Here is a 123,525-nt window from a genome sequence, read left to right as displayed (position 1 = left end):
ACTGGTCTAGATTAGGATGTGTTCTGAGGAGATGTTCATTTTATCAGTTTCCACAAGTGCTTCAGTGTGGCAGGAGAAAGGCATATTTATTATTATTTATTAAGATACATATTTCTGACCAATCTTATGCTTGTGCCTTTCTCCTGCCACATTGCAGCACTGGTTTTCATTTAGTAGTAATTCTGAGTTAACACTATGTATATTGCTCAGTGAATTGCTATTTTAGGATTAATAACATGCATTACTACCAGTATTAAGTATAAATCCAATGTGAAAGGCGGTCCCGTGATGCAGCTTGGGAATCAAAGGTAGATCTTGGGTCTGGACCAGTTGAAGCTCTAGCTCAGTTACTGGCATCTTCAGTTGAGGATCTCACTACCAAGTCTAGAAAAGGGTTAGGAAAAACAATATTTATGTCATGTGATGCAGCATCTTATTTGTTATTGGCCTACAAGTCTCATAGCTGTTTTTTTATAGTTCTCCTGCACTCTCATTTTATCGGAAGCATATCTTAAAGCAAGATTAGTGTCCTGCTGCAACTGTGCCGACAAATTGGTGCCCCTTGTGTCCACCGCAGTCCCATATCTGACCAGTACTTCTTTTAAAGCTCCGTATGTACAATACTGTACTATCCAAGATTATGCAGCACCAGTAATTAGTTTTCCTGTGTACTTGGCACCTTTTGCTTTACGTTGTGTCTGCCTTTAAAATGGCATCAAAAGCCCTTTAACTTTTATAACAACAAAGTCTTGTGTGACACCTCAAAAACTAATAAGTCCACTTCATCAAATGCATGGTTATCCAACATTACAGGTACATAGAATCATGGAGTTGGAAGGGACCCAAGGGTCATCTAGTCCAACCCCCTGCAATGCAGGAATCTCAGCTAAAGCATCCATGACAGATGGCCATTAGAACCTCCAATAGAATCATAGAACATACATTCACTTCACTCCCACAAGTGTGTGTGTGTGTTAGTGTTTTGTGATCAGTTCCCAAGACCTTGGAAGGAAGGGAGAGACATCTTGCACAAACTGTTGTTCTATCCAAAATTCAAAAGTGGATTAAACATGGCAAAAATATTTCCTTTGGAAATTCCAAATATATGCATCTTTGTGTTGCCCTGGGACATTTTCTGATTGCCTCAGCCACTCTGGGCAGCTTTCAACAGATATAAAAATGTAATAAAACATCAAACTTTTAAAACTTCCCTATACAGGGCTGCCTTCAGGTTTCTTCTAACATTCTATAGTTATTTATCTCCTTGACATCTGATGGGAGGCGTTGCACAGGGTCGGTGTCACTACCAAGAAGGTAGAAGCTGTTGGCACAATTCTATGCCTGTTGCCTCAAAAGTAAGACAAATGTAAGTGGGTTTAGGATTGCGCCCTTTGCTCCTTTCCAGAGCTGGACTCACGTATTTTCTGGCTTTAAAAAAATGCATTAGGCACCATATCCCCTGTAGCAAAGTACAGTGGTACCTCGGGTTAAGTACTTAATTTGTTCCGGAGGTCCATACTTAACCTGAAACTGTTCTTAACCTGAAGCACCACTTTAGCTAATGGGGCCTCCTGCTGCTGCCGTGCCGCTGGAGCATAATTTCTGTTCTCATCCTGAAGCAAAGTTCTTAACCCAAGGTAATATTTCTGGGTTAGCGGAGTCTGTAACCTGAAGCGTATGTAACCTGAGGTAGCACTGTACTCTTATCCAGGGCTAGAAGAGGGTGTTACTGGTGCTAGATTGGACTTGTGTGCATTGATGCCATCAGTGCAGTACTTTGGGACAGAGGTTCTGGGTTCACCTTAGGGGAATGAACAGGAGAGCCTCTGAACACATCAGGGCTGGCTTACCACCTTTTAAAGGAAAGGATGCAGTACATGTTGCCAACTAAAATTAAGAAGGGCGGATAAGGCTATTAAGTCCAAAGGCTCTAATTACCTAACTGCATTGTACTTGGGGGCGGAGATACATGACCTAGGAAGGCCTGTAAAAAAGATTTTTATCCACAGCATTCCTTGCAGCAAGAAAGAACTTCACTGCCACCTAATGAATTAGCAGTGTTAGTTCTTTGCAATAAGCATGCCAAGGGAATCAAAGCACTCCAGCTAGATAGGGAAAGGTTTATGAGTGGCGCTTATTATATCTGCTGTTGTATCAATGCAAAGCTACGCAGGGGATCATGGGCTTAGCCTGGATTTTTTTTGGGGGGCAGGCCTTTTGTTGGGGGGAGCAGAACCTCAGTTTGCTGTGTCTTTTTTTTATTGATGGGGGCAGCTGCCCCTCCCTGCCCCCCTTGGCTGTGCCCATGCAGGGGATAATATATTTAAATCTTTGAATGAAGCTCAGTAGGAATACAAAAGGCCAAAACAAGATGGGTCTCCTTAAACTTTGATGTATGTAAGTCTTATTGTACTTTCATGTTCAATTCTGAGATGCGCAAACCCGTTTTAAGAGAAAGGTAAGAATTCTTACAAGTTCACTTGCATACTACAAAAAGTGTAGAAATTGTGAGCTAATCTGACCCTCTTAAAATCAAACAACTTTACACTGGTTTGTTACCAAATTGGCAAAAGGGTTTGCTGCAATATTGATTTTTAATATATATAATGTAAACCAGAAAAGGTAAAAAAGTAAAGGTATGGTTTGGGTAGGCAGAAACATAATCTTTATTTTATTTAAAATATGCATGTATTTATGTAAATATGAATTTAATAATTATGTATGTTAAACGTATTGGGATATTTCTGATCTGCCCTGACCTGACCTGATCCTTTGTGGAGAATGCATTTTCTTTATTTTTTGATAAATAAAAATAATTTATTACCTATTCCCCATCTATCTGATTGGGTTGCAGAAGCCACTCTGGGTGGCTTCCAACGTAATAAAAACACAGCAAAACATCAAACATTAAAAACTTCCCAGTACAGGGCTGCTTTCAAATGCGCAAGTGGCGGCCCTAAAGGAGACTCTCTTGCCAATATATCTGGCTGTTGTATGGAAGAGGGTCTAACATAGCTCCTGGATATGCTAGAACATACCTTTCCCCACTCTGTCAGACATCGACGCAGGCAGCAAGATGTTTATGTAGAGTGAATTTCAAGTCAGTCCTGATTCCAAGGTCTACCTCAGAATTTCATTGGAGTGGAATGATCTCATTCTGCTCCGCGCCCACCAGAACTTTGCAAAACAGAACCAGACGGTTCCACCCATTCCTTGTTAAATTGAGGAATGGGGAGCAGATGCATTTTGACTTCAGTGGCCATGCATTTACAGTGGTACCTCGGGTTAAGAACTTAATTCGTTCTGGAGGTCTGTTCTTAACCTGAGGTACCACTTTAGCTAATGGGGCCTCCCGCTGCTGCCGCACGATTTCTGTTCTCATCCTGAAGCAAAGTTCTTAACCTGAGGTACTATTTCTAGGTTACCGGAGTCTGTAACCTGAAGTGTATATAACCCAAGGTACCACTGTACATGCATTCATGTAACTCAGTAGCAGAGCACATGCTTCATATGCAGAAGGTCCCATGTTCAGTTCATGGCTTCAGTTCCATGGAGGACTAGGGAAATAGTCCTGAACCCCTAGAGCTCTACTGTTAGTCACAGTGTAGACACAGCATGGGGCTTAGATGGGACATAATATAAGGCTGTTTGGTGTGCTTGCTGCACTATTTTTCTCCTATGCTCCTATAACTGTCATCAGTAATGCAGAGTCTCAGCTATTCTGTAATAAGTACAGCAAGATCCTTTGTGAGCTGAAACATTTAAGTATTTTATTTAAGGGTAAATTGTCATGGTCGGTTTACAGGCAGACTTTCCAGTGAAGGACAGGCCATTGCAGAACAAATGATTGCAACTTACAAGCTGGGCAAGAACCATCTCCAGAACCCTCAGTGTGAGAACAGGGTTATTGCAAATGTACAAACTATGGATGCACTGACTCTCAAATGGTCATCTGAATCCATTCCACATCAGGTGCCAGGCAAGGGAGGGGTAAATCAAGTAACCAAAGGAAACTTCATTGTGATTCGGTATTTGTCAACTCAAGGCAGGACATTCCAGGAGTGTCCTCTCAATGACAAGATTTTCACAAAACACAGCAAAGTGAGCTTCTAGCCTCAGGCCAGTTACTCAAACCCAACTTTTCAAAGGTGCCCCCATAGGAATGTGAGTTTGTAATGCTGTAGCAAAGAAGTGAGAGCCATATCCACTCAGGAGGCTTTGGACAGAGCCAAAGTTAGAAAGCTTTTTGGCCCTCCAAGAAATCCCCTTTTACTGCAGTTGTTTCCTCAGAGACTATTAAAGCAATTTCATAGCTATGTTGCAATCTGCTCCCACCTTTCCCCCCCCCCCCGCCTCCTTTTTCTCCAAGGAGAAAATGAACCATGGGGTGTTTGGCAAGACTTTGTTTTCACCCCTCCCACACCCTTAAAAAAATGTAATTTGAGTTCACTTGGCTGTTTATTTGCAGCTTCTAAAGAGCTGGACTCTTAAAAGTAGATGCCTCAAAGAGGATGCATGACCATCATTGATTTCCCAAGAATCAGAACCACAGTTGCACAGCATTTCCCTGGCTGCTGAGCTGCTTTCTCTTTCCATCTTGAACTGTCTGTATCCACTGTTTTGCGAAATCTGGGAAAGCGAGGTGCTTTAGAAGTTAATGCCCAGAGAAAATATAGCCAGTGATAACTGCAGTCAAATTAGAAGTGATTATAATTACAGTTGGAAAGGGGCATTTTGCTCTTAATTCCCATTTTATTAAGTATAAATTAATTGGAGACCTAGAGTGCCTACTGGACTGAATGCTGAGTGTGGAATTACTTCAGTCAAAACTCATCTTGGCTATGGATTCACTGGGTGGCAGCTGAAAAGCTGCACGTTCCTCAGCAAGTCTGTATTAAGCATTACTTTACATACCACTACAGAATGGGCCCTCACTTTGCGTTTTATTTTTGCAGCTAAAATGATCTACCCCTGAAGTAGAATTTACCTGACGATTAATTTCATTTATATTTCAGTCTTCCTCCAAAATATATAGAAAACCATTTCAGCCTCAAAACCACCTGGTGGGCTGGGTTGGACTGAGAGATAGCAACTTGCACAAGGTCACTTAGTAAGCTTCACAGCTGAGCAGAGATGTTAACATGGGTTTTCTATATGCAAACCAAGCATGGGGACACTATAACCATGCATTTTATACATCGTGCACTGTATTCTCTGCCCTCATAAAAGGCAGACTGTATCAAGGGAATTCTAGTGAATGAGTTTCTGAAGTATCAACTTCCATGCAAATGCCGAAAATAGAATGCGGACAAGGAGAGTAGGATGTGGGGTTCAGCATGGCTCGACAGACTTATTGCACTATTCTTTTTTGTGTAAATCAGGCAGGCATCAAGTGGGACAGACCTTTTGGTGGGCATGTATATGTATACTACAGACTTACATTGGCTTTCTATAAATTCAGCTGTTATGGTTTCCCTGTAGTATCCTGAGCTGTTGTTCAGTGAAGGTGCTGAGTTCTCTAATAGAAGTCCCTAGCTATCCAAATGGAGCTATAGTTCCCAAAGTTTATTAAGAAGACAGCATGGTGGCTAACTCAGTTTAAGTTTGTCGTGCAGACCTTCAAGTTGTCCTTATTTTACAGGGACAGTCCCAGAATTACAGAAGCTGTCCCACTTTCTGAATTGATCCAGGAATGTCCCGCTTTTCCTTAGGACATCCTTATTTTCATCGGAGAAATGTTGGAGGGTATGGAGTTATGTGACCCCCCCCAAAAAACCCCAAGGAGATAACTATACAACCTTTATAAGGCATCTGAAGGCAGCCCTGTAGAGGATTTTTTTTTAATGTTTCGTGTTTTATTATGTTTTTATATATTGAAGCCGCCAAGAGTGGCTGAGGCAACCCAGTCAGATGGGTGGGGTGTAAATAATAAATTTATTATTATTATTGAATAGGACACCCCTATTTTCATCAGAGAAATGTGGGAGGGTGTGGTAGTGTAGCTATGTGTTTTAAGTTCCCAGTGGTTTATAGCCTAGGTACTACCCTCACTCCTGCAAGTATGAAATGCCTATGCGTGGGCTCCACCGACATTTTATTTTCTTAGGCAAACAGAAGCCTGTATAGTCTGCCAACTTGGTGAGTTAAGCGTGCGGCGCTGTTTGATTATTTTCCCGCATAAAGGTGTTCTACAACTGTAGGAACGTTATTATTTCATGGCACAAACTCCCATTTAAAGTCAGCAGGAGCCATGCGATTTAAAGCTGCAAGAAGCTATTTGATCGTTTACTCCTAATTTGCAAATTTATGAAGCAAATCTGCCGTACCTGATGATTAGTCCCCTTCAGCGGCAATTCCCATGCCATGAAAATAAGAGGCAGTGGCATACGCATGCTGTAGCTTTCTCTGTGTGAATGGCTGGGCTCTCTGAATCACACAGGCCAGAAATAACGTGCTGCATTTAAACAATGCTAGCTCTGTGATGCAAACCGACAAAGGCAGTAAGAACTTAAAGTGGCCCTGTCAGAGACAGCCGAAAAATTAAACCTGCCAGCCAGCTTGTGTTTGGACCGACGAGTGTGGTCACTTAATACAGCAATGTCTTCGCTCTTGTGTGGTTCTCTGGAAACTGGCAAGCTGTCAGAAGAGTCAAAGATGATTCTGTCTGGTCAAATGGAACACAAAGTCGGGATTGCAATAGCCTAACAGCCTCTTTGCTATAAGAACGAAGCTAGGAGGGAAGAGCATTTGTAGCACTTGGACATCACGGCAAATTTGTATCACACCTGTGACCAGATCTACCAGGCAACATCTGTGAATCAATGGGAACGGATTCATTGCCAGGTACTGCTCCTTCTCCCCTGTAGGCCAAAGGCAGGACTGTATGTATCCTGTAATACTGCACAACTGCAGAAAAAGCACAATAATTGACACTGATCCCGCCATCTAGCAAATCTCTGCTTCCATTAGAAGAAGCAAAACAAGTGTCTAGACCTGCAAATATTCTAGTTCTGTGGGCAATGCCTAGTGAAACCTTCAGAGCCAAAAGGGAACTCAGAAATGTTTTGGGGCATGGGTCTGCCAGGTCGCTGATTTTGATAGCTGCTTGGGAAGGAGCACATTTGGACAAAATGCTGAAAAGTATTAATCATTTCAAGGCTGTTCTGCTCATTTTGTTTCCTTTGTCTGCTACTGCTTCGCATCCTTGTGGTGCCATTATCCATTGGCCTCCCTTTCCCTAGCCTTGTTTGCTCATACTGCTGTTAAATGCAGTTGGCTGTGATTTTCTTTCTGAGTGTCATGGACAATTTTTAAAATAAAATTTTATTTTATTTTTACATTTCTTCCTAGGAGTTCAAGGTGGCATATATACCGTAGTACTCCCCCCTCCCCATTTTATTCTCACAGCATTTTATGCTACCCAGTGAGGTAGATTGGGCTGAGAGTGAGTGACTGGTCTGAGGTCACCCAGTGAGTTTCAAAGCTGAGTGGGGATTTGAAGCCTGGTCTCCCAGGTCTTAATCCAATACTCTGACCACTGCACCACCACCGGCTCATGTTAGGTGTAGTGGTGTGGTGACCTTGACAAAATTGCATGTCTTGTTGTCACACAGCCAATCGGAAGGATAAGCAAATGAGGCTGAGGATTGTGGGGGTGAAAAAGAAGGGAAATGGATCTGAGAAGACCAGAACTGAAACAACAACAATAAGTTTGCAGCATTTGAGCACTCTCCTACTTATGGAAGGGAAAGTGGAACAGCAATGCATTGCCAGCAACCTCCTGAATATGTTCTTCGTGAAGAAAAGAAAAAGGGAATCTTCTTAATTTGATTGTTCGCTCCTCCTTTGCAAATTTGTTATGCGAATCCCCCATAGTTGGTGATTAAGTCTCTTCACCTGCAATTCTCATGCCAAGAAAATAGAGTCAATAACGTACACATGCTGTTGCATTACATCCCCCTCCCCCACGCGCTTTTAGGAGTGTGTGAGTCACAGCTAAAAATCACGCAAAAGATGCTCAAAGTGGTTAGAGGATTGTACCAAAGTGCTTCCTCCCAGCCCCCCGCCCCCCCAGGAAATGATCACAGCGACACAAGTGAATGTGTGGGAGTCAGGGATTCAGAACAACATCCTGTCATTTAGTTTATTTCTAATGAAAGCTGTTCAGTGGTTCAGGTGCAATGAGAGCTCCAATCCAGGATACTGAACCACAGTGGCAATGCCAAATTTCGAGTACCAAAAAGAACCTAAGAATAACTTGCTGGATCAGACCAAAGGTCCATTTAGTCCAGCATCCTCTCCTCACAATGGCCAACCCATAGGAAGTCCACAAGCAGGTTTTTTTGAGTGTGCAGTTGCAGTGGTGGGCTTTGGGCTATAAAATTGCAGCAGCGCCCTGTGCAACACCCACATTTGATGCCCCATTGCCTCTCACCTCCCGTTCTAAGTCATTGTTGCCGAGCCCCCTGTGGCACCTTCTCAGCTCAGCACTGGTCATGCTCCCCTAAATCCACCTTTGGCCATTGAAGAAAGATGCAGTGGTACCTCGGGTTACAGACGCTTCAGGTTACAGACTCCGCTAACCCAGAAATAGTACCTCGGGTTAAGAAGTTTGCTTCAGGATGAGAACAGAAATTGCACGGCAGCGGGAGGCCCCATTAGCTAAAGTGGTGCCTCGGGTTAAGAACAGTTTCAGGTTAAGAACGGACCTCCAGAATGAATTAAGTTCTTAACCCGAGGTACCACTGTATGTGCAATTGGAAAGCTGATAACATGCTGTTGGAAAAATGGGAGGGGGAGAAACTAGACTGTTTAGGTTTGGGTGTTGAGTACCGTATATATTCGATTCTAATGTTCACCTTTTTTGGCCAAATTATGTTGTGAAAGGTGCGCATTAGATTCAATGGCACATTTACATTTGCCAGCAAATACTTTTTTGGGTTTCAAGTTTCTGAAAATTGAGGTGCGCATTAGATTCAATGGCACATTAGACTCATGTAAATATGGTGCTTAAATGACAGGCATCCAGGGACAGTATTTACACAGAAGTCCTTCATTTCGAAACTTTAGCTGTCCAAACCATATTAAAATACAGTACCTTCTTCATTTTTTGCCAGATCATCTACTTCATCTTCAGACACGTAAGACTTTGTCACTTCCTTATATATAAGTACTACAGGAACTCTTGTTTATGCTCCCTTTTCTCCTTCTTCTGCAGCCATTGCAAATCAGCTGGTCTGGTGTCCCACTCAGCCAATGGCGGCATATTTGAATGGATGTAAAGATAGAAGCTACGGTCATTCCAGGACCAGGAAAGCCTTGCCACCACAGTTCATGCATTGGTAATTAGAAAACTGGATTGCTGCAGTGTGCTCTACATAGGGCTCCCCTTGTGCTTGTTCCGGAAGGCACAGTTAGTGCAGAATGCTGCAGCTCAATTGCTGACAAGAGTGAGGCCCTGTCAGCATATAACACCTATGCTCGGGGAGTTGCATTGGCTGCCAGTTTTCTACTGAGCCAAGTACCGCGTGTTACTGTTAGCATATAAAGCTCTTAACAGCTTAGGACCGGTTTACCTATGGGATTGCCTTACCCTACGTGTGTCCACTTGGCCACTTCAATTGGCGAAATGAAAGAATGAATTGGCACTACTAGTGTCACATAACACTCTTTCTACATTTATAAGAGCTCAGTTGCTTAGTGTGGTGGCACCTGTGGAACTCCCTGCCTATTGAGATCAAGCAGGTGTCTTCACTGTACTCTTTTTGGTGCTTGCTAGAAACATTCTTGCCAACCTAGCAGTTCGAAAGCATGTCAAAGTGCAAGTAGAAAAATAGGTACTGCTCCAGCTGGAAGGTAAACAGCGTTTCCATGTGGTGCTCTGGTTCGCCAGAAGCGGCTTAGTCATGTTGGCCACATGACCCGGAAGCTGTATGCTGGCTCCCTCAGCCAATAAAGCAAGATGAGCGCCGCAACCCCAGAGTCGGTCATGACTGGACCTAATGGTTAGGGGTCCCTTTACCTTTACCTTTTTACCCAGATGCTTAGAAAGTTGAGGTAATTTTAATCCATTTTCGTATTTTAGGTTCTGAATGTTTTAAAGTGTAGTGGTGATTTTTTTCGTGACTTTGTTTTATCTTTTTGTAAACCAATTTAAAGTTTGTTTGTTTGTTTGTTTACAATCAAGCAGTGTATAAATTTTATGAAACAAACAAACAAACAAACACCCTTGGCCACCTCAGAAGTATGTGTGACATTTCCCTGCAGCCACCCATGAAAATTTCACTAGCATGTTCTCTCCCCTTTAATAATTTTTAAATCAATTTCTTTTCTTGTTAATTGATGGACAACGCCAAATAATTTTTAGCGCAGTACTAATTTAAGGCTGATATCCAACTTTAATCAGTAATCATACTCTAAGGAAACCCAGCCACTTAATGCTACTTTTTAAAATTATATTTCATAGTTTTATGATTTAATTGTTTATTTATGATGTGCTGTGCAATAAATGCTTCCCAGAGACCATTTTTATTAGATAATAATTACTTTGAAAGTGCTTTAGAGATACTAGCCTTAGAAATCTTGTATTTGCAGTATTTTCTCTTACATTTATTGTAATGTGTTCTATCCGTAGAATTAAATACATATTTTAAACATGATATTATTATTTTGTGCAGGGCCTTTTAAAAAGCTCTTAAAACAATAATATTAATAGTTTTACAGTCATTTAACAGTGATAGGAAAACTTTTGCCAAAACATTGTAGCTATAATTGCACCTAGAAAAGAGATTAGGTTATTTATTATATTTTATTTTGCTTTCAGATACGAACCCATAGCATTTAGTTTTGTTTGTAACAGTTCTGCTTCAACAGTGTCTCTTAAGATTGTGTCAGCAAGTTGTCAGGCATGCTCTTATTTCGCAAAATCCCCCTCGTAGATGTTTGTGACTTCTGCTGAAATGCAGCCATTTGTTTGTCTCCCAAGCTGTCTCTCTGGAGTTTGCCAAGCTGCCTGATACCGGGTTTCATACACAGAGGTCCCTAGCTTCGCAAAGCTAGGGTTGAAATTCTCACTGCACACCGCGGGGTGGAGCTGATCCTCTCGGCTAAGTTGGGACATTCCTCTTTCTGACACAGCACTGTGGTTAAACACTTAAAGAGCCTTCATTCCTTTTAGTGAGAGGGGATTTCCACTGGTGTTGTGTTTCCCCCTGGTTACTGCACCTTGAGCAAAGTTCACTGGGACAACTTACTGCTGGGCTGAATTCAGTTTCCTCTCATGTTGAAACAAATCTGGGTTTCACCTGTTTGTAATAAGAGCTTTCCGCTGGCTCTCTGCCCTTACTCCTCGTGAGCGTCTGTATCTGGCACTCAGCTTGAGTAGCCGTACGGCCACAATGCATGAATCTCATGAATATGATTACCTCTGTGAGACTAGGCACCGATAGCCCCGTTTTATGTTTGAGGTGTAGGATTACTTAATCACTCAAATACTGCACACCAAAAATATATGTTGGAGCAGGAACCCAGGAGTCTGAACTTTTCCCTTGCCAATTATTAACATGTTATCAGTCATATTCAGATCACAGTTAACACCAGCAGATGCGCTTTTAGGGTAGCACGACTGCACTGGGCGCCACGCTGCAGGGGGCTCCACGATGCCGTAGGATGGAGTGGGGGGACGTGGAGGGCTGAATTTTAGCATTGCATGGGGCGCCGCTGAAATTTGAGAGCCCAAAGTAAGCCACTGACACCAGCCTGCAAAATGGAAATGTCCTGCTTTATTTTTTTTACTGTCTGTTCTGTGTTTACCCCCCCCCCCCTTCTCACTCTAGAACGTGGATAGGGAACTTGTGACCTTCTAAGTGTTGTTGAACTCCAGTTCCCATTAGCCCCAGCCCGCATGGCCAAGGGTCAGAGCTTTTAGTAGTTGTACAGAAAAGACAAACACTGACAAGTGCAACTTGGTGGAGAATTGCAGGGATGGAGAGTGCTGTTGTGCTCAGCTTGACCTGCTTGTGTGCTTCCCACAGGCATCTGGTTGAACACCATGAGAATAGGATGTTAGACTAGCTGGGCCTCTGGCCTGATCCAGCAGCTCTTCTTACATTCATGTTTTGCTGGTGAAAAAAGCTGTACCTGTTGCACTCTTTATTTTCTAGCCAAGTGTCAAAGATAGGAATTATTTCTCCTCCTTTGCACCTGATCATAGGCGCCATCTAGGGCTCCCCAAAATTTTCAACCAGGGGGCCAGCTCCCCCAAATCTGCAGCAGCCAGATGTGCATGCTGCACAACATATTTGCCTTATTGAGCAGCCTGCGCATTGTGCCCATGTCACTTGCACCTGCCCTGCGGTCTGCGTGTGACTAACGTTAGCACGTCATGCGACGTGTGCACATGGGCTGAGCACTGTGCACAAGGTGCGCACATGACGTCAGCATGTTGCTCGGCATGCTGACGTCATCCTCACATCACCTCCCTTGTTCTCTTAGAATGGCAGTGGTGCCCAGCAAGTTCCTGTTGAAAAAAAGCCCTGCCTGTGTGACCACAAATAACAGCTTAAACAGGTTCTAGCGTTCTAGAGAAGAATTTGGCACCTGTTGAAGACCTTTCTCACAAGGATAATCCTGGGCTTCTGTCACTTACTTTTGGAACAGTAAAATATAGTTTACGGTAAATAGGTTTTCATCAGATTGGTTTCTGTTTTGTATATTGCTTTTGAGATTTTGTTTGGTATTTTTTATGATAAAATGCCAGCTATTTTTTCTTAAATAAAAAAGAAAAATGGGTCCCAGTGTTGTTGTTTTTATCCTATTCATAGCTTCCTTTCTGTTTAGTACCTAGGATGAAGGAATGGTTGAAGAAGATTTCTACCTGCTACCATTAAATGAAAATATAAGGAGGCCTGCACCCTACAAGTGCCTTACTTTAACCATCAGGGAATGCTTACTTACTTCAGCCAATGTAAGGACCAGCAAAATCATCTCTGCTGCCTCAGAGATAAAATGCGGTAAGCCCTCTCCTTCCTTCTGAAGTGTTCATGGGAGACAGGAGAACCTAACTCAGGCAGTACACCCTTTGGCCCAAATCCCTCTCCTCGTGGTCTTCGTGCCCCTCCAAAGTGAAGGCAGGGGAGATGGGTAAACTTAGAAACATTGCACCAAATGTGGACTGCCTGTGTCTGAGCTCAAATTCCTCTTCCGCAGTGGTCACCTTGGTAGTGAAGGGAGGAGAAGCCTTCGCCTCTTAAGTGATTTGGGGTAGGAGGAAGAACACAAAGAGCAGCATTTATCACAAGGTCACACTCTAGCCACTACAATAGTATAAGAGTAATGCCAGCTGTAGTAGCAATTGTCTTTCAAATGCTGATAAATATTGTTTTCACATGTTGTTTTGCACTGCTGTCTAACCCACTGGACAGCTGCATTGTTTTGTCTAGGCCCACAGATGTGTTTAGTGTATTATAGGATAAATTTCTGGCTATCCCAGCTCCCTCTCTTCAGATAATATTGTCATTTATTTTTATTTTTTATTGGGAAATGTCTGCTCTGTCTACACCTCCTGAAAGTAGATGATAGTGTCAGGAAGCTGCCACTGGTGCTTCCCCTCTTGAGTCACTGTTCTGTTCTCACCTCCACCCACACCTGTTCCTCTCTGCCATTTGCAGGGAAGTCCCAGCCTTCTGCCCAGACAGCAAAGTGGGTTTTAATTGGACAGAGGAATGAGATGGAATTTGACAGAGTGTTCCACTGGCGAATGGGAGTGTTCTGTTGGATACCTTTTGTGCCAGAAGCATACCTTGCATTCCACCAGCATAGTGGGGCTTCCAGTAAGGCCTATGGGCAGTGTGAAACTCCCTCATCCCATTAGCGCAAGGATACCTGCTTGTGCAATAGGCGTTTCTCTCCATCTCTTCCCTCTGCAACCTTCCCAAATGTGGTTTAGAGCAGGCATAGGCAAACTCCAGCCCTCCAAATGTTTGGGACTACAATTCCCATCATCCCTAGCTAACAGGACCAGTAGTCAGGGATGATGGGAATCGTAGTCCCAAACATCTGGAGGGGCGGAGTTTGCGTGTGTCTGCTTTAGAGGGTTGGGGGAACCCTAGAACGGATTTAGGGGTGACGCTGGGGAAGGAGAGAGGAGGAAAGTCCTGTTGTGCAAGCAGATATCCTTGTGCTGACAGGAGGCTTACATAGTGCTACACTGGAGGCAAGACCTATGCCTCCTCAGGCACAGTAACTCAAGAATAGGTTTGCTCTGCATAAATCCAAGTATTTTGTCACAACTGAGATATGAACCTGCCTTGCAAAATAAATAGTTTATACATGCATGTTCTGTTGTTTAATATACTGAAAGAACAATCAAAGAATGCTGAATAAACATGTTGGACGGGAAAGCCTGCTGAGTCATCATGACGAAACTATTTCTCTTCAGTTGTTGCGCAGGAAAGCATGTGATTTGATTGTCGCCATTGCTTTTTCTTCAGAACCAGGCACAACTGCAGTGATCTGAACAATGGTCAAAGCGATACCAAATTATGCAGTGCTGAAATTAACAACCCCTTCAAATTGCATGTGCCTTGTGCCAGAATATTGTGGTCTTTGGTTTGACTATATACAGCATTTATTATCTCTACAGTTCATTACATATTTGGTGTGAGTGGGGTCTGTTTCATTGGCATTTCACCAAATGTGCCAACTTTAAGGAAGGCAAAAAATCATGCATGAATGAATGTAGGTTAGAACATTCTTTGTCAGATACACACCACGTTCTTGATGTGAGTTACATTGATTGGAGGAGTCTGATACTATCCTTTGGGTTGTGTCCCTCCCACCAGACTGCCTACACATGAATATTCATATTTGTATTCATATAGGCAAAGGTGGAGTCCACTTAGAGTTTGCCTTTACTTAGCAACCAAGGAATCTCTTTCTTTTCAAAAAAAGTAAATGGTAACAGGAAAATAGCATGTATTTATAAACTAAATATATTGCAAAGAGTTGTTGATGTCTTTTTTTAAAAAATCTGCTTTGAACTAATAATATGTAATTAGTAGTTTCTATATTCTGCATTATACTCTGCCCTGAACTCTGATTAAGGATTGGCTACAAATATGCCTAATATTTTTTTTTAAGTAAACAATTAGAGCATCCAAATGATATTGCTTTCAAAAATAAAAATTCTCCAGTCTTTACCAGGTTCTTCTTTACACACTCACTTCTTGTACACCTTACATTTTTGCTTCATGTGTGCTATTTGTCATAGTCAACTAATCCATTCCTTACATGAAGCCATTTTGTCATTCCTCCATTTTTTTGTATCTAAATTTATTAATTTATTTCAGGCTGCAGGGCCTCAATTAACCTGAAGCAGGTGTGGGGAACCTTTGGCCCTCCAGATGTTGCCAAACTACAACTTCCATCATCCCAGATCATTGGCCATGTTTGCTGAGGCTGATGGGAGCTGTAGTTCAGCAGCATCAGGGTAAGGAACCCGTCTACCCAGATGTCGGATTACAACTCCATAATCCCTGGCCATTGCATGATGGCTGGGGATAATGGGAGGGCCAACAGCATCTGTAGGGTCAAAGGTTTCCCCTACCCATGACCCTTTAGAAGAAAAATGAAGGGTCTCCTTACTTCTTAAGATCTTCATTTTTAGGCAATGCCAGGATTACAAGTAACCAGAGTTGTGAACAGTGCTATTTTTCTGGGGGAAAGGGTGCCAGAACTGACCATGAACACCTCCCTTGTTCTCTTAGAATGGCATTGGCACCTACCTGAGAGGTGCTGGAACTGAGTTCCAGTGAGTTCTGGATGGAAAAAAGCTCTGATTGTGAACACTTGATTTGACCAAACTGAATTAAAACTTCAATTCTGCAGAGGTGTCTGTGTGTTTACAATATGCAAATGTTTACAACTCAGGCTTAAAATCCTGACAATGCTGGTATATATATTATCCTGCCTGGTTTTTAAAAAGCACTACTTTTGATCTATTTCCTGGATTTATTTTGTTAATGCACAGATTAATGCATTTTTGTGCTTTTGATACCGTATCATTTATGTTAAATTATTGGTGGGAAAAGTGAGAGGATGAGATAGTTATACATTCTGGCAAAATCAACTTCTTGTCCCCAACTGTACCTTGAATAGACCTGCCCAGCCATGTGGAAAGGTTCATTTGCATACTTTGCCTTCTCTTCTAGGTGATTAGTTTGCTTTGTGCAAAATGCTTGATATTTTACTTATTAAAGAAAGAGGGGAAGAAAGCTTTTCTATTTTTCCACAAACTGAAAGGCCATAATTTCCTCAGAGGTATATGAAAGCACAGGGTTTGGCACAGAGCCAATATTTCAGATTATGGAGGATTACCGATCTGCAGTGTTAACTATTTTGTGGGAATTATTGCACAATCCTCTTCCCCAATATGGCTCTCATGCAATGGCTTCAGCAGGAGGCTGATTTAGGAAAGTTGCCACTTCTTTTTTATGGGAAAGCTCAAGTCCCATTTAATGGCAGGAAAATAAGATGATGGATATATTTTGCTGCTTAATTTCCACCTGGTTTTATTTGCAGGCCTTTTCTTGCCAGAAATAAAGTGGTAGTTATAAACCTCACTGTTATGTACTGAGTTGAATAGGATCCAAAATGCAGCAGTCTGATTGGTCCTAGAACAATAGGATTCAGAATGCAGCAGTCTGATTGGTCCACAGGAGCCACCCAATCCAGCTCCAGGTGGAAGTGAATCCGCAACCTGATTGGCCAACAGGAGAATCCTGGAATTAGCCAATCACGTAGGGCCCATTGTGTAAATAATGTATATAAAGCAGACATTCTGGGGGAACTTCCATTCCTCCTCACCACTATGAGCTGAATAAAGAGCATGAAATCCGCTCTCGACTCAGTATATTTCACTCACTATGGAAGATGGGCTTGTTCTTTTGGACAACAGAGTTAAATAGCTGCAGACTCAGGTCCAGTAATCCTTTACCAAACTGGCAAATGGAGTGGGAGCAGGGCTTTTCTTTTTTCAGCCAGAGCTCACCAGAACTCAGTTCCGGCACCTTTCAGGTGGGCACCATTGCCATTATAAGAGAACAAGAGAGGTGATCATGGTGAGTTCCAGCACCCCTTTTTCTAGAAAAATAGCACTGAGCAGGAGGAATGCAAAATGTCAATTTGGAAGGAAAGTTTGAGAGGTTCGGGGCAGGCAGGGACCGTGGGCAGCTGTGCCTGAAGTCAGACCATGAATGGAAGTTTCCCTACCCAGGATCACTGCTTAGTAGAGCTGTCATCAGGGCAAGACCTTGCGATTGGGCTCTTCTTAGCAGAATGAGCAAAAGGGCCCCCAAATACAGCACGGCTGACTTACAGATGTCTTTCATGTTACATGAAGCTAGAAAGGTATTATTTGTTACTTTTGTTTGTTTGCATTAGGAATATAGCTGTGGGTGTACCTGCCAAAAGGATGTGGGTGGCACTGTGGGTTAAACCATAGAGCCTAGGGCTTTCTGATCAGAAGGTTGGCAGTTCGAATCCCCGCCACGGGGTGAGCTCCCGTTGCTCGGTCCCTGCTCCTGCCAACCTAGCAGTTTGAAAGCACGTCAAAATGCAAGTAGATAAATAGGTACCGCTCCAGCTGGAAGGTAAATGGTGCTGTCGTGCGCTGCTCTGGTTCTCCAGAAGCAGCTTAGTCCTGCTGGCCACATGACCCGGAAGCTGTAGACTGGCTCGCTCAGCCAGTAAAGCGAGATGAGCGCCGAACCCCAGAGTCATCCACGACTGGACCTAATGGTCAGGGGTCCCTTTACCTTTATGTACCTGCCAAGGAGTCTTCACATCCTCATTATGGGGACTTCTATAAGAGCAATGTTTGCTAGCTCATGCCTTCAGAGTTTTCCCAACATTAATAATCCATAAGAAAACTTGGTCATCCATGTCAGATAAAACAATCCCTTTATCTCCTACATCTGGTGAACTTTTTTATTTATTTCACAAGTGAAAAAGTTCCTAGTGTTGCATAAGAGCTGCAGGCATGAATATTTGATAGCCAGACCTCCCATAAGTGTAACAAATCTGATGTGCTGCTGGAAGCCATTAGGCATTCTGTTTACTCCGTAAGTGTACATTTTTAGAAATCTATTGAGAGTCACAGTCTAAAGAGATTTGAATTGGGGGATTTATTATGCGGTTGAGGTTGTGGATGTAAATTATCTACTTCCCCAGGAGTTTAGTGAACACTTGCATCCACTCTATGTATTTCTAAACTTAATTAATGTTTTTCACATTGGCATCATTCTTGTAGCTGTGTGTTTTAATGAATTGCTACTGTACACCCTTCACTGGTGTGCATTTGTAAGTTGCATGAGTACAGCCATTCTGAGGGTGAAACCAGGAACTATCAGCCCCTTCTTCTCATCTACCCTTCCACCACCCACAACAATACGCAGTAAAACACCCAACATCAACACACTCCCAGTTTCCCTTTCTCACAAACAGCAGACCATGAAGCAACACAGGGGCAGGAAAACTCTCAGTACATCACAAGTTACCAGGGAGAGAGACAGATAACATTATCTTCTCTTGCTTTTGGCCACCATCTCCCATTAACATCTGTGTTCCAGCTTGGGCTGCCACCGTTCAATTAGGATGACACTGTTTGCAATGGTATAGAATTTTATAGGAAAGCACATTTGTAGCTAAACAGCTTTGATAAATTCTGAACATCCTTGATGATCTGTGGAAAACAGCGTGCACTTTTTAATTTTAATTTTCAGCCAGGTTTCCAAACCAATCCAAATTATGCTTGATATCTGCATTGTTTCATACTTCAGAAATGATGTCTTTTTGGAAACCAGAGGCAAACCAGTATGATTAAACTGACAAAATGTAATAGCTCCAACCAAATATACCGTATAGCCAATGTAAATTGAGTAAACTGGAAATTAATATTCTGCGGATGACATAATGGAACCCTAGACTTTACTTGTCGGTGATGTCATTAAATCACTTAACTATTTACACACCATGCTTGATAATGGGAAAATATTTGAATACAATGAGTGATATCTGACAAAGTCGTACTCAAAGGAGGCGCACTGAAATCAACAGACTTCACTTTGTCATGACTGGAGATGGAGAAGAAAGTCAATTCAATTCCCATTTAAAGCCAAATCTATCAAATCTGCACTTTCCAAAATAATATGAGAACTGAAATCCAGCCATATCCTCTGGATTCACACTTATCTGAATTTTGCAATGTAGTTCTCCAGCCAAGCAATGTTTCACAAAAGAATATTAGGGGAAGTGTGCCTAAAAATGAATATATTAGTAAACATAACATTAAAAATGTATTCTATTAGGAGAAACTACAAGCAAGCAAAGGGCATGGTGCACAAGATTTTCTGTCCGCCGTAAGCTTCCCTTTCAACCCGAAAAATGTCTTAGGCAAAAATTTGCTGCAGCCCTAGAAACATAGCTGTCAAAGGTTACATATTTTCGTGAGTTCATGTAAGTTGTATCCTGCAGTTCCCTCTGCTGCTTTTAATTAACAGTTTATTAATGTAAAACTTTTTCACGTGGTTATGAGCATAATTGCACAGTTAAAGCAATTCCTTGTGGTCCAACATCATTACTACAGTTATGGTATAAAACTGGCAGTTATGGATGTACAGTAAGGAAAATTGTGGTTGCATAATATTCAACCTCTGTCCAAACCTCTGCACATGATCTTACTCTGCTGTGTGACCTACTGCTTTTCCAAACACTTGTGGAAATTTCCAACCATGGTAGAAGTTACTGTTACCCAATAGCACTTAGCTGTATTGGGAAAAGATGAGTTTGAATCAGGCATAAGTGCCTATCAGCATTCATGATTTCGATTTTCTAAAACCATTGGTTCATTTTGGAGGGTGGGGAGGGGACATGCATTGCAATGCCAGTTCTATACTTGTGACATAATAAGGTCACAGAATGGTTGGTTAAGGTCTTTCCTCTCTGTCTAAAAAAACCCCAAACAAAATATAACTCTACAAAATGTTATAATCACATGGAAAGTTGTATTAATGACTGTGGAACAGCCACTTCTGCCCCAACAGCTTAAGCTGTACCAGAGGATCCCATTGATCGGAAATGTAAGGAGGGCTGGGTAACAGGTCTCCTGTCCTGAGCACACCTAGAAGGGGCATCAAAGTTATTTGACATATTGACAAGCTATTAAGCCAGCATGTAGTCATGTCATCTTTTCACTATATTTTCAGTGTTTTCCAAGTGGCAGTAGATGAGCATCCATAGAGGAGCTTTCTCAAAGGCTCAGGGAGCAATCCCATGTCAAAATCCACTGGGATGAGTAGCTTAGGATACAGCAGATTTCCGTCTGAGTTGACTTGGCTCAGCTGAGCTCAGCCAGTCCCCAACTCCAGCTCAGCTGAAGATATGGCAGTGTAACTTGTTCCTCATGCTCAGAATTAGGTACCAACAGGAGTTGTTGCAGGAAAATTGTTTAGCCTGGCTTTATTCTATAAAAAGACTACTGGCTGATTCTAAATAGTCATTACCAGCAGAGTTGAAAATGTCAGAAATTTTATTGGTCTGCTCATGAGACAATTTAAACGTCATGGGCACCAGGATTTTCTCCAAAAGCCAAACCAGTCCCCTACAAATACATGAACTTTCTAAGCATGCATACAGATATATAAGACAAGGGTGACATAACATAAACACTTGTAGAAAATAGTTTTGTCGACTTGACCCCATTGTTTCTCATACAAAGCTGATCTCAGAATGCTGCTTTCTTCCTGCCCACAGATTCCTCTTTCTTGATATTTCTGATACTGATTGGGTGGGTTGATTCAGCTTACATATTAAAATGAGCTTCCTAATACTCATTATTGTGATTAGTTCAGAGATATATAAAGGTAAAGGCAAGGGGAGAATTTAGCTCATTTTTTGGTTTTACTTAAGTTTTGACTTCCTAAATTTTCTACTTGCTGTATTTCCGCTAGGAATTTCCAGGTTTTTTTACTGCCTCGTCTGGTATGCTTGCTGCTGTTATGCAATCTGTTCTGTCCTTTGATTTCATTTTATTTTAAATTAAGGGATGGGTGGCAAATGTAGTTCCTTTTCCACTTCCCACTCACAGCTTCTAAATGAAACATAGGACTTAAGTTATGAACACTTTTTCTCTAAATTGATCTTATATGCTGAGTTCAATTTCTCATCATGCTTTAACCCACAGTGTTCCGTTGCTCCACGTGGTTTAGTGGTTTAGTCATGCTGGCCACATGACCTGGAAAGTTGTCTGTGGACAAACACATCATGCCCTTTATTGATTCTAGCAGTTTCTATCAGGGTAAACCATATCATTTGGCAGAGGGAGGCAACTGCCTCGTGCAGCAGGTAATGTGGGGCAGGGGCAGCAGCCACCTGCCTGATTCTCCCATGTCCCCCAGCCATTCCCCCTCTCTTGTAGGATAGAACTGTATGAGCCACACAACCTGTCTTGCACCCCCTAACATAGGTCAGCCAGGATTTATGTTGGGAGAGGCAGTAAACAACTTTTTTATATCCATTTCAAAACAATTGGCATGTCCTAGGTAGGCTGATGGTTGGAGTTAGAACACCAATGATAGCCAGGAAACTACACTATAATGAAATAAAACACTGGTTCACAACAAACATTAGCTATGAGCTCTGCACTGATCCAAATTGTGAACTTGAATAAACTGAACTATATCATCGGCTGAGGTCTGAGGATTTTTTGCAGTATAAATAGGCTGTGAGAAACTTACAGTCATTTCTAGACAAGCCCTGTAGGTGCATGAGAAAATGCCAGAAACTAGGATAAACTTCCAGAACTGAGCTACCTGTGACACGATTGGTCATTTCACGGAAGCCATGCCCATCGCTCAGTTGGGTTGTCAGTTGTGTCACTAGAATGTGCCACGCCATCATTTAAGTGACCTCAGAGAGTATTTCAAATATTCTGATTATTTCTACTTTTAGTTAAGCATTTTTATTTATTGATTTGGAGGGGGACAGCTGCCTCCCCTGCCCAATGGCTATGAGCATGCCCAGCGATGTAGCAAGCCACTTGGGCGCCAGGGGTGGTGCGTGTGCCCAGGGGCAGGGCAAGCCACCCACTGGGCAAGGCGACCCAAGGCAGGGCCCATGGAGTCCGCCTGCTGCCTCCCACTCGGCACGGAGCCTGCAGGTGCCTGAGCCACTGTGTCACTCCCAGGAGAGACGGGTGTCTCGGGCGCACTGCAGGCCCCGCAGTAAGTGAAGCCCCCTGGGTGAGTGATGCCCAGTATGCCCTCCTGCCCCCCTAGCTACGTCTCTGACCATGCCCCCTAAGTAACATGCTTCACACATGTGTGCTGGATGATGCTACCCATAGAATGTATATGTGGGCAGAGTACCAGGCAAGGAATCACCATCTAGTCCTTTGCCTCAGGCAGCAAAATGTCATGGGCCGGCCCTGGCTCCTATGGGAACCCTTCTTGTATTCTGGTAGCCAAACTAGTTCAGGAATTTCTAGCCAGTCTACAGGGAATGTTTATAGAAAGTGGGGCATTGCTTCCTGCTTTGACTGCTTACTTTGCTGTGGCTGCACAATTTTCTGCAACTGAATAGCTAAGGTGGGGAGGTCGGTTTGGCATTGGTGAAAGTTTATTACACATTTCCCCTATTGACTTAAGAGGGGCACTGCCTGTCTGTTAACAGAACTGAACTTGAGAGCCAATCTAACTTTTAAAAAAGGTGTGGGTGTGTAGGAAATTACTAACATACTATATAGGTATGGCTGCCCAGTAACATGTTTTCTAGGCAGTTCACCCAAACAAAAAGTATAAAATAGAATGAGAGATAACCAACATGATGTCAGTGGAAGTCCACTCATGAAATGGGGCTTCTGCTTCTGCTCCAGAAGGCACCCCAACCCTCTAGAACAGGTTTTGGGAGATCACATGGGAGATTAAAGGCAGGGAAGAAAGAAAAGGGAAGCCTCAATCTGTTTGCAGTCTGTTCTGCTTGCAGGTGAATATCAGCCGTTATTAAAAATACAATGCAAAGCAATAAAAGGTGTGCATAGCAGAGCGTTGAATCAGATTCAGAAGCCTAAAGGGCAAGGATGGTGGGGTTCATCTGTGTCCGTTACAATGCTTAGTGTATTACTGTTGTAGTAACAAATGTTAGGTGTAGTAAAACTGACAGGGTACTAAATCATTGCAATAAATTAACAGTTACGGAGAAAGGGATGTAAAGATGGTCTGAAATGGAATCATACACTTGTACGGTGCTTTAATACTCCCCCTCTCTATTTAATTGAAGACCAGCTAGCAGCTTTATAACAGAAACTGTGGGAAATGGCACAAACATGCAGGCTCAACCCTTCAAAACAGCTTATTACCACTTTCTGACAGACCACAGCAAGACACCCATTTAGGGCCTGCATTTCACTTTGAGAGAGATAGGCTGCAAACCTTTTCATTTCTAACATTTAATTTTGTAACAAGAAACATACATTTTCTCTGCATGTCTGGCATTTCACAAGGAGCGTTTACTAAAAAATTGCCTTATGTTTTCCATTATCACAACTATGTTAAGTGCCCGACTAATGAAAATTACAAATATGGTAGAAGAGTCTAGCCATTTTCCCCCTGCCCCTGCTACAGCTTTAAAACCATTCTCCTTGTTCACATGCAGAAGAAAAATCAATGCTGTGACAAACAGATTTTGATCTTGATGGGTTACTGAAGTCACAAGATTTCTATGGAATTGATTGGGGCTTTTCTGTGAGTTGCTCAATAATTTTATCTTCCGGCACTTGATGAGTTTGTCTGGTCAAGAGATGAAAGCAAAGTATAGCATTAAAACACTGTTTTAAGCCAATGCTACAGAATGATTTTTCTAAAAAATTCATGGGGGAAATATATTTAAATTGCTCCTGTCATAGCAATCTTTGGGCATCCCAACTCTCCTCTATCTGACACATTATCATCTCAATACTATAGCTTACTAATGTTTTTGGTACGGACTGTGGATGATTGGACTGGATACATTCTGAGTGCATTGAAATGCTACAAAACCTGCTGAGGAACCTGTCGATTGAGTAACTTGAACAAACAAAAGCCAGACAAATGCCATGGCTAAAAAGTACAGTAAGCTGTGTTAGATGCTATATGGGCATGAATACAGACAGAAATGTGAGCTTTGGAAAGGAAAAGCTGAAGTTCAGAGGAATTCTAGTTTATAGACCTTGAGAAATCAGTGGAGGTCTGAGAGATAAAATATAAAACACTGGAAAACAAGAAATGTGAATTCCTCACACATGACTGAATTTCGACAGGGGAAAATGATGCTGTGGAAGGTCTTGGGTTTTTTAAACAGGCCATTAATATTAAAGGAATACAAATGTTATTTTAATGTAATGCTTGGGTCTACTTCATTCTTAGGGCATCAGATATACCATAAACTGTGGGACTGGGGTCAAGAGTAGGTTGGTCTGTGTTGTAAAGATCGTTTTTGATGAGATGCCTTCAGGCTTAGGCACACGCAAATGTAATCTCTGAGATAGTTCACATACGCACTTCTCTTACTAACTGCAACATCAAGAGGTGACTTCCACATACACTTGTCACTGTGAAGCTAACATTGCAGAGTATCAGCTGATGCCACCTTCCCTGTGATACGGGCAATTGAGTGATGATACATTTGTGTGTGAATCAGCCCTGAGATTCAATGAGGCTGACCTAATTTCATAATTAATTCAAAATCCTAGATTGATTTTCTGGAATTCCAGCAGACATCAAGAAGATTAATCTGAGATGCCAAATTAATTATAAATCAACCTGCCTGTTGCACACATCTCTAAATTTGTTGCTGGGGGGAAAACAATCCTTCAGAGATCCAGTGCATCCACTGAGGCTGTGAATGCTGTATGGCTGGTGGTTATGTTTCATAGGAATGTCTTCAATATTGCTTCTGACGTTATAGTAAAGTGCAACACAGCTACCTGAATTCCAATGCTTGTGTACTTTTTAATGTTGCATTTCCATTTTAAAAAATCCTTAGGTCAATAGTGGCTGGGGGAACCCAACCAGATGAGTGGGGTGTAAACAATAAAATTATTATTATAGGAGGTGAGTGTTTTCATACAGTACTGCTTAAGGATGGAGCGCTCATGCAGCACCCGATAGCAGCTCCTTGCGCTGACTCTAAACCTCTGCTGCCCTGCAGGATATCTTCAGGAGAAGATAAGACTAAGGAGTAAAACCTACACAAATCTGAAGTGGATTCCTTCATTCCAGCAACTCCTGCAGCCCAGCTGGTGCCAAGTCTCTTGCTCTGCTTTCCTTTGGACCACCTCAATGTCATCTGGGCAGCCCAGGACCTCTATACACACTGCCCAGGCTTGCGTCCTGGGGAGGTCATTTTGGTGCTGCTAACACAGCAGTTTGACTTCACCCCCAGAGGCACACTCCATTGTCTCTCGAGACCGACAAATGCCAGCAACAACAATCTCTGCTTTCTCAACATCATGTGTAATAATATGCACCTCTATCCTGTCCCCTTGTCTTTCCCCCTAAACGATAACCTCCAAATGCTGTAACCTCATGTTTTCCCCGCCTCCAGTCTCAAAGCTGCCTAACACGATGAAGCTTACCCTCAATGCCATAATACTTCAAAAAATGTGAATGGAAGTATTTTTCAAATCGTATGTCTAGAGCAATCCTAATCTACTTTATTCATGTGAAGGCCTTGAGAAATCTCTTGAGCCTCTTGAATAAACGGAATTATGTTGTAGAACTCATTCTTTACTTTGGAGATTTACAATTATCAGTGTATAAAATGTTCCCCAACAAAACAGAAAAGAGCATGACTAGACTGAGGCCTATTTTCCCCCACCCAACCCGCCTCCTGCCTGATGAGAACCGTAATGAGAATAGAAGCATACTCCCTGGCCGCTCCACCACCCTGTCACTCGGGCTGCTCTCCCTGCCTTCTATGCATTGGGGCTGAACCTCTGCAGCAGGAAATCTGTTCTATTTGTGGGGGCTCCCTGTACCATTCAGAACCCTGGAAGATGGGTTCTGAATTGCAAGGGGGGCCTGCGTAAGTAGAAAGGGCTTGCTCCTGCAGAAGTTGGGATTGAGCACGCAGAGGGCTGAAGGCATGCCAACTGTAATGTAACGAGCAACAGGTTATCACATGAGGTGGAGCACCTGAAAAGGGCTTAGCTCAAGAGAGAAAGAATACAGCAGTCTGTATGATTAATGCAAACACTGAGCTGGGTCTTGCACAAAGGCAAGAGCTTGGCTCTCTATGCAGGGACAAAAACAGACCTTTATGGTTCTGATTGGGCCCATTTATTGATGGCAACAAGTTGCTTAATTGTACAGTATCAGGAAAATTCAGTCAGTCCAAAATACCAGAGAATAAGTGTTGAGATGTTATGGGATGTCTGAAACTGACAGATTTTATTCTCCCCATCTTGGTAAACCTATACTCCTATATAGAGAAGGTACAATTAAGATGGGGTTTTTTTCAGGATTGGAGCAGACACAAAAGCATAACCAGGAACAGTTTGGTAAGTTAGTATAAAACCATTTTAAACAGAAGCATTTTCAAAAATCAACACCTAAAATATTAAGTAAAAGCAATCTGGAAGAGATGAGTTTTGGTGGTCCATTTAGGCTTATATAGAAGAGGCCGGCACAATTCAGCAGGGAGGGAATTCCAAAGTCGAGGTGGAGTGGGAGATCACCACTAAAAAAGACCTTGCCTCTTGTGCCTACCAACCAACATAACCAATCGTATTGGTGGGTCCACAAGCAGGGATTTCAAAGTTCTTAATGTACGAGCAGACTCATATAAAGGAATCCTTCAGGTGACTGACTAAATTGTAGAGGGTTTTAAAGGTAACACCAGCATGCATGCATTAACCAGAGATAATCTGGTACATATCCACTTTTATTTATAATAACTATATATATAATTAATTTACAGTGCAATCCTAACCATTTCTACTCAGAAACTAGTCAGGAATGGCCATGGAAGCTCAGTTGTAGAACATGCACTCTACATGCAAAAAACCACAGTTCTCTAGAGAGGGGTGTGAGAGAACCTTCTGAAATCTTGGGAATCACTGCAAGTTATTGTAGGAAGTTGCCTTAGACTGAGTCAGACCATTTATCTATCTAGCTCAGTACTGTCCACAGCTGACTGGTCTTTAACTGGTGGCTTGATCCAAGGTGGGTTGCAACAGGAGTGCTACCATCATGCAAATACATGGGGAAAGATTCAGAAATGCATGTTAGGTTCAAGAGTGGGTCCTTGAAAAGTTCAAAAATACTTGGTCTACAGTGACTGGCAGTGATTCACCAAGATTTCATTTGGGCCAAAACAGTATAGTGTTACGAGTTTGTGGGGTGCCTGGACCCCGCTTCTAATTCCTGGGTGCAAGATGCTGGATTTAGCATGTTAAAATACAAGCCAGGAGCCAGAGAGCAAATGGGGAGAGGGCCTCCCTTAACTTAGAATAATTTAGAAAGACAAAGGCCTCTGAAGTGGAGTTTTAGAGTTGGCAGGAGAGTAGTAGTCCCTAGGATCACAGTCAAGGATGACAGGGGCTGGAGGAAAAATAGTGGCAGTCTGTTAAATACAGCAAGCTGCAGAGGGGAACCAGAGCACAATGTGAGCTGCCTGCTTGAATTGGAGGTTGCAGCAATGGGAGACACAGGACCCTCTTGGAGTGTCATGCTTTGAACCCCTCCATTGTAGGCTCAGGCTGTATACATGTGTAAATAAACCATGTATCCTAAAGACAACAGAGCATCCACTGTGTCTAATTTCCAAAAAAACACAGACCCTGGGTAAGCAGCTGGAACCCCTGGAATCTAGGCCCACTCAGAGATTGGGGTGGCATAAATAAATCACATTATGCCATGCAAAATCTGTGTGGGGAGGTGGGGCAGAATAAAAGTTTGAAATAAATTATCCCTTTATTGGCTTTGGGTGCTGTTAGGTGCCTTGGCCATTTTACAGAATGATAGGATAAAATAATATTTTAAGCAAGTTAAAAGGGGGGAAATGTAAACCCTTGTATAAATTTTTGCGATTTGTTTAGAAATGTACCAGCATTAATTTACTCTCTCTTTCTCTGCACACACACATATATGATCTGATGACTCTTAAAACAGTGTTAGTGCCGTTAGCATCATGCAACCGAGTCGGCTGCAAACCCGGGGCAACGCGTTGCAGGAATCCTCTCTTGGAAAAATAACAATGCTTTCTGCTTAGCAAGGACTTCTCGTCGCTGCTGCTCCCCTCGTCTCCTGCCCTGGAAGGAAGCCGCAGAAACAGCCCCAGACGCCCCCCGACTCGCTCCATCCCTAGAAACAGCCGAGGGTGCAAACCAATCAAATGAGCGCAGCCAAGAAACCCCGCTCAGGGCCAAAGAAGGGGAGCAAGCGCGGCTAGGAGCGAGCCAGAGAGAAAAGCGAGCCTTAGGCGCCTCCCCTTCGTATTTCCTCTCACGCCCACTTCCAAGCGCGGAGGGGACTGCCTTCGGCTTTGCTCGTTTTCTGTGAAAACTTCCCCGGCGAGACCCAGCGCGGACTTTCCCTTTCTCTTTTTTTGTTCCCGGGGTGAGTTTATTTCTGCGTTTCGCGGCCCGGGGCTGGGCGAGGCTGGAGGGGAGCGGGAGGGGGGTTGGGTGGTGGTGGTGGGGGGCCCAGGCTTTGCGCGCCCTCACCCACGAGGCGCCCTCTTGCATTGTGGGGTGTGTATTTCTGGCCGCCGCCGCCGCCTGCTCGGTCTGTTGCCACGGGAAGGAGGAGGGGATTCAGCGTGGCTGGGAGCGAACGGGAAAACCCAGCGAGGGCAAGAGGAAGCAGGAGGGGGAGGAGGCGCGGCGGCGAGGAGGAGGAGGAGGAGGAGGGACGCAGCCTGCATGACCCGCCAGCAGCAACAAGGAGGAACCTCCGGGATCTCCGCGTCAGCAGCAACAGCCCCAGCTATGTGCATACATGGGAGGGTGCGCGTGTGGCTGCGTTGGAGGGACGGGCCTCGGCAGGGGGGCGTGCGACGGGCATCTGCGCGGGAAGCTCCGCTTACTTGGGAAGAACTTTGCCCGTCGAGTTTTGTCTGGGTGATTTTGCGTCCGCCTCCCCCCACCTTCTTTTGCGATCTCTAGGCAAAGGTGCGGGACGGGAGGCGCGGATAGGTTTTGCCATGACTGCTTCAAGCCTTTATTTCCCTGACTGAGGTGGGTGCACTTTAGGAACACTTGTCAGGGTCTCCGAAGCGCGATCCTGTGCCCGCTTAGCTGGGGCCGGGAAGGGAGACCCACGGAGCGCAGCTGGACTGTGGTTGGAGGAAACGTGCCATGCCACATGGGTGTAGCCAGAGGGGTGCATAGGGGGCAGCAGCTGACCCCCTAAATCAGGTAAATAAAAATCCTTAACTAACTGACCAATCGTGTCACAGATAGCTGGGTTCTGTTCCCCCCCCCCCACAAAAGGCCTGCGCCCCCAAAGATAAATTCTGGTTACACCAATGCCATGACATGTGCTCTGTGTGAAGGGGATTGGTTGTGATGGTCGCAATGGGAAGCTGTGGCAATGGCAGAAATTATGCCTTATCTGACTTCGCTCTGTTGTGGTATTTGAAGCTAGCACCATCTGCAACAGAATATGGTCCACTCTACTGTCTCTAAGATATGGCTGACACAGAATAAATATTGGAAGGCACTATTAGCAGGATATTAAAAGTCTGTGGAAGCGCCCTCCCCTTTCAACAATAGCAACATGAACTGGAAGGGAAGTATTTTCTTTTGCAGAATATTTTTCATATTCCGGAACACACAAATGGGGAACCGGTGGCCGTCCGGAAGTGGGTGGACTAAAGTACCCATCAGATGTCACCATTGGCCTTGCTGGCTAGCGTTGATGGGAGTTGGAGTCCAGCTACATCTGGAGGGCTACAGATCGCCTGCTCTTGATCCAATCCAGGGTTTCCCAAACTAGGGTCACCTGCTGTTTTTGGACTGCAACTCCCACCATCCCTAGCTAGCAGACTGGTGGTCAGGGATGATGGAAATTGTAGTCCCCAAACAACTGGAAAACCAAGTTTGGGAAACAGTGATCTAACAGAAAAGTCTAGGTGCCTCTCACTTCAGAACCTGACAATCTTGCAGTGTAGACACTGCAGTTTGGCACAGGTTTCAAAATTGTCATTGGGCAGAACTGCTCCATGTTTTAAGATAAAGGGGTCACCTGCATAAACATTTAGGTACTGCATGACACACTTTCAGGGCTAGCCAACATGGTGCCCTCCAACTCCTATTGGCCAGTAGTCAGGAGTCATGGGAGTTAGTCTTGTGGTCTGACACAGTTCACCTTGATTCTGAATTTCTGTCCACCAAGGCCTTACAAACTTGGCATCTATCTTTGCTGGCCTAATCTGATCTCAGCTTCACAAATGTATCCTTTCCTGGTTCAGCTGTCTGGTGGGAGCATAAACTCAAATATAAGTGCCAAACAGGGTTGTGTGATTAGCCTGCTGTCTACTCCTAACATTTTCCTTATAATGCATCAAATGACATACATGTTTATTACTTATTTTGATTTGTATCCCACTCATTTCTTGAACATTCAAGGTGAGTTACAATATTTTTAGTGTACTAGATATAGCTGATGTTAACAGCAGAAACTACCCAACGCTGGCACCTACCACTGGTGTTTCAGTGTTTCCACAATTTCCGATCTTTTGCTCTTCCCCATGTTGTGCCATTGAAAAATCTAGCATGGAATCCTATGCCTTTAACTCAAGGCTATGCTAGATTTTATGCATGTAAAACAATCACCCCTCCCCACTGTTGTAGTTCACAGTTGTGGACTGGGGCTTTCTTGTTTAAAGAGAATGGTGGGCTTTAATTTGATCTAGCAAAACACTATTTATGTTCTTTTAACTAGTTTGCATGTTAAGGGTTTTTTTTTAATGCCTTAATCCTTTAGAAATATTCAGTACAAACACTTGCTTCGTTTAAAACAATACTGGCAGACTATGGGGATACCTGTTGAAAAGAAGTGGAGGCGGCCAGAACCAATTAATAAAAACTTTCGGGAGGGGGATTGGGATACTAACCCAAATAGACGCCAATGATCAATCTGAAGGTGCCGCGAGACACCTGATCAGAGGGCATTGCGAGCCCAAGAAGGTGCTCAGCAACCCTCCTAGCCAGACCTTCCCTCAGCGTCGGGGCGCGTGGCTGTGAAAACGCTAGAAGCTTCTGAAACCTTTCTGCGTTGCGGAAGTGGACGGGCTAGGAAGGAATTCCCCCCTCCCCCCTCCTTCCTGTTATAAACTTTTCTTCTTCCTTTTTAGTTTCGGTTCTACCCTTTCTCGACGCGCCCGAGTGAGGAAACAAGGAAACCCCCTCGGCGACCCCTCCCCCTCCCTCCGCCAAGCCCCTCCCCTTTCTCTCCTCGGCGAGGCAGACAGGGCGAAGGGGGCGGGGCCCGGGAGACCCGCTGACGTCACCCGGCCCGCTTCCTGCAATAGAAAGTGAGGGAAGGTAAAGCAACCCCCTTTTCCAATTATCTCCTCGCCCTCCCTTCACCCCTCCCCCCCTCCCCACGGGGGGGGGGCGGAGGTGCAGCCGCCGGTCGCGCGCTCGCCTCCCTCCCCTCCTTGTAACGCGGGTGGCGGGGGGCGCGGAGAGACGGGGGGGGGGGGGGAGACGAAGAAAGAAAAAAGGGGGAAGCAGCAGAGAGACCTGCCCAGCCCCCCTCGCCTTCCGGCGCGTCCCCGCCCATTGACCCCTTCCTTCAACGCCCCACATCTCACCCCCCAACTACTCCAGCTTGTTCGTCCCTACAGCCGCCTTCCTTCCCTTTATCTCTTAAACTCGGGTGCCCAGACCCTAATTTCGCCCGCAACACGGTGCCTGCCCCACATATGCCCCCCCCATTCTTCACCTTCTCTCCCCCCCGACCCCTGTTATCAGGGACTTGCTTCTCACCTGGTGCCTAAGTGTGACCTCCCCCCACAACAGTATCTTACTCCCTCTCACACACCCCTTTCACATCTCAGGGTTTCTCTGAGGGGGGAGGGGAAGAGGTTTATTGGGGGGCTGGGAAGGTGGGTTTGAGTAATTTGGGGTTGGGGGAAACGAAGGATGGAAGCGAGGGGGCGGCGACGGTGTGTGGTGGTTTTGCGTTGTCAGAGGGAGGTGGGGGCAGCCCCCTCTTGGGGGGTCAGCGCTGTGGGGCTGGGCGAAGGGTACCCCACAGAGGAATTACAAGTTCCCTGAGGAAGGTTGGGAACGAGGGAGGGGGGAGGCTTTCCACCCAAGCGCGGCCGCGTAGAGTATTTGCGAAATGGCGGGATATTCGGAGTCTCTCTGAGGGGAGGAAAACACTAGTGGGTGCACTCGCACTTGACGCTGTGTGGAGTGAAAAGAAAAGTATTCGGGTGTGGAGAGACTTATTTCTAAAACGTTCCTCAGGGGGAGCGAGGTGCAGGGGTTGTTATCTGTGTAGATAGCGGGAGCCGAGTTGACACGCGCGTTACACTACTGAACGTGTGTATGTGGTGAGGGAAACGGAGGCACGCGGCGACTGTGAGGTTCGAAAGCGGAGGGAGAAGCTCGGGGGGGGGGGTGGACTTGGCGTGGGGAAAGGGGAAGAATGAATGCCCTCCTCGACGGCTCCGCTTTTGGTGAGGGCCCCGGGGCTGCCGAGGAAAGAGAGGGCAGAGCTGGCCCCGCGGTGCAGCCACCTGACGCCGGATCAGAACCGGGTGTGGAGGGTGAACAATGGGCTGGAGACTGGCACCTGCCGGGGATTTCGCCCACTTCCAGGCCCCCCCCCCTCTCCACGAGGACAGCCGTCTCGCTGGCCCATCTTGACATGCTCAGGAGCTGGCTGGGGCCAGAGTTGCGTGGAGAGAGAGGGATCTCGGTGCTCCTCCTGCGCGTATGGGGGCGGGGGCGCTGCCGTGTTTGTGTCTGTGCGGAATCAGGTTGTGGTGAAGACTGTGTGTGTGCGTCTGAGAGACGGGGGGGGGGGAGGAAGAAGAGGATGCTGGGGAGGGGGGTTTAGCGCCGGGTCATGTTTGTGTTGGAGGTTGTCAAGTGGAGGAGGATCCCAGACGCCGCCGCCGCGCAGGGGTCGCCGAGCTTCCCAGCTGCTGCTGTTGCTGCCGCCGCGGCCGCTGCTCCTTCGCGCCAGCGCCGCCGCCGCCATCAGCAAGAGCAGCAGCAGCAGCTCCGGCTGCCTTCTGAGCAGGTTTGCTGGGGGATCCAGGAAGGGTGGTGGAAGGCGGGGTAGGGGGAGAGAAAGAGAAGCAGGGACCCGGGCGCGCACGCACGCTGTGCAAACATCCTCGCTATAAGACTGGAGAGCCGCCTCCTGAGCCCTTTCTGCTTGCAACGGCGGGGGCAGACGCAGCCCACCACGAAGTCTCCCTTAATAAGGAGCGCTGCGGGGCAGGGGAGAGTCGGGGGATGGGTGGCGAAAGCGATGGGCCCGGGAAGAAGCCTGCCTGCCTGCCTTGGCGGCTCCGGCTGGCGAGGTTTGTGTTTGCTTGCATTTGCGTGCACGCTCCTGTTTGCTCCTGTCCTTTTCCCGGCTGCGTGCGTTTGTATTCGCTGGCGCTTGCAAATCCTGCAAGGTAGGCTTTCGCGCCTGGGCTTTGCTGTGTTGTGGTGAGAAGGCATTCTTGATCCCTCCCCTCCTTTGGGTCGGTCCCGGTTTGCACTCGTTCTCCTCCACCTCCTGGCATGTGTGCTGTGCTTTGTTCAGTGCAGCGTTGCAGAGGGGTTTTCCCAAGCTCCACCCTCTTTCTTTATTCATTCATGTTTTTCCCTTTGCAACAGTACTGCTCACAGGGCTACCCGCCGTCATTGCGTCTCTCTCGTTCTTATTTCCATCTTTTCCGTAACACTGTCTTGTTAAACAAAGCAGGGTTTCCTCTCCCGTCCTTCCCTTTGACCTCCCCCAACTAATGAATACGGAAAAAGAGATCCCTGATTTCTTCGTATTTAAAAGGATTGTTTGTCTTGCGCCTGCTATGCTTTACCAGAGTCTGAAAAGAGAAGGTGGGAGGAGGATCCTGCTGGTGGCCGACGGAAGTACTACTTTTAAAGTGTAAATATTATGTAATGTGCTTTTTGTATGTTGTATTCAAACACCCCTGAATTATTACTGTTAGGCAAACATATGCCAGTTCTTATTATTAATTGCTAGTGATCCAGTAGTTGGGCTTGATTAACCAGTGGTACTTAGTGTTAAGTAGGAAGCTGAAATTTGTAGGCATTGCTATTTGTTCTAGGTTTTTGACATCACATAGTACCCCTGTGGAACAGATCTACCCATACACAAAATGGGAGTCTCCATGGTTGGGTGCTTGTTCAGTCCACAGAGTAATGGGACAGAGAGAGAAAGAGTGTGTGTCCCATCAAGGGAGTTTGGGGAACTTAGTGCAGCCTAGCCCCAGGAAAATAACATTGAATAACTGGTCCACCTTTTAACTATTCTGATCAATTAAAACATTGAAAGGGTGAACAGTTGACATGTCCAGGGCTTTTTTCTTCACTCCTTCAACAAGAGGAGGAAAAAGGATAATCTGTACTAAACTGCTCAGACTGGGAATTGTGCAGCCAGCTTCAAAACCACTCTCTCTTCCCTGCACTACTATGATTGGGGAGCTGCCCCTCCCAACATTTGTTTCAGGGAACAAGGGACACTGAGTTCCCCCTCAGTTTGTTCATTATGTAGATTTGGAGGCCAAAACCCAGTTTTCAAAACATTTTGCAAAGATTTTACTATTCTAAGCATTACAGATTAATAAAAATGGTTCATCCAGCTAAAAAGAATAGCATCCAAGAGAAAGGAGTCGGATACATGTTATATTTGCAGTCCTTTCCATGAATAAATGTTGCATGATGTTAGTGACTGTGTGCCTGTTAGGTGCAGACATTGGCCATCCTGCTTGATTATTTTCAGGTTGACTGCTTATAGCCCTTATTCATTTAAAACAAAAACAAAAAAGGACATTCTGTCTTCCTCCGAGATCTTCCTCTTTCAATTTATTACCCATAAATAGAGCCCTCTTAACTTTTTGTAACATGCTGTCCAAAGACTAGCAGGGTGAGCCTAGCAATCCACAAAGCAGCGATCCTGTGACTTTTTTTTTTACACACAACGTATGTTGCTGTTGTATTTTTACCTGTATTATAATTACAGGTGAGCAAAGTGCTGTTGCACTCATGTCCAGCTTGCATGCTTTCCACAGGTATCATCAGCCACTGTGAGAGCAGGATGTGGACTAGAAGGGACCATCTGATCCAGCGGGCTCTTCTTGTGCTTCTGTGACAGGGTGTGTGGGTTAGAGTAGTATTCCTTCAAAACAATGAGTATTTGTATTAAGTGAGAAATGAATGTGCTTCTAAGCAAATATTTGCTTAGCTCTAAGTTATAAAAGAGTGCCTTTTCAGGGTTTGCACCCACAGAGAGGTCTGCCTAGTGCTTACATGATGATCTTTTTAGGTGCCAGATGAAAACATTTTCCAGTCATGAATATTCTTTTTCTGCTTTTTTACATTTGTTGTACTTATGTCATTCTCTGTTGCTAGTTTTATTCTGTGATAATTTTTTGTTTCCTATTGTGTTTTATGTTTTAAAATTTTGTGAACTGGTCAGAACTTTGTCATTAGGTGGTATATAAATATTAAAAATTATTTGTTTTCAAAATTTACATATAGTGAATTCATCCTACTTCATTTCATTTGTCAGCTTGTTATCTCTTGGGTATTCAGATTTACCTTTCTCCATCTCTCCTTTTTCTTGCTTCTTATTGCAGCTCTTAAAGGCACAGGGACCCTGCCAGAGAAAAAAGACTCAGGTTGTCACCTATCGCATGTGCACTTTAAAGGAAAAGCTGTAGCTCAATAGGGTATGCAATCTATGAATATCTGGGTTTGGTTGTCAGCACTTCTTGTCTTGGGGTAGTGTGTGAGATGCTGGAAAACAGTAGCCAGACAAAATTGTATGATTGAGTTGGATACCTCATTAGGTCTATATAGTAAATATTTGGACCACAACATTTTAGATGCTGTAAGAAATACTTTTCCTTCATGCCCTGTTGGAGCTTCCAAAAGCTGTCAAACAGATGCCTGGTGGAGTATTCTAGATTTGATGACCCTTTGGTCCAATTGAGCAGGGAGTTACTACATTTTTAGCATGATTATAGTTGCATTTGTTAAGTTTCGAAGGCCAAGGCATAGCTCAATGACAGTGGAAATAGGCTAGCCTATCCAGATACTACATTATTTATGAGTTGCAACAAGTAGAACTATTTCAGTTCTTACCAAAAGAGTTGACTCAGTTTGGGAATGTTCTAAATAATTGATTTTAGTAAGTCAGGATTAATGTATTTGCTAAGTTGCAAGTGTGGTTTGAAACCATGGTCCTGACTTGAGCGGGTGACTTAGTATTTATAAATAAAGCATGTTAAGTGGTAAAGCTAGAATAATGCCATAGTTCTATTTTTAGTCATTTTGTGGCTTTTCTAAATCTTTGTATGCTACTGGGGGGCGGGGTAGTTGATTGGGATATATATTTCTAAATGATTTTGCATACCACTAATATTCTTTCTGAACTTGTGAGTATGAAATAGTGACTTTTGTGTGTGTAAAAAGTTTAACCCAGTCTAATGTGATTAATAGCAGCCCATGGTAAGTTCATTAAATCAATATGATAGTTCTAGATCTGCTGCTTATCACCTTGCCTAATCTTACCATCTTTCCCCCCAGTATGTGGATTGACTGACCCCATTGGCATGTTTATGGAGCTGCTTTCGGTCTATTCTCCACTTCTGGAAAACCACCTATGACTGGATGAGAATGCCTCGAACAAAACAAATAAATCCTAGAAATCTGAGAGGTAAGAAAAGAGTTCTGTTTTGGTAAGATAAAAATACACAAATAATAATCAAATCATCATAGACTTTAACAAATTAGATTGCTTTTCTTGTGTTGATGTGAATTGCCTGGTGAAGGCTGGCTAAAGTGCAGCGTAGAAATGCTTGCATTTACTGTACTGATCATTGTACTTAAAATAATTTGGAAGAAATGTTCATTGAATGATATCTAAGTCATATTCATAGTGTACCCATTGAAATCATTGGGCTTAAATAACTTAAATTACATTTTAGCAGTGTCATCCAAATTCCATTTCTTTCAAACACACAGACTCAAAACTTTCAACATGGGCTCTTTCCTAGATCCAGCTTCAGTTTCATAGCATTTTACACACATGGATGATAGGTAGCTGAAGTACCAATTCTCTCTCTTTCCCTTATCTGTTTGGTTCTTCTGTGTTTCTATTGGCTGGTTCATAGTAAGTAGCCTGAAATTTGTGGAGACTGGTAGAAACTTTCCATGCATGTTAATGAAGTAGGTTCTGTTTAACTGCACTGCACTGATGATAATAGGATAGTTTATCACTTCTCTGGTCTTGGTGATAAGATGTAACTTCTTTTTTAAAAAAAGCGTAATTATTAAAGTGCCAAATTGTCACAGGTTTCTGCTAAAGTCCAAACAGGTATGTGGCCTGACATTTACTGAGTATAAGCTTTCTTAAGGTTTTTCTTGAAGCATCTGTGGCATTTGAAATAGATTTTGCTGTTTTCAGAAGCCATCCAGCTTTCAGTTAAACTGTGCTGAAGGAACAGTCAAAGATGATAGGACACATGCCACCAAAGTCACCTGGATTTTTATAAGATTTCCTGGCCCTGCATTCAGCAGTGATTGGCTACATGTGCAGTTCCCATTGCTGAATTTAGTAGCCACGCACGCAGTTGCAGATCTTCAGTACTGTCAGCTTTGACAGTGCACACAGCTCCTTGTTTGGATGGGTGGGAACTAAATTAGATCCTTCTTCCTCTTGGTCTGGCTGATTAGCCTTGAACATGTGTTAAGTGTTTAGGTACATCACACACACAGCTCTCCAAATCAGGGCCAGTGAGTTTAAATTAATTTTGGATAGTTACCAGTGAAAAGTAACCAGTGAAAAATCGTGATGAAGGGTGGAAGAAAATCATCTACAAAGCTTGGTTTTGTACTGGTTGCATTCCCTGTACCTTCTCAGTCACTTTAATGTTCAAAAGCTATTCCTGCCATGCTGCTCTACAGCTGTCATTCATTAAATTGAGCAAATCTTTTTGGTATAAACTTGGGCCCAAATTTGTTCACTGAGATTAGCACTCTGATTCTAAACATTTTCACCTGTGAATCTCTGTGCCTCTAATGCCACTGTAATGTTTATGCACTGTATAATCTCTTATTTTTGACATTGCGCTTAGATAAAGATGGGACATGGCATCTGCTCTGTGTAACTGTAACTCAGATATTAGGAATTTTTACTGCACCGTATACTGTCAACACCTGGGCAACATTTTCAGCAAGGTGTCCATGCTGAAATCTGTAACCATTTGGGACAGCAAGGCATGTGTTTTAAGTGAAGATGTGGTTCACTGAATTCTCACAGGATCCAGCAGCTTACATAAAACTCTCAAGGGTTTCCAACCCCAGTTTACAATCACTTTGCTTTTAAATGTAATTGGGCATTTACTAGAGTTTGAATCCAAGCATCTTCTAAAAGTGATGTAACTTCTGGTTCGGCCTGGTATGTGAAGATTGGAGCCTAACCAACAGTGGAGTAGTTTTAACCTAGTTTTATGTGGCAACTAATTACCTTACTTCACATTCCTTATTGTATTGTTAATATGCTGTAAGTTGCCTCAAGTCCCTAGGGTGGAACCATTCAGAAATATACTTATATATTGTGAGTTAAATATTATGGGCATATGGGATATTAATAGGGACTGAAGTGGTTCTTTGGCTTTTGAACCTACTTGTAGCCACATGGCATGAATATTGCACCATCTTTTTTAAAAAAAAGGAAAGGAAAGGGTCTTTGTGGCCAGTTTTTCCTAGCTTTTGGATTAAAAGCACTGTCAGCCAGAGAACAGGGGTGTGGGGCACTGTCTGCTCTGTCAGTGGAACATTGCAAAACATACGTTGTGTTTGGAGCTGGAAAAATATTTCCGTTTCACAGGCAGCAAGTGTACCATTTTTAGCTACATGCCTTGCATACAGTCAAATGAATATTTCCAAATTACCAGTTTACCTTCCTATTGAGGCACCTAGGATTTTTCAAATCCTAATTATATTGGCCACTCTGAGAACAGTGTATTGTGGAAGATCAACTGAGATAACTGGATCTGATAAGCAGATTTGCATGATTTTTTAGGATCTCTGTTAACAGCCTTTGCTTTCATTAATATTTATGTGTCACATTTAGGTTCCTCATACTGTATTTATGTCTCAAATGCTTCATGATACCAGCTGACGAATTAAGACATTATTTCATAAACTCAGTGCATAAACTTCTATATTTACTTAGAAGTAAGTCCCACTGTGTTGTTCTGGTGCTTACTCTGTAGTAAATGTGATTAGGATATTAGCAGGTTGACACTTAATGCTACCCCAGTGGAGTTTTGCACTTGCATTTCATTGCTTTTGAAAGTGGCAAACGTGTAAACTTGACACTTTCAAAAAGGTCTTAAGTTCATATTTTGCTGAGCTAAAGTTGTTAAGTGAACAAGGATGCAATGTTTTATATTAATTGGAGGAGACCAAGAAAACATGTAATTGAAGGTGTGTCAGATAAGCAAAATGGAATGTAAGTGGATTACGTATAAACTTGGATTTTTAAATCTTCAGTAGGACACTATTTTTTCTTAATTTTGCCTTTTAAACATTTTGCTTTTTAGCTTGCATTTGTTCTAATAATATAAAAAAAACCAGGAAGGCTGCACAAAGTACTTCTAATACTAAATACCTGATACTAAAAATCCTTCCTGAATGCAAGTATTTTATAATATTTTTGGGATCTTTCTGCTTATCCTATAGGAATATCTTACACTCACCAATAAGGTCTTCATCAGAAGTCTGTTAGTTTAGATTCTAACTTTACATTTGCTAAATTTCAAACCCATTACATCCCAAAGGCTTGCTTCCATGTACACCAGCATTTATTGAAGCAATCTTGTTTGCCAGGTAAAATTTGGAGGTGCCCATTGTTTCTGGCTTTTGGTGCTCGTCTGCATGGCTGGAGGCAAATCACTATCCCTTAGCCTCTATTCCAATTTACAGAATTAAAACAATAATATTCTATCTCTTGCTAATGTTAAGGGTAAAAGTAAAGGGACCCCTGACCACTAGGTCCAGTCGTGACCGACTCTGGGGTTGCGGTGCTCATCTCGCTTTATTGGCCGAGGGAGCCGGCATACAACTTCCGGGTCATGTGGCCAGCATGACTAAGTCGCTTCTGGCAAACCAGAGCAGCGCACAGAAACGCCGTTTACCTTCCCGCTGGAGTGGTACCTATCTATCTACTTGCACTTTGAAGAAGAAGAAGAAGAGTTTGGATTTGATATCCCGCCTTTCACTCCCCTTCAGGAGTCTCAAAGCGGCTAACATTCTCCTTTCCCTTCCTCCCCCACAACAAACACTCTGTGAGGTGAGTGGGGCTGAGAGACTTCAGAGAAGTGTGACTGGCCCAAGGTCACCCAGCAGCTGCATGTGGAGGAGCGGAGACACGAACCCGGTTCCCCAGATTACGAGACTGCCGCTCTTAACCACTACACCACACTGGCTTTCGAACTGCTAGGTTAAGAAAGGGTAAATTCTGCTACAACAGAAGGTTCTTGCACATTCTTCCAGATTCTATGCGGTATATAATCCTGATTATAGCCTAAGACTTTTGTCTTAAAATCATGAAAACATTATAGCATTTATAGTATGCAGTCATTTAGAGCAATTTATATAAATACCCAGTTATTCAAAATAATAAATTGCTTTTAGAGAGTTCTGTAAATATATACTTGAGTGTTAATAAGAAGTTTTTGTATAATGATTCTTATTTGAAATAGAAGTGAACATTTTCTGCTGTCATTTCCCCCATCAATTCATTTTCCGCTTCATTCGCAGTTTTACTTTTTTTTCTATGAAAATACTGGCCGAGCTGAAGGAAAGCAAATTTCTCAGGTTTTCCATTTGTACGTCATAGGATATTGTGCAAAATATTCTTGCTAAAGCCAAAACCCAGTATTTGTTAGCCTTCTTATTGATGATTGCAGATCTTGCAGTATTTTTTGTTTTGTTTGCTGTTTCTTGGGTCTAAAGATAACTGCTGAGTTAATGAAATCTAACTGGCCTAAAAGGTTTTGACTGAAGTACAGCACTTGTACCGGCTAATCCCCGAGACTGAACAAATGACTAAGTGTATTGGTCTGTAAGGTCAAATATAAAATGACAGAGTAGTGCAGTACCTTAAAGACTACCAAATTCATTATGGCACAAGCTTATGTGGACTAGAGTCCATGACATCAGATGCATAAAGTGTAGTCATAAGCTGGCAGTCATATATACATGTGGATGTAAACGGAAACATGGAGTGAAATAGCAGTGGAATATGAAAAGTGCTGACTGATTAAACACATTAGAAATTGAGTGTACAGTGCACCGTCATCTTTTCTAAGAGCCGTTGTATATAAGTAGTAAAAAGTAAAGGTAAAGGGACCCCTGACCATTAGGTCCAGTCGTGACCGACTCTGGGGTTGCGACGCTCATCTCGCTTTACTGGCAGAGGGAGCCGGCATACAGCTTCCGGGTCATGTGGCCAGCATGACTAAGCCGCTTCTGGCGAACCAGAGCAGCGCACAGAAATGCCGTTTACCTTCCTGCTGGAGCAGTACCTATTTATCTACTTGCACTTTGCCGTGCTTTCGAACTGCTAGGTTGACAGGAGCAGGGACCGAGCAACGGGAGCTCACCCCGTCGCGGGGATTCGAACCGCCGACCTTCTAATCAGCAAGTCCTAGGCTCTGTGGCTTAATCCACAGCGCCACCCATGTCCCTCATGTAGGTAGTAGACTGCCTCTTTTACTGCATGCTATTTGCATCTGACAGAATGCAAATATTTTATTAATTGATTGATGGATTGATTAAATTTGTCAGCTGCTTTTTTTTTTTTGCCCAGGGCAACCCAAAGCAACTTAACAACCAACCAAATAGAGTAAAAGTGAGAATTCCTGCTGCTTTGGTCATTCAGGAATTAGGAAGTTATCCTATCTTCAGTTAGTCCTCACTTTAGCATGTGTTGTTACAATATCTGCATTAAAAAAAACCAGTCATGTCCTTTTATATGTATGCATTTTGATATGTATGTACTGATTTGCATTTATTTAATGGTAACTATTTGGGCTGCTGAGAAAGAAGCTAAGAGAAACTGTTAAAAGTCTACCTTCTTTGGTGGTATCTTTGCTCAACACCTACACTGACTCTGTCTTTGGCCAAAGGAAAGCAATGCCCAACCTGCTGATAACAGAATAACCGAGGCAAGGAGGGGAGCTGCAGCCAAAGATAGGAGAAGAGAGGTGGTAAGGGAACACCTAGCTACTTTCAGTAAATTCAGACCTCCAGGGCCTGATGAGCTGCACCCAACGGTACTAAAGGAGCTTTCAGAAGTAATCTCAGAGCCTCTGTCTACAATCTTTGAGAATTTTTAGAGAACGAGTGAGATCTCTGTAGACTGGAGGCATCTTCAAAAAGGGGAAAAAAAGAAGACCTAGGTGACTACCAACTGGTGAGCTTGACATCAATACCAGGAAAGGTCTTAGAACAGATAATTTACCAGTCAGTCTGTGAGCACTTAGAGAAGGATGCATGGGCGTAGTTGGGGTGGTGGTGGCAGGTGCCCCCCTAAATCAAGTAAATAAATAAAAAAGCCCTTTAGATTAGGTTTTTTATCCTATTGTATTCTGATAAAGCTTTAATAAAATCTTATTTTAAAAGAGAGAGAGAATTGGGCTCAAAGTAATGAAATGAATTTCAGTAGGCACAAATGTAAGGTTCAACACTTAGGAAGAACCTGGTGCACAAATAAAAGATAGGGGACAACTGGCTTGCCACAAGTACATGTGAAAAGGATCTAGGGGTCTTAGTAGGCCACAAGCTTCACTTTAGTCAGCAGTGTGATGCTGCAGCGAAAAAGTGACTGCTGTTCTAGGCTGCATCAACACAAGTATAGTGTCCCAATAAAGGGAAGTCATAGTCCTGCTCTATTCTGCCTTGGTCAAGGCAGCTTGAATACTGTGGGCACCACAATTTAAGAAGGATGTTGACAAGCTGGAATGTGTGCCGAAGAGGGTAACAAAGATTACCAAGGGTCTGGAAACCAAGTCTTACCAGGAACGGTTGAGGGAGTTGGGTATGTTTAACCTGGGAAAGAGGAAACAGAGATGAGATATGATAGCCATCTTCAGATATCTCAAGGCCTGTCACATGGGCGATGGAGCAAGCCTATTTTCTCTTGCTCTGAAGGGTAGGACCTAAACCATGGGCTTCAAGTTACAAGAAAGGAGATTCTGACTAAACATCAGGAAGAACTTTAAGATAGTAAGAGCTGTTGAAACAGACTCTCTCGGGAGCTGGTGGACTCTCCTCCATCTGAGGTTTGCAATTCCTGCATTGCAAGGGGTTGGACTAGATGACCCTCAGCGTCCCTTCCAGATCCTACAATTCTATGTTTCCACCAGAACATACGCATTTGTTGGTGAATATGCCCATTGTTGGTGAACAATTCATTGCAGTCGTTCAGAATTTAATTTCACTGTAACATAAACCTCTCTGGTATAGTTATTATAAGTTTTATAAACCTACAGCCTGGGAGGCTGGATGCACAAAGGCCAATCTGTTCAGGATGCCTGCTGGTGGTGCTGGTGTTCTCCTCAGCTCCTTTTGGCAGAGAACAGGGTAGCAGTGTTGTCATTTTGCATGGGACTGTACTCCCATCTCTTGAGAAGCAGTGTGCTTCCTGCTTTGGGGTTGAGTAGAAGCATTTGCAGTGGCCCAGAAGCATCTGTGGCATTGTGATTAGTGTCCGGCAGGCTGGAAATGATGAGCAAGTCTCTACAGTGCATATTTTGTTTCCTTTGGTAGAAGCACTGTCCATACTAAGAGCAGCAGGAGGGATTGCTGCCCCACTTGTAATATGGGTAGTGCTATTCCCCGAACAAAATAAAAGGCTGCCCCTTTTTGTGGGCATGGTGCTGCCTAGACTAAAAATACTAATCCTGGACTGGCTGAACTCTTCACTGTGTACCAAAGGAAGGACTGTGGAGTGGGTTGCAAAAATCGTCCGAAGGATTAGGTGTGCCAGTGGGCCGTTATTTGATCAGTACAGTATACCAAACAGGTTTTTTGGGTCACGTTACTTGGCCAGTCTTGCCTCTATAAATTAACATTTATTTAGCATCGTTAACACTCAGTTAAAATAGAACATGTATATTGCAAAAGCTGAAAAAATGTCATGACATGGGGAAATATATATATGTATACCGGCAGCCTATATACAAGGGCTTTTTAAAATATTGTTGTTTAATATTAAAGCTAGGGAGGCTCTTTTTGGCAGTCTGATTCCAGTATAAACATATTTCAGTTTTGGAGTGAACATACTGTAGAACATCTTGATGCAACCCCATCTGTGCTTGCAATGGATCAGGTCTAGGCTCTATTGCAAAATCTGTGCTTCAGTCTGGAGGGAAATATTTAGTCCTGTTAGGATCAATATTTTTATTTCAGATATTGACATGTGTGTACTGTTTTCATAGAGCCTTTTCAGGCCAGATCTCAGGACCCAGAAGAATGTGTGTGAAGAGGCAACATAAGGGCTGGGAAGAACTGGGTGTCTCTTTCACCACTATGAATGAATAATAGCACCTCAATGGGAAGGATAGAGCTGAGATGCAGGGCTAAAACAGGAACAGATTTTTTTAAAAATACAGGTTGTATAATTCATTTTACCAAGAGCTCCAAGCACTTCATGGGAGTGTTAAACACGCTGCTGACGTGTATAACAGCGTTGTCATCCTGGAGTGCTGCAGCTGAGAGGCGTAGTGGCTTCCCTGAGATCAGTGGTGCATGTCTGAGGAGAGGCGCAAGATGAGTATTTCTAGTCATCATTCATGCTCCTAGTCACTACCTCACATCCATTCTTATGCAAGTTGTCCTGGACTGGATACTTTAATGTTAACGCTGCATGTGATTTGAAGATCTTCATTCTTTTAAATTTCTATATCTAAACTTCTAAATTTCTATATCCCTTTTCCTCCAAAAGACAATGCCAAGGCCAACTGGGACTGTGAAACATTTAAATGGGCCAGTGGTCCAGATTTTAGGAGGGGCTGCTAGTCTCATAGGTATTTTTCGCCCTATAAGATGCACCCGACCATAAGACACACCTAGTTTATAGGTGGAGAACAAGAAAAAAAATATTATCTCCCTCTCTGCTCAGCGCCTTTCCAGCAAAGCAGGAGGAGAAACGGAAGGGGCTCCGTTTATCCTCCTGCTTTGCTGAAGGGGCGCTGCACAGCTTTCCCTCTGTATGCAGCGCCCCTTCAGCGAAGCGGCAGGAGAAGCGGAGCCCCTTCCGTTTCTCCTCCCGCTTCACTGAAGGGGCGCTGCACACAGAGGGGGAGCTGTGCAGCGCCTCTCCAGCGAAGTGCCTCTTCTGGCTTGAGCGGCTATCCCTGAAGCCAGGAGAGCAAGAGGCATCGATCCCTCTTGCTCTCATCTGCACAGCCTGCATTCGCTCCATAAGACGCACACACATTTCCCCTTACTTTTTAGGAGGGGAAAAGTCCATCTTATAGAGCGAAAAATATGGTAGTTGGTGGGTAGAGAATATTTATTAGCGGAACTCCAATGCTAAATAACTTGTAAAATGAGTTTCAGATGGGTTTCTGTATTCGTCTTTTGCAGCAAAAACAACGTAGCATTTTGACATCCTAAATACTGATTGATTTATTTATTTTGCATAAGCTTTTGTAAACTAGTGAGATGCTGTAGTCTATGAAATTTTATGCCACAATAAATATTCAAGGCTTTTAGGTTTTGTAACAAAGTTTTATATAAATGAGAGGATCTTTTTTTCCCCCTACAGGTGTTGTGTCAAAGCAGTTGTGCCTATAATGCCATTGAGCTCCCAAAATCTCTGCCTGTGTCTTGTATGATATATAGAGTCAGTTTTGCAAAGTGTGATGGTCACTGTAGCACTTGTGCCCCTGATAATAGATTGGTAGCTTGAAGTCATGCAGGCTAGCCCTATGACTCTTTGTGGATTTGTTGCATAAGCTGTATATCTCTCAAAGCTGCGTACAATTTGTCTCAAAGACCTTCTGTTTTCCACTGAATTTTTGTTATGAAACGAGGTATAATATTAAACAGTCAGTGGTTTTATTAATCAAGAACACTGGGGAAAGAGTTAAAAAGCATTTGCAAAATTTTAACAAGGTGGTTTCTTTTTGCAGTTCATGCCTCATGAGAATCGTAAAAGCTTTGTTGGTAGTGAAGCTGGAGAAATAATGAGTAACACTTTCCCTGAGAATTGGAATAAGTACATTCGGAGAATAAATTTAAATTTCCCAAGTAACTTCCTGACCAATAATAGTTTATGGTTTTTTTTTAATGAAAACCTGGAAAATCAAGAGTCCAAAAGCCTCATTGAGGCTCAAAGAAAGCACCTCAAGTTCCTTTCTAACAGTCATTTTCTTGAAGAGAGTCAATAAGTATGTATATTTTGAGATCACCCCGAATATTCAAGGAAAACTTAGTACTAGTAGAAACTCTCTGCGTTGGGTGGCTTGGAGAATTACAGCACAGTGGTTCTGTTTTGAATTGGGAATGTAGGATAGAAAAGCAGGGAGCAAAGGAAAGCCCTCATTCCAAAATGGGAAAGCCGAAATAATCAGTGTTTCAGTTCCAGTGTTAATGTGGTAGAGCAAAAGAAGTCTGTGCTATCTAAAACCCTACAAACACTTGCTTTTTGTTTTGTTCCTTCTCAGAAATGAGAGGAATGAAGAGGAAGCCCTTGAAAAGAACACAAGGGAGAGGTGCCACTTAAAGGCCTGTCTGCAGTTGAGGAAATAATATGCTTTTGCATTAGGATGATGTTTGTTCCAGACTGTAGATCCTCAATATCCTAATGTATGTCATTCCAGGAAAGGTTAACTATCTGTAAACAACTCTGGGCAACAGTCTGCTGCTATGCTTTTTAGCAGCAGCAGAACAAACATATGTTTGCCGCGCTGCTGCTTAAGCAGCTTCTAAGGGAGGGATGGGTTTTCAGTGGCCTGAATGCAGCCTGTGGGGCTTGCCAGTCTGGTCCCACAGCCTCCCCTCCTTGCTGCTTCTCCGTGCCCCCCCCATAGCAATAAAGCTTTCATTCCTAAATGCTTATGTGGGAAAGGTGTTGCACCCCAGATAGTTGCTATCCTCTGCAACTGGGGAGGGAAGTGTTAACACTTTCCAATTGCAGTCTCTGTCAGAATCATCCCACCTCCAACAACCAGAATTGATTATGGAGCTTCTCTCTATTTTGTTCTTTTTTTAAAAAATAAATGCAATATTCCTAGGTACAATATAGCTTAAGGGCAGCACTGGGCCTAAAGATTACTGTATGGAGAATTCTATAATCTCCATAGGAAGGGGTTAGATTCCATATTAGATTGTCTGTGTTTGCCAATTCATTTTTTAATTGGGTCATTGTGTCTGAGACAAACGAAGTTATAGAGTGCAAAATAGGCTTGTGTAAAGTGCTTGTATAGGTCCCTGTGCTGATATTCTCCCACACCCTGGCATACACACGTAGGGAAAATGTCATGTGTTGCTATTTAAATCTTTCTTTGCAGATTTGACCCCCCAACTTGTGGGAAAGCTGTGATTGGCCATGGGATTCCATAGGGCCATGTCTCAATTCTTGAGAAAACATTGTGTGTGTGTGTGTGTGTGTGTGTGTGTGTGTGTATCTGTCAATCATACTGCCCTTCATCAAAAGATCTCAGGATGGTTCACAGAATAAAATATAAGATACAACACAAGTAAAGAATTTAACCCAAACAGCAAAACGATACAAAACAAATTCTTGACTTTTACTTCATTGAGATGAAGGATGCTCTTTTTTTTCTTTTGCCTTGTTTGCTTAAGCCTTTTTTGTATACATATCCGAAACTGGCAGTTTCATGGTGCTAAATGTGGGCATCAGTACAAAAAATAGAAATCTAGTCAGGGCTAATTTAAATAGTGCTGACATCTCTGATGTGTATTCCATTTAAAGGTCAGAATCAGGACCATTGAACCATAGAATCATAGAACTGGAAGGGACCACAGTGGTCCTCTAGTCCAACTCCCTGCAGTGCAGGAATCTTTTGCCTACTGTGGGGCTTGCTAAGGGTTTTAAGATTAGCTGTGGGGACAACTGAGGCTACTCCTGCAAATGCACAGAGACTCAGATAGCCAGGAGACATCTTCATTCAGCAAGACATGACCACTCAATCAAGGGGACCCTGAAACAAGGACTCCCCATGGAAAGAAATGTATTACTCATCTCAGCAGGTCTTAACATGGGCTGAACCTCTTAACTAGCTTGCCCTGCAAGGATCCTAGTCCCCATTCAGGGTTAGAAGCTAGCAGGGCACCAGGCGCATTTTGCTCCTAAAGTTTCTGCGTTTGGGTGCCATTTTTTTGCGCCTGGCTGACACTCAAGGATTACTGAAATGTGTATGTTTTGAAGCCTCGAAGTATATGTTAAGGATAGACAATATTTTAAGAAGTTTGATAATGAAGAGTAGAGTGTTTTGAATACTGTAGTATGGTAGCAATATTTTTATTGTAAGCACCAAATTAAACATGTATTAACATTTTCTGTTAAAAATGTGTTATTAACAATGTGTCACTTATGTGAATTGTGTATTAGTTCATGCTTATCAAAATAATAAAAGTGTTGCCGTCCTCCCCCCCCCCCCCATGGCAACTAGACCAGTTGCAGAGGACATGGAGCATGATGAGGGCCCCAAGTTCAGTTCCCATAATTTGCCATTGAAAAGAATCAGGCAGTAGTTGATGGGAGAGCTGGAAATCATGAACAGTCAATGGCAGTCAGTTGCATATTCTGATGGAGAGGAAAGACAACTGTGCAATGCAGTTCCTTATACCCCTAATTATGTTCTTTTAGCAGAGAATCTATTTCTGTTATTCTCCACCCCTATATATTTTCTGGAATCTGCTTCTTGCATTCTCTTCCTTTTTCTACCTCATTCTCTTTCTTTGCTTAGCAACTACTCATACGTCCTTAGGGAGGCTCACCTCACAGTTTAAGAAACAGGCAGCTAGATACAGTCATGGACTTGTACCTGCATGTTAATTTGAATCCTGCGTTTCTAGTAAACACTGCTGCAAATGTGTCTCTTGAGCCAGTACTATAACTAATCAGTGTTCCTTCCCTCAGGCTTTAGAAACTCAGCATTGGCAATAGTAACAAAGACAGTTTAGGGTGGCAAGGTGGGGGAGGGCCTTTTCTAAATGAAAGACTCTTGGCATTTTTGAGAAATTATCCAAATTTTGTCTCTAAACATCTAGTTCCTCTTGAATCAAATAGTTGATTCTGTTCCATTATAAATGAAGTGTGGGTTCCCAGAACACTTTCAAAACTATGCTGATAAACAGCAAATACTAAAAATCAAAGGGATAGAAGGAATATGCAAAAATTCAGGGCAGGAGTAGCCAGTGTGGTGCCAGACGTTGTGGGCCAGAATCTCAAGAGTTGACCAATTTGGTTTTCTCCTTAATATGTTACTTGACGTGTTTTGAGATGCTAGTTGGGTTTTCTCTCTCTGAAGACTCATTTAAGTACTGCTTTCTAAATAGTGAACTTCGCCTGCCATATAAGCACAGTCATTACAGTTTTCTTCCTTGTAGAATATGATTCGTAGCTGAAGTAGTGGAACTTCCCTGACCTTTTCTGCAGAAGCTTATGCAACAGCAACTTTGTAGCAAAGCAAACAGAGAGGAATGAGGGGAAGGGAGGAGAAAATCTCATTTAACTTTGCTCTTTGCATTTCCCCCAATGTTGTGACCCCTTACATACCAGCTGATGGGTTTCCCAAGATTTCTCTTTTCTCTTTGCCTCCTAGCCTGAGTTTTTGGGTCCACGTGTGCCTTTTTGTGCCTTATTTAGGGAGATAAAAATCTGCCAACCACTTTGACACTATGCTGGTCTTACAAAGTAATGCTGTAGCAGTTCTTCCTTCCATCAGTAGGTTTCCAGATCCCACAAGACTAGGAAGATAAAATCTGGAGAGACCTGGAGAATTTAAATATTTATACTCCAGCCATGATCTATGGATGGGTGACTAACCTTTGGCTCTGCTGATGTTGTTGGACTACAACTCCCATCATTCCTGTCCATTGGTGATGTTGACTGGGGCTGATGGAAGTTGGAGTCCAATAACACCTAGAGGGACACAGGTTAGTTATCCCTGATCTAGGGGAATTATATGGTAGATGTATTGATTTATTGGAGAGTACTTTCTGCGATTTTATGGAGAGTACAGTACTCTGGGGTTTTTATATTGTTGTAGGTATGAACATTTTATTAGAAGGTACATTCATGAACTGCTACATACGCTAGCAATGTAGGATGGGTGTGGGGGTTCCCATAATAATATTATATTCTCTTCATTGGCTGTTTCTTAGGCAGTGTTGCTCACAGTGGTGAATTGCTCCCTACCCCATAGATGAGGATCCTGTGGCAGTCTTCCAGATGTTGTTGGATTCCCATCAGCCCCAGTGAGCATAGTTAGTGGTCAGGGATAACTGGAGTTGTTGTCCAAAAACATCTGACAGGCCACCATTCCTTCACTACCTTCACTGCTGTGCGAATAGCATGCCCATTATATACACTGATCCTTTCCTATTTATTTCATTGTTCCACAGCAGCTCTCCACAATCTATTCATGTTTGCATACATGTCTGTATGTATGGCACTATTTAGTCTTCTGGTTCAAAAGTTTACCTATTGGACTTCTGTACCATTATTATTTTTAAAATGTCTAGGTTAGTTTACAAAGTAATAATAGAAATGCAATAAAACAAAACAAAAGTGTAGTGTAAAAAGAACCAAGTGATAAACTCCTTGGGTGATAAAGCCCAGGGAAGATAAATAAAAAAATCTGTACCTGGCCCTGAAAAGACATCAAAGGAGGTGTTGAGTGATGTTCCCCAGGGAGAGTTCCACAAATGGGATGACACAGCCAAAGAGGCTTTCTCCCTGATCACAAGGGCACCCAGAAAAGGACCTCTCCAGCTTGATGTAGAAGCAGACAGTCCTTTAGGCACCTGGATCCCAATCTCAGGTAGTACAAAATGCATCTGTAGATTCTAGGTAATCTTCAACTGCAGTCCCATGGTAATCAAGTGTGGAGGTCAGATACAGTACCAGAATATAGGAAAGCATGACCAATGATACCACCCTTTGCCATGCTGGAAAAAAGGCAGAAAATAAGAGAAAGCATGTTAGTGGTTGTTTTTTTAGATTACTTTATAGGGGAAATTACTTTCAGAAGTACATTCTCTAGGGTTTTATTAGATAAATCTATTTTGTGTCCATTTTAAAAAATGTATTTGTTGTGAATTGATGGTCTCTCTCTCTTTTGATAGCATAGCTGAAAATGTTCTCATGTGGGCAGTTTTTCATAACTAGGTGACTTTAGACAGATCAGCACCTCATGGGATTCTGAATAGAACTGCAAAGAAAGCACATCAAGGATGAATGTATTTGTGGTTTTATAGAGCTGTTGCTTGCCTCTATAGTTTCCTTTAATTGCTTAAAGGCTGAGCAGTTTGAAAAGATTCTGACTTCATTTGCATGCTTTGTTCATAGCTGCCTTGGGAGAATTACAGAAATGCTATCTTTAATGCCTAACCTAGTTCTTCTGATTTTTCATCACTGCCTTGGGCAACTGAAAGGTCCAGCCTGCATCCTGTGTAGTAGAGCTAAGACAAAACTGTATTTGGTTTTTAATTTTAGGTTTTGATATTGAAATGCATCCCCCCCATGACACCTGTCCAGTTTCTGAACATGTGAGCAAAAGCCCCCCAAAATTGATTTTCTAAAGACACCTGGGAACTCTGTAGTCCTTGAACAGTCCCATAAGAGCCAAGAAAAACTGTGATTTTTTAACTGCTCTGACCAAGCTTGGACAAGTTTTCAACCTGACTTAACCATGATTTAGGCAGAGTACTTTATAGACTCTTTGTGTGTCTGGCTACAAGTCCATGCAATTGTAGGAAGGTTGGGTGATCTGGGAGAGGGAGTTATGGAAAAGGACGCTGCTTAAGCTTTAGCTATGTTAGATCAGGAAACTTGTCAGAGCTTGGTTAGGCAAGCTCATGGATTGCACAGATCCTTTATTGAACCGAACCCTTTGGGACTGTTTAGTTTCCTGGAACCTTAAAGTCTGTCCTTGGAAGCTCTTGCAAAGCACACTCTCTCACACACACGCTTACACACACACCATTTATTGTTTTTTGTAAGTCACTCAGATAAATTAACATTATGGGGCAGCATGCAGATGTGCGAAATGGGTATAGAAATATATTAGGTTGCTTCTGCATACTTCCACAATGACACAAAGTTTCCATTTCTGTTGTTATATACAGTGGTACCTTGGGTTAAGAACTTAATTCGTTTTGGAGGTCCGTTCTTAACCTGAAACTGTTCTTAACCTGAGACACCACTTTAGCTAAAGGAGCCTCCTGTTGCTGCTGCGCCGCCACCGCGCGAGTTCTGTTCTCATCCTGAAGCAAAGTTCTTAAGCCGAGGTACTATTTCTGGGTTAGCGGAGTCTGTAACCTGAAACGTTTATAACCTGAAACGTCTGTAACCCGAGGTACCACTGTACTGAATTTACTCTGTATGTGGAGCTATAATACTGGGTTTTTACCTAATTTTATTTGGAAAGTGCAAAGTCTCTCTTGGGAGCCTGAGCAGACTTTCCCCCCTTATACGTTGCAGTAGCTTGATCTGAAAACTGAAGCATTTTACAAGTTGACAAAGTAGGTCGCTTCTTTTCAGATTTTTCTTCCTTCCAAATCCTTACCCAAGTTCGGTCAGTAAGAGTATGAGCTAGGATATGCTACTGTTCTTTTCGGCTCCATCTTGGGCACTCATGAAACCTGTACTTAGAATGGCTTTGTTAGCCATTGGTACTGAATTTTATTTTATTTTATCCTTTCGATCAGCAGTCTTAGCAGACTATTTCTTTCTTCACACCACTGCAGTATTTTTACCAAACTCAACGCTAGAAATATGAACAAAGCTGATTCCTGATGCAACTAAGCACCAACATTCTGGGAAGCTGTAGGCTAGGGCCAGGATTACTGGTGGTCAAGAAATGAGAGACAAGCAGTAGTGATAGTGAAGCCACCATAAGATTTTTTTCGGTGTCTGTTCATCTGAATCCATTGCCACATTGTAGATATCTGGCTTGTCATCTCCTGGTTTATCCCAGCCAAATGGGTGGGGTATAAATAATAAAATTATTATTATTGTAATTATTATTATTATTATTGTAATTATTGTAATTATTATTATTATTATTATTATTATTATTATTGATATGGACTGTGATTTCATCACATTACTGTGTGCAGTCGGACTTGAAGCATTCCATGCAAATGGCTGCTTCCATATTGTATCTTTACCACATATCATCAAATTTAGTTCTGTATAAATTCACCCAAAAGGTTTGTGTCATTATGACTTGTATCTAAATGTAGGTAACTCTTGTAACACCTTGAGTAAAAGGTTGTTGGCAAAACAGTGCAAGTCAGGCCGTAGCACAATTCCTAAATCAAGTAGGGCAGAGGGAAAATCTGCATCACTCAGATGTTTTAAAACAAACAAAAATGAATGCAATATCCAATGTGGTTATGATGCATGCAAATTGAGAGTGTGAACTTTTTAAACTTAGTATGTGCTTTCTGGAAGACAGCTCTTAATAGCACTGACTAACCTTTGTGATCTACCCTTATAGGTTGTAACTTGCAAACTGTCAAACCAGTCATCTGCAAAACTGTTGGAATATGCTTCATAGCATAAGGTTACCAGACGTCCCTGTTTCCCGGGGACAGTCCCCAGATTTACAAATCAGTCCCCTGACAAAATCCTATCATTCCTACTGAAGTTGAAAAGTGTCCCCGGATTCATTGAAAAAAATCTGGTAACCTTATCATAGGAACATAGAAGCTGCCTTAGAGCAAGTCTGACCAATGTTCCTTTTAGCTCACTGTTTCTTACCAGCAGCTGTTCTCCAGGGTTTCATAGAGGTCTTCCCCAGCCCTACCTGGAAATGCCAGGAATCAAGCCTGACATCTTTTGAAAATAATGTATGTGCTCTATCTCTGAGCTTTAGCCCTTTGCCAATCTTCCTTGTGTTTTGTATCTGCTTTTAAGGATCAGCCTGCATTTTACATTATTGTAGGAGCTTGGCATAGCACTTTGCAGTCTTTATTTCCATTATCTGTTGCTTCTGTGAAACACCAGATAACTCTTTCTCTTGGGTATTTATGAAAAGCACTTGCTTAGATATTTATCACCTTGGTGCAATTTGAGAGTGTCTTACATTTGTATTTCTTGATTTATAAAGCAAGGCTTGTTTCACTGATTTCTCCTGTTCTTTTAGCCTGAGGGTATTTGGTAGAAGCTACTCATACTAATTTCTGTAGTTAGTGGGAGGAGTACCTTGAGCTTTACTGGAATCTTAATTTAATAGACCTCTTCCCATCACTGCTTTCGTTTTCAAGAAATTTGGACGAAAGGACAAAAGCACACAATTAGACTAGTGTTTACTAGTCACCCAGATGAAGTAGTGGAGCAGTACTTATGGCAGCATTTCTTCCAGCCAATTAAAATATAATGTCACACAGACATATACATCTGCTGGTGAAAACCGAAAGCTGTTTTTAGTAGCATGACTGTGTTCTCTTGTAGCACCTGAAACTCTGGCAGCCCAGATGCAGGGGAACTTGCTCAACTATGTGGACTACACTGGAAATATAAACTAACTTAAAGACTGAGGAATGCTAGAAGCAGTAACTTGTAGACAATCACACCTACAATGTATTTCTTAGTACTGTGGGCGTTGCAAAGCAATAACTTGTTTTGTCACCAAATTTGTGAAACAGTCTCCAGCCCTATGCCTTGAGAAGCAAGTATTTGTACAGCTTGTGGAAAATGTTGCGCTCAGTGCTGTTGTGTTCAGTTCTGTGTCAATTTTAAGATTTATTGCATGGAACAGTTCTTTTTTCAAGTAGAAAGTTATACTTAGAAGAAAATATGCTGCTAGCAAATCAAATGTTCCAAGAATTGGCTAGGCTTGGTGCGATTAAAATATTTGGGAGGTTCTGTGTATTGATTGAAGGAAAGATGGCCAATGCAGAATGAAATATTTAAAATATGTAATATATTCTTTAAAGAGAGTTGCTTAGTGTGTTAAGCATGCAGCTTCTGATTATTGTTCTTGGATCCATACTATGGAAAACAAATGTAAGAATCCAAATTCTTTCTTTCTGTATACAGTACTGTATTTCTGTTTGGGGATGTTTAATAGCCGGTGGACCAGAATTTTCAAACACTTATGTATTTTGTGTCTGAATAATTTAAATGTCTTATAGCTGGGTCCGAAATTCCATTTGACTCTGGGGTGGACATGGTTGGTTGTTCACCAGTCTGCCCTTTTTATATGTAAGGCAGAGAAGTGGGTAGAGGGTGGGATCTGATTTTTAAAGAGGGTGAGTGATACTCCAGTGGGAGCTAGGATGCGGGGGGGGGGGGGGAATAAGGTTCATCCCCCTCAAAAGACCCCTCATGCACCCCACTGCTATGTACTGTTGGTATAGTAGAGATCTTAACTGACCTGACAGGTTTTTATTTACTTTTGACCTTTAGAGAAGCCTATCATTATGTTGGAGGGAAGGGATTGCCTTGGACACCAACTGCAGTGCTATCTGTATAAAGTGGTTTTATGTTTTTAGTTTTTAAACTGCCTTGACAGATTTACCTGTAGAAATGGCATTAAAATATTGCAAATAAATACTAGTAGGAGCACCATCTTTTTTATTTTCATAAAGAATAGGAGGGGAAAGGGAAAACAGTACTCAGTAATTTTTTTATTTATATATATATACACACACACACACACACACACCCCCCCCCCGTATGCACACTGAAGTTGAGCTCCTTGTTGCAAATGTGGTTACAGCCATTGATTTCTGGAATGCCTGATGCTGACAGCATCTAATTCAAAGGAGAGTCTGAGGGAGCCCTAATGTTAATGTCATTGTGAATCATAGAATGTTAGGTACTGCAGGCATGAAATCTTTCCATAGCAGCGAACAGTATCTTAAAGCTTCAACTGCTCCTGGTAGTGCTAAGTGTGTCTATATTAGATTGAAAGGATGTTTCTGGGTATGACTTTGTCTTTTGTACCAGGTTGTGGTTAGTTTTTTAAAAAAATAACAAACTGAATATGTATTCTTTATTAACAAGTTTTTTTTTTGAGGGCTTCTGTTTCAATGAAATACCTAAAATGCAGTATCTCCTAGCTTGGGTAGCTCAGTTGGTTAGAACACGGTGCTGTTAATGCCAAGGTTGCAGGTTTGATCCCCATATGGGACAGTTGCATATTCCTGCATTGCAGGGGATTGGACTAGATGATCCTCAGGGTCCCTTCCAATTCTGCAGTTCTATGATTCTATGACTATTATTTTTAGAAGTCAACAGCAGCCTCATTGTCAAGCAATTGACTTGACTCCTTAAATGTTGTACAGCTGCTCTGGGGTAAAAGTTTAGTTATAAAAGCAAGGTCTAAAAGATACGGGTTGTGGGGGGCAGGGAGAGACTGTTTTAGAAAGGATTTGCATAACAGGCAGAAACAGTATTTACATGGGACTATCAAAAATTGGGCCCAACTGCATATGTGATAATTCCATGCACCAAGATTGAATGGGGCACAGGCTTCCAGCCTAGGCTCATCTTTCATAAACCTTGCTTCTTTCCATCAAATTCTTAAGAATATTCTTGAGCTTCAATCTTGGGAGCCAAATAATATTTCTAATGTCCCATGACTATCTTATATTCAGCAACTGTTGGGACATCTGCAGAAAACTAAGGGTTATTTTAGGACACAGCTGTGTGCTGTGTGGCTATGGTGAAGAAGTTCAAGAACCCTAAAGTCAAAGTCTGCTGGACTGGCTCATTCATCTCTATTGTAACAGCTTCCTCTTCTTTATCCACAATTTGTTTGTGACAAATTGATGTTTCCACATACTAGCTCTCCATTGGCAGAAAATTTAACACCATCTTTTGGGCAAGAGATTACAAGAGCACCTCCAGTATGGTTAAGATATTGGCAGATAACGCAAAAATTCACCGGAAGGCATTTTCACCAAACAGCTGTTTTGACAAAGTAATATTGTAATGAATCATCATATGCTATAGCAAGGAAAGATAAATTTGTTTTCCTTCTCAGAAGTTATGTAAAGACCAAAAGTATATGGTTTCAAGGCTGCTGGAAACAATTGAGAAGGAAATTTAGCAAAATTATACAGTTCCTCTTGGTATGGAGTGACTTGGCTAAGTAGGTGTATATGCCCAAGGCAAAACTTACTTTAAAATGTAGAGTTGTTGGGATGCTAAAATTCATAGACAAACCTATATTTTATCTTAGATAGTGCCATCCTATGCGTGTCTACTCAAAGTAAATTCCACTGATTGCAGTAGTGTTTAGCTTCATTTACCTGGGAGTAAATCTCATTGAACTTGTGATGGGATAATGAGCTGCTTGTGCGTAAAAGCTTGATCCCGCTGGGGTTTGGCCGGTCATCCAAACCCAGGCACTAACGGAGCCCCCAAAAGCATGACTCCGTCAGTCGCTGGTAGAATCTGACAGTGGGCGTCTACGGAACTTACGCCAACATAAAAGCTGTTTGACGGACATGCGCTTTCGTGACTCTCTGCGTGACAGTTTCCGGCGAAGGGAGGGAATTCCTAAAGGGGGTCTAGTTACCTCTTCACTATTCTCACTAGAAGCGTCTGAGAGCCTCCCCTCCGCTGTAACTCCTGCACTCCCCCTGCTGGTTCCTGCTTCTGCTGCAGAGTCTCTCCTACTCTGCTGGAGCCTGTCCAGCACCTCTAACTCCGATGGCAGTTCCCTGACATCCACCTCCCCCCCAGGCCCCCCTTCACCCCCTCCCGCCTCCTCTCCCACTGGCGGTGAGGGCGGAAAGCCCCTGAAAGAGCAATCCTCGTCATCAGAGGATTCAAACACTTCTAGCCACGGCGTCCCATCTCTCTCCCCGTCTTCTTCTTCTTCGTCGGAGGCAGCTTCCTCACCCACCCCTGACTCTGGGAACCCTTCAAACTCTCCCTCCTCATCGGTGGTCCCAAAGTGTTCCCTTCTAAATCGTGCCACGGGTTGCGGTTTTCTTGGGAAACGCTGATGAAATGTTTCTATTAAGATCTCGTCATTCACTACCTCTGCTGGCACCCAAGTGTTTTCCGACTCTACTTCCCCCTCCCATTCTACCAGATATTCCACCTGATTCCCCTTCCACCTGGAATCAATGATTCCTGCCACGTTCATGTCGCGCTCTCTCTCTTTTATCACGAGCGTTTGGGTGGCCTCTCTCTCACGCTCCCCCCACTCACGTCCCTCTCGGTACGGCGACAGTAATGACCTGTGAAATACTGGGTGTAATTTCATGTGACTGGGCAGTCTGAGTTTGAATGCTACTGGGTTGACCTGCTGTATGACCTCAAAGGGTCCCAATTTCTTGGGTCTCAATTTCTTACTCCCACCCTTGAACGGTAGTCCTTGGGTGGACAACCACACTCGGTCTCCCACCCTTATGATTTCACCTTCCCTCCTATTTCTGTCTGCTTGCTTCTTATATTCTTCCTTGGCTCTCTCTAAGTTAAGTTGAAGCTGACGGTGGATCGCTTCCATCTCTTCAAAAAAATGTTCCGCTGCCGGCACGCTCCATCTCTCCCCCCCCTCTCCTGGGAATGCCCGGGGATGGCACCCATAGTTTGCCAGGAAAGGACTCATCCCTGTGGACACATTCTCCGCGTTGTTGTAGGCAAATTCGGCCAGCGGTAGCTTATCTACCCAATCATTTTCTCTGTCCTTTACATAACACCTCAGGTATTGTTGCAAAATGCCGTTTGCCCTTTCCGCTTGCCCATTAGTTTCTGGGTGTCGGGCAGTGGAGAAATTGAGTTCTACTTGCAGTAAGCTCATAAGTTTCCTCCAGAACCTGGAAGTAAATTGTTTGCCTCTGTCACTGACCACCCTCAAGGGGGCGCCATGCAACCTGAAAATATGCTCTACAAACAACTTGGCGGTCTCCTCCGCTGTAACCGCATGTGAACAGGCTATAAAATGACACATTTTGGTTAATAGATCTACCACCACCATAACAGCTGTTTTGCCTTTGGATTTTGGCAGGTCCGTCATAAAATCTATGGATACTGCCTCCCAAGGCCTTTCTGGCGTGGGTAAGGGTTGTAATAGCCCCGCTGGCGCCACCCTCTCTCCTTTTGCTCGCTGACACCTGTCGCAACCCCTAACATATTCCCGCACGTCCTCCCTCACCTTGGGCCACCAAAACTCCCTGGTAACCAACCACATGGTTTTGTGCTGTCCAAAATGTCCCGCTGTGGGGCTGTCATGCAACTGCTTGAGTACTCTGCCCCTCAGTTCCCCATCTGGTATGTACAGTGCCCCTTTGTAATACAACGCCCCGTTCTTTTCTTCAAATCCCCCTGTGTTCTCTTCTGTCCTCCTGAGTTCTCTGAGTTTCTCTTGGGCGTATTCATCGTTCTCCGTACCTTCCATCAGTTCCCTTTGCCCCACCAATGCCGCCCCACACACCCAGCGGTCTTCGGAGATTACATGCCTTGCCTCAGGCGCTCCCTCCCCCTCTAAGTACTCAGGTTTCCTGGAAAGGGCATCCGCTCTCACGTTCTCTGAACCTGGCACGTAACGAATCTCAAAGTGGAATTTGGAGAACTCCTGGGCCCATCGCACTTGTCTCTGGTTCAGGACACGGGCTGTTCTCCAATATTCCAGATTTTTGTGGTCAGTTCGGACTTGAACCTTGTGTTGCGCCCCAATCAGCAAGTGCCGCCATTTCCGGAATGCTTCATGAATGGCGAGCAGTTCTCTGTCGTACACTGTGTAGTTCCTCTCGGATTTGTTCAATTTCCGCGAAAAGAATGCACACGGTCTCCATTCCGACGTATCCTTTCCCGGCTGGAGAAGCACGGCCCCCACTGCTCGGTCTGACGCGTCAGTCTCCACTCTCATTGGTTGTTGTAGATCCACGTGCAGAAGCTGTTCTTCCGACGCAAACGCCTGCTTTAGGCGTTCGAACGCCCGCTGCGCTTCTTCCGTCCAAACAAATTTCTTTTTGCTACTAAGACAATCTGTGATGGGCGCGGTCAAATGGGCAAAGTTTTTGATGAACTTCCTATAGAAGTTTCCGAACCCCAGGAACCTTTGCACGTCCTTCTTGGTCTTTGGTGTTTTCCATTCCAGTACCGCTTGAACCTTGCTGGGATCCATGGCCAATCCCTTGTCAGACAACCGGTACCCCAGGAATTCCACCTCCCTAGTATGAAACTGACACTTCTCCAGTTTCACCCACAGCCGGTTTTCTCGCAGTTTGCTCAGTACCTCTCTTACATCTCGCACATGCTGCTCCTCATTCTCTGAGTACACCAGGACGTCATCTAAGAACGCTACGCAGTTCTTGTAGAGCAATGGCCCCAGGACGTGATTCATGAATGATTGAAAACAGGCGGAGCCTCCTTGTAATCCGAAAGGCATAACGAGGTACTCAAACGCCCCCAAGGGGGTGAACATAGTGGTCTTCCACTCATCCCCCTTCCTCACACGTATCAAGTTATATGCCCCCCTAAGGTCCAGCTTGGTAAAAATCTTCCCTTTTCTCACCTGTGTCAGAATGTCATCAATTCTAGGCATAGGGAAAGTCACTGGTTCTGACACTGCATTCAGGGACCTGAAATCACACACAAGTCTGGGCTTGCCCGTGTTTTTTTTGTCCACAAAGAACACTGGACTGCCCCCCACCGCTCGTGACTCTCTGATGAAACCTCTCTTGAGATTCTTGTCAATGAACTCCCTTAACTCCTGCATCTCACTGTCTGACATTGCATACAGCTTCCCCACTGGCAATTGTGCTCCTGGGAGTAAGGTAATTTGACAGTCAAAGGGTCTGTGCGGGGGCAATTTATCCGCTTCCTTTTCGCTGAATACGTCAATCAAGTCAGCGTATTGTGGTGGCACCTTCCCCTTGTCCATCACTTCCACCCCTGCTAGAGTGGCCCTGCTGCCTGCCTGGGCCTCTCCCTCCTTGCAGTGTTCTAGGCAATGTGCTGATCCAAAGGAAACCACGCGCTGATGCCAGCCTACTAGCGGATCATGTAGTGCCAGCCAGCTCATTCCCAAGATAATAGGGGCTCCTCCCAGGGTGGCTACGTTAAACGCTATCAGTTCTGTGTGCCGTGCCACCCTCATTATCATTGGTACAGTCTGTTGGCTCACTTCTCCTCCCAACAGCTCCCTCCCATCAATCGTGGTAACCTGCAAAGGCTTACTTAATGGGATAGTCTGTATCTGGTGCTCAGCTGCAAACTCCTTACTCATGAAATTACATGAGCTACCTGAGTCCAATAGCGCTCTTATCTTTAGTGGGTGTCCGTTTGCCAGTTCCAGCAACACCTCTATCACAAGTGCTGGTCTTGGGGGTTCCGGCGTGGGCACGTTCACTACTCCCTGGCCTGGCTGCTGTGCCCCGATGTTGGCAACCAGGCGTTGGCTTTTACTTGCTCCTTCATTTCATCCTCCTCCTTCCCCCCAACAGTTCCTGCCATCCCTTGCCATTCCTTCCTTTGCGGACAGACTCTGGCAAAGTGACCTGGCTGTTGGCAGAGATAGCATCTCTTGCCGCTCTTTCCCTCCTTCTTCCGCCCTTCACTGGTGTTTGAAACTGTGCGCGCGCGCGCTGCTCCAAGTTCCATCGGCTCTGCTGGCGGGAAAGGCTGCTCCGGAATCTCTGGAATGCGGAAGTCCTTCCAACGTTCCCCCTTTCCTTCCCGCTTTTCCAAAGCTCTAGCCTCCTGGCGTGCTCCTATGGACAGCGCTGATTTAGTCAGCTGGTCCATAGACTCCGCCCTAGGCGCCCGGGAAAGTTCATCTTTCACTGCCGGAGAGAGACCTTCTTCAAATAGCATTTGAATAGGTTCACTAGCAAGGTTCCACCCCAGTCTATGAATCAGCATGGTGAACTCAGTCCAGTACTCACGTACAGATCGGCTCCCCTGTTTACAAGCCATCAACTCCCTGCGCACCATCCCCTGCTCAATCTCGCTGGAAAACATCAAGTCCATGGCGCGAAAAAACTTCATTGTGTCCTTTAAGATTTCATTATTGGCTGCCATCAGGGGGCGAACCCAGTCCCTCGCCCCTCCCTCTAGATGGCCAATCACGTACGCCACTCTAGAGTTCTCATCGGGGAAGTCATCAAACAGTAGATTGAGAGCATATTGCATCTCTGTTCTAAAGGCTTGATAGTTCCTGGGATTCCCCCCAAATTTCTGCACCAATCCAGGCACCCTTCTGGCAAGTGGGGTGGTTTTCCCCTTATCTGCATCTTGAGCCCTCCTCTCCTCCAGCCTCGCCGTTTGCAGTGCGAGCTGGACCTCCAACGCCCTGTACCTTTCTTCCAGGCTTGGATCTGCTCCAGCTCCAGCTGCCCCGGTTCCTGCTGGTTCACTCATGATGCCCTCTGCTTGCACAAACAGCTTTCGGAGACTGTCAGATTGCTGTGATGGGATAATGAGCTGCTTGTGCGTAAAAGCTTGATCCCGCTGGGGTTTGGCCGGTCATCCAAACCCAGGCACTAACGGAGCCCCCAAAAGCATGACTCCGTCAGTCGCTGGTAGAATCTGACAGTGGGCGTCTACGGAACTTACGCCAACATAAAAGCTGTTTGACGGACATGCGCTTTCGTGACTCTCTGCGTGACAGTTTCCGGCGAAGGGAGGGAATTCCTAAAGGGGGTCTAGTTACCTCTTCACTATTCTCACTAGAAGCGTCTGAGAGCCTCCCCTCCGCTGTAACTCCTGCACTCCCCCTGCTGGTTCCTGCTTCTGCTGCAGAGTCTCTCCTACTCTGCTGGAGCCTGTCCAGCACCTCTAACTCCGATGGCAGTTCCCTGACAGAACTTTATAATTAAAATTGGGATTCAGCTTCATTGAACTCCTGTGGGATTTACTTTCAATTAAGCAATGCATAGAATTGTGATCCAAAAACGCAATACACTGACTAGAACCTATTATGTATTCATGAAAGCATCACCTCCTACAACTGCTATGAATCTTGGACTTGCAATGGCAACATATGTAATCTAATTTAATAAATATGCTTCTATTGAATGGGCAGTCCTCCTGGTCTGCTTTTTGCTTCCTTCTACCTAATTTACTTCATGATTTGTATGAATGATAGTTGGGCCAACCAACTATTTAAAGATCTTTGGGTAGAACTCTTCATCAGGCAGAATGAACATTCTTCCTAGCACAAAAATGTTGCAAGACTGAATGTGTATATTTTCATACTTTAAAATTGTTCATTTAATTCTGTGTATCTATGCTGATTTTTTTCAAACAAACAAATGTTGGTATAGTAAAAGATGCCCTCTTTGCTGATTCTGCATCACAAAACCTTTTTAGTTCTTTGTGTGGAGTAGACAATGTTTCATGGCCTCAAAATAACTTTATAAAAGCTTTATATATTAAATATTTTAAAGCCTGCAAGTAGAACATTATTACAAATAAATGCAAGAATTGTCAACAGAAGCAGAATAAAACAAAGCAGGTTTTATCAGTAACACATTAATATTTGTAATAAAGGGAGTAGAGTAAAAACACCACATTGATTTCTTTTTATTTTTTAGCAGCCTACCAACCCATATAGTTAAGGGTATGCAGACTCTATCAGCATGAGTAAACTTTGCTCTGAATATGAAGCAACAGAAGTTTGGATTTTTTTGCCTTACTGTTCTGAGGGCACCATCTGTTCCTGGCCTGTTACGATTAGGCCCTGTTGAATGACCTTCCTTTCTGTTTGGGATAAATGATAATGTAAATAGTGTGTTAATGGATTTGACCATTCATCTGAATAGAAGCGCATAACTCTTTTCAGTGTACGTTCAGAAGTGGGTGAGAGCTTTGAAATCTTCGATAATAAGGTGATAAACTTTAGTGATGATAAAACTTGTCAGTGTCAATACATGAAGTTGTCAATACAATGAAAAAATATTCTAAATTTCTCCACCTTACAATAATATTCATTAAGATAGACTTCAACAAAGCAATAATAATAGATGATACAGTACTGTGGTTATCTGTATACTATGTCAGACCTGACAGATACTATGGTAAACTGTACCTGCTTGCCCTTTTGTTTATGTGTTGTTTGAAGTACTATGGGGGTTGTATTCTTTCACTTCAGCCTTTTTGACTTTTTAATCCCTCCAAGTTCAGATTTTAAGGAAAGACCCATTGCCAAAGCTATCATAGTAGTGGCTTGCAATTCCTTGGTTGAGAAAATGTAGAAGTGCTGCACAGTTGAAGCTGGAGAGCCAGATAGGGAGTGAGAATCTGGTATCCAGCATAGCACAGGGTTGCAATTCCTGGTCAGGAACCACACTGCAATACCAGTCTGCTTTCTTTATATTTTTCCACTAACTGGGGAAATGCAGCACAGTGTTATTATAACAGCTGGCAGAGTTAAAAGGAACAAGTGTTTAGGTGGGTAAATGGAACACAGGTTAGGAAATTATTTCTTTAACTTCCTTTGTGATATTAAAATGGTGTTAACCTTATCTCTGTGAGAGGCGTGTATAAAGATGGGTGTTTGTTTAAAGCCTCTGTTTAGTGTTTAAACTGAGGGCAGTGATCAAAGAACTTAATTGCCCCAGAACTGGGGCTTAAGCATTTACTGCAGAATATGAAAGAGGTGAATTCAGAAGAAATGTCGTATTGAAGTGAAATAATGTGAACTTGAAGAGTAACAGGAGTCATAACTATTTTTCTTAACTGAAGAAGAAAACCCTAATGCTTAGGTTAAACATACAAGCTCGGTTGGTTAGAGCATGGCGCTGATAATGCCAAGGTTGCAGATTTAATCCCCATTTGGCACATCTACATATTCCTGCATTGCAGGGGGTAGGACTAGATGATCCTCAGGGTCCCTTCCAATGCTACAGTTCTAGGATTCTAGGAAATTCTGTGTGTGTTGACATATGTGTGTGTGTTGAGGATTGTCTTGAAAGTGTCAAAACTGTACTTTCACTTATGGAGGAAAACATAACTTGCTGTGGTGTTCTAGGTTTCTGTTAAAATTTGGCATGCTTGTGTATCCATGTAGTTTGGGAGATAGATGCAGATTGAAAGCCAAGCGTTTTTCTTTTATATATATTTATGTATTTACTTGTGGTAGAATGCAGCTTGCCATAGTTGACCTGCTTAATTCATGTTGTGTCTGCCTGTGGTCTGGTGTATGCAAACTTTTCTTCCACGACATCCTAATATCTTTCCAGCTGCTGGAAACTGCATTTAGGAGCTAAATACTTCTGAACAAAGAGCTGACTTTTGAGTCTGACCTCACCTGAACCTATGGTGTACATGCTTCCAATTATTGTACATTCTTCTCCAAATCAGTTGTTTAGCCAGGCCATGTCTTCTCAGGTATACTGCCACCTCATGGCTATGCAAGTTTACTTAGAAATATTGAGTGGGTTTTACTCCAAGGAAGTGCATACCATTGCAGTCGAAACTAATTCAATTATTGAGGAACCAGGAATGTCCATCCTGTTCTGCAGTAAACTATAATATAGATCAGCCCTTGGAAATGTGAAAAGGATCTTAGATTAAGCTTCATGTAATTTGTTAATCAGATGACACACAGAGAGATTGCTGAGTGTCATCAGCATATTGACAGTACTGGCACCGAAGCCATAAAAATATTTCATTTTTAAGGCTCCTTGCATCATGTGGCCACATGAATTTAAATCACATTCAAGCAATTCCACATGCATAACACCTTCATGGGTTTTCTTCAAATTTTAGTTTCTATTTGTGCACCTGTGGCCTGTCAAAAACTGTCTTGTGAACTGAATTGCGAGACATGGTGGGCCCAGTTAGTGCTGATGAGGCGGCACTTCCCCACTTCTGCCATATAAGGTCTTTCTTAAAGGTAAAGGGACCCCTGACCGTTAGGGCAAGTCGCAGAAGACTCGGGGGTTGTGGTGCTCATCTTGCTTTACTGGCGTATAGCTTCCGGGTCATGTGGCCAACATGACTAAGCCGCTTCTGGCGAAACCAGAGCAGCGCATGGAAACACTGTTTACCTTCCCGCTGGAGCGATACCTATTCATCTACTTGCACTTTGATGTGCTTTCTAACTGCTAGGTTGGCAGGAGCTGGAACCAAGCAACAGGAGCTCACCCCATCGCAGGGATTCGAACCACCAACCTTCCGATCGGCAAGCCCTAGGCTCAGTAGTTGAGACCACAGCACCACCCGCGTCCCTCAGGGCCTTTATTGTGGGTCAGTACCATGGCAGTTTGTTGGGTTAGCACTCACAGCCCTATTGATGTCTATTCAGAAGTATGTCAATAGGGCTTACTCCCAGAATTTCAACTTAAGTATGGGAATATAGGATCTTGTACACTGGACAACTTTGTCTTCTCTTTTTCCAGTTTTGTTCCTTTCTGCTTCACTGCCTTGCTTCAACTCCACCCTCACAAAAATGAAAGTGTAAATAAACGAAATACTCATGACTAATAGGGAAAAGTATGGTCAGATAATGAGTGGCCAGATGAGAGCAGTTTATTTTCATCAGGTGAGAATGAACAGACTATCTTTTGTAGGTAAATTACAATGTGAATTGGGACCTCCCTCTCACTCCATATTCTATTTTAGGCAAATTCTTGTGAGAACATCTGAAGTCTGCAAGTTCAACCTTTCCAAATCTGTTGCTCTCCAGATGTTCTCTACCACTCCCTGACCAGTGGACACACTGACTGGGGCTGATGGGAGCTGGAGACCAACAACATCTGGAGTGAAATAATAATTCAGTAGGTGTTGTTCTGTCAAGTTAAAATATAAATGCAGTTTCTGGTTTTGTGCTTTGAAATCTTTTAACACACTATAGTAGATTGCATTAGTATTATAATCACACATAAAGGGTACAACATATTTGATTTGAAGCGCCTGGTACCCAAGTGTTTCTTTCAGGATGGGAAGTGTATTTCTGGAAGCGTTTTGGGAGGAGAGTTCTTCCTCTTTATGTGGTTTATTTACTTTGAAAGTGCTTACAGCCCTAATTTGCAAGTATCTTTTGGTATGCTTTCTTCCTTCTGCTCAAATGCAGATTTGTGTGTGCGTTTCCGAAGAAAAGAAAAAGAAATAGACTGCTGTTTCTTTAAGGCAACAATTAAATAGGGAGGGGTGAGGGTAATGTTTTGACTGCTGGCATTTGTGGCCTCTTGGCAGTGTTTCATATTCCTTTCGCTTGCGTAAGAGGTGGACCGTCTCTACTGTAGCTACTGTTGCCATGGAGAGATAGCGGGGGAGGATTCCTAGGATCCCTAAGCCTGTGAGAGATTACGTCTTAGAATTGCTCTCCGAATATAGCATGAGATGTGGCAGGGCAATTCAGGTGTATTATGGCACTGATAATGGGGAATGACCTGTCAGCTGTTGGGTAATGTGACTGTTCAAATGCTCTATTGTAATAGAATATGGGGAAAGGAATAAAGGCGTGCATATGAGTTAGTTTCAAAAGGGAGAGGATTATGAATTGTTGTGTTGGTGGGTGTCTCTTAAACAATGTTGCATTCCTTGGGTAAAATGGAGAAGTTTGCAATATTGTGGTGGGTATAAGGAAAAGGAGAATACACCTATGTCGCCTCTATCTTGTACTTGTTATAGATTTGGTTGTCACATGGTCAAACTTTAAAATCTGCAGATTTTACAATGATAGTTTAATTGTTTTCAATCTGGTAAGAGGCTACATTTGGTAATTGCCTATAGTGAAAGTTTTATGCTGTAATATAAGTGCATGTAACCTGAAATAAATCTCTATTTATGTGGAGGCTGTTAGTAAACACTATCTCAGTGCAGCAAATGTTGTGCCAGTCCAAGAGCTAGTCATTGAGGGATTTGTAGCATGAATGGAAGAAGGAACAGAGGAAGGCTTTGTCTGCTTTGGTAAGTTTTTCTGGTCATTTTTTGAATTCTTCAGTCATATACTTGGGCTCTGGCTGGGCATTAGAACAAGAATAGCTGTTGCTAATCAGATCTTTTTAAAGCTCTGAGTTCACCAGTCGTGAGTAAATTCTTGCCTTCAAAATTATTATGAGTCTGGAGGAATTATTTCCCTGTAACCTTTTTCTCCAGTAGCTATCTCTTGAAATAGTAACAGTAGAAACAACAACAGAACCATGGCCTTATGTATCTAAAATTAGTTAGGAATGTTTTTCAATTGTTTTGATTTTATCAAAATCAGTTCTTCATATCTTGTGGCTTGGGCATTCCTGGGTATAACCTGTGAAGCATATGACAAATTCATACCACTTTCATTTGCTATATAAGTGAATGCAAAACACTAAATTAATCCTATAGCAATCAGATGAAAAATGGTATGGAATGGTGGCAATCGGATGAAAAAAGGTATGGAGTGGTGGGCAATAATCTTGAGAGCACATTTTACTGTACATTAGTTATAACCTTGTTGTTCCTGTTGGTGACAATTAATTGCCCAATCTTTTCCCAGTGTGATTGAAACTGCAGGTTAAGCATATTAGCTTTGAAAGACAGTTTATCCTGCTTTCCTTACTATAAATATTGAGATAAATTGTAGACAGCGCAGGTGTGATTTTGTGAAATGCATAGTGGAGATTAATCCACTGTCTATATATAAACAGTCACTAGTAGGACTTCATTGTACAATTTTTTTTTGAAATAGTATCATGCTGCTTGCTGACGAAACCTTCCAGTGCTCCATGTCAAAAGTGTTATTTGAATTTGTGCAGTGTGTATATGTAATATATAGCGAGGGAGAGTAACAAGTGTAGACTTCTGAAATTCTCTCGGTAAAATAGGTGGTATTTATAGCTGGAAAGAAGATGAATAAGAATCTAGCAATAAATAAACAATAAATAAATGTTCAAAGTTGCTTTACTTTTTGCCCAGCCACTCCAGCCATATTGAAGATCTTAATATACAATACTTCTAAAAGGATGAAATAAATGTTGACAAAGGTGCATGAATCTTAGCAAGAAGGTGGCTCACAAACTCTTTGATTTATTGCAGTAGCGTTATGCAATATTTCATGATCTAGGTAGTATGGAAGAGAAGAGAAGGAACAGTTTGGTTATGGTGGAATGATACAGTAAAGAGACTGAGATTATTAATAGATAATTGTATTAAAAGCAGAATGTATGCTTTTACTTGTCATTCAACAAGTTACTTAAGTAACAATCAGATTTATCGCTTCTGCAGATACTTCTTCAAGTATAAAACTAGTATTAGGAATATTACCATTTTAAATACTGTGGGGGTTGGTGCTTGGTGGTGTAATTCTTTCCAGCTATTTAAAGGTTAATATCCAACTGTTCTGCTTCAGTGATGTGATGGGGGATATTGTGCTGTAGTTCTATGAAACATAGCACCACTTTATTTTTATTGACTAGCTCCTTTTTTACAACTCCAGTTTGTCTGTTTTATATTGTTACCTTTGGAAGATTAAGTTTTAAATACAACATTTTCCAAAGCCAGGATACTCTACTACAACGCTTGTTAAGGACACACGGTTCTCTGATATTAGCTTTTCTTGGAATACATCTCTTGTTAAGTATTTTTGACTGAATATTAGCTAGGGTTATGGGAGTTATTTGGCAAATGGATCAAAATCAAGATTTTGTTACTTGACCTTAAAATTATTTTTGGCTGCAGCAGGCCTATGCAGCTGAAAGCAAAGAATGAATTGTTTGTTTGACAGTGACCTTTGACAGTGTAGGATTTCAGTAAATACTTCCTGTGGAAAGGAAGCAATGCATGACACATCTCCTGATTTAGTTCCAAAGTTCCTCTGAAGCTTAATGGATTTGTAGAAGGCCCTTGTCCATGTTACATATTTGAAGGGGTAGTTCTGCAGATCTAATTGAGATTGAGTAGCAAATAGTAAATTGTGAATTCTGGCATTCTAGCAGAATGTATTAGAACTTCATCTTAATTAAAAAAACAACAACAAATTGTACCTAGACTACATGATGACCTAATGAAAAACAAATAATTACAGAGAATTTATTTGCTATAGTTTAGAAGCAAAAAGTGCCTGGTTAGTGTTCCATACAAATATTGTCATCCTGGGTCAATGCACTTGCCATTCTCTAGGCCATTTTAAGAAGCTAGAAATCCAGTTCTTGCGCGCGCACACACACCCCAACACACTCCCAAAGTTTCAAATTCTGAAGTGCCTCTTCAGAAAAAGTGCTGATAGAATTTGTGAATTAAAAGCAAAAATGTGAGCAAAAATATTCTTATTCTGTGGAACATGAAGAAAGTGTACTTATTTTTAGTAGTTAAAAATCTGAGTCTTTTGCTAAAGTTTGAATTCATATAGGGGCATGTGAAACTTCAGTTTGTTGGAGATCTTACTACTGATTTGCAAGGTACTTGTGGGGCACAGGGGCTTGGTGTCCTTTTAATTTAGCCTTTCACATAGTAGGGAAATTTGCAAATTTCTCATGGTTAGCATCCCTAAATTAAAATAGCATTGCCACAACTGACTGCTCCCCAAATTATCTCTCATGAAGATTGACATTTCTATCCATGCCAACGGTTTATTCATGACCCAGAATTACGTTGGTCAAAAGAAAAGGGGTGGGGAAGAGTCAATACAGACATATCGCATACTCTGACCAATAGGGTAAGCAAAAAGTACGTGGAAAATGTACTACTCCTGTTTCCTGGAACAGGAAAAACACTCATTAGAATGATGAGTGAGTGGTACTGATTGGACAATTAAGAAAATGCTTTATGTCCTAGTCTAATTACAGCACAGCCAGGTCAGAGTTGATAAGAACTGCATACTTTCCCTGCCATCTGTCCATCTCCTCCCACGTAAGGGTAATTGGTCAAGGTGTTTCTCTAGATTACATCATCATTCGGGGAGGCTGTTGACCTAATTTTTTAGAAAGTCAAATAGATAATGAGCGATCAGCTTAATAAACGGGGTCTTCTGGGAATTTCATGTCTCATCTGTTATGAGTTCGAGAAAGTTATATAACCAGATCAATATTGTGACCAGTGTATCTTATCCTTTTGTGAAGCTTGGTTCATTTTAATAACATTTATTAACGTGTCGGATTGTCAATACTCTGGTGTCTCTCTGTGTTAGTTATTCTTCATCTTGTAGGCATCTTTGTATGCAGCATAACGTACTAAATTCGATGGGGATTATTTCCAGGCACACATGTAAAATTATGCTGTTAGTTGTAGCGCCATCTTTTTTCCTGAAACAGAACAATTTATCAAGTATATCAACCCTTAAGACCTTATAAAAGAAACCCTCTTCTCCTTGTCCCTATTTTACCTAATATCAAGCCCCTATTGTCACAACTTGCTACCCCTTTCCTGTTTTTGATTTAGTTGCATACTGTATGAATGATCTCACAAATACAAATTTATTGAACTAATCAATTTAGAAGAAGTTTCCTGGTCAATGGACTGGAGAAAGGTGGGTTGGTTTAATGTGTGTGTGTTCAAACAATTGTGAGTTAGAGAACATAAGAGTAGACTTCAGAGGATGAAGCCAAAAATCAGCGGAACTTGCTAGTTAGCCCCCCGCAAATTACTTGCTGCACACCTTTTACTTGCTTGCTTTTTAATCACAATGTGGACCCTTCTTATGAGTAAAAAGCAGGCAGTGGCTGGACTAGAAACACAACAGGGTGGTGGAGGAATCCTGGAGCACTGCCTGCCTTCTCAGTAGCCCACTTGATTTATATGCATAAAAGCTCAGTGAGCTGACAACTGACTTGCAGATCAATCCATTGCTCTTTGGCCAATCCAATGATGTTCTATTTCCCTTCCTCCAAGGCCAGGAGAGAAGCCACGGGCTGGTAAAGGTGGGAGAGATTGTTCTGTCCATCCTTTGCCAGCCTGCAAACTTGTCTGAAGGGAATTCCATGCACATTCTCTATGGAATTCTGCCTTGAGAGCTGTTAAGACGCCTTGATGCTTAGGGCGCCTTAATCAATTAACATGATTGAAATATTTTAAAACTAAGATCTGATGAACCATGTTGAAAATAATACTTCATCATATACTTATTGCATATACAGTCTGTTTTAGTCATGTTGGGTGTGCCTGGTGAATGAGTTGGAGGAGAAGAGTGAAAAAATTTGTATGATGTAAAAGTAATGGAAAGACTTAGACATATGTTGTAATAAACTGGGTTTTTTAAGCCCAATATGTACTGTTACAGATAAAGTTGGCATCTTCTTTGGCCATGGTTTGGCTTTAGCTGTGAACATATACAAAAAGTCTAATACGAAATATATATTGCTTATGCAAATTAACATTGCTGATTATATAGATACACTACCAATGAAGTGACAGTAAAAACAACAACAACCCACTCATCATAAACTGTTAAATAGAGGCAGGCATCCTGTTCTGTTCAGCTTAGCAATCAGTTTGGGCTTTGTTGCCCTTCATATTTTTATTCTGTTGCCATTTGTTTTGTTCAGCTAAAGCTTAAATTTCAATGGTAACACTTATAAGTTGCATTAGAAAGATTACTACTTGGTAATCTGGAAATCAGATAGAAAATTGCATTTCCTTGAGGTCTTCCACTCAGGTTTGGGCCAGACCATAAAAATGCCCATCAAGAGTTGGAAGTTATGGGCACCTTCAATCTACTCTCATAGCCAGCTGTTTTCCACTCTACTGTCACATTTCATATACTGGACTACCAATTACTTTTAGCTCCTTTTGTAACCATGAATGTTAAATTTGGTCATTCTGTGCCTACATTTTCATCAGTTACAGGGGGAAAGAACCTTTTCAGGAGATTAGGATTCAACCCCCACATTTTGCAGATGTCTTCCTGAAGAAGAGCTCCTAGTCAATCATATTATCAAAGTCCACAGGACAACTAATAGCTTCTGCTGGCTAATTGTGCAGGTACTCTGGTGACAGAGAAGGAGGATTTCTTTGCCTCCATTGCAACCACAGGGTAAGCCCTAAGGTGGCCTCTAACCTATATTATCCAATAATTCCTGTTTCATTTGTTAGGAATGTTTTTAGTTTTAGTTCTATTTTTTATAAGTACCTTGAGTTTAATTTTTTTAAATAGAAAGGTAGGATATAAACGTCAAAATGCACGTTTTCTCAGGAGAGCCTTTCCACTAATGGATGAATGATACTCCTGTCACTAGCATCTTGCCTAAAAGATCACCTCATCCCTTACACACACAACTGATTGCTGCCTTGTGCAAGAGAGGGCATTCTGCAAATACCATCCTATTCAGGAGGTCTATTCCGTGTGATGTCGGAATCAGGCCCTTAGTGTGGCAGCAGCTATCCTTTGGAAACACCCCCCCCCCAATGCATATTACACATGCATTTTTATTGCCTTTTCAACACGTGCTAAAAGTATTCTTCATTCAACCATCCTCTTAAAATCCTTATCCCAACTGGGATTTGAATTGATTTTAAGCGTGTGCTGTTGTTGTTTCAAAGTCTATTTTATTTATATTACTATATTTTCAATCACTTTGAGACAGTGTTCAAAATTGCCAGGTACCAGACACATTTTGCACCTGGCTATTGGCCACTTGTGACCAAGTGAAGATTCCCGGGTGCCAGGATGGTACCTGACATTTCCACCATCTGGAGGTGCATGCCTGGGGATCCTTGACTCTTTCCTGTTTTCACACACTAACAACACATCATTTAGAATCTTATCTGGGATATTTCAGTTGTATTGAAAAATACAACTTTTGAGCCAGCTGGCCTCAAAATGGCAACTAGACATTCCATTTGGTGATTGTTACCCTATTATTTATGATTTATTTGTTTATTAAATTTATATGCCACCCTTCATCCATAGATCTCAGGATGGTTCCCAACATAAAAACACAAAATACATAATAAAAACAAGAACAAACACACACACACAAATAACCCCCCTATCCCTTCCCACAAACACATTTAAAAGGGCATGGGAACCTAATCAGCCAAAGGGAGTGCTTAGAGAGTGACTACATCTTGGCCTTCTAGAAGCACGGGTAATTCAGTCGCAACTGCAACAGAATATTACCTTTTCCACCCCTGGAATTAAATGCAATGCCAACACGATTCCTTCTCTTTCCCATTTCTGCCAGCGGTAAAAGACAATCTGTACTTTTGAGTACAGAAATTGCATGGTACAGTCCTTGGGAGACTCACTAACACTTTGGAATTCTTGAGCAATTTCCCATTTGAAAAGACTCCCTACACACACTGGGCTTTGTAGGGAGAAGATTTCTAGCATGGCATTCTCCATGACATATTAAAACAACAAAGGCTTGTGGCGTGTTGAACACAAATAGATTGTGGCAAAAGCTTTTGTGCACTAGAATCCCCTTCTTCATACACTTTGTGCACTCCCATCAGATGCATGGAAGTGTTACCATTTTGTATGTACATATAGAAAAGAACATTGGTATTGAGAAAAAAATGGCAAAGTAGCAACAAGAACAACAACAAAAAAGCAAAAGAGAGCCTGTGACAATTTTAGGTTTATCTTGTGTTGTCCTGGACTATACTACTTGCCATTCATGCTTTTGAGCCCCACTTTTGCCTGTACACGTGTAAATAAAATCACCCATTCTAAGAAACAACTCTAGCAGGCTTGACATGTTTTAAAGCATGTCAGACCACATCAGTGATGATGTCACATGCATTATCCCAAAGTGTTCATAAGACACATTTTTATTTTTGGGTATAAAGAAGCATAACACTGCTGGCATTTTTTTAAAAAAAACGTTAACATTCCTTCCCTTTTTCCTCAGGCTCGCTGTGATCAGGGTTAGAGCAGCTTCAGAAACTTGGTGGCTCCGCCACCTCTTGTCAAAGTTTTTTAATTTTATTGTTCCATTATAAATATATGTTTGTGTATGTGTGCACACGTTTGGAGTTCTGATATCTGTTCATGATGCCAGAGCTCATCAGCGCCCGGAAAGGAGAAACCTTGAAGCTATGGAGGGAGGAGCTGCGGAGGCTGTGGTAATGCTTATGGTGGCAGTTAGAGCTAGAGATGCTTTCAGTAGAGGGATAATCTACTTGCATCCATGATTCTGCTAGAGCTAGTACACATACATTCATGGTGTGCTCATGTAACAGCTGCTGCTAAGTAACTTACTGCTTTAGTGAGACTCTTATGGAAATGGGTTTAGGAACAGGAGTGTTCTTCCTAGGAATAACCTCTCCTTTGTAGCATATTGGGGTTTTAGTATAGGTCCAATGTTTTGTTCAGCTTGCTGGCCAGCATGTCATATGTAACCATCAAGAACTTGGCTCCCAGTACGTTTCCGAGCACAATTCAAAGTGTTGATGCTGACCTTTAAAGCCCTAAACAGCCTGAAGGAGCGTTTCCACCCCCATCATTCAGCCTGAGGTCCAGCTCCGAGGGTCTTCTGACAGTTCCCTCACTGCAAGAAGTGAGGTTACAGGTAACCAGGCGGAGGGCCTTCTCGATGGTGGCGCCTGCCCTGTGGAATGCCCTCCCATCAGATCTCAAAGAAATAAACAACTATCTGTCTTTTAGAAGACATCTGAAGGCAGCCCTGTTTGGGGAAGTTTTTAATGTTTGATATTTTATCGCCTTTTAATTCTGTTGGGAGCTGTCCAGAGTGGCTGGGGAAACCCAGCCAGATGGGCGGGGTATGTATGTATGTATGTATGTATGTATGAATGAATAAATAAATAATTAGAACTGCAGCAGTATTCGTAACAAAATCAAACTACACATTACAATGTTTGGGCATGTAATCATTAGCTCAGGCTTCCTCAACCTCGGCCCTCCAGATGTTTTGAAACTACAATTCCCGTCATCACTGACCACTGGTCCTGCTAGCTAGGGATCATTGGAGTGGTAGGCCAAAAACATATGGAGGGCCTAGGTTGAGGAAGGCTGCATTAGCTTGAAAGTCTTTTCTCATTGCAGAGAAAAGTTGGGATTTTTTTTTTTAAATCCTTGCCACATTTTTTTCTCCCAAATGCTGCCTCTCCCCCAAGTTCTGTACCTATGTTGCAAGGTCAGCACCAATCTGTAGCACTAATGCCTGACGGGGGGAGAGTTAAGCACCCCCATTCTTCCCTGCAAAGAGAATTTTCCGCACCTGAAACAACCAGTTTTGCCCCAGTACTATTCCTGTACCAGACTGGGCAAGTTACTTAGTCTCAAAGCAAACTTTGTGCATTCTGTCTCAAGCAGGTTTAAGCTAAGTTGTGGACATGACCTGCTTCTGAATTGGCATATGAATTCTACCAGATGAGGAGTTTTCTTGGCAAAGAGAGCTCAGTCCGGTGTAGACTGATAATCTCTCCAGAGCACTAGGAAGACAACAGAATTGTGTACAAAAAAATTCTAATTAAATGCTCAGTACTATTAGCTTATTCACTATTTTTCATATATTAGGTACATTAGAGCCTGGTGCTCATTCTGACCTGTGCAAAGCTGACTCCTAGTGGTAAATCTAAGGTGGTACAGGTTTCTTTGTTTCTGCAGTCAGGTCTGTTTTGGATACCATCTTTAATTCCTGTATTGTACACAAATATAGCCTTTAAATCCTAGCTCTTAAGTAAAACATGCACGTTATACATGCAGTTTACAACTTTTTCAAATACTTTGATATGTATGGGAGAAGTCTTAATTTATAATAACTACACTACACTTGGATTTAGATCCAAGTTATATTCTGGTTAACGTGAACCATCTCCTGTTTAGGCTTCAGAGAACATATTTTGTTAGTGTGTTATGTATGACTGGTGGTGGGGGGAAGCTAATCTTCTGATTTTTAAAATATAAATACTAGCACAATGGTATAGGAAATCCTGTTTGGAGAAACAGAATTAAAGCAAGCATGAAGAATCCCTAGGCCTGGGGTAGACAATGTGTTGCTCTCCAGATATTATTGGACTCCAAAGTCTCCTCTGGCCAGCTAGCATGGTCAGTTGCATATCTAGAGGACACTGTGTTGGCTTTGTGTGCTCCAGACATTCAAATACAAAACACAATAAGCAAAAGGCATAAATGCATTAGTCTTAACAAATAGATGATTGCCATAGGGTTCTCCCAGCCCACCCACCTTACAATTTGTGCTTAACAATTTCTGTTCTTTTTGCAAACATTTGGACCTTTAAAAAATATGTTTGAATTCGTATTTGCCGGTTAGAATGAATGGGGAGAAAAGGAAAGGCTCATTGTGCAAGGTTTTAAGTAATTGTGAAGAATAGAGGGATAAGGTTTTTTCTGTGGACACTTGCATAGACAGGCTTTGGGTGGTACCTAGTCAGCAGGCTTGTTACTATGGTTATGTAGTCCCTTGAATGGGGGAGCACTTGCTGAAAATAGAGAACCTATGCATCTTGACGGTCTGAGAGTTTCAAGATATTCTTGAAGCACCATCTGTTTGAGCCCATCTGTTTCCCCTCAACCTGTGACAAATCACTAAAAGTGCAATTCTAAATACTCCGTTTAGATTGCAATTACCAAGCATCTGAAAATATAGGTAGTGGCCAGTGATGTGAAACCCCTGCATATTTGACTAAAGCAAATATCATTATCATTGTGGCTAGGGGGTAGCCACATGACTGTAATGCTAAGCCAGAAAGCTCCTCCCAATGGTCTGTTAGTAATGAGGGTTGGGTGACTAGCAGATTCAGGCCTGGTTCACACATAACAACACCATGGTAAACGTTAACCGTAGTTAATATTAACCAGAGTTAAACCTCAGGTTGTACATCACATAATAATTAAAAACAGCAGCAAGAGCAGTCAAGCCTTGAGAGTGGTTTGAATTTGTTCTGTAAAACGCCCTGAGACCTCCTGGTTTAGGATGGTATATAAATTCAATAAATAATAATAATCATTTTTTCCCCTCTCTTCCATCACAGCTTTTGTTGCTTTTGAGTGGTGACAGCTCCTTAGCCATAGGTAAGGAGGACGTCTGGGTTCTCAAAATGTTAAGCTACGGTTAACTGTAACTAAAGTTTATCAACCAGCAAACCTTGATTAACAAGCAAGCCTGAACCATAGCTAATAAATCAAAGTTAATTTGCTGGGCGCGGTTCATATATAATATTAACCAATTGTTTATGTGCGAACCAGACCACTGACACCTTGCTGGATTACCAAGAATAGCATCAAATTTTTGTTGGCATCTGTCTGTCTTGAGAGACGACCATATAGCCGAGGGTGAAGTCAAACCAATGAAGAATTATATCACCTACTGTGGCTGCAGAGACTGGTAACTCATAACTGCTGCCTCCCCTGTGGTTTTTGCTGTGTTTGCAACACCAAAGTGACCTATCTTGGGTGGACCAAATGCAGTAATAACATTTCTATGTATGTTTATAGTAGGATAGGGAAATGTACTCAGTGTAATTCTCCTCCTTCATAACTTAATTTGTTACAACTTATACTCTGCCTTTCTACAAAAACTGTACTTAAGGTGGTTAATAACTTAACAACAATAAAATTACAGATATTGGCCTGATGCACCATTTTCTTTCACTCTGTCTTGTCTTTGGAACATTTTGGGATGGAAGATATAGATGTAAATGTCATTAATGGAAACCTTTGCTTGCTTTATGTGCACACAACTGTTTGTTTAGACTAATTGATAGGGCTATTCTGAAGGGCTCTGGGAAGCTTACACAAATATTTACAGTTTTACCCGGGGGGGGGGGGGGGAAGAACTCTGAAGTAGTAAAACATTCCTCTGAAAAGGCTCCAAAATAGTCAGTGCCCTTTGTATTTCATGTACGGAATAGCTGGCAGATTCTTGATTTGGACTATTTAGCTTTGCCAGGTAGCCACTTTAATCATAGTGAATCTGATACTTTCCTCTTAGAAATATGCTTTTCCCCTAAGAAATTCCATAAGTGAGATTCATAGAATTAGGCCTTCTCTTTCCACTTCCTCTAGGTGGGCTCTCTGTGATGCACTTTCAACATGCAATTGTCCTCGGTCCTCCTTTCTGCCTAATTTTGGCAGGGTGGTTCTCCACCCTTCTCACCTGGAGATGCTATAGCAAGCCAAGGGCCTGTTGATTTTAAAATCATTTTTGTTTTTTTGTACTGATAAACACACATGGTAGCTAAAGCCCAGGAAGCAGGCATCACAAAGGAACTGACTATGCCTACCATGCTATTCTGTAAAGCATTTGTGAGATACTGTATATTTATAATTCTGATGGTGCCCAAACAAATGTTTCCACTGAGACAAATGAAATCCAAATTACTTGGGTTGCAACTTTTGTTAATAAAATGAACCACCTGCTTGTCTGTGCTTTTAGTTCCCACTTGATGATTTTGGCATGTTTAAGCCTGGATTTTCTCTGGCCTGCTTTTGTGTTCAGCCTACTATTGGCCTAAACTGGGCTGATAGACTCTAGCCCCATTCATTTGAATACTGGAGTTCTTCTATTTTCATATGTGAAAGGTTGGAGACTGCTTGGTGTATGTTCTTGAATGCTAATAAAATTGAACTGAGGGCCAGTTTTCAAGGTAACTTTAATGTGTGTTAGTAGGATTGTAAGATACGTCTGTCCTGTGCACTTGATTGTTATCAAGTAGGTTGCATAATATATATTCAGATTAGAAAGCAATGTTGTCTTCTCTATAGGGAAAAGGGAAAAGGGAAGCTGTATGGATGAATATCACATTTATATGGCATGTTAGTATTTGAAAATGAATTCCACCTGAAAGGCCACCCAGAAGGAACTGGGACTATTTTTTATGTAAAATTACATATGAAATATTTCAAATCTAGTTTAGTGTGGTGGTTAGAGTCCAGGATTCAAACACACACACCCCCACTCAGCTGTCATTTGAGACCATTCACAGTCTGTCTCTCAGCTTAATCTGTCTCACAGGGTGGTTGTGAGGATAAAATGGGGAGGGGGAGAATCACGTAAGCCACCTTGAGCTCCTGGAGGAAAGGTGGGCAAAACATGTAATAATACTGTGATCGTGGCCAACTGTAACACAGTTTCCCATGAAACTATACAGGTACTAATTAATTTTCTCCACCATCAAAAACATAATTAAGCCTTCAGATAGGCTATTAATGCAGTTCTTAAAAACAACACCCTTTTCTCCCTTAGGACAACATCTTCAAGAATTAAGGTACCAAAATTGATACTTAAGACCTAGGTGGTAGACAGGTTTTTGCTATTCATCTTCTCAGAAGAACCTTTGACATAAGGCAGAACTTAGAACCCTGAAAAATTAGAAGATAATGAGTTTACCAATCCATGTGGGGCTTGATGAACCTGCTATCAATAGGACAGAGAAGGCTTTGCCAGTACACGTGTAGGAATTTTTCCATCATAAATTGTGCAGGTGCCTGCCTGACCTCTATAGGTGCATTTTGATACCTTCTGCTCCGTGTAAAAAGTCACATTGCTTGTTTTTACTTTGCTGGTTTACACATTTTGCAGGTAGCTTACCTGGCTTTGGAGAGACTACAATGTCACCAAGAAATTCATTCCTGTGGTTTCACAAATAGGATTTATTATATCATTAAAAATAAGATAGCAAATGTAAGCACAGGAAGGAACCCGCACAGATGTACATTCTTAAACACCAAAGAATCATTCCTATTGCTACTGCAATCAATGTTAGAACTCCTATGAGCTTAAGTGGAATCATGATTATAGCCTGGGAATCATCCAGATATCATTATTCTCAAACACTTGTCATTTAGGAGATAGATTGATACATTATCATGTGTGGACCCCCCCCCCTTGAAGTTTTGTGAGTAGTTTATATTATTGAAATAATATTAAAGTAAATTATCAATAAAAAACATTTGTTGCCACAGTTAATATCTTACTGAACTGAATATAGTAACAAATCCTATTCTGGGAAACAAATAAGAGTTGCTCTCAGTAATGAGAAGTAAAGCCATTATGTAATGCTACTTGTGTACTGTAAATGGATGTCTTAATCTAATGATTCAACTAGTGACCTTTGCTACCATGTTGTTTGCCCAATGGCTGCTTGTCCTCAGATTTTAAAAAACAATTAACACAGACACAGTGTCTTTCAGGGAGATGCTGCAGTTTCCATTTCTAAACCAATGAGAATGAGCAGTGATTTATCTTTTTTTCTTTTTTGTTAACTTTTTCATTTTATTATAACAGCAGACAGAAATTAAAAGATGAGAAACAAAACTAAGAAATAGGCACGTAGAGTGTGTAGTTGCATATGAAGTGCATGTAAAGATTATCAGTTTTATCAAATCATCAAGTCTAGTTCCGGATTTGCCAGGCTTGTGACGAGGGTTGTCTTGAAAACGATGATTCTGCTGTGTGTGTGTCATAAAGGAATAAAAAGTGTCTGGAGCGTCTAGTCCTTTTCAAAATCTCAGATTATGCATGGTTTCCTCCACTATAGATTTATTCCAGAGTACAGTAAGTGGTACCAAGCGTCCAGTGTAATATTTTGAGCTGTTTCCCCTTGAGTTGCAATTACTGTTCTGGTTACCAAGATCACATATAAGACCAGTTCTTTTGACAGCATAGTTACATTGGTATCATCGTCACTGGCCTGTGTCCAATGGTCTACTTAGGTTGCTTTTGTTGCTTTAAATAACTTGTATATATGAGACTAGTTACTTGTTAAATGTTGCTGTTCAGCTTTCCCAGAAATTGTAGTTTCATCTGTCATTGTTTCAACAACAAAAATGTTACCAAAACATTCCACATTTCCGATTCAGAGTTCAGTCAAGTTTTCGAGTCCACTTTTCTCAAATTCTCTCTGAATGATTATGCTTATCAGCTGCAAATTAGCTCTTATGTGGGCAGTCCACATGTTTTCTGGTATAGAGTTCATTCAAGGTCACAAGCAGAAATACGGAACATAGGAGGGACACATTTTTCCTTGGCTTCTGTCCGTAACTATAACAAATGCTTGTCTAGCAGTACAAATTAGCATTTAGAGACTAATTGTTTTGCTCATTAGTCTGCTAGTTTGAAAGTGCAGTTCCCAATACATCTTTTACCTTTTCTTACTAATTGTCATCCTTACAATTTGGCATAGGCGATATGGGCACTGGAAGTTGGAGGTACTGTATGTGTTTTGCTCATTTACTGTTCCTATTTACTGTGAGTGTAATTTGTTCTATCTGCTGGAAACACAAGGACAGCCTTCACCAACCCGTGCTGTCTAGGGCTGTTGGAGATTGTAGTCCAAAAGATGTGGAAGGTGCCAGGTTGCCAAAGGTTGTTCTCAAAAAAACTTACAAACTCAAATTTTGAACACTAGCATCATGGTGTATGTTAGGTCTAGAGCTTACATGGATAAAAAGGAAGGTGCAGTCCTCTAAATGGCTACTCAGAAGTAATTTCAACCAGTGCTCGAGGTTCAGCCAGATAACTGATGTCAGCAAACTGGAAAGCTGTACTGATGTGCCCCTGTTGATTTTAAATGCTTTCAGCTGAGATAAATAAATTGAACTCACAAGCATAATATGGCAAATCACGAACTAGGCAGCAGACGGTCTGCGAGAAAGACAGATGACATACAACATAAAAACCTCAGAGCAAGTTGACAAAAGGATGCCGAGATAAAATGACACTTACAAAGGCTATACTAGCACAGCAGCAGCATTATTAAGACTTGTGAAGTGAAATTATTGCTCTACTGTTGATATACTTATCCTAGAACACATACAGGTAAAGGGTACCAAAGTGTTGGACATTATTCAAAAGAACAGTAAAAGAGCTTTTCCCAGGCCATACCCCACATTGGCCTTCCTTCACAACCCAAGTGAAGTAACCCACAACCTGGCTAGAATGAACTCTGATAACACTGGGCAACAATCTTTTTACTTTTTGAATGTTGTCTAGATGTCTACAACTGATTTAGGGTATTTTTGCACTGCTGAATCAGGAAATGGCATCCGTTTCTCTCCATCAGGTCAGGTTTTTGTGTTATGTTGATTTGAAAAAAATCAGATCTTGTGACACAATCGATTACATTTTTGTGGCATTATCAGCTGATTTTTGTCAACACATATCATCCTAAATATGTTTTTAAGAGAAAAAAATGTTTTTCCAACAACATATATTGATTACCTGATAGAAACATCGATTACTGTAAACTGAATGGTGGGCATTGATAAAGGTAAGTACACGTAAATTGCATGTTGCTTCACCATTTTTCAAACTTCAGGGCTTGAACTTCCGTTTCTTAGAACTCCTGGAATGCTCAGTGGCAGGGAGGTCTCTCTTCAGAGTCCAACAGTAGTCAGCCATCATGACTGCGTCCCAGCGACCCTGATACCTGGTCTCCATCTCTTTCATGTCCTGGTGGAATCTCTCCCCCTGCTCGTCACTCATTGAAACCAGGTTCTCAGGAAACCGGTCCGTATGTGAAAATAGGTAGTGCATCTTGACACTCATGTTGCAGCCCAGGTTTCTGAAAGCAGTCAGCATGTTGTTGACAAGTTCTGTGTAGTTTCTGGCCTTATTGTTGCCAAGAAAGTTCTTCACTACCAGAACAAATGCCTTCCACACTTCCAGTTCCACTTCATTCATTGAGTTTCCAAACTCTGGATCTCTGATGAGCTGACGGATCTGAGAACCGTCAAAGATGCCAGCTTTCAACTTCTCAATGGTCAATCCTGGAAAAGCCTGGCACAAGTAAGTGAAGCAGTCACCATCCTTGTCCAGAGCCTTGGTGAACTGCTTGATTAAGCCGAGCTTGATGTGCAGCGGTGGGAAGAGTATTCTGTCTCTGTCCACCAGAGGGTCGTTGATGACTTTCCTTTTTCTGCAAGGCACCAATTCCTCCCGCACAGGCCAGTCCTTCTTCGTGTAATGCTGAGCACGGTCCTTACTATCCCACGTGCACAGAAAACATGGGTACTTGGTGAAGCCAGACTGTTGTCCCAACAAAAAGTTCACCATTTTCAGGTCAACACAAATAAACCACTTATGCTGATCATAACCAATTTTCTCCAGCACATACTTCACCGCTTCATAGTTCTCCTTCAGTGTAGTTGAGTGAGCCAGGGGTATAGAGGCAAACTGGTTGCCGTTGTGTAGCAGAACACATTTCAGTGATCGCTTGCTGCTGTCAATGAACAGTCTCCAATCTTTGGGTTCGTACTGTGGCACTCCAAGCTTGAGCAGAAGCTGTGCAATATCTGCACAGTACACCAAGTCCTTCTCTTCTGAGAAAAAACGGAGGTACTCTTGATGCCTGTTGCGGAAGAAGCTGATGCGAGCACCATCAGAGAGGAGGTTTTTTCCCCTTCAATCTGGATGCCAACAGTTCGGCAGAGTCCTTTGACAAGCTGAGGTTGCGAACTAGATCATTCAACTCTTTTTGGGAAAATGGATGTGGAGCATCATCTTCAAGAACCACTTCTTCTTCTTCATGTCCTTCAACACTGGAGGCATCTTCGTCACTAATGTCAGGAAGTTCTCCAAAGATAGGCACTAGAATTTCATCACAATGAGCTGCAGGACGATGTGCTGATTGAGGATCAGGATACTTGAGGCTGCTCCGGTTCTTTCTGTTGATCCAAGTCACATCAACAGTGCAGAAGTAGCAGTCAGTGACATGGTTTGTCGGCTCCCTCCAAACCATGGGAATTCCAAAGTTCAGACTCCTCTTGCCATTGGTCCATCCACATAGAGTCTCGGTGCATTCCTTGCACACCATGTGTGGCACCCAAGCTTTATCCTGGTCACCAAGTTTAATACCAAAATAACTTTATGCTTTGCCGCACCAATTTATGGAAGATTTCGAGGTTTTATGACTTCAAACTGATCCCTTTTCAACATAATCACCCAGAACTATCGGACCTGAATACTTCTTGTCATTAAAATAATCGTTTCCAATCAAAACAATTATTCAACATGGCATTTTACCCCCACCAACTTCTTCTAAAATGCTCCACACAAGCGTACATGTGAACAAAAACGTAAAAAAAAACATGTGGCCATAGCTCAAAAACTTGACCTGATTGAGCAAAACCAATGTGATTTTTGGATTCAGCGCATCAGATTTGTCCTAAATCATCTGAAAAAACGCAGACAACAAATTTGTTGTTGACCAGTGTAATGCTTATTGATTATTTGAATGGAGGAGAGAGAGAGAGAGAGAGAGAGAGAGAAGAACCTAGCTTGTTATACATATATAAAAATTACATTTGTTGTTCTGCTTGCTGTTCATGCCAGCCCACCAGCATGTGGCCCCCAAAAGGTTTCACAGAAGGGTTAGTGACCCTCAGACTGGAAAAGGTCCCCTACCCCTGATCAATCAATCAATCAATCAATCAATCAATCTTTATTGCGGTCAAAGACCAGACAGCAAATTAGCAGCAGCAGCAGCAACAACAACTTATGCCACATCCGCATGAAGAAGCAGGTGTAATTAAAATTCCCCTATAAACTTATTTACATTAAAAATAACACTCCTTCAGCTAAAATCTGTATCCCAGTGACTAAAATCAGTATTCGTTCTCTGGCCATCACTGTCACCACAGCCTGTCTTGTCCTTGGTGCTATAAAACAGAATTTTGCAGCAGGCCTGATGATATCCTGATCTTTATTGGCAAGAAGGTATTTAGCATAAGTTTCCTCTGAGCGGCCAGGTAATTTCCTTAATAAGGGTAAAATTAGCTCTCTTCTGGTATCACAATACAATGGCTCCCCCGTACCCTAATTGTTTTAAGTGACGACCACTTTGGAATGGGTTGTGCTCTTGACTGCCATCAGAAATCATTGGTAATGTATAAGGAGCTTTGAACAGATATGTAATGTTGTTGTTGTATCTGCCCTACACACCTGCAATGATACTGAAACACAGTGGACATCAGTATTTGAGGTATGGTTTCCTTTTGCTGGATTGGATTATCCCAAATTATAATCTTCTCTACAGGTAGTGTGTCTGTTTTCACAGTTCATAAAACTTTTTAATTGCTAAATCCAAATCTTCACCAGTCTTTTCCCCACTACCGCAATCTACCACAATCTAAAATAATAAAAATTATAAGTGCCAACATACTCTGGAAATGAGATTATAACACTCACATATACAGCAAAAGTGCCTGGTCTTGAATCAAATCCCAGCTCAGACAGGGATTTTGTGGATGACCTTGAACAAGTCTTCTTTGGTCTCTGTAAGGTGATATGAAAAGGATAGCAACCTGTCTCTGTGATTGTCATGGGGATGAGTTAGAACAGGGACTGTAAGTCCCTGAGAAAGTCACTGAGAAAGGGAGCTCTTTGGGGGCAAAAGCACTTGGAAAACATACACAACAAAAAATGGTAGCCGGCTATTTATTTATTTATTTATTTTTAATTATTTACAGTGGAATGGACTCCCTCGGGAGGTTGTGGACTCTCCTTCATTGGAGGTTTTTAAGCAGAGGTTGGATGGGCATCTCTCATGGATGCTTTGATTGAGATTCCTGCATTGCAGGGGGTTGGACTAGATGACCCTTGGAGTCCCTTCCAACTCTACAGTTCTATGATGCTGTTATTTCTAACCCACTTTTCATCATATCTGTTCTCTGCCATAATCAGAACCAGGAAAGAGACAGTTAATATTCAGTGAACACAGATGGGTCAGAATATTACTTTCTTATTAAATGAGGTTCTGGATCAAGGCAGAAAGTGCTTACAATGAGGACATGCTTACAACAATGCTGATACCATAACCTGAAGTGGGATGCTGTGCCAGCGTGAAGGTTTAGATCAGTATGTTAATATATTGAGGTCACTCTGGGCAATACCAGAACAAATGTGATTGAGGCATCATAAGTATACTAGCGTTTACTGACCTTTCCCAAGTAAATTTACAGGGACTTCTTTCAGGAGTTTCCCGCTGTTTCGTTCAGAAAAAGAGGCATTGATTTAAACCTTATGTTCGTTTAGATTTTCAAAGATGTGCAGAAGAGAACTTTTAAAGTTTTTCTCCTTTTTCCCACTGTTTATATCTTACTTGCAATTTTGACATCTGGTAACATTTTCCTGTAGAATCCAGATGTAAGGAACTTTAACTTCTGACACCTCTTATTTTCAGGACTAAGACTTTGAAGATTTTACTTCAGTAGTTTAAGTATCAGTGATTGAAATCCCAAACTGCTTGAACCCTACATATATTTGTAACCACCTATTTTCCTTTGTCACATTCTGATCTTTTACATCCTCTGAAAGCACCGCATAATCCCACCCACATTATGTATTTGAATAGCATCAGTCTTTGTGATTATTCCTTAACGTGAAACTCCTGCCTCCTGGATTTTTATTACAGCCTGAGTATTTTCATGGATACATTATTAAGCCCTATTTCTTCAGACATACACTTGTAGCCAGAAGCATAGCCACTAATGGGCTGTGCTAATTGACATTAATATTAATGTAGTTTTAAATGGGCTGCATGGCCTAAGCTTTCGGAGTAGGATGGTTTTCCCTAAGAACATAAGAGCACTGCTAGATAAGATCAAAGGCCTATCTAGTCCAGCATTCTCTTCTCACAGGAAGCCCATAGGCAGGTTGTTTGCACAATAACCCTTTTCTCCTCATGTTTCACAGCCACTGGAATTCAGATGCATACTGCTTCTGACACTGGAAGTAACATATAGTCATCATGACTAGTAGCCATGCCATTAATAGCTTTATCCACCATGAGCGCATCTTAATTCCCTTTTAAAGCCATCCAAGTTGGTACACATCACAACACCTTGTGGGAGGAAATCCCATAGTTTGACTATGTGTTGTGTGAAGAAGTACTACGTGAGATGAAAAAGCATACCCCTGTCTAGACATGTGAAGGCCTGGAAAATAATCCAGAAAATTTGGGGTGGATAGATGGCAAACCAATTTTCCTGGTTTATGGGCCTTCACATTTATGTACTTACCTACTTTTTCCACAATACCCCCCACTTACCATTTTGTCTATGCTTTTGTCTCTCCAGACTCCTTTGCCCGGGGGGTGGGGAGGAGATCAAGATAGAAATGTAATAAAAATAAATAATAAAAAATAATAAGCTAAAAAGCCCCAAGCCTTGTAAACTTTCCTCATTGGGTAGTTGTTCCAGTTCATCAATCATTTTGGTTGCCTTCCTTACACCTCCAACGAACAGTGTTCACATTGTATATGAGGATGGGCAAACTGTTCGATAATGTTAAAAAGAGGGTGGTGGGTTTTTTGGTGTTTATTCAACAAAGTGAGGGGAAGAAATTAAAACCATTTGTGATCAAAGTATGTTTTCCCCTCTTTTTCTGATTTACTTTTTGTTTTCATTAGACAAAATTGAAGAAGCACAAAAAGAACTTAATGAAACAGAAGACTCACAGAAAGGTAAAACACACCACTGTTTCTCTTCCTGCAGCCTTTCTCCAGCAATCCCATAATAATGATGATGATAAATAATGATATGCAAATAATACTAATAATGAAAGGTCACCATCAGCTCACATTGCAGATACAGTGGCCAGCCATTCATGACCATTGGACATGTTGGCTGCGGCTGATGGGAATGTGAATCCAACAACACCTGGAGGGCACCATGTTGACTAGCCCAGTCCGACCTCCTGTTCCCCACAGTAGCCAATCAGATGCCTCCCTTGTTCTTGTCCACCAGAAATTGTTCAGGAGCAGAAGGTCTAAGAAGATGGGGATTTCACTTAGCTATAATGACTAATAACTAACTGTGATAATTTTATCTTCCCTAAATTTTAAGCAGCTGTTGATGATGCAATCTTATTACCTTATCCTCAAAGTATTCTTGCTAAATGGACTGAAAGAACTTAGTTTCATAATTATTAAAGTTCTCTCCATATTTGCATCATTTTGAACTTGCTTGGAATACTTTTAGCTGCTTGTAATATGTTGATGTTGTTACTACCATGTTCTGTACTGATTATTTTGTATTTCCATCATCGGCATCCAACAATCTTGAAAACTTGGGCGTTGATTTGGAATTTAAATTTTGACCATTTTCATTCAAGTGTCCTAAAAACCTGTTACTGGTAAATGATCATCACAGGGAATTTTTTGCGGAGCTCTGAAAGGGAAGGAAGCTAAGGCCTCCATCCTGAGGTCACTGGCTCAAGGTTATTAGCATTGAACTGTGTATATGTCTCTTTAAAAACACACATATACCCAAATAAACCCTTTTGAGGCAGCTGCCAGAAAGGGCTCAATCTACAGCTTTGGGGCTTTTAAATTTAAGACACACATTCTCCCCTGATTCCAAACATCTTGTAAGGGCCAGCATATATTGAGTATTTGGTTATATGTCCCAGAGCACAAAAAAGTGAAATCAGCCCTTAGTTTATGGTCTTTTACATTGCAAATTATTACCAGGTTTAAACACAAAACCTGCTCTCTGTATCTGACACTGGATTGCCTGGCTCTCATTGACACGGGTTTCATAAGGAAGTTCAATGTGATTTGCCAGCAGTATATAAGCCTTCCCTCCAAATACATATAACTTACAGCATTTTGTTAGTACTGAATAAAAATCCATCGCCTAGAATAACTTATATTATTTTGCACTTTTAGTAGGGCACAACTGACATAAGCCTTAGCTACCTCTACATACAGCAATACCTTTATTTTAGTGCCACATTGACAGTGATGGCCCAATAAAGATAACTAATACTTTAAAGGGTATCTAGGTAATCAAAGCCTTTATTTTATACATCACTGGGTTTCTCCAAGCATGAATATGTACTGTTGTCCATTTCTGCTAACCCAGATCATAGCTTAATTTTAAAAGCAAAATAAATTCTTGAAAGGTATTAAGTTTCCCCAATGTAACTAGGCTACAGTAAGCTGGTTGTTCCTTCTGTCTCAGTCAGGTTTCATTCTGGTACTGTGTCGAGTTCTGGGCAGCACAGATCAAGAAGGACATTGACAAACTGGAATGTGTCCAGAGGAGGGCAACCAAAATGGTCAAAGGCCTGGAAACGATGCCTTATGAGGAACGGCTAAGGGAGCTGGGCATGTTTAGCCTGGAGAAGAGGAGGTTAAGGGGTGATATGATAGCCATGTTCAAATGTATAAAAGGATGTCACATAGAGGAGGGAGAAAGGTTGTTTTCTGCTGCTCCAGAGAAGCGGACACGGAGCAATGGATCCAAACTACAAGAAAGAAGATTCCACCTAAACATTAGGAAGAACTTCCTGACAGTAAGAGCTGTTCGACAGTGGAATTTGCTGTCAAGGAGTGTGGTGGAGTCTCCTTCTTTGGAGGTCTTTAAGCTGAGGCTTGACAACCATATGTCAGAAGTGCTCTGATGGTGTTTCCTGCTTGGCAGGGGGTTGGACTCGATGGCCCTTGTGGTCTCTTCCAACTCTATGATTCTATGATTCATCCCATTCTGTTTCTTGTTGGGTGAATCTGTATATTGCTGCCCCACTTCAGTCTGTCCTCATTCCTTTGACTGCTCAACTTTACATGTTTTCTAGGCTGAAACATATTGTGCCTGAGAAAGAAGCATTGAGTTGTCCACAGTTGTATTCACTGTGGCCATGTCTTCCTGCAACTTGTTTGATATCCAGTCCCAGCTGCCTTTCCCCCATCTAAATTCAGTGCCGTAGTCATTTCCATACCATTGACCTAGGATTCTAATTCAAGATCATTGCTCTTAAATTGTTGTCTGAATGGAGAAGTTAATTTCTGCTGATGATTCTTGAAGAAAACATAACATTTGTAAGTGCATATGCTTTAAATCTCTCACTGCTGAAATCTACTCAGTAAATCAGTAACGGGTGCCAGACCCAGCAGAGCTGGGATTGTTTTGACAATAGAGAAGAAAAAACACTGAGTGTGCTTAATTTAGCACTTAATCTTTCAAAGCTATTCTGACAATTCTGTCTTAAATATGAAGAAAGAATACACGAGTGCATTGATTTTTGCTGAGTACAATAACGTCTCAACAAAAGAAACTCTTCCATTCAAATGTTTTCAAGTGAATCTTTTAAAGGTCTAGAGGCCAGAAGTGCGAATGACTTTTAGATATTTGCCTTCCCCACCTGACTCAAATGAAGACTTGGTTGCAGAATTATGTTTTGTATTCTCTTAGAAATGGAGAACATGTGGCCTTCCAAATATAGTTGAACACCAGCTCCCAGCAGTCACAGCCATCAAGGATGGTGGGAGTCCAGCAACACTGGAGAACCACTGGTTCCCCATCTCTGCCATAGTATTTCTTGTTGACGAAGTATTCCATTTGAATAGAGCAGCTTAGAAACAGTCCCATGTGCTGAAGGTGGGCCCATTAAGGCTGAATGGTAACTGGTTTTCAACATCACAATATTTCACCAGTTAATCATTGTGATATATCAATATATCATGATGCCTGAAATAAGGATGGAACTGTGTAGAAGTGAACAGTTTTCAACATTATGATATATCACCAGCTGAACTTTGTGATATTTAACAATGTCCAAAATAAGGATGGAGCTATGTAAAGGCATTAGCTGGTTTCACAGTTTTTCACACCCACACCCACACACTTCATGATTCACAATATATTGACAGGTCAAAAATTATGAAACCAATATCACAATATGGACTTCAAACTGTTTTTGGACAATCTTATCAATATATCACCAGCCCTAGGGCCTGTATAATAGATTTTGGAGGGGACCAAGGACCAGAGTGTCCAAACTGTGAACTAGTATCTATGTTACCCACTCAAGATAGACCCACTGAAATCAATAAAGTTAATTGTGAGCGGAAAGCATTGGTTTTAATGGAGTTACTCTTGAGCACACCCAGAGACAAGATGAGAAGGGAACATTGTTGGACCAAGATTCATCCTAATGAATTTCATTCATATTTAATGCAGTTAACTGAGCAAATGGTTTGTATAGTGGTAATGAAAACATGATGAAAATGGAATATAATTAATATGTACAAGAACTGAAATAAGTTTGGGAGGGGTCTCTGAAGCAAATTCTGTAAATTAAGAATGTACTTAAAACTAGTGTGGTTCAGTGAAATGCTGTATTAAATTCAAACTCGCGAACTTTAGGTGCTCTTGAGCAAATTACTATCTTCTGCCTCAGTTCCTATATTGCTAAATGGAATGGCATTAAATAGGTAACAAGGTGTGGGTAAAGATTGGGTAACATTTAATATGTTGAAAGTACTATGTAAATGATGCTGATAATATCTGCAGAATTACCATTTGACTTTTATTTCTTTGTGTTTGACAGAAATCTCCAAGGCTGTTACAAGAGGGAGCACGGACACAGTTAAAGGTGTGAAACGTAAAAAGATTGTAACTGAGAATCACCTGACGAAAATACCAAAATCGCCTTTGAGAACTCCAGCTCGGGCAAAGTCTAAAGAAAAAGTAGAAGAGCCTTCTTCATTGTCTAACATCCTTCCTGATACTTCAGAGCTCCTAAAAGAAGTGCACATTTTGGCAACACAGAATGGGAAACAAAACAAGCAAAATGAGGGGGTGCTTAGCAGTGAGGTAGCTATTAAAACGTCCAAATCTGAGACTTCGGTGCACCCCAAATTGTCTCTGTTACCTCAATCCTTGGACTTGAATAAATGGCCAGTAGAAGACCACAGTTCATCCCAGTTAAACTTACCAGTGAAGAAGGGTTCCACTAGCTCAAGTGCAGCCAAGGCTGACAATAATGAATGTATTACTTTTGTTGATTGTAGTCATTCATCCTCATGTACAAATACTGCATTCGATGTCTTACTGAAAGCTATGGAGCCTGAGCTGAACACCTTAGCACAAGAGTGCCCTTTCAGTGGGATGCAGATAGAAAAACTGAGACCAAATAAAACTGCAAGCGCCTCTTCTTGTCTCACATCCAATACACTGAGTGTCCAAAGTCATGCTGCTTTGGTGCAGCCAGAATTTGTAGCTGGATCTCAATTTCTTCCTTGCACTTCACAGACTGTGCATGTAGCAACATCAGGGAAGAGTGAACAAGCACAGATGCCCTCAGTTGATCACTCACAAGAGCAAGTTCTTGCTAAAGCTGGGCAACAAAACCAACAAATTGCTCCATGTCAGAGCTTCACTAATTCTCTGGTGCAACAGCCGAACCTGGAAAATCTCAAACTCCAGAATATATACAGCATAGCAGTAACCTCTTCAATAATGAGCCCCCAATCCTCTGTTACTCAGGCTTTTCCTCAAAACCAGCTAGTAGCAAAATCTCCGTTGTCAGTTCACCCCTCTAGCTCTACCACCCAGTTATCTATAGCTCCCTTGTACAACTCAGCCCAGATAGCTTCAGTTGTCAGCCATGGTGTAGAACAAATATGTAACCTTCTAAAAGTCCAGAAGCCTAAAAAACTAGGGAAATATGTCTGTGAGTATTGTAACAGGGCTTGTGCCAAGCCCAGTGTTCTCCTAAAGCACATCCGCTCCCACACAGGAGAACGACCATATCCTTGTGAGACTTGTGGATTTTCATTTAAGACCAAAAGCAATCTGTATAAGCACAAAAAGTCTCATGCTCATGCTATCAAACTTGGACTTGTCCTCCAGCCAGATTCTAGTGGGTTTCTCTCCCATGAATCTGACAAAGCACTTAGCATCCATTCAGATGTGGAAGAAAGTGGTGACAGTGATGATGAGGGCACAGCTGATGAAAGACAAGAAGACCAAGGATCATTAGAAATTGAACCTGTGCATGTAGTGAAAATACCTTCCAATTCTGACTCATTGCACAAAGGTAGTCCCATTTCTTTAAGAAATCCGGAATATATGCTGGGTGACTCCTCATTTCAGGACTCATCTGTGCAACCAAGGACAGCTTTACCCAAGGTGATCGTTTGCCCTGTTAATGTATCTCCTTTGAGATCAGATAGCCCCAAAGTAGCAGATCCCACCTCTACACTTTCTAAAACACAACAACAAGGGGACTTGAAAGTAACAAATGTGAAACCAAATTTAACACATGTGCTGGTAAATGAATCGGATGCTAAGCAACATCAGAAAACTGAAACAAGCGTTTCCGAGGAACAGCTTGGGACCCCTGTAGGGACAGCAATACATGCGCAACTACAAAGACAGCAGGCGACAGATTGTTCTCAGGATCAGCAAGTAAAATGTCTCTTGAGCCCCAGAAGTTTAGGTAGCACTGATTCAGGCTACTTTTCACGTTCAGAAAGTGCAGATCAGACCATGAGTCCACCAGCTCCATTTATGAAAGGATTGCCTTCTTCCGAAAAAGACTCAAGTAAAAGTTGTGTGCCACGAATGAGCACCACTGTGGCATCTGTTGTGCAAACCATTTGTGCTGACAAGACCTTGCTTTCATCTGGCCAGATGAGACCACCTCTGGCCACAAAAATGCTTGAAGAACGCATTTCAAAGATAATATCTGATAATGAGGCTGTAGTGGATGACAAACAGTTGGATAGTGTGAAGCCACGGAGAACATCCCTTTCAAGAAGAGGTAGTATTGATTCTCCAAAATCCTACATTTTTAAAGACTCATTTCAGTTTGACCTAAAGCCTATGAGTAGAAGGACTAGCTCAAGCTCTGATATACCAAAGTCTCCTTTTACACCTACTGAGAAGTCAAAGCAGGTTTTTCTGCTGTCTGTACCAACTCTTGACTGTTTACCTATAACCAGAAGTAATTCTATGCCAACTACCAGTTATTCAGCTGTACCTACAAATGTAATCCCTCCCCCTCACCCCCTACGTGGAAGTCAGTCTTTTGATGATAAAATTGGCTCCTTGTATGATGATGTCTTTGTGCCAGGACCTGCTACTCCACAGCTCCAAGGCGGACACCCTCGCACCCTTGTTCGGCAAGCAGCAATAGAAGATTCTTCGGTCAGTGAAGGGCACACTTTTGGACAAACACGATCTGTAGATGAAAGCTATGGATGCAACACATCAAGTGAATTTTTAATGTCAAGAAGCAAATCATTTGTACAAGGGTCAACTATGGATAAAAAAAAGTCACAGCAAGGCCGAGGGACAATGTTTGAGTGTGAGACTTGCAGAAACAGATACAGAAAACTGGAAAACTTCGAAAACCACAAAAAGTTCTATTGTTCAGAGTTACATGGACCAAAAACCAAGGCAGCTATACGAGATTCTGAGCACAAGACAGTCTTGAACAGTACACAACCCCAAATTCTTCACTATCGAGTTGCCACTTCAACTGGTGTCTGGGAGCAGACATCTCAGATAAGAAAAAGGAGGAAAATGAAAAGTGTGGGAGATGATGATGATGAACTGCAGACAAATGATACAAGTAGTAGTTTGTCAAAGAGCATGGCTGGGTCAGAGTGTCAAAACAAACTCGGAAATACAATCAGTGTCTCCAAACACACTGCCGCTGCTTTAGATTCACGTAGTATTTCCCTACAAAAACTGGCACAAGATGAGCTGGAGACTCATGGCGCAGAGCAGACTATGGGGCCAAAGATGACATTGCATGGGGAGAAGCAGGCTGTTCCAGTGGCACCAGAAAAAAAAGAACTGAAAAGACAAGGGGCTGGGATTTCAGTAATTCAGCACACAAACTCCTTAAGCAGACCTAGTTCATTTGAAAAATCAGATTCATTTGAAAGGGTATCGCCAGTTTCCCTTCAGGATGCTAACAAAGCTGTGAAGCTCCATTCCTTGAGTACCATTATGGCTCAAGAGGAGAAGCATTCTCTCCTGAATGCCTCCCACCGTCCTCAAGTAGCAGAAGCCTCAAGAGTTCAGCTGCATGAACGTCAAGTCACTGCTAATGAAAAGAGTGCAGCAATGCAACCACTAAGACTTGTTCGCCAGCATAACATCCAGGTTCCTGAAATACTGGTGACAGAGGAGCCTGATAGAGATCAGGAAGGCCAATGCAGTGATCAGGACAAGACGGAAAAATTTAACTGGCCGCAGCGTAGTGAAACCTTATCAAAGCTACCCACAGAAAAACTTCCACCAAAAAAGAAAAGAATTCGCTTGGCTGAAATGGAGCATTCTTCTGCTGAGTCGAGCTTTGAATCTACGCTTTCTAGAAGTCTCAGTCGGGAAAGTAGCTTGTCACGTGCATCTAGTTTCTCAACTTCTTTTGATAAAGATGATGTATCTAAGAATGAGAGTGCTTCCAAAGCAGAGCCTACAAATAAATCCTTGGAATTTCTTACAATTCCTACAAGTTCAAATACACTTAGTGTGCCTGGTCCTCATTTCAGAGAAATGCGACGTGCTGCTTCTGAACAAATTAACTGCACCCAGCCGTCCATGGAAGTTGCCGATTACAGAAGCAAGTCATTTGACTGTGGAAGTGCAGTTCCATCCAAGCCTGCCTCACTTCTAGAGATCTCTACTTCTAAACTGACATCTGGCAGTGGACATGTACCTTTGTTAGAAAGGAGAAGGGGCCCCCTTGTAAGACAAATATCTTTAAATATTGCTCCAGAAAAGAATCAGCCTGATGTCATGTCAAGTACTTCTTTTCAAATAAGTCCTGCAGCAGATATTTCTTCAGTGTCCTTGCAGAGGTTGCAGGGCTCTGGGAAACCCGAGGAATTGTCTTCAAGTTCTCAGCACCCCCAGACTTACATCAAGCCTTTGCGTGAATCACAGTCAGTGAAGAGCAACAACTCTCTTAACCCGCCTTCTAGTGAACGGTCTTTAGGCTCTAGTTTACATCATCCTGGTCAGCAAGCTTCACTCAGTCAGTATTCCCAATCAGCTTTCAAGGGATCAGCACTTGGAACTCAGAAAAGCATGAGCATGGTTGCTGGTCAGCATAGTATGCAAGAAGACTGTTTTGCTCCCAAATATCAGCTTCAAGTTAAAGCATTGCACGTAGGAAAGCAATATCCTTTAGGTCTTCCAGGTGCAGCTGGCACAGAGCAGACTGGGTCTTCATTAGAAATACATACTAAACTGAACGACAAAGTGTCCAAGCAATATGTGGCACCACCCTTGCAACGAACTGCTCCCGATAATTGCAGTGGTGGAATGTATCATGTTGCGCCCTTCATCCCTGTGCGCATTCACAGTAATATTCCATCATATGGTTTGGCTGCTGTTGCACCCCTTCCTCAAATTTTGGTGCCACGGGATCAGGTCAACCAGTCTCTCTGTAAAATAAACACTGCATCAGTGCCAACAGTCAAAGATCAAACTCAGCTGCCAAAATCCCACAAAGATCATCTGAGGTGTTTGCCAAGTTCGCAGCCAGCATCTGTGTTTGAAAATCTGATTTGTGAGACGGAAAGCAAAAATTCAGCTTCCCTGGGGTCCTCAAATATGATTCAGAAAGTGCCAGTTGGTGGACTTTTCCCTCAGCAGGAAGCCACAGCCTCAAGTAAGCGCATGCTCTCGCCAGCCAATAGTTTAGACATTGCCATGGAAAAACACCAGAAGCGTGTTAAAGATGAAAGTGGAGCTGCTTGCACTACAGGTGCTATGTCACTGCATCCTTTGACCGTAAAGGCTAGCGAACCTAACAAGCAAAAAAAGCCACTCTTAGTGCGGCAGATCTGCACAGTTGAGCCCCTAGAAGGTTTCTCATTAGATCAAGATGATAAAAGCACTGGAGCTGGTAATGTGCCAGATCTTCTGCTGCCTGGTTCAGCTGAATCTGCTCGGTGTGGGGCTTCTTCACTCATAAAGGAGCCTTTAGAATATGATAACCCATCGATCTCTGAAACTGGAAGGTTTGCAGTCAGAAAGTCAACTGAATCTACTTCACTGAATATTCAGACTTCCTTTCTAAAGGTTCCAGATAACAGTCAAGAGAGGATGTCCCCAGAAGTGAATGATGATAAGCAGTCCAGTGTTTTGAGCCAAGCAAAATCTGGAGCCGCTTTGTCCGTTGTGAATGCGGATGATATACAGAGATTATCTTTTCCAAGCCTAAAGACTACAACAAACTTTACATGGTGTTACTTGTTAAAAAGGAAGCCTGTGCACCTGTTGCAAAATGACCAAAAGACTTCAGTTTATTCTTCTTGGTCTGTCAGCCCTGACAATCCCAATCCACTTGGTTTGCCGACAAAACTTGCTCTTTCCCTTTTGAATTCAAAACAGAAAGCTGGGAAACCATCTTATACTCTAGCAATAAGTACCAACTTCAGATCCGACATACTGGTCTACTCAAGCAAGTGGAAGAGCAACTTACTTAAGGTACTATGCATAAAACATTTATTTTAAGAGGGGGGATTCAAGTGTTTATACTAAAGTATTTATATAAGCTCTTTAAAATGAGGATAACTTATTTGCATTTGGGAAGAAAACTTGTTGAACTCTGTTGGTGCATTGTTAATACTGCTTTATTGCATCACTATATAAATGTTGAGCTATCCTTACCTAGCTAAAATTTTAGAGGTTTATCACATCTCATGAAAGCCATATCCTAATTTTAAAAATTGTGCAGAAAGCCAGGTGCTTCTGCAAAGAGCTTTTGGATATTGTTTGAACACTTGAAATTCCCAAAAGAGCTAATATTATTCTTTAAAATTCCTCTATTGAATTTCATGGAATATAATGTTAAGGTGTCTCATACTTCTTCACAGCTCATTTCCCCACAGGGCAAGGCCTACACACAGCGACACATAACTGAGATCCTTTAGGAATAGCAGTGTTCTGTCATGTCAGAACTGCAGAGCAGTTTTCAGTATGAACACTTCATTGGGGTCAAGAGGTTTAGCTACATGAACCTCAGAGAAGAGGAAAGTTTTAGTTGCACTAAAATGCAATAGGCGTTTTGTGCATATAGCTAAAACAAGATTGACTTTCTGCTTTGAGTCTGTGCAACAAAAAGCATGCATGGGCTGCTTTTCTTTAAAATATTTTATTATTGGGGCTTAATGAAGGTTACATCTTATTATAGTACTGTACTGCGTTGGCTTGAAGAAAAATTGTATAAAGAGAGAAGATTTTGGGGGGAGTATTATTGAATAGAATTTATTTTAGAGAGAAATGTGGGCATTAATTTTGAAGCTGGTAGAATAGATGAATGGAAATCCCTGCCTGATCCTTAAAAAAACCCCAAAGTTGCATTTTTAGGTTTTGAAAACTAGTGGGACAGTGAAATCCCTTTCTGCATTCATTCACTTGCACTCACAGAAGGAATTCCTGCATCCAATGATCCCCATCCATCCTTTTATATTTACTTCATCCCAATATCTAATATTCCAATAACTGTATTTACATCATGTAATCTGTCACTTGTGGAACTTCCATTGAATAAGCCTCTCTTCTGCGCTTATGTTTATTATTTTCTGATCCAGTCTAATACTTCACCTGCAGATCTTACAACATGAGGAGTAGCATCTAAAACTATGTATTTCCTTGTAGTAGGATGTTCCATTTAGGGATTTTGAAGGAATGACCAGACCTCACACAAGGTCCAGAAGCCTAGATAGAAATGCTTTACAAATGCAATAGGAAATTCACATTGTACACTTGGAGCATTTCTTGACTTTGGAAAAGACTAGGGCAGGCCCTGCATATACAAAGCTCTAGATGTTCACCAGAGTACAAGAGCTGGTGAATCTTAGCAGTAAAACACAGTTATTGATAATGGGCGTCATTAGTTCATTTCCTAGTGCAAGTCTGAAAATGGAAGAAGAGAATTTAAGCTCTCCTTCAAATAAATCTATAAAAAATGCTGTTTTGAAGCTTCTCTAAATGGAGAAAAACCTTCTTTCAGAAACTACCTGCAATTTTTCTGCCAGAGCCATATGCTGTATCTTTGAATGTGGGCCTTTGTTGTATTTCACTATCAGATAAACATATTTTTTACAAGTTTGGTTGGAACATGCCAAATTTCTCACTAGCTATGTTTTCCAGATAGCTGGGATGACAAAGTTTCACTGGTACTTCTAATATCAAGCAGCTGAAACTAGAAGCTATCAGTTAATATTAACATGTGAGCTTCGAAATAAAGAGATGCGAAAAAATAATTGTAAGATTCTTTTGTCTTCCATTTTCAAAGCTTCATATTTGTAAGATATTTTCAACATCCCTAAAGGGTAGAAACTTGTCTAACTAAAAGCAGATGTTTTTAAGATTCTAAAGAGAGATTTTCAAGTACACATCCAACATAAATTTCCCCTACCTCAGAAAATAAAGTGTGGTAGTCTGATGTGTATGAACAGCAGCGAAGCTTTCCAGATCTTACTTCTGACTATGCACATTTTCAGAATGCAAACAGGGAAATGTTTAGCATTGTAACCAGTTATAAAGTATAGCTATGGACCATGAATGCAGAAGAGAATTTTGGGGTGGGCAAAATCTTAATTTTGTATACAGAGCTTGTTCAGACATAATCTTTGAGTCAGAGATCAGGAGTGGCTCACACATATCATCTCCTGAATGAAGTAGCCTTTTCTCATGCAGTTTTGGATATGTTGGAGCCAATGTTAGCTGAAGCGAAGATTAATTAAGTTCCTCACTTAACCTAACCTGCTTCAATCCTTGTTAAGCAAAAAAAACCTGGCTTCATTTGTTCAGTTAATTTTTGTCCCATTCATAGTATTTAAGAGATGAGGAAGGAATATAACCACCTCTGTATTGGCCTGAAAAGTTATCAGCTATTGATGTTCAAGATAAATTTATTTGAGATGTGGAATAGTTGACCAAAAAAGTCAACGTAACACACTTGCAGCCTGGTCATGTAACCCCTAAAAATATTTGCCCTGATTACTTGAATCTTAACAAGGTGGTGTAAAAATGAACGTTACTGGTGCTTTACATGAACAGTTCATTTTTTGTGATGTTTCATTTTCTGAAACCATGTGTAAGTCTCAGTAGTGTTGTTAAAGTTTATATATTGCTGCATGAAATTTCCTGTATTGGTTGGTATAATCCAACAGTGGAGAACCTCAGGCCCATGGGGATCCTAATTTAATCCACAAGACCATTTCCCCCAAACCTGATGTCATATGTGACATCAGCTATGCAGCAGCAAAAAGAGCATGTTCCTAGTTGATGTTCACAGCTAGCCCCATCAGTATAAGTCATACCATTGAAATATACAACATGTACAGTATGGTTGGCACTTAATGTCTAATTCGCTGCAAGGCATCAAAAGTTTGTGTTCTACATTGACTTGAGGTTTATGCTTCCTGTGATCTTTCCGCTATCTGTTCAGAAGATGGAAATCCATGATGACCTATTCTGCTGAATCCAACAAACCAGGATTTCTTGTCTACGTTGTCACTAGATGTCTCATAAACAGTTTTGTGATGCTGGATGCATAGCAAGTCCATGGGGAGATAGCCAGTGTTATTGATATTCAGACTAGACCCATTGAAATAAATGGATTCAAATTACTTGTCTATTAATTTCAACAGGTTTGTTGAATGACAAATAATTGGCCATTTTACAGTCATGGAGGGATTATAAGGATTAGTTTTCAGTTGATAAATGCTTGTCAGTGTAGAGTTTGTCCAGTACAAAGAGAAATGGGGGAGGTGTCAATCAAGGAGAATGCTATGTGGTTGCCACCTAGTGGCTACAAGGCAAAAATGGAACCTATTTAAGTCATCCAAGATATTAACCATCAAGAACTTCATATGGCAAAGCATCACAAGACAAAGGAGGTCCTTTGTGGGCATTATAAGGAATAAGGAGCATGGAAGACTTAAACAGGTTCTTCTCAAGAAACACTTTTAGCCCACCAAATTCCTACTGGATCAGAACACTCCATTAGTTTGCATCAAGGTCACTGGCCTTAGCAGGGGGAGAAAACTATTCACAACTAGAATGTAAAGAGTTAGCAGTGTTTTCTGCTGAAAAGAAATCCCATTTGTATCTAGATCGTAGGTGTTTTGTCATACAATCTGATCATAAACCTCTTCAGGGTCTGCAGGGAGAGAACAAGCCAGTGCTGTCTGCTAGAATCCCGAGATGGGCTTGACGTTGTCTGCATAGGACTACAAATTTGAATATAAGCCAGGTCAAGCCCTGGGTAATGCTGATCCCCTTAGCAGATTTCCACTGCCAGATAGACCAAAGCCAGTACCTCAGCCTGCTGAAACTGTTTTTCTTATTGAAGTGCTATCCACATGCCTGATCGATCCAGCAAAGATTAAACGGGTGACTGGCCAAGATTCTCTGTTATTTAGAGGGTGAAGATAATTAATGGATGGATTACGGGGGGGGGGGGGGGAGAGAGCACATATTAACACCCTAACTATCAGCGTAGGGAGTCATTGGCTGTCCAGGATGGATGAATATTATTGGGCTCACAGGTAGTTGTACTACCAGTACTACGTAATTTCTGCTGTTCTGAATTTGTTGTGTAAGTCCATCCTGGCATTGTATGAAGAGATTAGCATGTAGTTTATGTGTGGTGGCCAGAAATAGACTAGCAGATTGAGACAGGAGTACAGTGGTGTGGTGCTTGTCAATCTATCCGTCATGCTCCTTCAAAAGCACCCTCACACCCAAGGGAATGATAATAATGACCTTGGGCAAGACTTCACATTGATTATGCCAGTCCACAGCCCCTGCATCAGATCGTACAACTGTTTCAGGTGTGTCTCTGAGACACACTCGGAGATAGAACATCTGGATGAGCCAGAAACTCACAGTTACACTATGCCATTCAGACAGAATCCCCAAGCCCAGGGAGAGGTTGCATTTATAAAAACAAGGGAATTTGTGGGTTTAGACCTATGTCTCGTATTTAGGAAATTATTATTTTTTTGTTCTGTTTTTCCCACTGCCTTCTGTATTCTTACTGCCAATATATAGATTACGGTGTATGTTGACAGTATAAACAAAAGGGGAAGGAGTGTAAGATACCTTTATGTGGTTGCTACCTAGTAGCCCCAATTCAAATGTGTTTATTGAGGAGGGTTGGAACTGAGCATGTTCAGGGGGTGTGTCCTTGGGAGGGGTTCCAAGATAGGTGCTAGACTGAAAACTCTAGAGCTGTAAAACAGACTGAAAGATGCAGAACAAACTGCTTTTGTTTTGTTTTTTTATTTGTATAGCCTAAATGCAGTATATTAAACATATTTTACTTTCTTATACAACTGGTATGCTAATTTTCTCTGGCAGTAGATATAAGCTTGAAAAACTGCATTGGGGAATCTCTTTCTCTCCTCCCCCCCCCCCCCCCGTAACTCCTAAATCATGTACAGACAGCTACTTCTGGGCAAAAACATAAACACATGTTCTTTCAAGTATATAACCATATAAACATTTTTGTAATTACTTTCTCTTCCTGTTCTCCCTCTATTGAGCATATTGAATTGGGTGTAGCAATTGTCACAAAAATAAAACTTAGTTGTATTGTCAACACATAAACAACTGTGCCTGAAAATGGTAATCTTCAACTCCTGTTTTGCCAGATACTAGCAATACTAGTTCAGTAGATACCTTAATCTGCTTATAATAAGAAACGTAACAATTTACATTTTTTTCAGCGGGCATTAGTTAAACAAAAGGCAGCAAGGGAATTCAGCAATAAAGAAAACTCTGAAATAAGCACTGATCAAGATAATGATAATTCCTTAGCCAAAAGTGAGCCAAGAAGAGTGAAAATATTTGATGGAGGGTAAGTATCCCCCCTAAAAGTAATGCAATATTTTATTAATATTTTATATGGAAGTCATTATCTCCTGGTAGCTCAGTAGAAAAAGGTGTTATTGTGAACCTGATTAGATCGTGATCCAGATTCTAGTCAAAATGGTTTGGTATGTTCGAAATTACTTGCTCCACAGTATCCCCTGCCTCCCATCCCTGGCCTTGGTTCAGCACTTGTGATGTCAAATCTCCCATCCACATAGCTATTTTTCTCTCCTGGTGTTTTAACACTTAATTCGTCAAACTGAATTTTTAGTGACCTTGGAGTCAAATATCCCAAATGGAAACCAAAACACCAAGAGCTTTAGCTCTGAACAACTAATTTCCTACAAATATTTAACCAGGTGAAACCAGATCATGACTACTTGCGTTGTAGGCCATAGATGATTTAGAACAAAACAGTAAGTTGCCATCTGTAGTCTGAGCCTTGGTTGCCCTGATTTATGAGCTCGTTTGAGACAGAGACAGGGTGTGTGTCGTCCTGTTGGTTCTCCTTGACCTCTCAGTGGCTTTTGATGATATTGACAATGGTGTTGTTCTGCACCGACTTGGGAGGTGGTGGTTGGAGGAGCATGCAGCTCCCACCATCAGAACACTCAATATCTGCACATTCCATTAACTGAACATAAAGAATTGTGCCCAAACATCGCTACATGCATGGCTGATCCAGATATCCAAACAACCAGAGTTTGCCCCCTTCCTTACTTGTTTGTGCTTCACTGGTCAATGGCAACTATTTTCAAGCAGAAACCATGGAGAGAGGGATGTGGGAGAGAGAACAAACACATCAAGGAGTAGGAGAGATCAGGCAAATAAGTTTTCCCCTCTTTTTTGCTGGTTGGCTGCAGCCATTTTAGGACGAAACCATGTGGGGGAGGGGAGAAAGATCATAGATTTAAAATGTTCCCATTGGAAATACAGTGGTACCTCGGGTTACATACGCTTCAGGTTACATACGCTTCAGGTTACAGACTCCGCTAACCCAGAAATAGTGCTTCAGGTTAAGAACCTTGCTTCAGCATGAGAACAGAAATTGTGCTCCAGCAGCAGCAGGAGGTCCCATTAGCTAAAGTGGTGCTTCAGGTTAAAAACAGTTTCAGGTTAAGAACTGACCTCTGGAATGAATTAAGTACTTAACCCGAGGTACCACTGTAATGGAAATTGTCAGCTTGTTTTGTGAATGCTCACCTAATGAACAATTTCCTGGGAATGCATTGTGATTAGAAAACAGGACCTGCAAACCATAACTGTGGTTTCTGCTCTTACCAGGATCTCTACCAGAAACTAGTACTAGGATATTGTTGCTTGGCTTTTAGAATGTGTGATTTCACGTGGGTCCGTTCAGCTACCTGTGCTAGTTAACGTCTATATAAAACCTCTGGGAGCTGCCATCCAGGGATTTGGAGGATGGCGCCATCAAAACATTGATGATATGTGGCTCCCTCTCTCCATTCTATTGGAATCAGAAGAGGCTGTTAAGGTGTTGGACTGTCTGTAGCATGGGTAGGCAAACTAAGGCCTGGAGGCTGGATCCGGCCCAATCGCCTTCTAATTCTGCCCCAGATGTTTTTACATGAGTAGAATGTGTGCTTTTACTTAAAATACATCTTTGGTTATTTGTGGGGCATAGGAATTTGTTCATAATTCCCCCCCCCCAAATATAGTCTGGCCCCCCACAAGGTCTGAGGGACAGTGGACCGGCCCCCTGCTGAAAAGGCTTGCTGACCCCTAGTCTGTAGGCTGTGAAAGGCTGGATCCTGTTAAGACAGAAGTGCTGTGGGAGGGTAGTTCCTGTGTCCTGGAATTATGTGTGTGACCTGTCCTGACCTGTAATGCACTGTCGTTTGCAATAGTTTGGTATGTTTTGATTAAATTAGATACAAGTCAAATGAAGAATATGTCTATGTTCGTGGGAGAGGAAGAGGAAAATATATATGTGAAGAATGTGGAATACGCTGTAAAAAGCCCAGTATGTTGAAGAAACATATTCGCACGCACACAGACGTCCGTCCCTATCACTGCAACTATTGCAATTTTTCCTTCAAAACTAAAGGTAAGTGAGCTTGTCATGACTCACAGATTTTCTTTTTCAACCCGCTGACAATTGCTTTTCCAATAAGCGTGTTGGAAGTATGAAATAAAGCTGTGGGAACTTAAACAAATTGCAAAAATAAAAGGAGAGCTGGGTTGGCTTATAAGAAATATTCCAAAACCTAGAGTAAGGGCAATATCCTTTTTAGAGCAGATAAAATGTAACACTTTCAAATGCAAGCTTTCAAGTTCTCCAGAACTCTTCATTAAATCAGATTGGGCAAGGTGGGAGGTAGGGCGTGAGGGTTGGGAATGAGCAGTCAAAAGCCCTTTTGCAGGGAAGGTAGTAGATGCATACAGTACATCCCGCAGGAAGGCATTTTAACATTTTCCGCCTTTGAGTTTCATACTGGTGTGAATTTGACTGATTTCCCTTTTCCTTCCTGACTGATGATGCCTTGCCCAAGTACCCAGATAGTTTTGAGGCCAATGAAGGCTGTGAAGTTTGCATGACCAGTTGTTGGGACAAGGATGTGTCCCAGAAGAGAAAAAGTTTGACTTTTTCAAGGACACATTGTGTTTTAATTGGCAGCAGCAGACATACCTTCAGAACTGGTTTTGAGATACCATTTTTTTGCAAATAGGTTCAGATTCTAGATTTGTCACATACTCATTATTTCAGGCTTGGAAAAGCCAGTGTTTACCTTGTTTCTTAGTTTTCATTGAACTGACCTTACTAAGATGTTTATAAATAAAAGGTCATGAATATTGTACTACTCTTCTGCATACTAGGAACTCAGTATTAAATCATTCTGCCTCTACTCATGGATTATCCTCTGAGCAGATTTAGCAGGCACTGGTGTTAATGGCATGCTTGTGTGCATATGCTCAACTATAAGCCTAAATATTAAAAAATAAATTAAAATGATTTAATTTTGATGAAATAGATATCAGGGCTTCAACATAATGACATTTTTCTCATGTCAATATTAATAATAAAGATTGGCATATATGTAACATAAATATAATATAAACTGTACATTTCATACGATTGTAGATTAATATCACTGTAATATTTAATATCCATATCACTGTAAGATTTGTTCTTAGAATTATTACACTGCCATTCTCAGTACAATCTAATGAAACTATTCCAAAAGAGAAGTGCCACAAAAATGGTTTGTATGTAGCCTTTGCTGCCTTCCTTTACCAGCTTCCTGGTTAAATTCTGGCCAAGCTCAAACTTACTATGTTTATGTATGTACTTAACAAAATGGATGTTGCAGCCATCGGGCAAAAGTCATTTTCTGACTTTCTGAACAATACTGTCATTCATTGTTAAGTCACCAAACAAGATATCAAATATATTAAATCTTTTAGAGCTTCTATTTGTATCTATGGGAGAAACAAGACACACCATTACATCAGTTCTTACCACATCCATCTTCTGCCATTTAGTATATGTTCATTCAACAGCAGCATGTCAGAAGAGAATGTGCCTAGCAAGTATTTTACCACTATTTGTCTCTTAGATCATTGTGGACTCTTACAATGTTGTCTTTTGTTGAAAATAGCAGAACATCTGTTGAAGCTATTTATTAATGCAAATTGGAACTTGTTTTCCTAAATTATATTACATCTTGAAAATCCTCATTTAAAGAAGAGTTAATGCAATCGTTCTTAGGAATGAATACAATAGTTTGACCAGGCAACCTTCTCTGTCATAGCCTTCAGTGTTAAGACATGTTGTCTACCACTGCACTTAGTTCCATCTTCAAAGCCAAGCTGAATCTAAATTAACTTTATTTAAAAGCCAAAGGGTTGAAACTAACGAAATCATTGCACAAGCAGGTCTTCCATTCACACAATGGAACTTCCCCTCCCTCTCTTCCCCTCCTCGCACTTCTCCCCCCATCTGCTCCAGAGGGTTGGGGGAGGGACCCAGAACAGATTTGGGGGTTGCAGGGCCACCCAGGAGGAGGAGAGAGAAGGGAATTTCCACCACATGAGCGGAAATTGTTCTGCTCGTACAATAACTTAGCTGGATACAACCCAAGGCCATTTTTTATTCTCCCAATTTTCAAACGCATTTAATGATTTTTAACATGCTATTATATATTTTGTGTGTATAAACTGTGTTGATACCGACTGCTCTGGAAGCTTTGTAAAAGCTTTGTGTTAACCTTTTAAATAAAATAATAGAAAAATAATGGCCCAAGTGTCATTGGCTGCAGAGAGTGACATGCTGAATGTTACGGTCATGTGGTTTTAGTAAAAATGTGCATTGTTTGATTTTTCTTAAGGAAACTTGACAAAACATATGAAGTCCAAGGCACATAGCAAAAAATGCATGGATCTGGGAGTCTCAGTAGGATCAATAGATGATCAGGATGTAGAAGAATACGGTAAAAAAAATCAATTTTTTTATATTTAGAACTTTTCATGTATTTGCTTTTCTTTTCTAAATATTTTCCTTCCTCTGTTCAAACCTTTTATTAAATTGCTTTCACAGAACAGGCCCTATCAGTTATCACTCACCTACTAACTTTCTCTGTATGATAAGGTTCTAGAAGATATTTGGGATCCCACTGTCCTCTCAGTCCCTATGCGCATATACTGTAGTGTCGGTACCAGGAGATCCTACATATATATGTGTATGAGATTCCTCTGAAGCCTGATCTCATTTGAATCACAACAGAACTCATGTTCATTACCTCTCAATTCAGCCAATATATTCTACACTTAATAATGTTGCCATGTACAGAGATTCAAAGGGAAGGGAGTAGAATTAACATCTGAACAGATCCTATGCATTTCACTTACTGTTCAGTTACTGGAGCAGATACAAATGGATCGTGTCCCCACAACATATTAGAAGGACTACACAGTATGGAATATGTTTATCAGTTGGCCCATTATACTGGGCCTCAGCCTTTTAGTGCCAGTAGTCTAATTACATCCATGTAAAAAGTCTAGAAGAATACATTAGCCAAATTTGCAGATAATTATCTTATTTATTCACAAGCCCCAAATAAGGTGGTGGAATTCTCAGTTAACAGAATTGAATGGGCTTAGCTGTTTCTGGCTGCAGATTTGTTTGCTTTTAGGAGATGGAGAGGAGGGAGGGGATACTGATTTTGAATTATCCTTTTGTGGGTTTTTTGTTGTTGTTTTTAATTTCCATACTAGTAAAGAACTAGCATAGAAAGGATAAGTCTCAATCTCCAAGGTAGTAGATTTTCTTTCTTTCTTGGGGGAGCATTCAAAAATTGCATTGTCCACCTCAAGTCTTGAGTTGTATGGTCTACTCTTCCACTTCATGTAGAGCAGGCACTCTTCATCTGCAATGATTTCTGTAGGATTTACTGTGCACTGAATTTTAATTGGAGAACTGGCACAATCCCCAGAATGCTGGAGAAGAATAGAGTATGTAAGAGGATACATGTCGCATCACATTTTTGTTTGGGTGGTTATATAAACAGCACAGTTCCTATCTGTGAAAAAAGCATTCTAATTCATTCAAATAAATTATATTGTCATAACAATGGGGTATGAACATCAAAATTATTACATGGTTGTAATAAAAGATGCTCAGGCCTGCATTATTTTGTTGACCTTTTTGAAATTTAATAAATAAAATAAGGACATTAAAATTAGGTTTGCATTCTAACCCAACTTTCAATTTGTAAGTGTTTAGGCCTCCAGGGTGGGGACTTTGACCACTCTGTTCCTCCTTAGTTGTCTTGCTATTGCGCCGTGCTGAGATAAGCCATGCCTTTAGAGTGTCATCTGAATCCAGGCTTGTGGTTTAGGTCTCCTGGACAATAAACCAAGAACAAAGCATGGGTACAGTGTATAGGTAGTTTGGTGTGTGCTTTTGTCAGTATGATATATGATACCTTTGCTTCTGTTCTGGGGGGATATCCCCGCCTTTAAAGTATTTTTCTGATTTGTGTTAAATGGTTTATTGTGGAGTGGTGTATGTGATTTGAAAGAGGTAGAAGGGGTAAAAAATTAATGTACTTGGTCTTTCTTGGCAGCCAATAGCAGAGTACTATGAATCGGTTCTTAAAGATGTAGGAGAGGTGTTCTCTCGATTGGCATAACTTTTTAGTGCACTCAGCAATTTTTACCTTTTTACAGTGCAAATTGAACTTTGTTTTATTGATAGAAGTAATAGGGCAGTAGTCATGCTTTGTAATTTGACAATTAATTTATAGGCCCTTCAGTTACGAGGTTCAGCACAAATAAGGCAGCAACAATAGCAGGTAACTGGGAGGCAGGAGTGTGTGTGTGAAATGGAGAACTCAGAGAGGCAAGAAGAGAGGGTACAGCACAATAGATCAGGCGGTGAAAGAGGAGACACCCAACAAACGATGGATACTCCTATGCTCAAGAACAGCAATACATTGTTTACATTAATGTTTGTCACTTTCAGCATTTTTCTCTGATTCCCAGGTTGCAGACAAAAAGGTGAAGGGCCATAAAATAATACTTTCCATATATTTTAAAACTTCCACTGGGCCAATTGGATTTCTGCTGTATTGGTCATTAGGCTTTTTTTTTTTTTAGCTTTAGAAATTGTAAATGTCAAACGATATTGTGCTCCACTTGATGCAGTAGACAGTTGTGCTACAGAACTATGAGACTGCTGTTTAACTCTCCATATCTTTTTTAATGGTTTGGGGACTTCCTGTGAGATTTGGGGGAAATACCTGTGCATGTATCCCAAGGTGTCAGGTGCAAGCAGCTGTTCCTCCTCGGCTACAGTGTCACTACGATATCTGTAGTTTAAAACAAGTGGACAAACCATAGAAGCAGTGCATTCTGAAAAGTATCCCACTAGGCACTTTCATGACTCCGCAAGGAGACCTTACCTTAAAGGAAAAAAATACTAGCTTCCTTCTCAAGTTTGCTGTGTTAGATATTGGAGGGCTTGCAGTGGTCACAATTTGACAAGATGAGGATCTTGATCATAGTTAGAGCTTTCCCACTGTAAGCTATGGAATGGCTTTTTGCTCTCAAAGTTCTTTGTTCACAGCCAACCATCTGATTCTGCTGCACATGCAATTCTCTGAATTGCTGCCAGTATTTTTATTGAGCCAATTATAGTTTAAAGTATCCTGGAAGCTTTTAGACTTCCTACAATACTTCATCATCATAGTGGATGAAAATGTTAATAATTTTGCTTTATTAAAATACACTGATACATAAAACTCTTGAGTATCTCCTTTCTCGAGTTCTAACCCAGTAGCAAAATATTGGGTTGACTGGAACAGACTGCAGTTAAAACCATAATAGAAATTAAAACAACCGTATCAACTTGCCTCCAACACACTCGTATTTCTGTTGTTTGATTTTCACTGCCAAAGGCAGTGTAGTGTAATAGCTTTAATTCTAAACTTGGTAGGTTGCACAGAATTTGAATGTGAGTTTGCCAGAGACAGTTGGCAGAAGGGACCAAATACAGCTTGTGGAGAGCATTTATGGGAAGCTCTTTTAACAACACTTCTACCGATTCCATTTATTTTCCATGAAGCTTCTCAGCACTGTATGAATTGGGGATTTATGGCAACTGGGCTGGGTGGATTGTGGCGGTGTTCTTTGTTTGTTTTTGGATTTGCCACCATTTGGGTATTGGTGAATACCACTTAGTTTCACCTTTTATGTTCCAAATCACTCTTGCATCTTTCATCTCCTAATCCAAAGAATGCCCTTTACGCCCAAAATACAGGGCTACTATGTTTGGAATGCTGGCTTCTGAACTATGCTGTCAGACCAGGTGAACCATTCAGTGTGACATACTTCAGCTTAGGGATATCAGTTTTCACAGTGCTGGCCCAAGTTTTCATTATGTGTTCCTCTAAATTAGGTGATTAACGCCCCAATCCTATGTACATTTTTGAGGGGGAATGTCCTGTTTGGTAGAACTTGACATTCTTCAATGTAAGTATGTTAAGGATCACAGCTTAAAGGCGCTTATCAGGGAAACTGATTTCCTAATGTTTAGGGCAGAGCTGTCAAACATAAGGCCCAGGAGACTTAGCAGGCCCTTTTAGTGTCCCTATTGTGGCCCACAAGACTTTTATAGATTTATTGCAGGGATAGGAACCTAGGGGAAATGGTCTGACCTTCAAAGAGCTGCTGCTACATCATACCTCAACATTGCCACCACCCCCTAAAATTGTCAGCGCAGGAGTGTGGAATCAGCCATTTTCTTGCATTTTGGCCAAAAAGGAAGGATGAGGCCAATGGAGGAGAACTGAATAATGGAAACATATGGCTGGCAGGATATGAAGGCAGCTGTATTTTGCATGTAAATGCATTTGGGAAGGCAATCAGTGACATTATGAGAAGGGGGTTCAACTTATTAGAGTTGCCAGTTGCCAGCATTTTAAGATCGCCTGGGACAGTGGAGAAGTCTCCGCTGTCCCGGGAAGGCAGGCGGGGGGGGGAGCAAAGACTTTCGCCCCCCGCCAGCCTTCAGAAGAGGTCCAGAACACCCTTCTGAAGGCTGGCGGTGGGAAGAAAATCCCTTGTCCCCCCCCCAGCCTTAAGAAGAGGTTGGGGGACAGACTGTCCCCGGACCTGGTCTGAAGGCGGTTTCCATAGGAACGCATTGATTGACTTTCAATGCATTCCTATAGGAAACTGTGCTTCGCAAGACAAAAAAACTCGCAAGAAGAAAAAACTTGCGGAACGAATTAATTTCGTCTTGCGAGGCACCACTGTATTCAATTATGTGTATGAAAGAAAAGACTCCAGTATTACCAAAACCAGTCTCTAGAATAGACATGGCTGCCAAAGTATCCATTCTGAGATTCCAAAAGGCCTGCTTTGAAGGCCTAAAACAATGGATGAGAAGATCTTTCCATGACAGTAGATGTTGTTTATACTAGAGGATATGAAGACATACCAACTTATTTACAATCAGCTAAATTGGGTGTTACACCATGTCCAGTTCTATCTCCTCAAAGGATAGTTCCAAAATTGGTGTCGTTGTTGCTGGTGCTAGTGTGACTGCTGCTGCCTAATAAGTTTCTTTGACTTATTCTTCTGGAAGTTTGTCATCATTGCCCCTTATTTAAAAATGTATACTTTATACTAAACATAGGTAAAATCCTTACCCTTATCCATAAGCTCATGATCTTGACCATGCTGATTGCGAATTGGAGTCCAGCAACTTATGGAGGGCACTACTGTATGTTGGGTCTAAATAATATAGATACAACTAATGAAGGAGCGGGGGAGAGAATACGCTTTGTGATGTTCCTTGACTGGCCAGTTGTATTTGGCTGGGTATATCAGGATTAAACATAGGGCTGCCATTTTTTACTTTTCCATTGCCTGATCCTTCTTTTGTCTTGTTCACGGCTCTTTTGCTGTTCAGTCAAGTGTTTTGCAGTGGACGTATTTTTTACTAATACAGAATGAAATAGTTCTTGGTAGCTGTACACCTTTATTTTGATATTCTGTAGGTAATTTTATGTTTTAATGGCTATATAAAATGAGGGTAACAGTGTTTTAAAAGTTTTGATTCCACTTCCATGGGGTTTTTAAATTAAAAAAATAGCATGCCACAATTTACTGAGGTTTGCAAAGAGTCTTAATACAGAATAAAGCTTTGTGAGCTTTATCAAAATAGTTGAAAAATGTAAGAGACATGAGTACTATATTACACCATTTGCTTTATCCATTTGTGTACGTACCATATCTTGAACACAAGTGTGTTTGTCAATCTTTGCTGCTAATGCTTAACAGAAGCCATTAATGTTTTGCTGATAATTTTAAGCAGAATGCTTTTAGCTCTGCTGTAAGGGTTGCTTTGGCAGTGGGAAGGGAAGAAAAGGCTTCAAAGTCTTCGAACACCATTATTAGCAGCTTATTATAGACATCAGTGGAAACACCTGCAGCAAGAAGAGAGCTTCACAACTTACTGCTGCCCAACAGTGCTGCATTTAAAGGATTATTCTGATTTTCAGAATTGTCATGGCAGATACAAGTAGCAGTTTACGTAAAGGTCATTTCATCATTTCAGATGATTTAGAATTAGGTTTGTGAGCGGTAAGTAGCCATTTCTAAATTGTGCAGGATCCATGTGTCTTTTCCCCCAGCTGTTGTAATTTAACTTCCCTCCTAGCTAATTCAAATTGAAATATTTTATCATTCCTTCTTGTTTTCTCCAAGCAACCATGTAGACTGTTGCTGTACTTAATGTGTTGATTGTCAGTTGAATGCAGTCACATGTTACACTGTGGAGGACAAGCAATTTAAATAAAACTTCTTGTTCTGGGTTGTAATTTGCAACACCTGTAGAAAATCACAACCCTCCCATCATTTACAAATCCATATTTTATGGTCTCTTAAAAGTCACTAGAATAGATTTGTGAGTGGTTCCTGTATACAATGAGCTTGAGCACCTGGGAACTATAAAAACTTACAAATTAAGGTGTTTGGGGGTTTTTTCTTTCTTGGTAAAGTGAGGTTTTAATTTTAAAAGCTGTAGGGGAGAAAAGTAAACATTGAAACCTGTGCTTAATTCTCTTCCTACTTGAAATCTATAAGTCCCTGGCCTTTGGTTGTGAAAGCATTTCTGCTGTGTGATCAAAGTTCTCAGTCTGCTTTCCTTAGTAACTTTTCTGTTAACAGCAATAGATTGTAAGACGTTCTTTACATTTCAGATAGTTCAGCGTGGAAAAAAATAGAAAGATAGAAAAACATGGGATATGAAGCTGGGTTTTTTAACCAACCAGACTTTGTTGTAAACCACGATCTCTCATTCATACATTATGATAGGCCATGGCTTATGGAAAGTGAAGCTGACCACCATAGAAGCCTTTTTTCCAACCACCCAGGAGGAGGAAGACCAAGAAAGGGGGCTTTTCTTGGGCTTGTTCCAGCTCATGCATATAAGGGAGCTAAAACATGATGTGCAGAAATTATATTCACAAATGCATGAGTTCAAACCTGTTAGGGGTGTGCACAGACCACAGAGTTTGAACTCCCGCTCAGTACTTTGGGAAACAGCCCATCTCAGTCCGAGGTACTGTGAGGTTGTTTGATCCAGAGTCTGTCCCTGGGGAAGCAAGGCTTTGCCCTCTTCTCTCTGCCCCCCTCCAATTTGTTACTGGGAAATAATAATTTGAAAAAGATGACTGTTTTCCTTTTGGCAGACATGAATGAAATTTGCAGTCAAAGTAGCTTCTCCAAGGTTGGCAAAGCCTGTCAGATTACAGACAATTAGGTTCAGGGGTTTTGTGCTGGGCACTTTTAATTATTTTTTTTAAGGAGTCTAATAGCAGATGAGCTTCTACTGAATGGGGTAACTATGGGTGCAAGAGCACTAACGTGCAGTTAATTTGGGAAATGAAAAAGACTACATCCCTCTTGTTATAATTTTTAAACATAACTAGCCTCTAAATGTGTGCATTTAATTTTGCCCTCTCCTAGGTGAAAAGCAGCGGCTGGGTTATGATCGGTCCGGATTTGATGCAGAGGATTCAGAAGGGCCAGATGACGACGACAATGATAACGAAGATGACGACGAAGACAGCCAAGCTGAATCAGTTTTATCTGCCACTCCCTCCGTTTCAGCCAGCCCACAACATCATCCATCTAGAAATGTTTCTCAGGAGATCTCAAGCGCTGATGAAGAAATCAGAATTGCAGATTGCTTTGCTGGGGTTCACACAGACTCTATGGATGGGCTGCCCAAAGCACTTCTCACAAAGATGACGGTACTTAGTACAGTGCAGTCAGACTGCAGGAGCTCAGGGCCACTGGTTACAACTGTCCCCGGAGAAGCAAACGAAGGAAATGTGCAAGACAGAGCAACAAGCACAGATCCTGCTGTCTCCTCTGAGACAGTTCCCAAGTCTCCATGCCATCAGATGTACGTGGACTACCCAGAAGAAGCATTGGGAAGTTCTGCTATTGCTCCTACTGTTACGACAGTAACTTCCAAGGTGAGCAGATAATTCAGTTCACTTGTGTTAGGTGTAATCTGTACACCAATTGCACAAAGTATAGAATTAACTCGAACCCTGCAAAAGACCCAACCAGATGCCCATATGGGATGTTCACAAGCAGGACATGAGCACAACAGGGCTCTCCTTACAGCTGATCCTCAGAAACTGGTATTTGGAGACATACCACCTCCAACAGTGGACAGAACATAGCCATCATGGCTAGTAGCCATTGGTAGAGTAATGCACATGCTTCATGTAGCAGATTAACACACACACTTCCAAGTTCATTGCTGGGAGGCAAATAATGCTAGCCGTGTTCTTGTCTGTTAAGTACATTGGCCTAGAAGGATTTCAGTGAAAATGGGCTGCACGATTCAATTTCTTCTGTGCATTAGCCATGGACCGTTGGCACAGTGAATTTAATGGTATTTAGTCTTTAATGGTATTTATACATATATACATATACATATATATATATATGTATAAATACTCAGAAACTACTATTCAGCCAGGCTTGACCCATGCTTGGAACCAGAGCTTCCCCATTGCCAGCAATATAAGGGGAAAGAGTCTGAATTTTGTCGTAGCTAGCAATGCAAAGAACCACGAGCATGCAAAACTATACCATATAGAAGTACTTTTAAAGCTGCTCTATATCTGCATGACCTAGGTCAGTGTTTCCCAACCTTGTGCCTCCAGATGTTTTTGGCCTACAACTCCCATCATCCCTAGCTAGCAAGACCAGTGGTCAGGGATGATGGGAGTTGTAGGCCAAAAACATCTGGAGGCACAAGGTTGGGAAACACTGACCTAGGTGACTCTTTGGAAATCAAATGCACTGAAGTAGCACCTTCTGACTTGTAATTTTTTTAACAATAGTAGAATATTAGCAAACTTATCTCTTTTAGAGAAGAGGTTTTTGAGCTGCGTTGGGATGGAGGAAGGGAGAGAATGGTTTGGGCCTTTTTGTATTTAACTTGAAACAAAGGTGGCTCTACTTTAGCCAATAGAGGAAGCAATCTGGGCTGCCAAGGGCAAAGAATGCCCCAAATGTTCAAAGCAGAAGAGCCACAAATGGAACTAAAACACAGGACACCCAGCAGAATCTGTCAAAAATAATCAACCCGCAGCACTTAGGGAGGAGTGTTTTTTAGCGGATGCCCAACTCTCCTGTGGTTGGCTGCTTTCACATTTTAAGAAATAAAGCTAGACAATGTTGAACTGACTGTATCTTCTTATTGATGGTTTTTAAAATATTATTCTTTTTGTTACACTAGAGCACAACTTCTACAAGACTTCCTTCTCCACCCGTTGACCGGAGTACACAAACCTCCACGGTTGTTCCTTCAATGGCCTCGCCTTTCCCAGAGATGCAACCACAGAAGCCCGAGGAGCATCAGCAACAGATCATGAAATCAGCACCTCCTCAGACTCACCTGTTTAGCCACCTCCCTTTGCACTCGCAGCAACAAACCAAGACCCCTTACGGGATGATTCCAGTGGGGGGAATCCATGTGGTACCTGCTGGCTTGGCCACATACTCGACTTTCCTCCCCATTCAGGCTGGGCCGGTACAGCTCACTATTCCCGCCGTTAGCGTGATCCACAGAACTACAAGTGCACTTGGCGACCCAGCATGTGCAATGTCCGGCACTGCAAATCATCTCAGCGTTGCTGAAGTGAACAGCGTTGTTCCTTGCATCCCAATAGGCCAGATCAATGTACCAGGAATCCAGAGCCTGAGCGCACCAACCCTGCAGCCTCTTCCGTCGTTGAGCATGGAGACGGTGAACATCTTAGGCCTGACGAACACCAACATCACTCCGCAAATACACCCTTCGGGATTAACGCTGAATGCCGTAGGCCTACAAGTGTTGACTGCAAACCCTTCCCCTCAGAGCAACTCAAGCCCTCAGACGCACATTCCAGGTCTGCAAATATTAAACATAGCACTGCCGACTTTAATCCCTTCGGTCAGCCCTGTGACTGCAGATGGGCAGGGCATTCCAGAAACACCAGCTTCTAGTAGCAAGGCCTCCGAAACTCCTCCACATCAGGGTCCTGTGAGTGTCGCTGGCGATGCTGCTGCTGCTCCAGTCACCAGTGCTACATCATCTCAGGTGGGACCCGCCGACCAGCAGTACAGCATTGAAAGTCATTTGGAGGCTGATCCTTCAAGCGGGTACCAACGGCACGATAGCCCGAGTAAACTGGACACTGAAAAGCCTGACTCACAGAGTCATACGAAACCAAAGTGCAATATCAATTCTGTTCAGGTCGAACAGGCTTCTGCTTCAGAGCCTCCTATGAAGGTGAATTCTGACGTTTTACCCAATTGCCCCAGACATCGGACTGTCTCTCTAGATAGACAAGCGCATAGGCGGAAAGGGTTGCCCGAGAGGCAAAATACTGTGGAGTTTAGTGATGGCAGCAGCGACGATGAGGACAGACTTATAATAGAAACCTAGGGTTTTTTGGTTTTACGTTGGGTTGTGTGTGTGCGTGTGTGTGTGTGTGTTTGTTTTTCGTTTGTTTTTTTAATGTAACACTTGCAGGTTTTCTTGCAAACCTCCCTTTTACTTAAAGCACATTTTTTTTCTGACACAAACTCATTACTAATCTTTGTGCAATCATGAATTTTTGACCAATAATTGTTGTTTCTTGTCTGCTCCGGCCATTTTTGTACATGTTGTATAGACAATTGTGCCTTTTTTTGGAGTTTTATGTTTAGAATACTGTACAGATTGTCAAAATTATATATATATTATATGTATATTAAAACCAAGTAGTTACTTGTGTTTCGTAAGTAAAACAAAATAAATAAAAAAATCTTATGTCGGATGAAATAAATGATTAAATTATATGTTGCACTGTTAAATGTAAATTTTTATGGCTGTGGGGCGAAGTTTGTGTGTACAGATTTGAGTATGTACAACTCCATATTTATTGTATCCATATTAGTCTTGGGGAAAGGGTCTGTCCATCTTTCTTGTGTATGACTTTAGCTTTACACTTAAAAACAAACTCCCGTATCTGTGTTATTGAATTATTTCAGTAAAATTTTTGTTTACTGACTTTATCACTGCTCAAGTTGTGCCTTCTTCACACAAGTGAGCCAGCAAGAAAAAATCAACTGCCCACTTAGACCCCCCCCCCACCATTAGGTTATTTAAAAGCTTTAGAAAATGAACTGTCTATTAGCAGTGGTTTCAGTAGCGGCATTTCTCCTTCTTTCCACCATTTTTTTTTTTTTTTAATTTCACAAGGAACAAGTGTTCCTTTTCTTGTAAGGGACATAAGTCTCCTAATTTTCATATTCGAGGACTGGTTCTTTAAGTAAAATTAAAGCTATTTTTAATTGAAGCCTGCCAGTCACAAGAAAGCATATTTACATTTGTGACTATGAAAAAAACTTCGTGTTAGTTTTCTTATGTTTGCTGTCAAACAGAAGCATAAAGCCATGTTTTATTAAATTAAAATATGGTTTAGAAAGAAAAGAACAGCTTTTGTGTCTCACTTTTTTCATTCACAAGAGTAAATGAAAACCATGTTGCTGCAGCCTTTTTTTTCCAGTTGCTAATCTTCTCAAGATCCCCCTGTAGTTTCCAAAGAGCCTTTCTCAGGTGAATATTTTAGACAATAAGAATGTATTTCCTTTTTGAAAGCACTTTTTATTTCATTCAGCGATGCAAGTCAGTAGGAAGCATGTAGTCCCACCAACTTTTTATCCCAGAAGGAGCAGACAGTGAATAGTCATCACATAGATTTGTAGACTGCAGGTGTGGGGAGGGGGGGAGTCTTTCTATATCATATATTACATAACCTTTGTGAATTGCTAAAGATAAGGGAAATCTGCCACTAATGCCTAATCTTGGATTATCCTAGAAACTGCAGTTACAGCCTCTCGCCTTTGTGAAATAAAGTTGGAAATTTCATGACGAGCAACAGCAGCAACACTTTTCACCAAAAATGCATCACAGTTGAGGCCATAAGATGCAGGCTAATTACACACATGCAAGAAAGTGATGCCTGGCTGCAACTGAGGTCTGAAAATGCAGGTCTAAGACCAGTCGAAGGGTACCCCCAGTGTGTGATCATTCTTTTTTAGGAGTGAACCCATTTCAGCACTTGTTGAACATTGAAACAGAAGAATTTCTCTCTTGCATGGATTTAGTTTCATGCATGCAGCCTTTGGTCCCTAGCTTAATTCTATTCCCATAGCTCCAGCAGTCATGCATTACTTGCAGTGCTTAAAATATGTAGGAAACCCCCATCTTCAAAGTAAGGGAGGAGGAAGAAAGATGGCAGAGAAATGTGACTGTGCTTGCATTTTAATGAGAAGCCACTTCTCAAACCAATCCTTTGAAATCCACACTTCTCCCAATTTTGTGATGTAGTTCTCCAGCCAAACAATGTGCACAAAAATACAGAGACTAGGGGCAGTAAAATGCATATATTTGTGTAAATAACAAACAAAATGCATTACAATTGTGAAAAATCACCTTTTAATGGATATATTACTATATTAGTTAAAACTGCATATAAAAACGTGTTTACTGGGAGAAATTTGCACTAAAATGCTGACTACTTTTCATGATGGTTTCTTTCAAAAATCAGGAATTGCTTTGGAAATGTGGAGCAACAAATTTTAGGTTGGAGAAATAAGGAACTCATCTACCCCTACCTGTGAGAATCATCTAACTTCAAAAATCCAGTGGAACTGCCTTTTATCTGGATGCTCTGGACTCTTACCAGATGTTTAGATTTTTAAAAAGAACCACCACTAATTTCCCAGGATTACACTAATATGGGTCTGTCTGGGGGCAGACAGCAAGGTTTGGCCAGCAAGTTGTGAATAACTCTGATGCAGCTGAGTGTAGAAATATTCACACAGAGATTCCCTCTGAAGCGAAAAAGGGAAAAGATGCTGCATTCCTAAAGTTCACTCAGGGAAGGAAAAGCCTATCTCGAGATGAGTTCATTAGCCAGGCAGGCTTAGCTTGATTTTGTAATACAAGGTTTGTTTTGGTCAAGAAGGTCAAATGTTAAGGCTTGTTTGATTCACCGCTGCTGCAAAGAGATAAGTAACCTTAGTTTGTACGAAGTCACTTGTATCACAAAAAGGTGCTGCTTTTGTCATAATGACTTAACGTTTTTATTATTAATTTTACTTGCATGTTGCTTCTTTTTACAAAATGAAAGCGACTTACAATATAGTACAAATATTAAAACCAGTATCAAGCTAAAACAAAGCTAAAGCTAAAAACATTTTTTTAAATAAATAAAAGCAATCTAGCATATCCCGTCCACTAAAAGAAGCCACAATATCTAAACTCTCCAAGTTAAAGGCCTAAAGCCTGACTGAAAAGAGATATTTTTGCTTAGCATCTAACAGTAGCCAATGACTCCCTAAAGAGAGCATTCTAGAACCAGGGAGCCACCACTGAAAAGGCCTACTTTTGTGCTGCCACCCTCTGCACCTCCCTCAGGGCAGATGGAGAAACACCTCAAATAAAAAGGAAGATTGCAATTCTGGATGGATTGTGTTGAGCAAACAGCTTGACGTTTTAGCTGCTGTTCTCCTAGTTGTTACCTTGCTTTTGCTGTATTATTGCATATTGTGTTTGTTGTTATCTTGATTGGTAACTTTATTGTGCAGTTTCATTTTCTTAGGCATTTTCTATGGAAAGGCAGGGCAGAAAGTGTGCATGCATGGAGCCTAATCTGCTCCATAATTTGTCAACTCATTTTTTTGGGTCAACATATTTTACCAATAAGACATGACTGGCTTGAGAAACATGAGACCCGATCAATTCAGATGGTGTGAGATCAAAAGTATATGTTTCTTTGGTGTTTCTTATATTCCCGACCCCATCTGCTGATCTCAAATATCATTAGAGGTTTGGATCCAGAGGCAGTCATTTTTAGAGCTGAGCCACTGAAATAATTGGTCAGTCAAAAAAGCTCAGCACAAACCTCTTCCCCCGCAAACCTTTAAAGAAGCACCGCAGTAGCAGCTCTCATGTAAATGTACTCTTTTTTAATAAGATCCCCTGCAGCACTCAAGAAACGAGCAGCTGCTTGGGGAGCAGAGGTTCCTTCTAAATTCATTCATGGAGTTGCAGGCTTGAGTGTGAACATTTGGGGGAGAATTATTTTTAAAACTTTCAAAACACAAAGCTCCAGAAAGCATCCAAGCCAGAAAAATTAGTTTAAGTCTAAAGCTGGAGATACAGTCTGGAATACATGTGCGTCTTTCCCCCATCTCTCAAATTTGGAGAAACCAGTTAATATGGTGGCATTGTTGCTTTTTGTCTGTTTTTCATGGCACAATTTAGTGGTAATAGTAGAAATCTTCTACTAGGGATGGGGGAGAAATTTGCTTCAGGTCACCTTTAAAGGTGAACTTACTTAATTTGCTCTTTTCCAAAACAAGACATGAACTGAAACGCAGCCATCCTTCACAATTCCACACTGTTCCAAATTTTTGCAGTGCAGTTCTCCAGTCATATTGAGGGGGGAATTACTTTGTAAAACTCTATTTGGCAAAGTTGCATATAAAATGTGCATATTAGGAAGTATCCACACTCAAATGTAGATGGATTTTCACTGACTTAAAAAATACATCGCAAACTGATGTGGAAAACCACATTTAGGACTGGAAAAATGAGAAACAGAAAATTTGAATCATCTCCCCCCCGCCCTACACTCCACTGGCCTTCCCCAGCTTCTGCATCAGTCTGGTCCTTTGTGAAGGACCACCTCCTTCTCTATAGACCATTTCAGGTGTCAAGATGGGCAGAAGGTGCCCTCCTGGTAATTCCTCCACTCTGGGCAGCATGGAAGAGAGTGCAGTCTCTCTGGCAGCTCCCAAAATGTGGAATTCTCTCCCCACAGAGGTGCATCAAGCATCCTTCTTAAATAGTTTCTGTCATTTGCTAAGATGCAACTTTCTACCCTGGTCCTTAACAGCTAAAGAGTTCTGTGGGGCAACCTCTGATGCCCAGTCTTTCATTTGTTTTAAATTATTTTGTTGGATTTTATGAGATGATATGGTGGTAATCTGCCCTGGTTTCTGGGAGTTACCTGGGAAGAGGAACGGATTATTAAACCAGCTCTGTGAGGGGAATAGAGGTCTCCTAAGAACTCGCAGCATCCTTACCAAGGTACTACAGCTCCCAGGATTCTTTGGGGCAAGCCATGACTATTTGGTATGGTATGATACTGCCTTTAACATATAGTGCAGACGGGGTCTGAAGTCATGTGCCTGAAGTTCAGCATGGAGGGTGCCTGTCTAATAGCAGTTGGGAAGGAGACCACAAGTTTGGGGCACAGTACTGAATGCACGGTGAGCAGCCAGAACCCTGTGACTAGTCAATTGCTTCATGGGCTGCTGGTGGTGTGGCATCGAAGAGAAAAAAGCCCTGCTTTTTTATTTACATATTTATCTCTTTTTTAAAAAAATCATAAAGTGCCTGACAGCTAGGATAATAAAATATAATCAGTACAAACCAGATGGTAACAGGCAGCATACACCCAAAAATAAACAAGTCAGCATTAGTAGACAATCATAAAAAGCCTTCTGGACTTTTTTTTTTTAATGTTTCAAAGTGTGTTC

The 123,525-nt window shown here is 41.8% G+C and overlaps 1 protein-coding gene and 1 long non-coding RNA gene across 11 annotated transcripts; both read left to right on the top strand.

Annotated features, from left to right (window-relative positions):
* Positions 1 to 7,388: 7,388 nt before the first annotated feature.
* LOC310848444 lies at positions 7,389 to 17,422 on the top strand. The gene is made up of 4 exons (XR_014566402.1): positions 7,389 to 9,341; positions 11,582 to 11,738; positions 12,838 to 13,010; positions 16,579 to 17,422. It is a non-coding gene; the product is annotated as an uncharacterized lncRNA (long non-coding RNA).
* An 11,108-nt stretch (positions 17,423 to 28,530) lies between these two features.
* Positions 28,531 to 118,986, top strand: HIVEP1 (HIVEP zinc finger 1). Of its 10 annotated transcripts, XM_083747111.1 has the most exons (11): positions 33,358 to 34,154; positions 35,302 to 35,385; positions 35,869 to 35,961; positions 36,821 to 36,950; positions 88,668 to 88,721; positions 92,591 to 98,493; positions 103,749 to 103,879; positions 105,786 to 105,961; positions 108,243 to 108,344; positions 115,390 to 115,904; positions 117,185 to 118,986. In XM_083747111.1, the coding sequence occupies exons 4-11, from the start codon at positions 36,905 to 36,907 to the stop codon at positions 118,373 to 118,375; spliced, it is 8,118 nt and encodes a 2,705-aa protein (XP_083603237.1). In that variant the 5' UTR covers positions 33,358 to 34,154; positions 35,302 to 35,385; positions 35,869 to 35,961; positions 36,821 to 36,904; the 3' UTR covers positions 118,376 to 118,986. The 10 variants fall into 10 exon arrangements, with proteins under 10 accessions (XP_083603241.1, XP_083603242.1, XP_083603240.1 ...); XM_083747116.1 differs by lacking the exons at positions 33,358 to 34,154; positions 35,302 to 35,385 and adding an exon at positions 28,533 to 28,649; XM_083747114.1 differs by lacking the exons at positions 33,358 to 34,154; positions 35,302 to 35,385 and adding an exon at positions 29,049 to 29,449.
* The last annotated feature ends 4,539 nt before the right edge of the window (positions 118,987 to 123,525 follow it).

The sequence above is a fragment of the Podarcis gaigeae genome (assembly GCF_964106915.1).
Source record: "Podarcis gaigeae genome assembly, chromosome: 7".
Lineage (NCBI taxonomy): Eukaryota > Metazoa > Chordata > Lepidosauria > Squamata > Lacertidae > Podarcis > Podarcis gaigeae.
The sequence above is the reverse complement of the archived record's forward strand: the minus strand, read 5'-3'. Positions and strand labels throughout refer to the sequence as shown.

Excerpts from the sequence above, each read along its gene's own strand:
- HIVEP1 (XM_083747115.1), top strand. The coding sequence starts at position 36,905 with ATGAGAATGCCTCGAACAAAACAAATAAATCCTAGAAATCTGAGAG. Across the intron at positions 36,951-88,667 it reads AAATCCTAGAAATCTGAGAG|ACAAAATTGAAGAAGCACAA; the intron begins GTAAGAAAAGAG and ends TGTTTTCATTAG. Across the intron at positions 103,880-105,785 it reads GTGAAAATATTTGATGGAGG|ATACAAGTCAAATGAAGAAT; the intron begins GTAAGTATCCCC and ends TGATTAAATTAG.